Source organism: Phaethon aethereus (genome assembly GCF_964289735.1).
Source record: "Phaethon aethereus genome assembly, chromosome: 12".
Taxonomy (NCBI): domain Eukaryota; kingdom Metazoa; phylum Chordata; class Aves; order Phaethontiformes; family Phaethontidae; genus Phaethon; species Phaethon aethereus.
In genome coordinates, this window is record NC_138588.1 from 15,928,364 (window position 1) to 16,071,512 (window position 143,149).

General features: G+C 37.2%; 2 protein-coding genes across 2 annotated transcripts; one reads left to right on the plus strand and one right to left on the minus strand.

Annotated features, from left to right (window-relative positions):
• Window positions 1-1,998: 1,998 nt before the first annotated feature.
• On the plus strand, window positions 1,999-87,486 carry LIPC (lipase C, hepatic type; the record flags this gene model as incomplete). The annotated part of the gene is made up of 10 exons (XM_082005457.1): window positions 1,999-2,125; window positions 24,889-25,014; window positions 69,977-70,164; window positions 71,742-71,921; window positions 74,346-74,463; window positions 76,480-76,713; window positions 78,141-78,383; window positions 82,060-82,180; window positions 82,896-83,114; window positions 87,194-87,486. The coding sequence occupies 10 exons, from the start codon at window positions 1,999-2,001 to the stop codon at window positions 87,297-87,299; spliced, it is 1,662 nt and encodes a 553-aa protein (XP_081861583.1). The 3' UTR covers window positions 87,300-87,486.
• A 6,679-nt stretch (window positions 87,487-94,165) lies between these two features.
• Window positions 94,166-142,501, minus strand: ADAM10 (ADAM metallopeptidase domain 10; the record flags this gene model as incomplete). Its single annotated transcript, XM_082004880.1, has 16 exons — window positions 94,166-94,260; window positions 94,740-94,866; window positions 95,562-95,782; window positions 96,034-96,142; window positions 97,337-97,520; window positions 100,023-100,173; window positions 101,035-101,218; window positions 102,859-103,022; window positions 105,210-105,393; window positions 106,009-106,101; window positions 107,303-107,452; window positions 108,887-108,990; window positions 117,258-117,416; window positions 119,390-119,508; window positions 133,422-133,572; window positions 142,447-142,501. The coding sequence occupies 16 exons, from the start codon at window positions 142,499-142,501 to the stop codon at window positions 94,166-94,168; spliced, it is 2,250 nt and encodes a 749-aa protein (XP_081861006.1).
• Between the last annotated feature and the right edge of the window lie 648 nt (window positions 142,502-143,149).

Below are 143,149 nucleotides of genomic sequence, written 5' to 3' on the forward strand. Positions count from 1 at the left end.
TAAACTATAAACCTGATTTTCCTGTCTCTTCAGGAAATCCGGAGAGGTAGAGCTGTGACTACTGAGTGGAGTGACCTGCATTTACGCCACAAACTAGAGATGAAAGTTTAACACTTCTGTTCAGCCTCCTCTTCTCTGTCTTTTCTCCTCCTCACATTTTATTTCTTTCTCACCTGCTGTGAATATTCTCTTTGCTAGAGAGTTGTGGCTCTAAAGTGCTTCAGAGATAGACACTTCAGTCTCTGTAGGACTGAAGTGTCTACCTCTGCAAACATGGACTGATTGGGCTCCTAACAGGAGGGAAACTGTAAGAGATATGAAAAGTGATGTATCAGGCCTGCAGTTTGGAGATGTGAACATTTTGTGCTGGAACAAAGTCTCTAGACCTGTGGTTAAACACCCATGGATTCCCTCATCTAAACCAAAAGGCAATTGCCCATGGAAAACAAACAAGAGCCATGTCCTTGTCTTAGCCAAGCATTTTCATATTATTTCCCTAGGCTAGCAAATGTATTCTTCAGAAACTCTTTTCGCCTTTTCCTCTCAAACCCTCTGCAGAGTTCATTCCTCTAACTCATTGGGACAGCTGTTCAAGTGTTTTTTTCAAGATGAAAGCAGGCAGAATTCTTAAAATCTTCTAGTTCAGTTTTACTGTGAATATGCTTTCAATACATGCAGTATGTATTTATATAAACTTGAGGGTATTAATTTAAGTTTGTCTGCATTGTACCTGACTGATCATTTAGCTCCACTATAATCTTAAATAGATAAGTCTACTAGGACCTAGTTGGGCTATTCTGCAATTTCTTTACCTTCAGTTTTGGTTTCGTAAGCAATTGATTCTTTTAAAATTGATATTGCCATCCTATGTAGCTAGATGCAGTGATAAACAAAAGAGGTCTCTCTCAGATCCTTAAGGAAATGTACCATTTTCTAATAATCACACTTAGTACCTTGTTCAAAGATGGATTTTTATCCATTACATGTTTTTTGTCCTGCTGTGCAATTCTCACTAAAGCATAGAATCATCACCTTCTGTTCCAGCATGCCCTGCATTACATCCCCTGTATCAGCCATGCCAGCCACAGCTGTGACACTGTATCCTTGAAGAGTGCAAGAAAATTAATGAGGTAGAACCTTTCTGTGTGAAACTCAGTTTGATTGCCTTCCAGAAAATCAGGTTTTCAGGGTATTCCTTCATGAAATCCTGCAAAATTGACTTACAATATTCTCAGTCACAATCAATGGTAAGAAAACAAGCCCACTAACTGTTTCTACATATCACATAAACCTTTCCTTGAACAGTGGTTTTGTATTTGTCCCTGCATCTGATCAATTAAATCCCATGTTAGGGCTTCATTTTTATTTCTATTTCCTTCAAAATTCCTATCTTATTACATGGACCTGTTTTCCTGTATGAGATCCAGCATGTAGCAGACTACTGTGCACATTTTTATCTGCATACCAGCTTATGCATCCTTGGTCATAACAGGAAATCTGATCTCCCTCATAGGCAATTCCTTATTCTTTCATTTGGCCATAAAGCCAGCTTCAAAGTAACTGTTCATTATAGGCAAAATACTGGTCTCTCTTAAGGGAATGACAGAGCAGCCTTTGACTTAAAAATGGACAGGCTCTGGGCCCAAATCTTTTCTGTCTTTCTTTTCTGTCTCTGATAGTTTGCTATAATTTGAGAGAAGCAGCTCTGCTGAGTTTGGGTAGATAGATATTATAGTTGTCTCACAGAGAGAACGGCATTTAGCTCATAACAGAGGCTTGTTATTTTACAGTTTAAAAAAGCCAGTTCTGAGATCCTGTCCTGGATGCCTAAATGCATATGTGACTTACTTATATAGTGTATTTTGTGTATTTTGGCACAAGAATGTGGTACACAATGATCTTGTTTAGCAATAGTTTGAAGAACATGCCAATTTTGAAAAACCAGCCATTCAAACATGACAGTTATGCCTTCTGTTGAAGAGGATATAAAATTGAGAAATGTTTGCTTGTGATATCTATCCACTGTTTCTAAGGAGGGAATCTTCATTAACAACTTTTTTCAATTTTCATTTAAAGAAAAAGTTTATGCCAAACTGGAACATATCATCAAGTAAGGCGAAGTTGGGTAAGCACATGTTTTTTGTACATACTAAGAAATACTTTATGGTCTGAATTCTGTTCAGACTGAAGTTGTTCTGCTGAGCTACTTTTTTACAGAGAGGTTCGAATGAAGGCTTAAAATGAGCATAAGATCCCTTGTCACTTATGAATGAGAATATTCATGAAAAGACTAATTGGTTCACATGATAGGTTTAGGAATTTACTGTTATTCTTAGCATCCAGGGCTGGTCCTTCAAGACAGAAAGACTTGACTCATCCTGGGACCCAAATATTGCAGTGTTGAATCTCCATTATCTACTGCATCAGAACGAGAATTGCTGACATATAAATTTTACTTAGGTTTTAATAGTAAAATTAAAAATTGCCTTCCACAAAATGTTAATTTTGTGGATGTTAATATAATTTAACATGGATGTTAATATAAATTAACATCAGTGAATTGGACTATTATTGAAAGGAAGGAAAAGGCTGTGGATTGTTTCTATTTGGATAAAAAAAAGATGATTTTCCTCAGTGATTTAGATGTCTATATTCTACTGAAATCCAAATGAGAATCTGTAATTCTGCTGAAATTGTTAATGATGTACTCACTGTGTTTACCTTTCTCTTTAACTAATAGATTTCTGTGTTTTCTTATAAAGTTCTGTACATGATATACAAAGTAAAAAAGTCCAAAATGAGGGAGAGCTAAATGCTGTTAAGGCACCATCCTAAAGCTGTTTTGTAATTTTAAATATTTAACGTCATGTTATAACATCAATGGATATGAATGGAATGGATATGAATGGATACTTGGCAACACTGACTAAAACAGATGTTGAAACAGGAAAACTAGTAACCATTTAACAGTGCAAAAGGGCTCTAACATGATTCAGAGACTGTGGGAAGTGTGATATGATTGGTTATTGTTGTGTCTGCCAATTACATAAAGCTCATCAAATTATTCACAGAAAATAAAGTCTGTTGCAAAATGAACCCACTTTACTCATAGCAGACTGTTCAAAGATGCTTCAGTTTCTCTAAATGCATTTTTTTGGTCTGGTAGGGATTAGGAGTCCTTCTACAGTGGTCAGCAGTCCCTTTGACTGGTAATGTGCACAGTACAATTTTTTTTGTTCTATCCCTTGATGACAAACTTGGACATTTTGGAGGGAATTGATACTTTCCTATTTGTGAAGAACATATACTTTCAGTACAATTTCATAAAAGAAAATAAAAAGAAACCGCACTAAGAATAGATCCTAACAATGTATAGAAGCATGATAATAATTTCAGATAACAACTAATGAACTGAACACTTTAAATAGAAATGCTTCAATGTTAGGAAAGCAAAACTGTAGGGATTTAGAGTTCTGGTACCAGTCACATGACAACTGACTGATACTGAATAGTCATACCTAAGTTCACCATGAACACCTGAATATACCACACCAAATATAGCACTCCGAATACAGCACATTTATTCCAAAGAATATAATACTTCAAAATCCATATATATTTTTGTTGTTCTCTGAACACTGGACTTCCCCACAGGTTTCTGCTGTGCTTTACAAATCCACAGCCAAAAGGCTGATGCTCAAACCATAAGTTGCAGTTTGGAGATAGCAGCCTAATTCACTGAGGTAGAAAGAAACTGGGGAGCTCAAACCACCACATTTGCACCCAGTCTTCTGCTTGAGTTCCGAACAAGTCAGTAGCACTCCTCAGCACAGATATGATACAGCCACTCGCTCAGAGATGGTGGGGAGCTGCACAGGAGCCTGCACTGCCTGTGCCACTGGGCTACGTTACTGGGTCAAGACCTCACCAGCCCTCTGTAGAAGGTTGTATCTTCTTCATTTTGCTAAATACTGATCTGACTTCTAGGCATTTAAAAATATGTTTTAGTTTTGGTGCTGGAGATAAATTTCTGATTTTTTTCCTGACTATAAATTTGCTAACCAGTGAAGGAGAAGGAAGCTGCTTAGACTTAGAAGAATGGGAGCACAGCTCTGCTTTGTACTTAGTAAACTCAAGTTATCTACAGAAAGAAAATCCTCCAGCTTTACAGCATAGTCTGCTTTCAGGTTATATGAAAAGATCGGACAGTGCTTCTGCTCACAACACACAGACAAAGGTTAATGAAAGCCAAGGCCTTTGAAACAAAATCTGTTTCTTGCTGCCACTGTAACCATTCTGTGGATTAGATAAGAGTGCTTTCTTGCCATGTGGCTCTCCCATGATTAGAACAGGTTCACATAAATAACTTTTTAATTTCACTGTGTTTAGACTATTCTGTTTTTTTAGAAACAGCCGTGCAGTTGAGCATCAAAGCTCAAAAATACTCCAGGTAAGTAGTTCAGGTGCTATACAATGGCCAGAGCACTGGAAACCAAGGATGACGCTGTAGCTAAACAGCACAGTAGGAAGATAGAGCCTGTAAAAGCCTCCTGCTCATATCTTATGCTGTTTCAGGCTTTCCCTCACCTTTCAGGCAGAATATGGACCTTTTTAAAAGAAGCTGTAACATAATTAGAACAAAATATAGAACCTTAAGAAATCACACATAAACTATTCCAGAAATTCTATCAGACTTCTCAACAATTTTATCTCCTTTACTTCTGAAAAAAAAAGAAATCAAAGTGGATCCTGTTAACTAGCCTCATTATACAGAAACAGGTATCCACGAAGCACTGAGCCTCCTGTTTCTAGTAAATCTCTGCTCTCCCTTTGCTTCCCATTTTGCTCTGTAATTTTGCAATGCGTCTCAGTGAAAGTACCTTCTTCATTATAATAAGCGACCACCAGCTTCCCAGCCCATGAGCATACACCCTCAGTTCCCAAATAGTCTCTGTCCTTCATCCAGCTACATCATCAAATGCCAACAGTTTCCCCTGTTCAGAGAACACACAACACCTGCGCATTCTGGGTCTAAAATTATTTCTATGACAGCATTTATACATACAGCACCTTTTGTCCCAAAGCTTTTAAACAAGCTAAAGATATACATGCTTTATCCAGAGGTCATTTAATCCACCATGGAAATGCAGCCAGCCACGGTTTGAAATGCAGCAACAGTTAATAGTACACAGCAATACAAGGGCAGTTTAGGTCAGCAAACTATGAATACATTTGTTCCCAATGAAGCTCTTGTTGTAATTTAGGAAAGGAGTAAGTAGAATAATTATTCAGTTTGGAGTTTGGCCAGGAGACCAAAATTAACAGCATTCAGACTTCAGTAAAAATGTTCAAATGTTTAAACCAGCCACAAATGATGTGGACCTAAGTTTTACATTCCATTTGAAAGATGGATGAGCAGGCCATTCTGCTGTCAATGGGTCCCTAATTGGTTTGCCTCAGAGCATTTTTTGATCAATACTTTCTACTTCTTTGTGTAACAAAGATTCTGCATTCATCATCTCTCAATCCTTCTACATTCAATGCCTTGCAATCCCTTAGTTATAAACTCTGTGCTCTAGTATGGCAGAAATGAAGAAACTGGTGTAATTATATTGTAGTGTGTACACTAAAAAGCCCGATTTTTTTTTTTTTTTAAACTGATAATTTTGTCTTGTATCCATGAGGAAGACTAAGAACTTTCCATCCAACGGTTTTAGGGCAAATTAAGTTTCTGCTAGGAGCTGCTTTTTCTCCTTTTAATACTTCCTTACCAAAACAAAGATCAGAAAGAAAAGCATCCCTTGCAATTTTAATTTGATGACTGACTGGGGATTTGAATGCTCTAGGATTATTTGGGGTTATCCCAGGTGAGTAATTGTTTCTACCCCTGCCCCATGTGGCATAGAGAATCTTATGGATACTCAGCCCCCTCACCAGAGCATAGTGCAAGGGCTCAGCTTAGCCCTGTAAGTCCATTTACTGAAGGGCAGGCTTCTATGATCATGAATCAGAGCTGGTAAATACTCTTGACATGAATATGGACAAAATTGACACATGACTATTTGCATAAGCAAAAGCCATAGTGCAGAGACAGTTATATGGACAACATTTTTTTTTTTTGAGGGAGCATCTTTCACTCACAGCAATCTGGAATATGCTGCATCCACATTAGTAACATGCACTTTGCTAGGGTAACACATCAAGATTGCTGCACCAGCAAAGTTGCATGAGTTCAGACTTAGCCAGGCCTATAATCTACTTTTGATCTTGGCAGTAACCTCCCACTGACATAATTGATAGGTCTGGTTTTAGTCATGGAGTTCACAGAGCTACACTCTGACCCATAATTATATTTATAATATACGCACACCTCTTCCTGCACAGAGGATAAAATGCTGCACAGTACATCTTTCAGAAAGACCATAAAGATTTCACTCATCCATCCCTAAAGACAAAATTCCTTTTCAAAGCTTTCCATCATGCTGTGCAGTTGTCATTAATATGTTGCCAACCTCCTATATGTATCATACAAAGAAGACCAGGGAAATAACTAGGATACAATTTCATTATCCAGGTAAAAAATGTCCTTCCTTACGGCAATCCAGTTATTGAGGAAGTACTGCATGTTATGAGATATGACCAAGATATTTCTTTCATCAAACATAATGAAGCTGGAGCAAGCAATGTGAGACTTAACATCTCTGTGACTTTCTACCTCAGGAGGCCAATACAAAGCAGACGGCTTTTTCAAGTTATTTTATTATAAAAGTGAGTGATATGCATGCTTAAAAGACGCACTGAGGCAATGAGAGGCTGCAAAATATTAAAGTAACCCTAGACCACATTAGCATAGCTTTGATCTGCAAGAACAGTACTGGCAATAAACTTTAACTTTGTACTGATTTTTTTTAAATTCACCATAGTTTCTTGTAATATCCTTTGTTATGTCGAATCTTAACTTCAAATTCAGCATGCAAATTGCCCCATGTGTTTAAGTCTGGTCCTGATTTATACAAAAACTACATTCTGTTTCTTCAAAAGTTGACTGAACAAAGTCCAATAACTGTAGTCAAAGAATGCTTTTTTGGTTTCAAGTTAGCAGTTGAAGTCAAAAGATGCGATGCTTATGTTGCCTATACTTAAAATTTTGATACCATAATAATCCAGAAAGCTAACCATAAAAATTCCCTAATACTTGTGCAATAAAAATATTATTTGGGGGTATTTTTAAAAGGCCATCTGATTTGTCATCACCAAAGGAGGGGGATCAGTATTCCTTCAGGTGACCAGAGCACCTGCCCAGGGCAAAGAACATACTTTTGAAATATTCCATTTTCTATAGATTTGAGTTTCTGTCACTCAAAACAGTACAACAAATCTTGAAAGAAATGGAAAAATGAAACCTATTTCCCAGCAGGCATCATACTAACCACTTCAGCTCATGCACTTTTAATATACTTATGGCTTATATATATTATAGTAGTTCCTCCTTTGGCAGCCCAAATCTTTAAGGATTTTTATTCATTTTCTTCTGGGACTGAAAGTTATTCTTCTCATGAATCAGTCTGTTCCAGAAAATGATCATAATGGCATTCAGCTGTTACTTGGAAAGAAGGTGACCTGCTCCACAGTCCTGACTAGCCTGGAAAGCCAGGGGTCAGCTGTGCTGTGAGCGGCATCCCCAGGGCCTGCCCCAGCGGCCCCCCCAGCCCCGAAGCAGTGAGCACCGGCACATTGCTGCACCAGGCTGTGTGGCAGGCTAGGACAATTCTCCAGCCGCTTATTGGGCTCATTGCTTGTGGTACAGGGTCAACTCTTTAAAAGTCAGATTTTCAGGGGGGTTCCTTCTCTGAACCCACTAGTCTCCGTGCACCCAGTCTGCCTGGGCAAAATCCAAAAATAATTTCCTTAACAGAAGAGCGCTGTTCTCCTATTCCTAAGCACCAGTAAAACTAAGGAGCCTTGTAGGGTAGCACTTTCTTTCAGAAATTATGGTATACATGCACATTTTACACTTGAATTTTCCTTATTTGGTACATTAGGAAACTGCCAGCATTATACAATGTCAGCTATTATCAAGTCTGTAGTAACTGGGCCATGTAATTCATTACTAGTAGCTATCACTAAGAAGCCAAGTGTTTAATATAAAATTGCTTACACAGCTTTGACTTAGAAATCACATGCACTGAATGAGGGAGGAAATATTGTCTAAATCTTTATTTTCAAGTTATTAGCTGAATTCTTTGTTGTCATATTCTGTTGTATTCATTTTGATAAGCACTTAATTTAACATCAGGTAATTTCTTCTTCTAAGTAATGGGATCACTTTCTCCCAAAAGCAATTCCTTTTGCTATCTTTTTGTTTTGTTTTATAAAATTAAATCATCACCATGTAATGCAGACTAATAGCTCCCCTAACAATATATCAGAAAAATACAGGGATACATGGCTCAAAATGTAAACAAATACAAGCAAAATACTGTATGTCCAAACCTGCCTTGCTTAAGCTGTCAAAATTCCTAATGAAGACTGGCTATATGCGATGTGCTCCATATCAGTACTAATGGCTCTCTAAGGAGTACAGCTGTATTCATCCGCAGTGATACAGCCTAGATATCTCTTGCTATGAAATCTAAAAAGTAATACACATATCCTGTGATTCCAAGAACTTAATTTCATTATGTATTCTATTCCTCTCAAAGGGAACAAATATTGCAATGCATGAAACAAAGCCTTGAAAAAGGAAAAAGGATATCAAGAACCTATAGCTAAATCAAAAAGAATCTGGAAACTACACCAGTTCTTTGAGTTAGACCAACTCTGCCTAAAGCTAAAAGGAAAAATAAAACTATATCTAAAGATATATATTTATACATGACCTTAAACCTCCTCTTAAAGAGTGATACTTTTGGAAATTACCCTATTGCCAAACCCCCACTTATTCTGAAATGTATTATTTTCAGAGGAAAGGAATTAGAAGTCAATTAAAATCAGCAATATTCAGTACTTTCGAAAGTCAGACCTGAGGTTATGCTAGTTCAAATATTTAAGAACTGTTCTTAAAGTTGCAGTATTTCTTTAAATGTTCAGGATTTTTGCTACTGTGAAATAATCTAAGATTAATTCATAACAAAAATTATCACCTCACTGGGATCCCTAGGGACACTTCTAATAGCTTTTATACTGACTTTTTTTTCACTAAAAATAATTATGGAAAAATTCTCTACCCATCTCAAAATTTACATTGATATATAATCTATAAAAACATAATGGCATCCTGATTTCTTGATTTGAATTTTTTATTTCTGCAGCAAAAAGGAGTGGGAAAATGTGACATTAAATGTTCTGCTCAATACTCAGCCTTAAAGTTTAAGAAAATGACTCATTTAAATTTTTGTGTTAATTTATCTCTTGACAAATACCATACAGAATGGACAGGCAAAAATAGAGGTAGCCTTTTGAGGAATTTGTTTGCTGCCATTTGGAGACTTCATTTCAGAGCAAATGGAATTCAGTTTTATCTATTTTGCATTAACAAAAACTGATGTATTTAAAGTGTAATAACTTCTGTAAAATTTCACATGGTAATTTCACTAATAGGGAACAAACAGACTGGAAGACACAATTTTTTAAGAATCAGTATGGCATGTGGTTGTCAGAAACACAATAACCTTTTTTTCTAAAAAAACTTAAGAGGCTATAAAGAAAAAAACCCTAAATTTTTAGTTACAAATTGCATTTTAAATATGTTTCAGAAATAAGATTCGTGGTACTGAGCAAAGGTGCATCCTTATTAGACCTTCTGTTTCAAAATGAAATTACTGTAGTTATAATGATATATGCATTTGTGTAATGCATCAGTAACTCAAAAACCCCACAACATACTTTGCATTCTTATTCCGCTTTTCACGATGAGACTTCCCAGAGTTCATTACAAAAAACATATATAGGTATGTATGTTTGGTTTTTTGTTTGACCTTGAATGTGTCCGGGGATGGGGGATCTACCACCTCACTGGGCAACCTGTGCCAGTGCTCTCTGCCTTCTATCTAGTCGAAATCTGCCATCTTTTAGTTTAAAACCATTACCCCTTGTCCTATCGCTACAGGACCTGCTAAAAAGCTTGTCCCCATGTTTCTTAAAAGCCCCCTGTAAGTACTGGAGGCTGTGATAAGGTCTCCCTGGAGCCTTCTCTTCTCCAGGCTGAACAACCCCAAGTCTCTCAGTCTGTCCTCACAGGAGAGGGGTTCCAGCCTCCCGATCATTTTTGTGGCCGCCTCTGGATGTGAGGAATGTAATTTGGTGATGTTTTAGAAATAGTACCTTGGAGTAGAGATGGTTTAACCAGAGAGAGTGCAGAATTTGACCTAACAAAAATACAGTGTAAAGCATTTATCCAATGCTTTGTTAAAGTTTTGAAAATGTTTTTAGTGCAATGTTTTTCAATCTTTTGACTTCCACTTCCCTTTCTTGTTTTCTAGAGGAGGTGAAAGTCCGTGAATAGGAAATTCAGACCCACCATAAATAGGTTTGCTTTTCTCAGTCACCTTCTATAACATTTTAGAAAATTAACCTAAGCCACTAGTGTAGGTTTTAAAGCATTGTGTTAGTATATTGCAACAAAACAAACACTTCTAGTTACATCTAGATTTTAGAGAATTGTCTTCTACAATATACCTCATAGCTGAAAACCACTGTTCTTCACACTTTTAAGAACAGGGACTTAGTTCTTCAATGTGTCCAAGAGGTAAAAATAGAAATTACAAAAGAGAGAAAGAGGAAACCAAGAACAGTTTGACAGCATTGGTTAAAAAAAAAATTAAATCCTAATGGTTTATCCAACCTGTTTCGTGTAAAACAATAAGGGAATTCCTATTGTCAGTTAATCATTGTTCATGTATAGGTGATTCTTAGAGGGTCTTATCCACCGTGCTAGGCACTACACAAACATGTGAAAATGCTCCTTTTGTCCAAAGATGTTTTTAGTTAATAGTAAGCTATAAGGCAAGCTTCTAAACTATGTCTTTAAAGGGGCACCATGAAAGACCAGCTCAGGATGTGCAAGACTGTCAGTCACCTTTTCAGCTGATTTAGATATAGGTTCTGACACAAAACCGCCAATCCTGCAGGCCTCAGTCCAAGCTGGCTTCCTGGATTAAACAATGAGCAACAACATTGCCAAAAATTTCACAGCACTAAATAAATGTGACCGAACTCTGGATATTTCCCTCCAGTCCCCAAAGCCTCTTACCTGGGGCTAGCATTTGCAGTGTAACATGCCTTCAATGCACAGGAATACTCTGTCACTGCTTGGTGCTGCAGCCCTTCTATGTTACTCATTGCTTTTATCCTGAGATTGAAGAACTATTATCTGACTTGTTTGGGGAACATCTCCATGGAGCCAGGTGGTGTGGTTAGACTGCAAAGGCACACCTGAACTGGCACAGCTAATTCTGTAGGGCCTTCCAGTGCCACAGCCATAGCCTTGACCAGGGCTACACAGCCCAGACTACTGCAGACAGACAGGTGATTGTGGCAATTTATCTTAAAGCTTGATGAGTTGAATCTATGTACCTCTCTATTCTGTGTAGATCATCACTCGTTAAAGTGTTTTGCTACAACAAGCAAATGAAGTAATAAAATAAAACAAAAAACTGACTGATAATATTTTCCAAATCCACTGTGGTTAGAAGAGAATGGTATATGTCTATCTTAATTAATTTGACTACTTCTGCACCTCCCAGATACCTTAGTTTGAAAAGGCAGACACTTCTCATGTGTCTTTGAATACATACCAGATATGGATCTCTCTCCAAAAGTACATGTAAGCGATAGCAGCAGGAACATTCTCTTTACATGTGGTTTGTGTGCCATTACAATACCTACAATTTCAGGGTACTGAACATAGTTGAGGTGCTTACCTGAGGCTGATCCAGAACTTGCATTTTTAAATGTGTGTTCCTGCACTGCCAGATTAACTAGCTGTCAGGCATGAACTGCAGAGCAGATTGGACCATCTGTGAGGGAATGTGACAAGAAAGGTTGTGACAAGAATTCTTTCTCTGCAGGAAATTTTAGTACAAGATGCCAAATGGAATTTGGAAATAAATTAAAAAAATGTTTTTTGAAGTTATTATTAGAACACAGACAAGAAAGGAATACACAGCAGGTCACTGAGCCCTGCTTTAACTAAGCTAATAACATCTCCAAGGGAGAGGCTAGCTGCCTGGTTCTGTGCTCTTCCTAAGGGTGGTGGGAGGGCAACTGCAGGCCAGCAGTGGCTGCTCTGGGTTTCATGCCACAGTGTAGAGTGAAGAAACACACAGACATGGAGGTACAGGTCCATGGTGCCACAGCAAGTATGGGCTTAGAAAGGCTTGCGTCCCATGGATGAGGCCTTTGCAATAGGTCTCCTCTTCTCCACAGTAAATGCATTTTGACTGCTTACCTATTCTCTGATCACCATATACCTATTACTCCACTTGAAAATTCACAAGATCAACACCCGTGCTTTGCCCCCGAGGTAATTCAACAAATAACATGTCAACCCCTAAGGTTTTGGGGAAGACAACTATCAGGCTCGCCAGTCAGAAGCCCTGGAAAAAGCAGTATAGATTGCAACTGCAATCAAGGCCAGGGCAGAGGCAAGAACTCAAGCAAATGCAGGAATCAGAGCAGAAGCAGGGAGCCTGTCTGCAAAGAAATCTGAGTGTGCTGTTGGCTGTAACAGTAAAAAGGCTGAAGTTATCTACTGCAGCAAGTGATGGGGACACAACCCTCCTTGGTGGGTGGTGTTGTTTTGCTGTGAATGGAGCCATGGCACCCCTCATCCTTTACTGAAAACAACTAGGATTTACTCAAAATCCACAGAAAGTTGAACAGCCCACGAGATTGTAAAAGACAGTTAACAACTTTTTTGAGCTATTATTTTCATTAGAAAGAAACCATCTGCCCAGCTGAATATGCAGGATCCCAATAGATGAGGGTAGGTGTTGGGAAGAAGCTGTGCCCCGCTGCAAAGGAGCAAAGCTGAGCTCCAGCCAAACGGCACGCAGAGTGGCTGTTTGCCTCCCTGTGCCTACAGTCTGCCCTGGTAACGTGTGTGGTCTAAAAACAATAAATCTGAGGTTAAAGTTTTTTATGTGGGAACATGTAACTGTGTGTGGGAAAATGTATTCTGCTAACATTTATGTTCGTTTAACAGGCATTCATTTCAAAGTGAGTTCTGAGATATAAAAATAGCAGAAATATGCAAGGGAAAAAATGTTCAACATTTTTCTTAAGCTTTGCTCCCATCTGTTAGATTGAAGCATTCAAATAGATACAAAACTATTACTTTGACTGATATAGCACATTTCCTCCAGAAAATACGAAGTCATTTACAGAGGAACCATTCGGCCTCACCACACTCCAGAAAAATAAGTACTATTAAACTCCCTTTAGCAAATGGGACATCTGAGCCAGCAGAAAGTTGAATTACTGGTAACAGGAAATTAGGGACACAGGAAGAAACCAGATCCAAACACCTCCTTCCTAATGTCATATTTAAAACACTACATACAATGTTACTACTTACATTTTTAAGCTGAATGTTGTGGAATTGTTTAAATACACTGCTTAACAGACAACAAGACTGTTCAGAAAAAAACAGCTTGAGAAACCAAGAGGCTACTTTTCCTCACTTTTTCACTTTCCAATCTATAAACAATATTAATGGTGGCATTAAACACACCTGCTTTGGGGGTATTTTTTTTTTTACCAGCTTTGCCTGATGCTGCACAGGACATGGTACATTATTTTTCTAGGTGAACTCCTTTTAACAGTAAACAATACTACAGTCAGTGGGAGACATATATAGCTTGCTTGAAAACCTCATAGTCAGGTGAGATCACCAGTGTCAGGGAAGAAGTCAAGAATAAGAGGGAGAATTGCCAATAGGTAAAGATGCAGAAAGAAAGAGAGAAGTAATTTGCAGCAGCACAGAGTATTGGAGACAGAACAAAAGCAAAGACAGAACAGCTGGAGACTACAATACTTAATGTCATGCTATTAGATTTGGTCGTTAAATTTATTTATTTTTTAAAAAAACACATAGTAACAGTCCTTGATGATTTGCTATACCCGGGCTGAATCTTTAAACCATGTTTCTGGAGAACAGGTCAGATTCCTCTTTGCCTTTGCTATTTAGAAGAAAGGTAACAATAGCAGAAACATACTGCACCTGGCACCAACGACTTTGCACCAGCACAGAACCATCCATACCAGGAAGGTATGTCCCTCGCTAGCCACAACAGCTTTATGACAACATTGTGCAAAATGACTAGACAGAGAGAGATGAAGGGAATCCTCCCAGTCTTAGATCAAAAGATGATCTGTTCATGATGCTGTCAGCATCATGAACCCAAATCCATCTGCCATGGTGAAACAACTCTGAATTATATTAGTGCACCTGACAGCAGAATCTGTATCTCAAAAATGGACCTTTACTTAGAAATCCAAAACCAGCAGCTTTTAAGCATGGACCTACTCTTAAGGAAGCAATTTAATTGAACTTTTTAGAAATCACTCTATAATTAAAGTATTTTCATGAATCAAATCCCTGAAGGCCAAAACCAGACTGAAAACTAACTGTCTCTAACCTTATTCTTTTTCCAGTGTCAGCCACAGTGGTATGGTCATGGTCATACCCAGGGAAGCATTCTTAGTGAAACAAACATCTAAATGACACTCTAGCAGAAAAACAAAAACTTAAAAATCAAAACAAAATGGTAGTTTTCCAATTAAATCATGTCCTAGAGCTTTTAAGTAACTCTCAGCCTTCAAGAATAGAAAATAAATTGTATTTATGTACTTTAATACTTGGAAGAATGGGAGGATTAATGAACTGCAGCTTACATTAGGTATATATGTTGTGACTACATCCTGGTCTGTCTCTGAAAGATGGTTGAATTGCTCAGGATGAGAGGAACCGTTATGACAGCCTAGTCTGAATCCTTTATAGAATCTTAGCACTTGAGCCAAAGCAGAGGTACTTGGGGGTAGCAAGGTTGCTCCTCCAGTGGACGATAGGATCCTGGTATTCCCCTCACTAAAAATGTGCAATTGTAGCATCAGAAATCTACTTCTTAGCTTGGTACTTGTAATTCTTGATCAGGCCTTTAAAATTCTTTTCAATAACTATGTAGGCCAAACTTTTCAAGTATCTCTCTTACTTTAAAGAAAGTTTCTGATCTCTCAAGTCACTTTTATAGGACTCTACCCCTGTATTTTAATATTGTACTGGATATCGTTGTTCTGTCTCAGAGGGCATTACGGACTTCTGCAAATAGAATTTCCTTTTCTGGTACAAACTCACACTGAAGTATAGAAGAAAATAGAATGAAAATAAAAATTTAAGTAATCCCCAAATCCCAATAATCTTTGGCAAAGAATATTATGATTATGGTTATGCAACTGACATCATCAGACTTTCTCAGTTTGCACTTACGTATGTAGCATATGTTCAAGGGCTTGTTTGCAGTGCACTTGGCTGCAATGTGTGACTCCCAGATGGAGAACTAGCTTTGTCTTATCCATGTTGCCCCCCATAAAATGTTTCCACATACAAGTGAAGGAACACAGTTAGAAAAAAAGAAAGCAGAGCTAGAGAAAACACCCTGGTGGGGTTTCTTGTTAATTATATGCCTGCTCTTCTGGCCTGTTCCACAATGCTAAAAATGAATACCACAGACGGAGAGTGGGTGTTAAAGCCCCATTGTAGACCGAAATTTTACTAATCTGCTATAACAGGAAACACCTGTGCTAAATTCAATGTTTAATAGCTCTTCCCATTTCTCATTTCAGTTGTGGAACATCAGTATTTACAAGATACTACCAAGAAATTGTTTGAATTCATGGTCACAGTCACCCCAAGTCTAATACTGATTTGTTGCCTATGGTTGATCCAGAAGTCAAAGATCTGCAGTTCCAGAACTAACAGAGAAATAAGTATTCTTTCTAGTAGGCTACATTCATGTCTATTTATATGAACAAAGTCAATGATTCTTTTACCATTCTGTAGCACGACAGCTAAACTTCCCCGTTGCTTGAATTATCTCCTGAGCAAGCTCATTTCCAACATAGAATTGTCACTGAAATGGATCATTCAGCACTGAATTTTATATAGTACAACATACAGGCAGAAATCTTCAAACAGTAATAGCTGTCTCTAGGAAACTTTTTTCTCAAATGAACTCAGTAAAATATCTACCATACATCCTTGAATAACCCCTTCCTGCTGCCTTCTGCCCTGCCAAGAAGGAGGTGGCACACATTTTCTGTATGTTGTCCTTTCTTCTGTTACATGAAATCTGGTTCCAGTCATAAAGAAAACTGTTGTGGGACTGAAGTCAACAGCAGCATTCTCCCACCCAGCAGCCAGGAGGGAGGGAATGGGAATGCAGAAGGCAACCTGACTGCACAGACTAGCTAGAAACTAGCTAGAAGCATCTTCCATTGTCTGAAGGGTTCTGCCAAAGTCTTTGTCTACGGACTTCTCTGCCCTTTTAGCTGTTTTCTTGTGAATTGAACCGGGATTATCCTGGCAGTATGTGGGGAGATACTGCCAGGCCATCCTCCTCCAGCTTAATTTGCGACATTTTACTCGCTATTGTATATTGAGCGTATGTATTAACCAGGCAGCCATGCAGTTAACCATTCCTACCTAGAGGCACATTTGGTCTTTGATGACAATTTGTATTTTAAGTGGCTGGGCTGTATAAAGTTTTTAATTTCAAATAAGTTTGGCGCTCATGAAGGAGTCAGATTCTCCAGTGTCAGAGAATGACAAATGATCCACAGCTTACACCTGCAAAAGCTTTTCCTACACATTCCCTCGGGAGCGTAAAATATAATCTGCAGATAATACAGTGCTTATTACAAGCTACAATCTGACAGTCATATTCTTTAATGGTGTTGATTTGCAGAACACTTCCCATCACTTGGGATAAAAAGTAATATTCCATGCTAGTCTTATAGCCCTACCTTTAGAAATAAACCAGAAAATTTTAGATATGTTCATCCTAGCATAGGAAATAAGCATAAGCTTGTACATTTTCCAGAAAAACGCAACCAGCAGAGTATGGCTGATAAAATCTGATCCCAAGGACCACATCCGCCATCACTGCAGCAGTAAGCAGACTGAGAAGCCACATTGAACTTTCAAATGCCCTTTTTGCACCTGCAGAATCGCCAAGGAATGAAAGCAGGAGGCTGACTACAAAATCTGTTGATACAGATCTGATTAAAAAGATCACATTGATTGTCCCAAATCAATTAAGACGGGTCAAACGAATTCAAAACTATATGCCAAACAGAACACAAACCTAAGATGAAATGTTAAGGTTCAAAAAGGTTTGAATACTTGCAATATTGTTTTACTGCTCCTTTCTTCTGCCCAGCCCCAGACATTTTTGGAAAGCAAAGCTGCTGAAAGTATTTTCAGGCAGTTCTTCAGACTGGATTTTCAGAAAGTTTGGAGAAGATTTTAAGTGTATGTTTATCCAAACCAATGCTCAAAGTACTTAAGGCTTCTTCATCCCTCAACTAAGCCAATTTTCTATCCTGTAATCTTCTCTAATCCTGTAGAGATATAGGAACTGCCACAATACATGAAATCTAAGGGTCTACCCAATCCAGTATCTAAGTTCTGTTAAGACTAGCAAAAGCTGTTTCAGGCCCTGGAACAAATAAAACATCTGGGGTCAATAATTAATCCCCTCAAACAGTCTGCTTCCCCCACCATACTTCCTCACTCTCCCATTCTTTACACTTGCTAGTAATGACTATAATGTTGCAAAGCAGAAAGCCAAAACATCTTAGCTCCCAAGTCAGAGCAAGGAGATACCAAAGGGAGGAGAGGTTAGAAAGGAACAAATGCTGTTGCAAGGAAAGGTTCCCCCCTCCCGCTTTTTTTCTTGCTTTTTACCTTAGACCCTGAAAGCGGTATTGCCCCTGAAGTATCGTCCCTGAAAGTGCTTCCTGGCTCTGGCAGCCAGAACCACTTGTTTCAGACACAGGTGTTGAAAATCATGCAGTCAGCAGGTAGAGAAGAAATGATTGCTTCGAAGTGCTTTTTACTATTGAATAGTTTGGCTATGCTGTGAAGACTTTCATCTATTCAAATAACAGGTTTGTGTTTCTCATTGTTTTTCCTTATTGTCAAAGAGATTTTTGTTTCATTGTTCAGCTATGTTTGTTTGTATCTACACTGTGTATTTTAATCCTGTCCTTCTTTCAGCTTTCTGGTCTGTTTGTTCTTCCCTTTTCATAAAGACTCAGTTTCAGTGACAGCAGCTCCACAGAGATCCAGGTTTTGCTCTCATGAGCATGTTAACTCCTAAGAGTCATCATCAATCAGCACTTGAATGTTTAATGTCTTTCAAGGTTCTTTACTTTGGTATCGTTCTCTGCCTTTTGTTTTAAGTGCTTTCAAGTGTATCCTCTTCAAATATGTTGCCTAGAATAAGCCCTAGTTATCTTGTTCTTGTGCTCTTCTTTATTCATAAGAGTCATCAATCAATTTCTGAAACAAGTCTGCTTTCTATTTGTGGTTAAAAAGTCTCCCTCCTAAGTACAGTAGCTAGAAAGCGAAGGGTGAGAGCATTGTCAGTTTTACCATGCATTCATCTCTTTCAGACGTGCTTCTCTTTGATGTGAGGGAGTTGAACAAGCAAGGCAGCTTCAAAAGACATTGCACTTGTGTTGTTTTTGCTTAAAACCATAAATCTCAATTCCTGGGGGGTGTGGGGCGTGTGAGGGGAGTGGAGGGATGGGAAAGGAGGGGAGGTTGGGTTTCAGTCTTCCGAAGAGGTTTGTGGCTCGTGTTTAGCTGTTTCTTACACAGCCCAATGAAGGGAAATGTCCTCAGCAGGCACGCTGGGGTTTCCAAAAGCACATCTATTCTTTACAGTATTGACACTGCAGTGCTGATTCATAGAAGCTTTCCTACGTGTTGCAGATCACAGGTCTATGAAAAATCTGCTTTAACGATGATAAATTCAATGCAAAATTTTACAGGCCATACAGTCATCCCTGAAATACGTCACTGGCAACAGTGAAAATCCAAAATAAGACAGAATGCAGGTGGAAAAAAAAGTCTGCAGCTCTATTCTTTCTAGTAGTGTATAATCATGCAGAAATTTAGCCCAGTCTACTGAAGAATACAAGTAATCATAATTAAAGTACGGGAGTAGGCCAGCTCCTTACCTATTTTAAGGCAGGAGTAATATGCAAGCACACAATAATCTAGACATAATGCAAGAGCATGGGCAGCCCAGATTTATTGGGATTTGTTCTCCCTTTTTATTTAGTTCATTTAATCTGTGTTTTTCTGATTTGTTAAGCTTTCAGAGACATACCCCAAGTGAACAGAGTGTACCCATAAGGAAGACAGACAGACACATAAGCCAAGAAATAGCATTCCTGTAAGGCAACTAAACAATTAATGCATTGTTACAGAAAGCACTAGGCTAACATCAAAGGAAACAAGCTAAAAAAATGCATTTTTTAAAAAAAGTTGGAAGTAGGAGCAGATGACCCACTTATTGTACAATTATATTTACGACTTGGTAGTTGTGTTTGGCTTCTCATCCTTGTTTACAGCTGTTTATAATACAAAATGTTCAGTGAAGCATATTTTTAAAATTGTTAAAAGGCACACATATACAGAATGCATTAACCTTGCAAGAAAACTTAAAATTGCAAGAATGCAATTCCTAGTCCCAGCTGTGCATCCAAGGAAAGTCAGACAATATTCTGGGTGATAAATCCTGTAAGACGACTACCTTATCAGGGGCTACAGAGTATGAAATGCATCTTGCAGAAAAAACTCATATTTCACAAGACTATGCTTATGCAAATGAGCAGTTTTCTTTCACACCATAAAACAAAAGTCTGCTGATCAATTATTTAATTGTGAATTTAGTACTGAAAAGTCTGATGGCTCAATAGCTATTGCTGTAAAGGAGCTTCAGGCTCATGGGCAGCTGCTATGTTTGATATAGGCCATGAATCCACACACAAAAGTCCATCTAAAAATGTCTCTTCAGAGTTATTTGATATTAAAAAAATCCTAGGAAAGATGAAACAGACAGAATAAAGTCTGGATTAAAAAATTGCGTTAAAAATTCAACCACATAAAAATGTTCTTGCTCTATAACCTCAGATATATTAGCATAACTATCACATGAATCTTTTTTCAGATGCCAGTGGGTAATTATAGGAACACAGGGTGGATCTTCAGCTGTTGAAAATCGTTATAGCTGCACAGAAGCCAATTTATGCCAGCTGAAGTTCTGGCCCATAAAATCTCTTCTAAACCTGAAAGAACATCTTGTACGACAGTGTTATTGGTCTTTAGGTGATTGAAAACCATCTTGATGAACAGTGTGGTCTCAGGAAAAAAACAGGACTGTAAGCCTGACAAATTTCCACTCTGTGTTCCTTTATTTAACTTGATTAGAACGAGATATTTAAGCAAAAGCTTGCATAGTACAATGCACCATTAGTCACATGCTACTTCTCAATAGTGAAACCATCAATTTCATAGATGCGAATATGTGCAAGAGGTCTAACTATAACTGCAACGTTAGCCAAGAAGCAGATGGGGATTCTGATTAAGAGTATACCTCCTGGGTATATGTTGTACAAGCAGCATCTCTAGCAGAAGAGGGAAGGTTATCAAGCCCTCTTACAGTATATGCAAACTAGATATAAACACAGCAACATAAGCTAGAAATTTGTTTTTGGATGCTGTGTGTTTCAGAAAAGGTTCTATTTCATGGAAAGCAGGCAAAGCACGAGCCTTCCTGCAATACAAAATATGTGTTCTATCTACTTCACAGAATAGCAGTTTGGATTATCTATTTTTAAATTTAGTATTAAAAAAAATCCAGACCACTACAGTAGGTATGAGTGATTTCAATGCAGAAAATGAAGTAATGTGCAGATGCTGGGTATTATGGAAAAGAGAGATCAGATCTACTCACTTCGTATAACTTTTTTTTTTTTTTTTAATGGATCCTTTAAATTTTATGATTAACATATCTAAACCTTAAATTTAAGAACTTAATTTCAGGCACTTTTTTTTAAGAATCAATTCTTGCAAATACCAAACTGTCCACTTGCCTTACCCAGAGCATGAGTAACAAACACACCCAACTCTAAAGAATAAATCTTCCACTCGCTCTTGAAAATTACATCAAGACACAGTTTAGCTTGCATATTTCAGGTGTCATTTTCCTACATCAATCTCCCAGCTTTCTTTGTAGTCCCTGAGATTTCTGTTCCCTGATTTTCTAGTACCTGTGTTGCATTCAGCTGTTGAAAATTTTGTCATTGCCAGTGGTACAGAACTGTAGCAAAGCAGTCTTACAGTTCATATTGCCCTGGCAGACCAGCGGGCAATTATTAGTGTCTCAAAAGTATCCAGTTTAATTCAGACAGCTTTCTCTATGATTGACCAGTGGACTAATATGAAGACCCAGTACATCCTCTTTTTTCCAGAGGATCTTCTTTTTTTTTTGCAATGATTTTCACCCAGAATATTGCAGCTCCCACTCACTGTACCTCCTACAGATTCAAGTGTGGCTGGAAAAAGCCATTTCAGTACTTGATGCAACATGCAAGTAACTCTGAGTAGTGACTGCACAGGCCCTTCTGACAAATGCCTGTGTCCATTTTTTCTATTCTCATAATGTACCAAAGACTGTTTCCTGTTATACTTTTTATATAAGGAACTAATTCCTAAAACAATTTAGGTTATATATTTATAGAATATTATATATGGTATGCAAATATAACATTTAACTAAGTTGAGAGAGCGCAGTTCAAGCAAAGTAGGTAACTTCACGAAGCAACCAGATAAACATGTTGAAGATGGCAAAGGTTATTATTTCAATATTTGGATACACAGGAGAATTATTTATCAGGAGTATTCTACCTTTAACATTCATTACATTGCAGGAGAGCCATTCTTTTCTTTATGAGTAGATAATAAAGCTAATTGCAATTACTCATGTAAATCAAATGGAGACGAGACTGAGGGGGGAAAGAAAACAAACCCACACTCCAAAAACACATTGTGTGACAATGCTATAGAGGCCTTTGGGAGCAGCTCCTTCCTCCAGAACACAATTGCTTCTGCTCTCTGTGGACTAATGTGCCATAGCATGCAATTTTGTGCTACATAAACTCATCTTGAATACACACTGTGGAATCCCTCGTTCAAATGCTGTGCAATTATTCACCCAACACAGCTTAGCTCTCACACTATTATTGCTGATATCCTGTCAATACTGAAAAGGCAAATTAATACTAGCAATGAGTGATGAAGGATTGCAAATGAAGTAAGGCAGATAGCAGGAAGGAAGGAAAGTTCCTCCTCCTTTTGCAACTCCTTTTCTCAGTTTTCCTCCTACCACTTTAAGCAATCTTTCGTAAGACACTCATAATGCCATTCTGCTTTCCTACATGGGTTCTCTAGTGAGAAGTAAATCCAAAAACTGATCCCTATAGTCTTTATTTCCAGGCAATCTCCTCACAAAGATCCAACAGCTTGTTCTGTACCTGACAGATCTACCATCCTGTTCCAGAACAATTCTTGTCTGCAGAAAATAGAGCTTATAATCTTTCTCCCCTAAATGCTCTCTGCTTTCTTGATTACTGTGGCTAGTATCACCATTCAACCTGTCAGTCAATTCTGTAATCTTCACATCATCCTCGGCTTACATTTTTCTAAGTTCACTGCAAGGCTGTGCTAAATCACACCAGTAATTTCGACTAGTGTTAACTTTGTTAAAATACAGCATTTCCTGTATACCACAGCCTAAATTCTTGTCCAAGTTCTACCTCTTGTCTCTGTTACTGGAAATCCTTTTCTTGCTCATATCTATTGGAAATACTGCTGCAAAGAGTATTTATCAGCCAGTCATTTTGATCATATCACCTCAGTTTCTGTATTCCCCCTTTATTAATATACTTTCACACACACACAGATCCATCAGTCTTGACAGCACTTTAGATGTTGGAATGCCAAGATCACTGCCAACTGTGGTGACTGCTAAGACCTTAGAGATTGCTTGCAGAGTTTTCTAGCTGTCTGCTGTATCCTAGACTTGGATCTCTCTTTGGAGTGAGCAGGAAAAGGACGTGATCTGTATTTTTCTCCTTTGTTCATGCAACATCCAGCACCATGGGCCACTCTCCATGAAGCATGCTCTTATATGCCAAAACAAGGCATCAAACATGACAACAGAATTTCCCTGCTGAGAATACTTTTTTTTGTAGACTAAAGGACCCGTATGCCATAGCAGAACTGGTACGATGAGACTTACTGTCTTCTAAAAGAGAGAAAAATCTTTTAGCTGGGACACTTTAAAATAGTTCTTAATAATAAAAACAATAGAACAATGAAAAATTCCTCCGGCTGGGATGGTAGAGCTATAATTTCACACATTCTAGGTTTAGTAATTATGATAAGAGGCTTCATGAAAAAATCTGGGTGTCACTGAATACTCAAGATATACTTTTTCAAGTTTACAGACTCGGTTTCAGTCATTTAGTCTGACACAGACAGTTCTACAGTTCTTAAAATATTGTCTCTATTTGCTATTACTAACAGCAAATCCTTAACAAACTAAGTTTAGCAAAGAATTTACACTATCCCCCCCCCTTGAGCACATGAGGGCTTCTTAATCATCCAGAACCTGGGAGAAAATTTACTGTGCCAGAGACCTGTTTCTAAGGAAAATTCCACAATGCTGTCAAACATAGAAGTGAGGCATAGTATAGACCTATCTGGCTAATTATATACTAGCTCAGGTATGCAGGTAACAATGGAGGTTACCCACATAAGCTGGCAATCCAATGTCGAGTGGAAATGCAGGTCAATTTGCAGCCCATGCTAAAGCCTGTGCTGCCAGGGCTACATCATAACTGGCACTTAGTTCCTTTAAAATGAGCTAGAGCATGTCTCAAGACTGTTGACTGATGCGGGAAAACTATGATGCTCCAGACTGATACTAACATGGCCCAGAGGACAGCATTTTGTCCTGCGTATGTGAGATCCCACATAGTGGGAATACTTGCTGCCTATCCAAGAGTATTTTTTGCCCTGTCACACTTTGCACTACGCACCTATTCCTTGTGGCATTTACACACACTGCTGTAATTAAGATTCTGCTTGGATTTCCAATATAAAACATACCATATTAGTGGTAACATTTCTCTGAAATGACTCCTACTTTTACTACATACACTTCCGACACACTTCCTTATGATTGTTTTACCAGAAGTGGCGAGAGATGTTGGTCAATTGTGCTTCGTTACTAAATTTCTTGTGATAAAAATCATTCTCTTATTTTGAAAGGAAAAATTTTGCAGTTATCCAAAATCTGGTACCTGTTTTATCACTGAAATAAGAGAAGTGTTTATTATATATAGAATTTTGATGTTTCCCTTACTGGGATTTGTCTATGCTAATGAAGTATTTAGATTAACCTTCAGTTCTTACTGTTATTTTGCAATGTGTTCAGACTGAGCTGTTGACCAACCAAATCCGAGCTGGCTACCCATGGCCTTTAGCAGTATTTCAGAGAACAAACGCCCTCAAATCCACTGTGTTCAGAGCCAAGCACTGTTGAGCAAGGTAGGAGGATCCAGTTCCAAATTTTTTTGCCACAAGTGGCATAAAATAAAAAAAGAAGAGGTTGGAAATTGGCAAATTCCATTTTTGCTTCCATAAAAGGAAAGAGTGGAGCAGTGGACAGGAGAATTCAAGGTTAATGATTAATGGGCAAAGAATTTCTTGCAAAGCATTGATAATTCTCTCCTTTTCCCATCTCTTGGCAGAATTTAGAAGTGCATTCCCCAATTATCGTTCAGAGAAAGAAGAAATGAAAAGTTTGCAACTTTTCTCATTTTTGTTGCTTTCTTGTATCATCACCCCAGCAAATACAAATGGAGGAAAAAAAAAAGGTAATATCCTATCGAACATAAATAGTGATCATGAATTTTTTTTTAAATGTTTATGCTATAAAAATTAAGTAGTATTAACTGTCTTGTCATCAACATGTTGGGGTTTGGGATTTTTTGAGGGTTACGTTCCCTTAAAATATGGCGTTTATAACTGTGTGTTTATTGGAAAATGTAGTTGTTTGAAATTACAACAAACATTTCTCAGTGGAAATCTATACATTCTGAGGCTATAGGTCATCTGACCTTTAACAAAACTTCTGCTGAAGCTAATTTAAAAATGTATTTGTTTGAAAATATACACTGAACTGATAGCGGTTATAACCTTCTTGGGCTGGAAGTATTCTATAATACTTGGAAGTATTATTTTTTATATATATAGATTCAATCTCCTACTATGAATAAAAATTTCTAGCTATCTGACACTATTTAAGCTTTCTTTTTCTGAGTTGCCTAATGTAGGCTGCCTTTCACTTCAAGGGTGATGAATATCTTTGAGTGAGAGAGATAAATCTGCGGTATGTTTTGTAGAGAAGTACTGTGGAGGATCTTTATCATTTATATGGTTGTACAACCATTTTCTATGCATTTGTGACACTGCACATTATTTCAGTATCTATGTGACTGTTGAGCATAACAGTGCATCACGCAACTGCGTTTCTTAAAACCTCTCTAATGTGATTGACAAAGACAATTCCATGTTTGCCTTCATTGTTAAGCCATACATAGCAAGCATTATTTTTCCTTCTTACCTAACTGCATTTCTAATACTCTAAGTCTGGAGAGGATAAATGTAACTTTCTCCTCAGCTGGAATTAAAGCAAGATATGCGCATTCACAGAAGTATGGCTTCTTTCGGTAGCTGTGTCTTGCATTTATGTTAATTTGTATTAACAGTTTTAGAAACCATTTGCTATAAAAATGCTTTAATGTAGTAGGCACAGTGATTTCAATCTACATGAGGCAGGACCACCTTTCTTTGATTCTGCACATTAAACTTCACTTTGGGTTTCAATATAAAATCCTTGAATTAAAGCACAATGAGAACTGTAAATTTCAATTAATGTCATCACTTGCCCTGGCTTACTAGGCAGCAAGGCCTGCACATCCTCAACAGTCACTGAACCTTAGCAAGATATTTAGAAACCTTGATCAAATTCTGTGGTTTTGAGAGAACCAAAAATCAGAGCACTAACATTAATCTCAGGCTTCTCACATCATCTTTGCCCAGATCTATTCAGACTCCACTTGTGTGCTTAAAGTTTCGATATAAAAACAAGACAAAGAGAGGAAGTCACTGCTCCCCCATTCTTTTACAGTCACAGGTATGCCAGCTCACATTCTCCTACCCCCATTATCTGTGGCACCTTTTATAGCAAGGTCAGTCACTTCACTCTCTCCATCCCCCTTTCCCCTCATGACCTTGTACTCCTATGTCAACGGACTTCACTTGTTTGCTTATTCCTTCTGCAGTGTAAAACCTTAATTGTGAGCCACAAAAGACAGGTCACATGTCATATTACCACTAGCAGATACACCTAGTTCATAGTATGTTGAAGCAAGAGACTGATTTAAGCAGCAGAGCAGGTACATTTCTAAAAAATGCAAAAAAATCTGTTTTCTTCTAGAGGCTATCCACAGCCTAACTAGATCTGCTACAGAGAGTAGGTACAAGGTTAAAGGCCCTGATATTCCATTATGTGGAACTCAGACCCTCATCTCCTGTCAGCTTTAAACCAATGCAACTCTAATTGCAACTATCCATTTACATTAATGTATATTTCTGCACCTTTCACTCCCTTGTTCTCCTTTCCCAATCCAACCTCAGCCACACCAGCTTTGTCCAGCAGATAATGTAATTCTCTGTTAATGAAACTTTGCCTTATTTCTGTTACCATTTGATTCACCAGTATGGCTCATCTAGTTCTGTCTATCCCCAAATCCCTCTGGTGTGTTGGCTGCACCTAGTAACCTCAGGGAGCCTTTTTCCTCCTTTCACTTCTCAATGAGGCAAATCCATTTGCCACAGTGGTGTATGCAAATGGCAATAAAGCATTAATCCTCACTAAGGAAGGGCAGCGAAGTTTTTAGCCCTATACGAGAGGCCTTTTAATGCTGTCAAGTGGAGACAGCTTTCAATGAGCATAGTATATATTTTACCTGAGTATCTTTCTACATTGGAGCTTGCTTTTTCTTGCTTTAGCAGGAACTGCAGCAATGAACAGTATAACTATAAGGAGCTACAAAGCCTTCTCAAAGCTGAGTGTGCGGCACATAACTTTACCACAGGCAATTGCCTACAAGGGAACCATTCTCTAAAAGAGCAATCACTGTGTAAAAGTTCTTCTCATTTATTTGTACCCAACAAATAAACAACTCTGCTGCAATTTTCTCTGTATCATTCTATCCTCCTACACAGTAAAAGAAATTACATTACAAAAAAAGTATTTATAGCAATTAGACTGCAGCAGGTAAATCACTGTAGATCGGTGTATGTAAATCCTTTTGTTCGAATTAATAAATACATATTATAGGTTCTTATTTTATACTTAATTATGTAGAATAAGATAGACTGCATTACCAAGCAAACACATCAACACGTTTAAAACACACAGAGGTTATTCCTAAAAAGCCCCAGAATGTTTCTGAAATGCCATGCTTTCCTTGTATATTTGTATATCACAAAATAAGTTGGGCGTTTTTTGGCAAAAGTTCACTATCTAAAAGCAGCATCCCAGAAAGAGGCCATAAATAAGCACCTAAAAATAGCATCCCTGAAGTTGGGCCAAGATAATTCTTTCTGAAAGCATGCAAAAAATATTTCGACATAAGCTCTTACTTATTTTGATTCTTGTTCTGGAAACATAAAACTAGGTGGGAACATATTCCATTATTCTAGTTCATTGTGTAGAGCAGAATTAGTCAGTAGTTGACATGAAAATGCATGTTGTTGAGCTAGCAATTTTTACTTGACAGTCTTGCAGCTGGCAGTTGAGCTGGACTACTTTTGCTCAAAAGAGAAGGTAACATCTTAGTTGTCGCCCAATTCTGCTATGTTTTAAGTATTACAGTATTACAGTACTAACACCTCAAGATTATAACATAGGCCATGGGAATGTATTATACAGAAATTTGAATAGTTTATATGTTTTCTTCATTCTCCAATCATATTGTGGAAACATAAAAGATGTCTTGTGTGTATCAAACACTCCAAAGCCTAGATAAAATTCCTGAATAAAATGCACTGTACATGGAGTATACCATATCAGGTCTGAAAAACTACCAAAATAATAATTCCTACATGAAGCTGAAAAACTACTAGAAATGCAAGAAACACAGAAGATTCAAAAGCCATTTAAACTGCAGAGAGAGAGAACTAAAGTCTGCTACGATGGTGAGATTGGTGAGATGGTTACCTTTGACATTAAAAGTGAATATCACTTCTCCTAAAGAAATCTAACATTTCTTTAAAGTCTACAATAAATACTGAAATGTAGAGAAGGCCTTCCTTTTAATTCCTTGAAGCATATTCAGTGTAATAATAACCTATGCCTTAACTTTCTATTAATTCTGTGTGATTTGGGTTTATACTAAATGATAGAAGAACACAGACTAAAGCCAACAAGCTCACAGGAGTCTAGTAATCCAGTCTTGCTTTTAGTTTGAGAGAAAATTATAATTTTCCAGTATAGACAGAAAGCTAAGATAGCAAACACAATTCCTTTCATGGGACAGGATGGCACAATAATCTGTTCCTCCAATTGAAACTCCTTGGCTAAAATGTTAAACTACAAGTTCAAACTCAACTGGAACACGCTCAGCCTTCCACTCTCGTGTAGATAAATTAAGTATCTCCTAAGCTGTGCACTACTTAAAAACCATGGTTTGATGGGTGGCTAAATTTAAGATGAGCACTTCCATGAACAGCAGAACTAAGCTTGGTTTCCAGTCACTTAGATCCTATGTATGCTAAACTACTCAAGTCCTAAACTCCAGCTGTGCTTCCATGACATTCCTGGCCCAACATTCTCAGTTCTTTCTCCCCATCTCTACAGCACGTCTATATTCCTGAATTAGTCCATGACTTAGTGCCCCCCATGGTACCCATGGATGGCCCAGCACACTCTAGCTTCCTCATGTACCTTACACAACCCTTGCTAGGACCCTCCTCAGCCTGAGATCCACTCTATGGTGTCTCTCCCCAGCCCTGTACTACTGTCACCTCCTTCTTACGTCTGCAACCTAGCCTTTTTTGCCTTGCTCTGCATACATACTGTGACTGTTTCAGGAGTGTGCCTGTGTCCATTGACTAGCTAGTGCAGACAGGCTCATGCATCAGGTAGTGACTGGCTGCTCACTGTGCCAAGTGGGAAGCTACTACTCTCCTGTGTTTGATATTGGTGCTCAAACAAGGTCAAATTCCAGGGACGAAATGGTTTGAGCTAGTTGCATCCACAATGCCTGCATGAGTTAAACTCAAGCACAAGCCAATCCTTGCTGAGTTTCCCTGTCTGATGAGCAGTTGATTGTCTCCAAATGACAGCCAGAGTGCAAGGTAACTGCTAAGCTTTACGGATAAGCAAGGTGCTAGAATTAAATGCTTACTTGAACCCTATGTTAATGTAAAAGCAAATGTGTTGCTACAAGGGTCTCTCTTCTCTATCCAGATGTTGATTTTTCAGAAAACATGTAGGAAGTTAATATTTGATACCTCTTTCTCTATATAAACTTGGATTTAAATCAGCTGGAAAATTAGTGAAGAGAGTGATTCTCTTTCTCTCCCTCCTCTTATGCACAAAAATACCATGTTTACAGCCTATGGAGACAAGACTAAAAAAAATTAGTATTTCTAATTTACTTTAATGGAGTTTATGCATCATCACTGACCTTGAAATTCAAGTCATTTCTAGTTAGATCATTTAAACAGGGATTTAGGAGCTAAATTTTATGACATACCAAAATACTGGTCCAAGAAGTCCTAGAAGTGGGAAGTTCAGATGGTAGGGTACTAACCAGTTACCCTAATGATCTATGTTATGCTATTATTAGGAAAAGTTCTACAAATGTATTTGCTACCATTTTCTGAGTGGCTGTGTGTCAGAAATACTGTATGTGTACACAGCAATGCTCTCAGGAATCTTGGAATTCTACCAAAATTTCTATCATCTAAACCAGTTATTCTTCCTTTCGGCACCTGGAAAAATCTACAAATATGATTTCAGACATAAATTTTCACCACAGAGTCCAAAATACAACTGTAGTCTAACTAATTGAAGACCCTTTGCTTTTTCACCATGAAAAGAGACAATAAAGGGAACTTGACCAACAAAGGCACTATCCATGCATGAAACAAGTTTCAATATTTCTACTAATAGAAGTGACTGAACATCTTAATGAGGAGCTTAAATTCACCAGAGGATTGTAATACACTTGACATAGGCTTTGCATTCTTCTGACTACTACTATATGAATAGTGGTTGAACTCATATGACACTTGAGAAACTTGAACATACAGAACATTTTTTGATAATGTGGCAGTGCAATCTAATTGCTTAATGAATTTTCTTCCTTTTTCTCTGAAACTAGAGAAGGTTATAGTTGTTTTTTTTAATATATATAGAGTTTTAATGGAAAATAACTATCAATAAAATATTCATTATTAAAGAGAACATTTTTCTTTGCTTATTTTGTGGGTCACTCGAGGTTTCTATTGCACATTTCATTTTGGAAAATGTAGTTATGCTCAATCCATGTGGAACTTCAGGGTTAGTAAAAGGGTTGCATCAACAGCAGTGCAATATTGATGATGTAGCTCATACACCATATGGTCCCCTAGGGAGGCCTTAGCACAGTGAACTTTTTTCCTATATGTTAGCTACAGCTAAGAGGCGTTTGCTGAAGCTAAGTCAGACTATATACAGTGGAATAGCTTGGCAGCAGGTGGATGGGCCAGCAGCCACTTCCAAGCAGCATGATTAAGATTTCCTGGCAACATAAGCAATAACTGGCAAAAGAGACAGAAGGGGCCATCTATCTGCACATGCCAAGACTGGGAGATAAAGTTCACTGCTTTGGCAATAAGCCAAATGTGAATTACAATTTTTGCAAAAAAAAAAAAAAAAAAGTTTAATGTCTATGTACCAAGAAAAAAAAATACCGCTTTCACACTTTGTAGCCTTTCTTCTAGAAAAATGTTCTGGTTTTTAAGATATATTAATATGACATCTTTCTTGCTTGTTCCTTTTAATTTTTAAAAAATTGTTCAAATTGGTAATATTCCTGGGAAGCATCACACACTCTTATGATCAGCCAGCAAAAGCTTTTGCTGGTGCTGAAATGCTTCTAATACAACACGGTTGCTTCATGGTTGTGGAAACAGTTGTTGTTGCCCAAAAATACTCTCAGATGTTCTCCTGCCCCCTACAATTTGCTTGCCCAGTCCAGTAAAATCCATTTGAATCTTTTACCAACAATACTGTTTATATTTAGGCTCCTGCTTGGCCTCCAGACTTCATGGTGTTGCTTCAAGTGCAACAAACAGCTCAGGTAAATAACAGAAAGGAAATGACAAAAAAAGACATCTAGAAATATTGAATGTGAGTGGAGAAGGTGTTTAAACATATATTTCCTCTCTGGAATAAAACCAGCATATCGCATCTGAAAGATCAATTTTTCTTAGAGAAACTCTCAAAATTTCTGCTATTTTGAGGTATTTGATCCAAATACCATTTTCTAATTTTTCATATTGCTTTACTCAGTAAGTGAAACTGATGGATACTATTTACAGAGGAAGGTAGTGAACCATGGGGGAGATGATGCCAGGGCAGGTCCAAGGACAGAAAGAAAAACATACACATTTGATCTTGCTTTGCTTCTGGAGTTGACAAACTCCCATAAAATTCTGCTACACTGGCGTGTTTTCACATATCTTAATGCTAATTTTGTAAACAAATATATAGAAACACTGCTGAGATTAAATTCTTAATTTTAAGATCTTTTGTACATTAAATCACTTGTGGCTCTACTTCATTCATCTCAGTCTGAAAATAATCTGTAGTATCTGATTGAAGGATTTTGTTCAGTCTTTCAAGCACCACTCTTCTCCCTTTCAGCAACAATGAATCATAAGGGATGTTGGAGGACATCAATTAAGGTTTAACTCCATGTTTGCCAATCTGCATTTCCAAGGGCCACTCAAATTAGGGATTCTGTCAAATCGGGGTGGGAGGGGTGTGTGTGTTCCTTCGTAATACTAATTTAAAAAACTATACTGGAAAATTATCAAAATACATTCTGATTTATTTACCAGGCAATTCACTGTCTAATTAATTTATTGTCCAAGCAATTAATTGTCATTACTTCAGCCTAAAACCTGTCCAGAACCGACCTCTGATTGGAATTCTATGAGCTGTTATGAAAATACTATTAATTAAATTTTACAGGCTTTCAGACAAAAAAATGTTGAGATCATATTTATGATTTAAGAAGGTAGTATTTTGATTAGTTATATTTCCAGTTGATTATTTTCTGTCTTGTGGCGAAGTAGAATTGCTAGTTTTCATATTTATGTCACTTGTACTTTTAACTTAAGATGACAGTGCTAATGCCTGCAATGTTTCCTTTTTAGGGACTTGCAATTAGGAAGGGAAGGGAAATGGGAGAAACTCTGATCTTATTTTTAAGGGGGAATTATTTGGGCAATTTTTATTCACTACAAAAAAAATATTTTGAACGGTATTATTCAGGCAATGTTTTCACCCCACAGCTTACAACCTTCCAAGGAAATTTTTGTAGAAGTTTAATCACTTGTAAGAATGATTATTTGGAATTGTTATCATTATTTTCAGAAAGATATGAAAGCTACTATGAAAGTCAATCTCAGCATTTCTGAGATTGACTACTATTACTAAAGCAGGATATTGCTTTCAGTGCCTACACCGTGAAGAAGAAATAACAATATGAATTAGCAATGTTTTTAGACACGTGGAAAATGTTTAACCTCCAGTTTATCGTGACAGATACACAATGTGTAAACTATGCATCCTTCTTACTGAATTCCATGACGTAAGAATTCCAAAAGCCTTTTAGAGGTATTGAATTAAGTCCTTGGTAACTACTTAAATTCTCTTTTAATATCTAATCCTTGATTCCAGTCCCTATTAATGCTGCAATATCACTCTTTTGCAATTCACTAGTCAGCAGTTTTCAGACCTTTCAAATATCTGTACAATTTCATTAACTGATCTTGACTAAAACAGTTTATGATAACATAGAGATTGCCACCTACACAGCAGTGCCTAGTTAAACTACACAGAAAGTTGACAGCCCTAACTGCATTTCATGTGTTTATGCAAATGAGAGTAAGCTGGATGCAGAATGACCTAGAGCAGAGGTTCACCATCAGGAACAAGACTTTCAGGCTGTATCTGTGTGGGATTCCCCAAATCTGCTGTTCAGTTTAAGGACCAGCTGCAACCAGGAGAAAAATGGAGTCTTCTCTGACACTGGAAAGTAACCCCAAAGCAGTTTTTGTATGTTTTTCAAGGAGTAGTGGAGAGTTTAATGGACAGGATGCTTTCCTCCCTCCAGAGTACAGAGCAAATGGAAGGAACTGTGACTAGATTACAGCTAATTCTCTGGCCTGCTTTTCCACTAATGCAAAAATGAGCAGGGCAGGTTGTAAAACTAGAGTCTAGACCTGAAAGACAGAAGCGATATTAGGATATTAATATAAAACACTCAGCTACCAACATAAAGCAGTAGTGATTGGGCCTCTGCAGTGCTAGAGGCTACAAAGAAAGCCAGCTGGCACATCATCTAATAATCTACTGCGCTCTCTATCCATCATGCTTACCTTCTGCTTACCTGGGAATAGAAATTAAAGCTTGTTCTTTTAATTGGGAACATTTTTTTGTAAGGGACATCATAAATCATTGCTTTCTTAGCAGATGACATCAAAGAGTCATGATAGCTGATATACTAAAATGAGGTGTTTGTATCAGAAATCTGTGTCTACAGCTTGCCCAAAAAGGCTCTAAAAAGGTTCCTAAACAAAGTATGTCAGCGTGCAGTGCTGAAATTGCACTTCTGTGTTTCCTTAACTACTACAATTGTAATTCTGCCATCTTTACTCATACTGGGTAGTAAGTACTTCATTATCCCCAGGCTTGCTTGCATACTGTAGTAATCTGCAATATAACTGTGAGATTATCTGGGCATTGCCTTCACCAGAAAGCCAGTATTCCAACTGGTTCCATCTGACATGTACATATAGACACAAGGTCAGCATAGAAAAAAGAAACACCGAAAGCATTCTTCTGGCCAATAAATAACAACATTTCAAATACCATCAGATAAGCGTAGAATGCATACTAAACATTCCAACAGCAATCCCTGCATTCTTTCCTGGACAGAGGAGTGCTGCATGATCCTCCTGCATGCCATTTAATAGCCTTGGTCTCTTCTCACATGCTATGTCATCATAATGTGATCTTTTACTTTAATATGTTAATTTAAAGGAACTGTAACTTTTCTAAGAAACTTCAGCCAAGGAATGTGTCTCTCAGCACCCTCTGGCTTGGTAGTGTTAGCGTTTCTAAGGAACATAGTGGAGATTCTTAGCTGAAGCAAATATACAAAACTTACAGTCTTTGATCCAGTTCCCAAAATATACTGTTGTGCTGCTTACTATTTTAATCCCCCTAAATCATAGCTCAGATTAAGTGGCAATGGGAAGGGCTGCTGACTACACTGGATTCTCCAGTAGGGACAGAACACACCATAATTTGCTGGGTGTAGAGACCTTGACATCTGGAATTTTGGCTAGCAGAAGTGAACACAAGTACTGCAGAGGTTCTTGGAGAATAAATATAAGAGCAGGAGTGTGACATATGGTACCATCCAAGAGGAATCTTTGCACCTCCCTTCTCCTAAACCTATCTTCTCTGGGATCTTAATAAATTAATAGGATTTGCACTTTGGATTTGCTCTTTTTTTTTTTTCCCCTCTTATGATTCTGTGCCCTTTTCTATCTTTCTAGTCCAGTTTATGAAGATTGTGTATATCCAGAAAAAATCTTCACCTTTACAAAACATTAAGTGCTAGTCAATGAATTCTATTGAGGATACTTGCATGGCCTTAAGATGTATCTAGCCATTCATTTAAATGAAATGTTACTTCCCTGAATGCCATCAAATAGCTGATATTTATGGGACTACCAGAAATATTTAAGTCACTAGTTACTTTCCATCTATGAAGTATCAATGTTAGTTCTTAAGCTGACTTAAAAAAAAAAAAAATATCACTTCTGGCTTTGTATACTTTGAATACGATAATCCTGATGTGCAGAAGGGAACCGAATTCTCAGACATCTGAGAATTACACTGAACCGTTCAGGGACTAGGTACTCTGAGCTCAGAAGGACTTCTCACAACGTATGCATCAGATCAGCATTTAGCACTCTGCAACCCCAGCACATCACCATTGCTTCTGATCTCTTTAGACATTCTGGACCAAGTCCAGAGTAATCTGAACAAATGAGTCTTGGGTCTTTAAGAAGGGATTGAAGATTTCTTTTATGGTTACTCAGTAATCTACTTTAAGTAACAATTCAGTTACTGACTACCTGCATTTTTGTTTTTCAAAGTAAACACAGTCACACAGCTCAACTGTTGTACTACAAAACTCTCTGGGTCTCTAAAATTTCCAGATGGAAGATTGTGTGTTTCAGATATTCCTTTATTTCATTAAAATAGTCTTTTATTTTAGCTTAAGTAAACTTAATTATGATTAAAATTCTAAGTAAAATCATTTTTTATTAAAGCTGGTAGTAGATTTTCCCTTGGATATTCTGTGAGCTGACCCTGCCTGGAAATTTCTACCTTGATTGCATATTGTACGCTCTTGGATGGTGTAGATAGTTGGAAAATGCAGTAAAGCAACATTTCCTCTTGCTGTGCAGCAAGTTAGTCCCTCAGTCCATACCCGTGTTACTGAGCAAGCTTAATTGACCAGCATAAGGCAATCAAATATGAATATTCTCTGCTCTTTGGTTTTTAGAATGCCCTTTAACAATATAACTAAAATGAGACTAAGGACATCAGTTATGCCACATTAAGAATCTAACAGAAAAGCAAATATTTATATTAATAGAAGAGAGGGAGTGACATTCCACATCTGTCCAGCTCTGGGGAAAACTGAGGTCTCAAATACTTGATTTTTCTGGTTTGTACTTAACCAGTATTCAGTGATGGCAGATGTTTTAAAGTCAAAGGGAAAGGTTGTAGTTCGTTACACACTTAGTGACATTAACAATTTAAGCAGCCCTTGCCTCAGACCACTGTTGCAGGTACTTCATAAGCCTCTCCATTGTGCCGGTACAGCTGCTTGTAGCAAAACAGCTTGGAAACCGATCCAGCTGAAAAATAATCTTATTTTTTCCTGGTCATCCTGCTTTTTAGCTGGATGAGCTCCCTGATCTTGTTCACTGTGCAACTAAGCAACCAGCTGTGCTGGGACAATGATGGGGACTACAGGAGGTCAGGAATGAGTGGGTGGCAGCAAGAGGGGGAAGAAGTCTGCTTTAGAGGTGCTCAGGCAGCACTGAAGCCAAATGTCTTGTTAGGAGCTAAAGACCCTAACCATTGAGTCCTTTTTCTTTTCTTTTTTTTTTTTTTTTTTTTTTTTTAAATTTTAAGGTTTTATCCTCAATTTATTAAAAAAAAAATGCAGTCTACCTTATGAGGCTTACCATCATCTAATTTAGGAATACTAATATTTGAAAAAAACTAAAACATTATACAGTTTACAAAGGAGTAAGCAGTAGTAATAGCATTGTTGGAGCTGACAAAACAGTGGAAGACACTTCTCACATTCAGCCCAGGCATATTAATTTATTGGTTTTTCTGAGAACTTCTCTCAAATCCTAAAGACTACAGTGAGCAGATTCTGATGTTATTTAAAGCATTAAAACTTTGGGGTAATCCCAGCAGTTTCTGTGAAGCATCCTTCACTGATTCTTGTGTAGGAGAAAACAGAATTTAACCTATGATTTTCTGTGTATGACTACAGCGATTCTATTTATAATTCCTGGCTCTATTAGAATTTTAGAGATCCTTTCCTCCCCCTAATTTAATTGATTGACTTCCCAAAATTCACTTTAGCAAAAGAAAGAAAAGCAGAAAACCACCTAATTTATCATTCCAATAATAGCTCATAAAAGATTATAATTATTTTTTTCTGGCTAGTGTTAATAATATTTACATTGGAAAGGTCTAGGGCAATATCCTTGAAAATACAATTGTTCTCTGCACCATCAGCAACCTGTTAGCCAGATAAAATAAAAATGTCATACCTTGGAGCTTTTTGGGTATTTGCTCAAATTAAAGCTTTCCTTTCCCTCAGACCCTCTGTACATATTTCAGCAAACTAATCATGGAAAAAGACCCAAAATTAGAGAGAAAAGGGTTAATTATGAATAATCCAATTCCTATTCTAACTGCTTTCCTATTATTATTTCTGCTTTTAACAAGGCTATTTAGCCTGGAAGAGAAATCCCTCTAATAAAAATACTACACCAGAATTCCATTGCGATCCCTTTGCTCTTTTTCCTCTTGATTCTCCAACACCACCCACTTCTCTTTCATTTACACACAAGCACCCACTTAGTTAATTGTGTGTGATCACTAAACACAGAAATGTGAAGGCATGAGTGTCCCTAACCAGACAGTTGCACAGAAACAAAATCTCAATCCTTCAAGGACAGAGTAATTTCTGTCAGGCACTTTAAAGCCAAGGCAGGTCACTGAAGTTATTATTAGCTCTAATCAGCACTCCCACAAGCTGTTGAATTCTTTACCTGCAGCCAAAGGGCACTCAATACGGTGCAGAATTTGCCAACATCTTTGAAAGAAGCAGAGAAATAGCTCTTCTTTAGAAACACAGGTCTATTGCATGTGAATAAGCCTTTGGTAAAATTATGTCTGATCCATGTACCAAATGATCTATAGAAGCAGAGATATTATTAAACTGTTCCAAAACAGAGTAATTCTACAAATGTCTAAACAGAGTCTTAATGAGAAAAGGAAGACATCTGGCCTTACTTATTATAGTAGTGCTATATTTTAAACTTTCTAGCAGGTTACAGACGAATAAATCATACCGCATCTCAGTTACAACACTGTTCTTTTAAGTTAGTGTTTTATGTAGGAATTTGAAGACAAATCTGTATGAAAACTGAATTTTTCCCCTTCTAAGCAGCCCCTCCTTGAGAATTAGAGAGGTCTGAACTGAATCACAGAGCTCCAAATAAAATACTGATCCTAATTGTGAACTTGGCTAAGAACTGATGAAAGCCCAGTAAGCCACTTTTGTATGTTAGACACATTTCTAAAAGTGCCGTAACAAGGCAACCTAGCAATAGTTCTCATTAGTAAAAAGCACTGCTACAGAGCAGTAGAAGGATTTGAAAGAGGAGAGAAAGAAAACATGTTAAAATCAGCTATTTTGGGTCTACAAGATAATCCACAGTATGACCTTTAGTCTAGAGATAAATTTTGCTTACTACAAAAAGTAAGCAAAATTGTAACAGGAGTTGAAAAATAACATATTATAAAAAGTAAAACTAGTAAAATATTTATTGTAGAACCTAGTATGTAGGAACCTGGCACTTAAAGGATTCATCTCCAAAAACAAACCACTACCCTCTATGGCAAGAAGTTGGAAACAATGGAAAGTCTTAAAGATACAGGCAAGACGTGTCTCCAACTACCATTCCTTCCAAAAGTGAAAAGCAGAGAGCAAGAAACACAGAATAAACGCTGCTCTGTTTGCAGAAATTCAAGGCCCAGCTCAGTGCAGCTAGACAAGTGGCAGTTCTTCATTAGCTAGACACGCAAGCCACCAGCTGAAAGCTAACAATGGCTAGCATCCAGACTGGGGGTTGCCTGTGTCGTTCTGAGCTACGTTCAAGTTAGTGTCCGTCACTGAGTGTCTGCAACTTCACCACAAGCTCCACTTGGCAATGCGCTCTCATATTGTGTATATTTTCACACAGCCAAATGTCAAATCACAGAGCTGGAAATAAGGACCCTAGGATATACATCTGTCCCTTCCATGTGATGCAACACATCACACTTCGTGGCTGCAATGGTCAGCCAGCCCCTTTTGACTTTATGCCTTCCTTAAGGTACCACTCAAAATTTTAAAGAACAACTCCACAACTCCAAAACACCAGTAATGTTAATGGTCACAAATTTAACATGATCAGTATTATTTTTCTCTTTGATACACTGCAGACAGCAATGTATTTTCTCTAAAACTAGTATACAAATAGCATCAAAATTCTGGCCTTCACTCTCTCAGTAATAGTGCCATTAGGAAGATGAATCAAGGTCACTGCTTTTTCATTTGTGATATCCAGTTTTCAAAAAGGAAGTGCCACAAACTGAGATGTGACATTAGCTGCCGAAGAATTCTCTGTCATTTTCCATAATTTGCAACAACACACATTTGTAGCATTTTCATTATTTAGACACTCAATTTTCTGACACCAGGGCACAGCTACAAGGTATATTTGTGGGAACACAAAAATCACATGAAATTCTTCCTTTAGTATCATGCCATCAGCTGAAAGGTAAAATAATTGCCTGGAAGTGCATTGAGTTGTGTCATTTAGCTAAACTAATTAGGATAATGTGAATTCTGGAACTAATTCCCTAGACATCTAACTAAAATCAAGCCTTTTAAACGCTATGGTAGAAGTTAGTCAAATATATCAGGAATACTTTCCTTCATGGATGCAATAAGACAAACCTCTCTACAGGAAAAAGCATTTCTGACTCATAATAAGCTCTCAGAAAGGAAAAGAACAAAATTTTCTAACTGATTGTGATGATTCTAACACAGCTGGCTCATTGACAAGTCATTTATAAGGTTACAAAGTCAAGTAAAGGTTGCCAAGCACTGATAGTATAATAGGACCCCGGGATGCGTTGGACATGAGTTTAGAGGTTCCATTTACCAAATAAATTGGAGCTGGACAGATTCAAGGAATGAGGATGGTGCTTACTTTAGGAGACATTATATATGGTTTCTCGCTTGTGTCTCAAAAAAAAAATTGAGCAAAATTAGAGAACTAAAGAAACCCCCAAACTTACAAAATCTCTCTTCTTTTAATGTGACATGAGAGATCATGATTCTGGTATCTCGAGACGAGAAAGTATGCATACTACCCTGTTCACTGAGCAACTTTAAAATTAAAATAACCAAATGTATAATGAGTATCTATAAGCAAACAAAGCTCAGTTGAGTTTGAGCGTTGATAAGTGTTTCATTCACTCATGACTTCACTTATTAAGGATTATTCACATTACCTCTAAATCACTTTCACTAAATCAAGAGAGCCATATGTTGCTGTTACATCTTTGAACTTTTTCCATACTTTTTAGCATATATCAATTCAAATGTTTAAGGCATTAAACATACTTTAGAACAACAGCTGTTAGCTCAGAGGAGGAATCTGACCCTATAAGAAACAGCTTTGACATACTCTGATATTTGTCTGACATTTCCAGTCAGCCAGTACATCTCTTGGTGAACCTGGAAGGTCAGCATAGTAAAGGCAGCAAGAAAATCCAGGGGATTATTAAGTACATGGAGAACAAACAACTACAGAATTTCAGACTTGTCTTTTCATACTAAATCTCTAATGTCGAGGTATCTAACCTTCTTGTCATCTTTATCATCTATGAAAAAATAAGGAAAACAATCCTGAGGTAGCTATGTTTTAAAATAATGCTTTAAAATGTCTGTCTTCACCAAAACTTTTCTGTATCTGAGGAACATAGTCTTTACTGCTCTTCGCAAAGTTTTCTATCAGAAAAATTGCTTCTCTCTTTTTCATCAGCTTTGACACATACTGCAATCTACCATGCACCACTTACATATTGGCCACCGAAGTGATTACATTGATCATTATCCACTCATCATGGAATAAGATGGCAAGCAGGATTCTAAAAAGCAAGAATGGTTTGTAGTTTCCACTATTACTAAACCCAAATATTCCAAATCCTTAACTTCTTAAAATAAAAATGATGGTTCTCTCTGTTCACCTTCAGTTTACCTATTAGGAGTCATACAAACATGAAATGCTTAAATTTTTAAAATAGGACAAGGTATTTTTTTTATAGTCAGGAGAAGAGTGTTCAAGAACAGATGAAATGTTACATGAAAGCCTAAATGCATCATTCTTATGTGATCACTCGGATTCCCTTGATCTGCTCAAGCCCAACGATTCTTGGCAGTTTTCTCCATTACATAAAAATCACAGGTAATCCAAGCTTTGGTGCCTTCCCCATTTCTATCAAGTTTGTTCCTGGAAAGAAAATAATCCAATCAGAGGAAGGAGACACAAAGAGACTTGTTCAACAGGTTTAAATTTAGTTTTTGTAAAAATATAGGCAGTTCCCACAGTTGTCAGTCCTGACCAGTAAGTCAGAAAACAGAAAGGCGATTCCCAAACATATTAGTATGTGAAGATTAAGCTCCTGGACTCAAGCTATGCTTTTGATATCCCAACCAAGTTCTTAAATGATAGAAATGATGCAATTCTCTGAAAAGTTTCTTGCATTGTGAAGTAGTCAGATAAAATATGCATGTTCTTAAATAGAACTTTTAATAAAAATACTTCTCCTTTATTACAGTAAAGGCAGGCTGGTCAGTGCTGCTTGCAATATGGTAGCAAAATGTGAAAGTAAGTAATAGAAAGTGGCATGCCAACATAGGAATTTGAAAGCAATGAGAGAGATGTATATCCTTTTTGGTTTTTACTTCATTTTAGACTTTGCTGGTTTTAAATAGAACTTTTATTAAGTATATCACCTGAGACTGAAAATAAGTACCCCAAATATGATAAGCATGAAAAAGGCCTCAACATCCATTAATTAATAAAAAGATATATTTTCTTTCTGCTTTGGTTTTAGTTTTAGGTACACAATGCAGTACTCCAAAGCAGTATTGTGACAGATAATGAAAACAGAACAAGGAATTTCATATTTAATCCTTAGTCTCACTCAGCTTCCACAAGAGTATGAATTTACATACTAAAAGGATATGGTGGACGAGAAAGACAGTGGAAGCTCATTTTATTTAATCTACTATTTCTTCTTTTAAAAATATTTTTTATTTGCTCTAACTACTATTTCTTCTCCACTAGCAGCTATTCATCTTGTTATAGAGTCTCATAGCTACACCATTCATAGATAGCACAGTGCAATAAGAGCAGATCTGCACCGTGAGACATTTGGTGTTAAACACCAAAGTGACCCCACTACAGGCATCTGTGGAAGGAGAGTGGTGGGAATTAGTTTGAACTAGTTCTAGTCTAGTTCTGTGGATGAGTGCCCATCAGAAGCTGGAGCACATTAGGTACACTCCTGGAGTGCAGGTTTTGGTGTGGAATAATCTGCAAGGAATCTGCTTTGTGTGCTCTCAGATCACCCTACAATACAAACCAAAGCATGATAAGATGGGGAGACTTGCTTTAAAAGTGCACTCCTGGCAAGCTCACTCATCCTCATACCGAACAAAAATATTTACGTAGCTGCATCTTACTTGTGCTTCCATTTAAGCAAAATGCTTCAGTTCTCCTTTCATGACACAGACAAAATGTTTGCCCAGACATTCCCTCTTACAATCTAATTAGCTTGAAAACAACATGGTTTAGAGGGATCCTTATTAGCCAAATCTTTTCCTTGAATACGGTCCCTCCATTCTACAAGAACACAGATATGTCCTCAAGCAATCCTACATTTTTTCTTAGTTAACTACAGTGCCATCATTCTTGAATTGTTTAAACAGCATCCTAAAAGTCATCCTAGGCAATTACATTAACAAGATTCTCAAGTTAAAATGTATTCTATGTTGTGAAAAACAGTCTCAGAAGTTGGAAACGGGTCAGCTTCTTTTGTGGCTTCTTTCACTGCAAAACTACCATTCATTTATTTCTAAAAAGTGATCAATCTATTTCTAAACAGAATTCCCAGTTATCATTTCCATGAAGTGATTTTCAAAGTAGTTGATCTTATGGCATTAAACAGATTAGCTATACCAATCAAATAATCATCAGGGCAACACTTCTACCTTCAACAAAAGCAGCTATTTTACTTGAGGGGTTTATTTTCATGAATTCAGCACAACAGCATATTTCCACTACAATGTGGAAGAGACTTAAAAGAGGAAATAGTAGAGTGTCAGAAGGGAGTAAATGCTGTATGGCTCAAAATTGGTCTTTATATTTTTCCTGTGTATAGCCTGCATCAAGATTAGTGCAAGGAATGGAGCCTAATTAATTTGATAATATGGCTCTAAGCTTTCATTTTGGAAAAGTAAATTAATTCCTCATTAAAACTTTATGGCCATAACTTGTGGGAACTTCACCTAGGTTTAGATTTCTGAAAGGAATGGTCAAATTCTAGTCTTGCTTTCAGTGCAATTTCCACTATGTTCACACTTTCAACATTTGGAAAAATTCTGGGGCAAATGATTACAACCTTTTCCCAGTTGGCCATCAAGCAAAATGACTGTATTTATATATATGTATACACACACACACGTATTGGAACTGACTCTTACAAATAGTTGATGCCAAGCAGCAGCCAACTTCAGCAGAGCACAGTAAACCACTTCATTAATGGTTGTCTGAAGCACCAGGAGATTTCTTTTTTTGGTTACCAAAATTTTTCAAGACTTTTCAAATGATATAAAAAGGCATGACAAACAGGTACTTTCAGACAGCAGCTAAAATTTTATGTTTAAGCTGGATTCTGTTTAACAAAAAGACTACTATTTTATAGATTGTTAGAGAGTAAGGCCTATCTTTCTAATTATAAGGAATAAATAAATAATGGGTGTGGGAGTGGAAATTGAAGCAGTACAATTAAAACTCTGATAATATCCAGAGATATTGTCATTCAAAAGCAACTTTAAAGAGTCTCGTTACTAAGATGAATGGTTAATGGCCAGGCTGACCAGGACTTACATTTTTTAAGCTATGCTATGTCAAATCTATATAATTTTGTTCCTTTTTAAAACGTTGTTTACCATGTCTAAACAAATTTTAGACTCTGGTGGCTGAAACTTAAAACAAGTAGTAAGAAATTAGATACAACACTACAATTTTTCAGCACTGTGAGATTCTGTTAAGAAATTATTGTTATCAAGAAAGCATTTTTTTCTAGTAACAACATGTACATTTTTGCTCTCCTTTTTTCTTTTCCTTGATGGTATATCTAGAAAAATGTTTACACAGAATCATCTCCACCTCCTCAAAGGTACATTTTTCTTTTCCTTGATGGTATATCTAGAAAAATGTTTACACAGAATCATCTCCACCTCCTCAAAGGTACATTTTTGCTTGAGGAAATTTCCCATTACCTTAGAAACACAGCTGTCTCAGAACTGAATGGTTTTACAATGAATCCATCTCTTTGGTAGCTACTCCTGGTTCCCACAATGTCCTTCTACCAGGCATGGCCTCCATTGCAGCTTGTATTGCAAAACCTTCCTGCCCCAAATCGCACAGCCAGCCAACTGATTCCTGTGACCCACACCCATTGAAGTATGCACTTTTCTTTCTAGGGGGGCTTTGTCTGACACTTTAAAAAAAAAAAAAAAAGGAAGATAAAAACCACACATAATGTCAGGAGAATGAGACCACTTGATTCCTGCTGGCAGGCAGCCCTACGCCTGCCTTCTACCACACATGCTTTCTCATCATTGCGTTTCATTGTGGGGCTTGGGAGAACACCTGGTACCATAGAAAGAATGAGACAAAGTCTCCACAGTCAGGGTTTAGGCTCATTTAAAATAAATTTGAAACATGACCATATCCCTAAAAATCCATCTTTGATTTATTTTCAATTCTTCCTAAACCTATTTATAAACTCATTCACCTTATGCATGCTGAATATCTTGCCAATAACATTTTATTTTTAGAAGATTCCTTTGCCTGACAATTTTGCAGGCTCTAGTCAACCAGTCTCCTGATAAATTCAAATTAAAAAACATGATAATTAAATACAGAGAAGTATTTCATCCTGTCATAATCTTTGTCTGTCTGAAACATCAGAAGCTGTTACAAATAAAGTGATTTGTCTCCATAGAAAAAATAAGATAGATACCTAGAAGCTTGTCTGCATTAATTAATCTGTTGCAAGATAGCTTTTAGAGGAAGGCCCAACCACCTAGGCAAATTTTAGGCATCCTCAATAAGGTTTGGTGTTAGAAGACATGTTTATTCTCTCATTTCGGCTGTACTGCTGTCTCAGATTCCAGTCCTCTTGTTTCTTTGGCTAAGGTGCTGTTTTCTACAACGCACCGCAGAGATGATTAGCCTCAGCTAACAGTTGCTGTGATATATGTCAAATTGCCCATGTACTAATATGCTTTACTCACAATTTGTAGAATTCACAATTAAATGACAAAGAGAAAAATACAAATAGAGAGTTCTCCAAACAAACTCATATTTTGCTGAGCAATAGTGTTATCAGAGATCCCACAAGTAAGTTGAAGCTTGTCTGTGTCTACAGACTTCAAAGCTCCATATTTCTTTCTTCACAAGATACTCTGCTTTCCTTTTCAGTAAATACATTCAGTCTGCACAGTCCTACTGAAAATTAACTTCATATTCAAATTGGCAAACAGGCCACCTATTATGTCCTCTCTGAATACTGCTTTTATCTGACAGGTCCATGAGTCAGCAACATCCTCCTTAAATACTCACTTCCAGTATCACATGCATAACCACTACAGCATTTTGTTCAAATAAATGACATTCAGTGAACACGTCCTAGGCATGTCTAGTCCAAAATGAATACAGCAGCAACAGGACTTAAACTCATAAAAGATCTTATGCATATCTCTAGGCTACACTGACTTTTAATTTATGCCTCCAGATACAGTTATCTTTCAAAGTGGCACAGAGCAAAATACAGCACTAGTTAAGTCAAAAGCCTCATAGACACAGGAAGAAAGGAAGCGGCCCAGGACCGCCGCTGTAATGGACGCAAATGCTGTGTTTTCACACCTACACCACATACATCACATATGTAACTGTACTGGATTGTCCGGGCATGTTCCCTGCATGCTGGCCAAACTCTTTACTTGCTGACACATTCACACCTTGCAGAGCCAAGGACAAGATTAGGAAAAGTGACTCAAATGTAATCTGTTGCCTGGGAGGTTTAGGGTACTTCAGTGCCAGAGAACAGCTCTCTACCCTAGGCTGAAATCCTACAGTAAACTTATTTATATGTTTTACTGCCAAACTACATTCAACAGAATAGAAAAGCTATTTGATTGAAGGTATAAAGGAATCGAATTAGTAGAAGCTTTTTTGGGCTGTGGCTGCTGCTCACTGCATATGCCTGTCCCACACTTCGCCCGAGGCAGCCTCTGCGTTTTGGGATGGGTTTGTGCAGCAGACGTACTATGTGACATGGTTCCTGTGCAAAGGAATATATGGTCCAAACAGAACTCTATAGCAAAATTATGACTTGGATAGTTTTTATGTTTTATTAATAACCCACTGGAGAAAGACAATAGGGAATCCATTAAAATGTTTTAATTGTTTTCCCCATTTTACATTCATTCCAGACCCAACACAGACTGGTCTGGAAAAACTTCTTCATTACAGCAGATAGTAATATCCCATTAAAGGATTATGAGCCAACCATGGACTACCCTGTTTCCACCTGAACTTCAGGATAGCAGAAACACAAATAGGTTGTCAGACCTCAGCTGAGAACTTTCGGCCTCATACAAGGCTAGCTGTTTTCACCTTTGTGCCAGGGAAAAGAGAGGGGTGAATGGGGACTAGAATTTCATTTTCTAATGGCATGTTTAAAGTCCTTGTATTCTCCACTTCTCGTGTAATAAGAAAGAATATTTTAATTCTATCTAGAATTTGGAGGAAAATATTGAAATGATATTTTTTCTCTCCCACAAATATTTCAGGCATATCTTTCACATAAGTAACATTTCATTATCTGAAATGCACCAGTGAAAGCTGAGCTGGGAGAACTATATTAGGGATGTAGGAATTATTCTGCATACCTGAAGGAAACAGATGCATCATTTCCACCAGGGACCATCCTGCAGATGACAGAAAAGAATCTAACAGATAAAAAGCAATTAAAATTAAATTGGAAGGTTAAGAATTTTAGACAAATTTGTTATTTCATTTCCACTTGATTCTAGTTGGAACGGCAAACATACTAAAGCACCAGGAGAAATGCTGTGCTACCCTTGTGATCTCTCTTGTGATTTCTGGGAAGCTTCCAGGGTGTTCTGAAGTTCACGGTATGATATACCAGGAAATACACACAAAAATACATTGATGTGAAAGTTCCAGGTCAGTTCAGTGTGGCAGAGTAGGAAAGTTCAGTTGGCAAGAGTGGGTGAGCATCTCCCAGGATGATTTTATAAAATGAACCATTATGACAGTTGCAAGGCTCTTATGTTAACCAATTATTTCAATTGTCCCGACAAGGTCTGTCCAGCTAAGGTGTCAGCTACAAAATGCCCTTGGGACACAGCCTGTCCCCATAAATAAACCTATACCTGTGTAAGAATAACAGCATTAGGTTCGTTAATACAAGCCAAAATAATCTACCTACCTCCACTCCCAAAAAGCCCTTGTCCAGGACTAAGGAAATTGCAAAGTCGCTAATAAAAGAAGCAATAAAGCTGAAAGATCGTGAAGGAAGTATGCTTAGGACAAAATAAACGTTACTTTTAAGGAATAATTCTCCCTACATTTCAATGAATGTGCCGTGAAAGGTGGCTACAACACAGAGGACTCCGGACTGCACAACACCGTAGAAGAGTCATCTACTGAAAAGCTAGAATAACTGTTGCATAAAGTTAAAATTCAGAATACTTAGAATATAAACACTATAATTACAGAGCAGCATAATTACAGCTAACTACCTGAAAGGTTAGGAAAGAACTTGTGCAAAATAAAGCAAACTCTTCCTTCAGTTAATGGAAGGTTTTGCTAATAAATTTGTCAGGTCCAGGTAGAAGAAAATGTATTTCTCTTTTAAAAAAATAACCTGCCCTTTATGTGAATCCATAGCAGAAAATTATGGGAGTTATTAAACTCACTGTAGAGGGATAATAGATGGTTCTAATTCAAAATGAAGTGAGTAGAGAGTGACTTTTGCTGCTTGCAATGCCAGCTGTTTAGTCTAGGCAGTCTCCCATAAATCTGAACAAAATCCACGATACTGCTGCAAAATGAAATAAAAAGAAAGAGGACAAATAGCTTCACTTTCATTCCTAACAACTGACCCAGCCCCCATGGAAAACATGCGATATATCTCTAGCTGATAGCTACAGGAGCCTGAGAAACAAGCAATATCCACCAGGACTCAACACAATTGCATGTGGACTATCTATTATCAGATATACACTTTTCCAAAAAAACCACCACCACAAAACAAAAAAACCCAACCTGCCAAGCAGCTAAGCCTGAAATATCAATTTAATCGTTAAATAAATCACAACAATGTGCCATCTGCAATATCAGATGCAGTGTGAAAAATAGATCAATAGAAAATACCTGTGGAGTACTGAACAGAGGTAGTTGCCCACTGCTGTCAATGACAGCAGCCAAAGTGTTCTCCACATTCAACTTGACTATCAATTCTCATATTGTCTGTGTTGTCCAGATTGCACTGGGAACGCTCAAAATATGCAGGACAGCAATCCTAGTGCTGAACTAAAGTGAGAGAGGAGGGTGGTGGGGTTTTTTTTTTTCTTTAAAGTTTTCTTTGGCTTACTCTTCTTCAATTAGCTCAGTATAAGTTGGTGGGGGTTTTTTTCCTGTAATTAAATTATTATAAAACATCTTCTGTCACTTTTCACTGCCTTGTCACACTCTCAATTATTGATGGAAGTAGATTTTTTTTTTTCTTTTTTTAGGTTAAGGTAAAGTCACTTAAATTACTAAGACTTTACAGAATAAATAATTATAGAAATAGCTAGTTTAGTACCTCCCCAACATTTTGGAGCAGAAACACAGTCAGCATTTTCATACACAGGAAAATAAGCATAACTTCTCAAATCTTATTGAGAAATGCTTATATAACATCCTTAGAAAATTCATAATTCTAAGAACAAAAGAAAATAGAACCTATTGTACAATGACTTCACTTGCTTCGTATTTTCTTGTAAAATTTACATTTATTAAATATGTCAAGTCAAATCAAGTCATAGTTTTTTATTAACCTGTACTTCTTGCTGGGACAAACAGGTCTCATTACTAATACCATCATCAACAGTGAGATTTACTCTCTAGGTGTCTATCTAAATAATTATATGTCCCTACTGTTTAAGTCAAGTTTAGCTTCCTTGTTTTCTTCACATATTTATTCTATCAAAATCAATATGGTTATAAGTGCACAAGACAGCTTCTGCTGAAGTTTACTACAGCTGTAGCTATCAGAATACTCTGTTACCACAATGTTGGGAGGTTCGTGGTTTTTTGTTGTTGTTTTTGTTTGGGTTTTTTTTTAGTTTCCAAAACCAGAGGCATGACATGCCATGAAAGAATTCTTTCTTGTAAACACCATCACTGAGAATTTTCATAAGAATGTGCTTAAATAAAACTGAACAGGCAAGTTAGTACTTGGAAAAAAGAGAACACATTTGCAAACTTCAAAAGCTAGATCCCAGGCCTGCTGTGAACCATGGACAAACTCACCTGCTCATTTAATACAAAATGACTCACTGACCAAGATTTCCCCCTAGAATCCTCCAGATCTATCGCTCGATAGTTTCAGTCTAGTAAGAACTATTTCTGTGATGAATTAGGTGGGTTTTTTTCACCCTAGACACTGTACAGAAAAAAAAAAGTTTAAGTGTCTGGTCACGCAGTACAAAAATTACTGCTAGTAACATTTTTTTCCTTTTTTTTTTTCCCCCCTTTTAAATAGCATTTTACCAACCTTGAACAACAGTTTTTCTATTAATTCTAGAACTTCTTAAATCAAACCTGTTAACGTTAGATTTTTAAAACCACACAACAGCATCCATAACTCCCTGGCTAAAAACCATCCTGTGTTCATTTCTTCTCTCATTAGAGAACAGAAATAAATAGGTTATTACAACTGAGGTGCATGATGTGTACTGTAGAGAGAACAAAAAAAAAAATCCAGCAGCACAGAGAAGAGTCTGACTTGAGCTAGGGAACATGAATGCTTAGACCTTTGCTTCTCTGTTACTACATTATTAATTACCACACTGTCCCAGATATCGGTATGAATGCACTTTGTATCTATTCCTCTCCTCATGGCAATATGAAAATCACTAGAACAGTGAATGACTGTTATAGAATGTTTCTGCTGTTATTATTCCCTGTCAGTAAAGGGCAGAATACAGTCTGCAGATTTCCTTAGCTAAAAATTATGTGTCCAAGTGTCCATGTGGATTTCATATGAATTGCTGAACCTTTGATAAACCCAAGACAACTGCCACACTGTTGGAATAGACTGGGCTGTTCCTATAGATTTTTTTCCTGTGTTTTTCAGTGGAGGTCTCCATGGAGAACCTGAGAACTGGATGGTGAATAGGTCTCAGTAGGTGCCACCTTGTCACAGTACTGTGGGGTTCATTCAGCAGCATTCACTGGTCTACCACAAGCTGTGAGGAAATTTGGGTTCCATTAGTATGCTGGTGATGCTCAGCTTATTTTCTATTTTTTACCAGATCAGAAATGCCATTCTTCAGCCAAGATGCAGACATGAATGAGAACAAACTTGGCTGAAGCTGACTCTGCAGTGGACAAAGGCAGTGTTGGCAGGTGGCATTGAAACATTCACATTTTTCCAGCCTAAAAAGCAGTCTCCACTCTGAGATCTTTTATCATGCAGAATTATAATGACCAAACTAGCAAAGGTGATGATGATGTTCTCTCCCTTTTTTTTTTTTTTTGAGCATCAATACATGGAGACATTCAGGGAGACTGGAGAGTCCCCAGCTCTAGAACTTGCTTCAATGACAGGATGAATGTCCTATGTGCAGTGGTGTGCACAGCATCTTTTTTGATAAAACACATGTCACTGTGCTATGTTTCATTGCTTTGGTATACAACAGGGAAGACTGGAATTGCGTATTTGGGCATGTAGATTTGCTCAGTCCATACAAAACAGCAGAATACAATAGGAGGCTACAACATTTCCTAAAGCAAATATTAAACACAATGTGTTTTTTAAAAATGAGGAAACTGATATGAATGTTTACTGGATATTATCATAGCTCTGAAGAGAGGGACCAGCAGGAAAAGGAAATTATGCACTGAATTGGAGAGAGTAGACACTGAAAACAGAATGTTCAGGCAGTGTGTATCACCACCTGTGACAGACACACAAACTATGATATATTATAACCTTGTTATGTAAAACTTTTGCTATGAAGATTCTAAGCTGAACTCTGATGTAGTGCTAAATAACAGATAAATTCACCTACCCGGTGCTCCAGGTATGACACTCAGAGGCAAATAATTTTGTTTATCTGTGTAACCTTTTGACTATGCTACCAGGTTGGTCAGTAGAGATGAACCAAATGATGGTTTACAGAGACAAAAGAGGGCTTTGGGATCATTATAGAGCTTTCTGTAGTTTAGTAAAAGGGAACAATTTGATATCATTTCTGGCTACAGAAATTTGATATTAATGCTTGCTGAGAAGATGACAATAAAATGCTTAAGTTCTGTCTATTTATAGCTAATTTTGGTATCTTTATACTACAGTGAAAAGATTATAAAGTCTGCAGTAGGAGTGAACATTACACATGAGCCAATACACCTGACCTCCATTTCAAAATCCTAAGGAATCAAGAAAAATTTAGTAAGGTAGTCTTCAGGAAGTTATTGAATCATTGCATTCATGTGTCTCAGGCTGTGAACAAACATTCTTTTTCTAGTCAAGGGTAACTGCCTGTAGCACTCCCCCAGCTTTCATCGTTTCCTGAAAGCTACCACTTTTAGCCAACTCATGCAGTAGATCAGTTCATGTAAACATACCCTAATTTGTTTCAAGCAATATAAATTAGACTAGTTTAAACAGTTAAAATAGGTGATCAAAGGTAGCCTAGCTGATTTTCCTTGCAGCAAATAAGCAACGGTCCAACATTAGAGCATTGGCAACAGAGCAGTAAGGATGGTGGGAGGTGGTAAAAAGCTGGAAGGGATAACCTCTTTGCTGGTACAGATGGATGCAGGCAAGGATGCCTGTCCACTCCTTTGTAATAAGTGTTAAAGTACTGGTTTTCTGCAGCACAGTTATACACTCTGAAGCACGTTCAGGTTCTTATATACAAAGGGAATTCTGCATCAAAATAGCTTTGTTTCTATTGTTATAGAAGTTTTAAAAAAAAGTCTTTAAATTGCAAAGTGAATTCATATAGTGAAAAGAAAGAAGCCTTCTGGAAGGACTTTTAACTACTGTTTTATTCAAGATTTCCTCCCATTTGGGGTCTTTAATTCTTTACATATGAATAGCAGTCCCACTTTGCCCTATGAAATATGACAGATTCCAGATAAAACATGCCAACCAAAGTCAGAAGCATGAGTTACACTGTCATATGCACCACCTATGCACAATATGGGAAAGCAGCTTTTGACAAACTAGAGTAGTTAAGAGGACAATGCAGAATTGAATTCCTAGGCAGAAATTCAATTATGCACAGAAAGGTAATCTCCATACTTGCGCACTCAGGTTTCCTTCTCTCCAGATACTGTTGCCTCCTCACATTCACAAGATTCTGATCTGCAGTGGCACCCAGCTGTTGCCATACCCTGTGGAGTTCCCCTGCCCACAGTACTGCAGGATCAAGCTCATCGTTCAGCCTCCTCTCTTTCTGCTGCATGGCCTAACGCACCTACTTGGGCAAGGGTGTCAAAAGGATGACCATCAGGATTTTACTCACACAGCTGTTCTCATAAATGATTGCATGATAATTCTGATTACACATCTTCTGATGCCTTTATTTGTCCCATCTATACTTTGCACAGAAGGCCTGGAAAAACCTGTCATTCTGACATTGTTCTAGTGCTTTTTGTAGGCTTGCCATGTTCAGCAAGGGCAGCTGTTCACCAAGCAGCAAAAATGGGTATCTGGCTATTCATCTGAGCCACTGATCTCTCTTCTGAGCTTGTGAATGTAAGAGATGGCAATTTCTGGATTGGTAACATACTGTTCCTTGCCCCCACATTGCATTCATGAGACTTTTTGGCTCTGCTGTGCCCTTGCTCAAGCATTAAACAGGAATATGCTTCCAGCGGTCCTCTGAGAGTCTCATTAGGTTTTTCCCAGCCACTTCTGTGAAGTTTCACATTGTTGCCCACATACAAATGGTCTGTAACTATTTGGAGAATTTTTAACTTCTAAGCCTACATACTTTGTGTTAGTCAAATGAACACAGAGATTACAAAATCAGCTTTCCAGGCACTTTCAAAGATACTTTTTCTTACGCTAATAGAAAAATAAGGGAAGATTTGAGAAGGCTATTTTGATATTTTTCACAGAATAATCTTGAGCAAATTAAGATGTAAATTTTTCTACAATTGCTGCTTTTGAGTGACAAACTTTTTGCTTAAGTCTTTAGATGTGTCCTGCCTCTGTTTTGATTTTCACATTTGGAGTTTTTGGGAGCACCTGCCAGCTCTGTAATCTCATTTCCTCCTTACTTCTTATGCTGACTTATCAGATTTCGGCAAGAGTCTTTTTAGCTTGCTAAGCCAACAGCAAACTAACCCAGTAGAAAAAGTGGATTTTTCACATGTTGGCTGAGTAAACCGAATCAGATGAGTCCAAGAGTCACGTCCGCACTGCTCACGAATGGTGGAGTGGGACTTCTGAGTTCTTTGTTATCACCTCCATGGATATACAACTCCTAGGACCAGGGCTGCCCTGGGAGCAGCGGGTTCCACCCTCACCAATAGCATATACATCTCAGTAAAATCTTCATGGGTCTTATTTCCCCACAGAGCAAAGTATGACAGTGCACATCCTGGCACCAAGCTTGGCATCACAATACATTACAACAGGCAGCGCACCATCCCTGCCCAGTGAACCTCAGGCAGGGATCCTCACCAGCTGAAAAGCTTTAGTGCCAACACCACCTAGTACCTCTAGGAGCAGTAATTTCTAATTCTGAATGTCTCCACTCTTAGTGATGTATGCCACCTCCCAGTGTTTTTTGGTACATCCAGTCTTGCATCTTTTTTAAAATTAGCTCCAATGTGCCAGCTGAAGACATAATCTTTTCTTAAGACCACGTAAAAGTGATTTATAGGGACACATACCTAAAGACCCCAGAAGTGAGGCTTAAGGACATGAAAAGGACATGAGCCAAGCTCATGGAAAATTCTGCTAAATCAATATGGTTCTCAGGGGAACAAAAATCTGTTCCCCTAATCTTCTTGGATGGTTAGTAGCATTTGCCACAATGGGGCTCCTGTCCTGAGTACAACTAGAATACAAATAACAGTTTTCAGAGTTATTACATGCAGGGAAATTACTTTGCTGTACTAATGTGTACATTACATGTATTATTCATAAAAGAGTCCAAAAAGACTTGTTAAATGAACATCTTAAAACACAAGTGGAATGTAGATAGGCTCAATCTAATCATTTGCATTTAGAAAGAACAACACAGCATAAACACATCAGTTTGTTTTACATTGATTGCAATATTTTAAATTAAAATAATTTCTTTCATTTCCATATTCCTGTCTTCCTAAACCACTGTGAAACAGTTGTACAAGACTACCAGTGATTTCACCAGGGATACTGGCCTTTTATCAGTTAGCTAACATGTTCTACCCACATGTTGGCGGGTAGGTAACTATTTCTGTGTAAAAAAATCCAAATTGATGGAATCACTCAGAAGCACTGAAGACTATAGAATTTGGACATTAAACACAAGCTTGCTTTCTCATGTAAAAAAGTCTCAATAACAATGCATTTTTTCAAAGCCAAAAATCTTCCATAAGCCTATGTCTTTTGCTAGCACATTTACTCCTTGCCACTGTATCAATTAAACTAAGTAGCTGTCATCACTGTCAGAACTTTCCTAATATATATTAGAATTAATTTTATCGTCATGTTATATGAGCTGTTCCCAAAGGTGACTAGTTTGTAACACTGAAGTGGCAGAAGGCAATGCAGAGGCTACAGAGGGGTTAACCTTGACTTTGGAGAGGCTACTGTACATGCCTGTGACAGATAGGGAAACGAAATTAGTAACTTCACCGATCAGCTAACACCTTACCCACAAAGCATACCCCACTGCTTACTTCTCAAGAGGTGTTTTTAATTACTTATGTGCAAAGTATCCAGGTTCAAAGATGGTCAGCATACAGTGCTTTCAGTAACGGCATCTCGTGAGTTGTCCTTTCTCAAGGCTCTGTGCGCTAACTCTACTCAGATGATGATTTACTGAGATTTGAAGGCTATTATCCATTATCTACCGGTCCTTTTTCTTCTAAGGTACAATCAGCCTACTTGGAAACTTGGCAAATCAGCCTACTTATTAGGGAGCCAAATTCAACAAAATCAAACTCAACCTCTATCATAGAAGGGACAAGCCTGCTATGAACTCATGTGAATCTTGCAGGAAAGCATCCGTGCACTGAGGTCTGCTAATTAGCTAGCTGATTGTCATCTGCTTTTCACCAAAGCAGTTGTAATTCAGTAACATCATATATACATATATTATGCAGTTCACACTCACTTTCTGGGCATGAAAGAAACCAGGAATTCTAAAATCTGACAACAGTATAGTAGTCAGAAGCTATGTCACTGACCAGCAAGCAAAGCTCTTAAGTGGGCTAATGTTTCTAGTGCATTGAGCACTACAACAGCAGACAAAACTCTTGAGGTGAAAGTCCACAAACTGGCCAGCACTCATGAAGGGTACTCCCAGCTCCCACTGATTTCAAAAGGAAATCTGCAGGCCCTTTGTTACCCTTGCTGTTGCATGATCTACTCTGAACAACTTTGTTTTCACCATCTGGCAACTGAACTCTTGATTCTTTGTTTGTGCTTTCCAGGCTGTCAGATTTAATATGTCTGTTGTTTAATGATCCCATCCTCACCTTTAAGTTTATGGAGAATTTTTCTGTTCTAATCCCAGCAAATAGAACAATCAAGATCCCTACATTTCTACTCCTAGAAGATGAGACCTCATTTAGCAAAACAGACAGTCCTTTTGGAAAGATGTCATACTTCCAACTTATAAACCCCACAAATTTATAGTAAAATTTAATATTGCCCATTTTTGTTGAATCTTCTCCACTAAAGCAGATCCAGTTTGCTTTGCAAAGCAAACTTGGCTTCAGCACACTTTCACTGTGCTGCCCTGTTAGATTCTGTTGAACAGCTCCTGGTGACAGAACACAAGACTGTTTCATTAACCATCCACCATCAAATCTAATTACATGTGAAGAGTTTCAACAGCTCATTCATGGTTCAGTTAATTTATGATAAATTTCTCCCCAGTGAGATATCACAAGCAGAGATCAAAGAAACTCCAGAGAATGATTTCTCATATTCATACATTTGTGAAGCTGGAAGGAATCTAAAGAGAATGAGCAAAGGCAGCTGATGAATTAAGACAATTTGCACTTCCAACATGGAAAATAGTTATAAAATAAAACCCCATCCTGACTAGGAAAACAGTGTCATGGGGAAAAAACCTATTTTGAGTCAAAATACAGTTTTTATCATCAGGAACACGTTCACAAAAAGGCTTTGACTGACTGGGAGACTGAAACTCTTTGTTCACAAACCAAAACCATCATGGCCAACATAAGTATCCCTGGGTTGTTCTAACCTGGTGGAACCCTTTGTCTGTCTGTCCCTGGCTTTCAGTTTGTTCTACTGACAACTTCTACTTAGTGCAAATTACTGGGAGACACTTTTTGGATCTGTAATTCCAAACTTTCAAATACTACTTGCAGTTCATACATTTATTCGTTTTCTCAATTGTTTCACAATAGGTTTTAGCAATCTATAATTAAGACATATTAACTGAAAAAATTATGTGTGCTTTCAGGTGTCCTAGAAAATAGCTATATGTATTTATAGCAATCATACTATAATCGACTTTGGAACATAGAGATTTTGCTCATCAATTTCTATGTACTCAAAATAAGGAAAGCAACTTCATTCTTCACAGTTTGGTTCATGTCATTATGCAACTGACAAACAATAAAAATAAATCTAACTAATTAAAAAAATAATCCAACTGAAAGTGAATGTTAAAATTTCCTTCAATATGACAGACTGTTGTTAAAGCCCAAACACCTAGCACTACAGGAACAGACATAACAGATCATATCAGAGACACTCTAAAAATCTGGTCAGAGAGAAATCAATACTGAATAATCCAGGGGAAAAAAAAAAAATCCAGGAAATGAGTGGTTGGTTTATTCCCTGAAGAATGAGGCTTTGTACTTATATACTTTTATCCCCTAGTTTAAATTTGGATTTTCTCCTTCCTCCCAGTTGCCTTCAGTGAGCAGTTTTCAGATGACCTGTAAAACTGGGCAAAAAAATATACGCAGCATAAAGGCTGATCACAGAATTTTCAGAAAGAGTCATCTTACCAGTTCATGCTTTATCTTAACCAAGACTTCAAGTGAGCAGATTTAAAATCTTCTGGGTCAGAAGGAAGGAGGAAAGGAGGAGAACAGACTTCAGAAGAGCTAGATGAAAGGGTTAAAGAATAAACTATCAAGGAACACAGAAATCCAAAGAAAACAAATAGCCCAAGCCTATAAGGCACCGAGTACTTGCAACACCCATTGAAATGAAAGGTAGTTGACAAACAAATAATTTCTTGAAATCATGTCCGAAGGAACAGTCTCTGCCTTTCTGTGATGGATACACACAACAAAGGGTCTAGACATCCTTTTTAAAAAGCAAAACAAACAAAAAACCAACCAAAAAACCAACCAAAAACCCCAACAACAACAAAACACCCACATGTTTCTCTCTTGCTTTTTGTCCTTGCCCTTCTATGGATATCTGAATTTTTACATTTCTTTTTTCATACAGTAGCATACAAAATGACTAAAGAAAGATGATAAACAAATTTTATCTATCGACCAACCACATCCTCCAGCTTTATTCAGATTAGTCTCACTGAGATGAACTGGGGAAGATTCCAGCAGACCCAGAGGATTCTTCCAGTTCTAGCATCTCCTATGGCTTTCTCCCCCTCTGCCCCTGTGAAGTCAGCATGTCCCTTTCATCCAGAGATCCAAACCTTTATGGTGCTAAGTGGCATAAGCTAGCAAAGGTTATTGAAAGCACAGCTCTCACCACTCTTTTACTGGATGCTCAAGATACCACAGTATTAAAAGATATCTTTTTTCCTCCTTGTGTTTCAGCACTGGGTTGAAGGGTGTCAATTATTAGACTTTAAGTGGATCGTGCACTCACTTGTGTCTCCAGAACGATGTTTACATTAACAAACATTTTTCAAGTAGGCAATGTCTCTTAAACAGTAAAATGCTTTATAAATACAGACACTAGGCCACAGCAAAAAGAAAGCTATAGATACTCAGGAAAGAGCAAGAACATCCTTTTGCAGCTCAAACCAGCAGTCGTCATTGCTTATACTGTGAGAAAGATTCAGAAAGAAACTAGCTTAATCACCCTGTAGATACAAGCATTTTCAAGGTTATCCAAACTACTGCAGCTGTTCTGTTAGCATGACCTTCACCTGCATTAAGAAACATGCTCAGGGCCTGTAAAAAGAGTTCAACAATGCATGGATGCACAGTGAAGATTTAGAAACATTCACAGACATTTTATGTATATGGTCTCTGAATATCAAACACTTGACCCTTCTAATACAAATGTCCAAAGTAGTACTTCATTCATATGAAATGTTGTAATAATGAGGGGAATGTCATATACTTAATCAAGTACATATAAGCATTGTAGCATTTATACAAAGCATTTAACAATTGTGTATAGATTTTATAAATCTATATATGCTTGTGTGTGTACGCACTTTACACAACACTAAGCAGGATAATTATACAAATTACATAACTATAATGGATAATTATGAGCCAAATTATACTCTAACATATCATTAGGTACTACTTTACTGCCCTCTAATACATATTTACTGCTACTGGTTTTCAGATTTTTAGATTTGGAACAGCTTCAAAACCTACAATTTTTTAAGTCCCCAAGAAACAAAACAAGTATTTCTTTCTCTCCTCATCCCAAATTTGGAATTTTACACCCAAACCTCAAATACCACCAGAGGCCCAGAAACAGAGTTCTCACTGTCACTGCAGTAGCAGGTTAAAAGTCCAGCAGTGCCCTTGCGGTGCTGCCAAAAGGCAGCTATATCTCATTTGAAATTGAGATTTAAGGCTTTGAATGGGACACAAATCAGCTGCCTAGCCATCTAACTTACTGGACTTTAGCATCATGACTTTTAAAATACATTTTTGATCAAGTTGTACATCTTGACTCTATGATTGGAATCAGTGTGCAAAGGTGTTGGGTAAAAGGGATAAAATTCCTAATAAAAGTTTTATACGCAGTTAATCTTTTTAATGACTTTTTGCACTGTATGATGCATATGGTATTAAGTATTCCACAAAATAATATCTTGCATAATAGTTTTCAGAGGACTCCTGGAAAGGCCTGCAGAGCTCAGTGGAAGCTTTGCCAATTTTGATATGCCAGGAAATCTTTGTAGGACACCACCGCATGACCACTTTTAGTAAAAGACAGAGTTGTATTAGAGCACTAGACAAAAGTACTCAAGAAATTTTTGCAAACTGTGGCTCAAGCAATAGCAGTTGTTATGATCTGGACTCAGTTCACCTATACAATGAAAATTGTAACAAAAATTTTATGACAGCAATAATCAAAACTCCAACACTGGTCAAGTATACAGAATCTACTTTAAAATACGTCCACAGTGAATTTTTCTTCTTCTTTAAGAGTCTAATGTAAAAAAAAATTCAGTGTTTAAGAAGCTGCATTTCTAGACATAATTGCATGGAGATAACTTTTGTAAACAGGGTGCACTGCAAAAGTTCTAAAATAAACAACTACAGGCATCTACTGCTAAAGATGAGTTTGGAGAAATTTACGATACACTTAAAATGATCAAAGCTTTTGGATACCATATCAGTGAAGCCATCAAACTCTTGCTTAGATGAACACACCTAGTGATTGTCAAAGCAAACAGTTCCTATGTGCTTCAAAAACAGGACTTCCCCTCAGCTATTTTGGTTTACTAAGGCTTTCAGACAAAACCAGTAAAAATAAAACAACACTATATAAAAATATATTTAAAAAAAAAAAAAAAAAATCGAAGGACACAATGGAAAAACACAGGACCATATCTGAGAGGCAAGAGAAAATGACATGAGAAGAAAGGGAGGAGAGGATGATTAAAGCAAAATATAGCTCCCAAGAACATATCCTTAATTTTTTCCCCAATATTTCCTCTAAAATACAGATTTCTTGGAAGCACAAAAATTTTAAGGGATCAGATGCCAAGTCACCACTCACACTGAGACCTTTGGATGCTTAGTTCTATTCCTTGAAATGAATAAAGGCCACTTTGGTAAATGGGGATTTAACTACCCTCAAACAAGGCAAATTCCCACACTTAACCAACAGGTTACCCGGTGCTGGAGAGCCATCCCACCACTTTGTAAGTGCTACTACAGTCCTAAGGCTAAAACTCATCCAAATCCACCCCGTTCCCCCCCGCCCCCCGCCCCTTTCCACTACATCATCTTCCGTGCACCACTGACCACTTCGTTTCCCACTGCCTTTCTGCAAACTGAGACAGGTGTTTGTGTTTTTCTGAGTATCAGAATGGTGGCTAGCATAAATACTCACAAGGGAAGTTTATGAGAATAGCTAGTACCAAAAATTCAAGTAAACCTACAATTCACTAACTTCCCTGTGCAGACAAGGCTGCCTGTGCATATGAACTGTGCCTGTGCTTGCACCCACCAGCTAAGCTCTGCCTTCCAGGGAATATAGCTATTATGCAGCAGTCTGGCCTGGAGGGTTGTCCCATGGTCCAGCAAGTGAGTTTCATTCAGTAATGCCTTTGTATGCTAATATTCTCAAGATTCTAATCTTTCTATCTTCTCATTCTTCTAAGTTCCCTGTTACTTTTTTTCCTGAGTTTCACACACGTGTTCACGCTGCATATATTTAATTTCTCTTCATCCTATGGAATGCTGTGATCCAGTGGTTATGTTTAATTTCTGAAATAGCATGTTGGCACCAAACAAGTGATTTCACTGCAAGATCACACAGGAAAAAAAGGAAGGCCATAGGAAGAAATTAACTTCCAGCACAGCTATTCTAAAATACAACTCCAAAAATGTCATATCTTTTGCAAGACTTTTTTAAAATCAAAATTTACACCTGCCATGATAGTGTCAGTACATGTGAAATGATTCCAAGGGATATCGACATAAGTAACAGAGATTTTCTCCCGGTCCCTTAGAAATAAAATTGAAGAAAATAATGCTCTGAATCACGATGTTACAAGCAAGTACATGTAGTTTTGAGTCCTTTGATCTATATTTCCTGTTTAGCTCTTGTCCACCTTTTCCAGAGTAAGAGCTGACTTGACTTTTTACTAGAGCTGAACAGGAAAATATTTTCGTATCCCAAGAACATTTTCCAGCCCAAACTAGAAAAAAAACCCAAAACTTCAACAACAAAATACAAATCAAAGCTCCAAACATTTCAACATAAATTAGCCTAAATATGCTGTTGATCAATTCTGATTTCAACATTATTTTTTTAAAATACTAAAAATTAACAAATATTTCCAGACAATTAATAATTTTGACAACAGCAAAAATTAACACTGATAACTTGGATGTAAAGAGGGAACAAAAAACGTTTTCAACTGGAATATTTTTGAAAACCTGATGTTTTTCACAGGTTGTCTGTGTTTCAAAGAAGAGTCAAAAATCTAAGTCAAAAGTAATGCTGGGTAGCTCTACATCAAACATAAGAGTGGCTGTAGTGGATGAAACCCAAGGTCCATCACGTTCAGCCACCTGAAGTCATGGCCAAAACCAGATGCATACTCAGCAGGGGAAGTTTAGATATACATATAGCACTTCCGCCATCCACTCTCCCAGTCATTGACTATTTTCAGTTCACAGATCTCCTGAGTAAGTGGTGGTGGGTGGTGTCTATGTGTTTAATAATCCTCATTGGATTTCTCTTACATAAACACTTCCAGTTTCCAATTAACCTTAAGTAAATGCTTAACACCCACATCACACCCAGCAAGCAATTCCACAGATTAACTACACGTCTCGAGGAGAACCATTTCATCATCTTTTGCTATCAGATTATTTTTTTACCAAAATAATCCTTACATCTTGTACTGGGAGAGATACACAAGTGATCCCCCCCTCTATTTTCTCCATGTCATTCATTATTTTATAGACCTCTATGCCACATGGCACTCTTAGTTGTCTGATCTCCTAGCTGAAGATTCCTAATATACGTAGTTTCACATTTGTCATTATTCATTTGCCCCTTCCTCTATCTGATAACATCATACAAACAAACATATAGTCGCAAACTGACTGGATGAAATTTCTTCTTTTTGCTTTCAATATCAAGAAAAGGGACATTTAAGCTCCAAATCAGGCATCTAAATACCTTGGCAGAAACTCTGGCCAAAAAAATTTAGTCATGCATGTATTTGAATGGAAGCATTTTCATGAAGGGCAAAAGTTTTGTGTTTTTTTTTTTCCAATATTTATCTACTTTTAAACCTTACTTGAAATTGTGAAAGTTTTGGTTAGGTAACAGATGGAGGAGAGATGATTATTCCTTGACATTAATTTACAGTAACAATTTGAGATCTAGATTATGTGTTAGTCCAAAGCATTCCTGGAAAGATACTGTAATGATTTTCCAGTATTTTTGTTCATAAATTCAGATTAGGTCAGATGAAACCATTGGGATAGTAATTTCAATTTAGCAGTTATGTATTGCACAAGTAGCACTTAAACGTTCATATTGAGAAGCATTTTACTTCAGATAAGGAAACTAAGGGGACAGCATATTTATTAACCCATAAATAATGCAAACTGTTCAACAGTTGTGTGGTTGGTGCCTCCTTGTACACCCTTTTCAAGAGAGAAGACAGAGATCTGGACGTACTGTTCTGCACAGGGCATCAGCCCAGAACCCAGCAGCTGAGCTCTAAATGAAGAGGCACTGTTGGTTTCTTTGCGCACTGGTTTCCCTGTTCTTTGCAACAGTCCCACAAGCTTATTCATTATAGTACTTAAACTCATATTTTTAATGGAGAACTAACTAATATGTTTAAATTATGCCACAATGAAAAATAGAAAAGAGGAAAAGGTTATCTACCTAACGTAATCAGACAATAAACAAGATATCAAGCTTTCAAGAATCAGCATTCTTATTTGAAGTTTTCACCTGATATAAAAAGACAAAAGGAACAGTTAACAGTTTGGAGGCTAGGTGTTACTTCTTTGCCTTCTGTTCTAACTGTCACTTCAATACTTGATTCTAAATAAAGGAAATGTGAAAAATAAGGTTTGAAGTTTCACGCAGTAAGGAAGGGTTTTACAGGGAAAAGAAAGATTAAGAGAGTAAGGCACAAGGATCAAAAAGAGGTGATTCTTTAGGGAATTTTTAGGCAACCCAGTGCTCAAAACAAACAACAGAAACACAGATTTAGCAAGAAGAGGAATAAAAATATGTACTCTAATACATGTAAAGAATAAACAGGTAATTTAGAGAAAAGCAAAAGGACAACCTACTAGTTTTTGTCTCTTAAAGACACTGCATTTATTTCTCCCTCTTTTGATACCATTAAATATAAATGCATTATCTGATAAGTGACTGAACAGATATGTCTCTGAATAGTTGAGACACACAACAGCAAGTGGAAACCAAAACATGCTATTTAATCTGCTTCATCATTTTTTCCAAGTTTTTTTAGCAAGACCTTTGTTTTGATGTTCTCATTTTATTCTACAGATCCCCAAATACTCCCATTTAAAGCACTCTGAGGAACTGAAACTGATTGTATCTCTCTCTACCCAAATGCTTTCAAGAAAGGTAATTTCAAATAAACAGCAGCAGGAGGTACATAAGTAGAGAACTTAAAATGAACTGAGAAGGGTCTCAAATTGTTTTTATATAAGCAACTTCTGAGACTAGGTTGCACTCCTTTATGTCTTAGACCACCAAGCAAACAAATTGTTCTAAATCATGATCTGTACTGAATACTCTGAATATATTTTACAGTTCTTCTATATGCCATGAATTCAATGCTAGGTATTTTTTCAAATTACTTTTCCTTTGGAAAACATTCTAATTTAAAAAAAAAAAAGGGAGAAATATCATTTAGGTTTAAACTCCTTACTAACATGTTATTAACTTTTTAAAAATCATGGTTCTGCTATTACTGAACAAGATATTACATTCTCTGCTTTCTCTAGTTCCCTGCACATAGAAATTAATTATGATTAGAAGTAACCAGAAAATGACAGGGATAGGGATCTCTGCTAACCGTTCTAACATTGTAGTTGCTAATCACAGCTCCAAAATTTTGCAGGATTTTCAGATTTAGGAATCCTTTACCATGCCTGTTCTAATAGTCTACTATTTCTTTGTGTCATTCTGTGTCAGTTGCAGTAAATAGCTTTCCCTAGAAAGCACAGTTTAGAGGTTATGACAGGCACTGCTAAACAAAGTAAAAGGTGTTAGTGAAGAGGATTTTCCACATCCAACAGGAACACTGACAACTACGCTTCTGTCGAATTGAGACTTGAACGCTTCCATGTCATTAGCTCTTCTTTTAAGTGATTAAAAAAAAATCTGGCTATTGGAAATGAGGGGATCTGTGATATATTCCACTTCCCATGGCCCAAACAAAAATCATTATTATGTTACTGCCTTTGCTCAATTCCACAACAGAATTCCCTTATTCTGGGGACCACAATAATTGTGTCACTTGTTTCTTAAACGTGTTGGATACTGGTCACACTGAAATAACATCATACATAAGCACTCTTTTGGAAACATTTCCATGTATGAAAAGCAGTAAAAGCCACTCAAAAGATACAGGAGATTTATTAAGGCTCAGACAAATCCACTCACAAGCACGAAGGGAGACTGCAGTAAAGGTCAGAAGACAATCAGAAAAAATATATTGTGTCTCAGTCATGTGGTGTGTATGCACGCTTACGTGTATGATTTTTAAGTATATTTAGCATACCAGCAGCCCAAAGTTCAGCTTCCATTCAGGTTTACTTAATTAATATTTCAATTGCCTGTGGATTAAGTGAGTGCACGTGAAACATCCTCTTCAATCCTCTTCACTGAGACCTTATTGAGAAGCTCTTCCTGTAGAGTTCCATGACAGGAAGAAGGATGCTGAACATTATTTTTCTTAGTCAGAAAAGCTACTTTCCTTAATTGGGAATGCCAATTTTAATAAAATTTTTTATGCCATACTGTAAGATTAATTTAAAATGTATGACTTAATAAACATGAAAATCTTGCTTTTAACATTATATAGTCCTGCTACACTTTGTCCTCATTCCTGACACACCTTCAGGCAAATTTTGTGGTATAAAGCAGGTATTTTGTAGTTGCATTTTTATGCCAAATCAGACATGATATAGAAAGGAATATAGCTAGACTCTGGATCTCTCCCCCAAAAAAGTGTATGATATTTCATGGTTTGAAACCCTGGCCAGTCTCCTTTGTCTAGTTTCCATTCACAAGTCTTACAGCATTACTGTAAATTTCAGAAGAGACTCAAAAAATTACATAGTTAAGAAAACCATATGCCTTCTCATCTTTTGTGGTGATTCAATCCAAGTTGGTCTCCTGGATAAACCTGCTTCTACAGGTAAACAGAAGATCTAGTTCAAATAATATACGTTTTTTCCATACGGAATTATCATTATTATTACTATTTGCAAGATCTCTTTTTAGAGCAAAAAGGTTTCTTATTATTCTTCACATGTTTCTTTCATTTTAAGTTTGAGCTTGCATTATTAGAAGCAGGACAGACATAATCTAAACCAATAAACACTAACAATGCAAATAATAATAAAATACTAATAGTGAAAATAAATAACTGAACTATTAGCATGCACATCCCAATGCGCATTGCATTCAGATGGCTACTAGACCTACTACCAGGTATGTAGGGGTCTCCTTTGTTTTTGAAATCCCAATTTAAAAAAAAGTTTCATTTTGTTCAACTGGGAATCACTCTTTTGGTTTTACTTCTCAGTAAGAAAACACGATTATCTCGGGTCAAATCTAAAAGTGTTTTGGTTTGTCTGCCAAAACTAACCTGAAAATGTTTTACAAGAAACTGTGCTATATTATAACTAAGTGGTATTTACAAAGTCAGCCTTCAGTTACAGTCTTTACTGCACCTCATAGAAACATCATTAACACAAAAAAAGGAAAGGTAAAGGGCTGAATCTCCTCCAGGGTATCAAGAAGTCACAACAACATTTCTTGCCCTTGATTACCATGCTGCTCTGCATGAAGCTAATTTAGGATAGCACATGGATCAGTGTGGCCATGTTGCATTGCCTTTCCTGAAAGAATTTATGTTAGAGTAGGAAATTAAGTCAGCAACCCACACATCTGGGTTAAGTGCTAATTTTCCAAAGAGAAACTCTTTGGACTTTCAGAAAGACCTTGGCATTCCCAGCTGCAACTGCACAGGAACATTTTTAGCAGTTTTATTTTGCTGTTTTTGTAAACTGACATATGAAACTTTGCAATTCCCTTCGATCATGTCGCTGAGTCACTGGCATGACATTTTTAGCAAGAGTCTGTTGCAGAAGTCAAGCTCTTCAGACTCTATTTCCTTCTCCAAGACATTACATGGATTAACGGATTGAAGTAGTTCTTTGTCTAATAACACAACAGATTCTATTGGAACTTCTAACTTTTGACAGCCATAAAGAAGTTCAAACTATTTTTAATTCCCTCTTACTGGCAAGCCAAAAGCTCACTCATTAAAGCACCACAAGCACTTTCAGTCAATGTATAAAGAAAACAGCTATTTATTAGACTTGTTTTCTGTAGTATGTACAAACAATATGGAGAGTGACAGAGCGCCTTTGCATTGCACAAACACTAAGTGAAAAGAAAATGAAAACAAGGCATAAAACAAAGAAAGGATGTGTACAATGGAACAGGCACAAGTTACTTTTTATTCAGGCTTTGGTGTGTAGTCTCTACACAAAGATAAGCATTGTGTTCTATTTTTGGCACAAAAAGAAAAAACTGGAGGTTAAGAATATCAACATCATTAAAACTCTTTCCAGTTTTCAGTTCTTTATCTAGATTCACTTTCTCTTAATATTGCTTTCTTCAGAAACTGAGTCCTCTCCCAGAAAAAAAAATGTTTGTAAGTAGACTTTGTAATGAAGAAATGATCAGACTTAGTCCCAGCTAGCTACAACAGTTAAAAGTGCCACTAAAGAAAAATATGAAGCACTGAAGCTAAGAATTTTGACAACCAAATGTTCACTAACTTTGAAGCTTTTTAAATTCCAGCTGTTGTAAATGGCTGAACAACTTTATGCAATAATGTTTCCTAGCTGTGGAACATAACATTGCCTGGAGTGACTTGGAATGTGCAATAATTAGCAACAAATAGAAAACAGTGCACAGCCAGTGCAGTATAGTTTGTGAGTTTTCTTACCAGAATTGCCATTTACTTAATCAAATTAAATATGCTGTTTGTATCATGTCTTATCATTATACTAAAATAAAACCTTGAATAAAGTTTGTAACAAGACTGACATGTGGCAAAAATACAGTCTGATCTAAACCCAGCATGCTTTGACATTAAGGTTCTTTGTATTGTGCGTTATAAGATAGTATTACTGCGAATATATAAATACGGGAGTTTCCCATCACTAAATACACTTGTGGGATAAAGGCTCACCTGTAAATATATCACAAGTACCTTATAAATTATCGAAATTTTATCAAGACAACAATGTCATAGAACCTCAGGATGCATGTGGAGATATAATACAGAAATGAATATGCTATGATTTTAGAGGTTTTCTGAAAACATCTATACATGAGTTGTAATGAACAAAAGAAGTTGTGTGCTGACTTAGAAGATAAAATAACAATATCATATTTCTAATATTAACATTATATTAAGGAACTTTTATGCAATAAAAATACAAGAACTAAAATTTAACTAACATGAGTTCTGTTCCAACACAATAATTTCCATTTATTTCTCAGTGAATAAAATACTTCATTTTCACCTCCAAGAATATTTCATTATTTGTTAGGTCTAATTAAAACAAATGCCTCTTTCCTGACCATTCTAGTGGTACTGCTAAGCAGCTGCTGCAGCTTGAATTGGTATCTCCTGAACTTGGTAACAGGAGCTATGCACACTGTTTTGTATGTGGTTAATAAGTGCCTTAACTCATTGGTACTAACATTCTCTCTTCCTACCAAAAACATTTTACTTGATGCATCCTGGAATTATATTTTCCTTTCTCACAGCCAAATCACAGCGGTGACTCATAGTCAGTTTTGCTATTGATTACTACAGTCAAGTCTTTTTACCCTTGTGTCACTTCCAATTTATGACCCCCATTTATCAAGAAATTCTTATCAACTGTATGCCCTTGCACTTCATCATATGAGATTTCTACTTGTTTCTGTTGCTGTATTTTCAAGGTCATCCAGCTCTTACGTTTAACTTTTTGGTCTCCTTGGTATTAGCAAATGCCTTCCAAATGTTCTCAGTCTTGTACCCTTCCTGCCTGCTTCGATAATGAAAATATTAAACCAAGATTAGCCAAAAAACATCCCTCAAAGAACTCCATTAGTAAACTCTCTCCACTCTAAAAGTTTGGTTCGCTACACAAAGAGCTGTAACTTCTCATCTGTCTAGTTCATCACACCCTAAGTTTTCTTCTACTAATCCTAATTTTTCCTAGCCTAAGTAATAATTTATTATATGGATTATTTTCAGATAAATAAAATAAACAGTCTGAAGTCTTATTAGAAAGAAACACCAGGCTTGCATGTCACAATGTGCTTTTTGTAAGCTTCTGCTTTATTTTATTTCATTTTCAGCAATTTCCCTATATTCATATTTTTCCTTCTAAGCTCCTAATGTTGTTAAGACTACAGTTCACTCTGCCCCCACTTTCTTAAATACAGATACCATCCCAGGTACTTAATAGACATTTCTGAAAATGTTGTCCTATATGTATCAAGCTAGTTTCTCTAAAAACAACACCACCAAAAATATTACAACTAGAACAAGAACATTTCATCTTGCTTTTTTAGAGAAAAAGAATAATTTATGATGTGGTCTAATAGTTTTAAGCAGCCACCTAAGTCTCTAAGCAGAGTTATAACCCTGAATAAAATGGTTATTTTAATGTAACGATGCCTGCTCAGCAACTACTAACAAACACACATTAGTAAAATATGCCCTGCAGAGTCAATAGCCTATGAATGTGCTTCCCTGTGCATGCACTAACATTGTAAAGTCACAACATCTGTACTGTGTTTTTAAAACACTTACGCATTCTATAAGGGCCCATAGCAATAGGTCAATATTTCCCATCTAATTGCTATTGTTCCAATAGATGGACTGAAAGGCACATCTAGACCATGCCAAACCGAGAGAGAGAATTTTTTTGACCCAAAGTGTACAGCTTAGGCCCACCTGGAGTAGGCAGCAATTATACATAGCTGGAGTTTCAATCTTACTAGTTTACTTTGTATTATAACCTGTGTTTCACTAGTAACTTCTTCAGGTTTTAGATTCCATCCTATTATGACTGTTGTTATGAATTTCATTACAGAGGCACTGGGATCACAGAGTCAGCACACTAGAACAAAGAAAGATCAACAAAACTTAGAAACCAAATTTCGACTTTATACAGATACAACTGAAGAAGGCTGCCAGATTTTCTTTAATCAGTTGGAGACTCTTAACAAATGCAGTTTCAATGCCTCTCTTCCTCTGGTGATGATAGTCCATGGCTGGTCGGTATGAACTCACATTTTGTTTTTAATTCAAACTGCATCTAATTTGATACACTTTCCTCCTCATTATGCTACTGCCAAAAGTAACTTCAGAAGAAAGGTTGTGATCAGAAAGATGGTGGATTTCCCTAGCAGCAATCATGGCTAGAAATAATAAAAAGTGGATATTCACCATTGAGATTCTGAAGGAACAGTCTACGAGCAGTTTTTCACATGGGAGTCCCACGCCAAGGATTAGATTCAGCCCTGGTTTAAAGCCAGCAGATTTCGAACAAGTAGCTGACTTAATGTGCTATGCCTCTAGAGGGCTGAACACCAGTTTCATTTCTCTGATGTGTTCACCGTCAGATATTTACAGACTTATTGAAAAGTGTGCACAACCTCCCCACATCTCACAGACACACCTTTGAAGAGAACTTCTCTATAAGCCCCTTCAGCTGAAAATGAAGCCTTCAATGTCAATGAATTATCACTGAACTGCTTCCAGTTAAACAGTAAAAAAAAAATCCACCATGAAAATCTCTCAAAAGCATACCAGTATGAAGAGTGACTTTTTATCAGCTTCTCAGTTGAAAAAGAAACAAAAGAAAAGGCAGAATAAGAAATAATGTCATTTTAACAGATCTTTGTTTCTCACAGAACCAATTTCACCATGTAAGGTGGCAAAATGGATGTTTCTTGCACATTTGCAAATATGCAGAGAAACTTTGAACACCCTTGATGCATATAACTCTCAAACAACATCAGAGCAGACTTTGGATGAAATATTCCCCTAGATTACTTTAGATGAGCCTCCCAAATAAGAATTTGTTCAAAACCTATACCCTTCTCAAAGAAAAACCATGGATCTCAAGCTGCTGCCATTGAAGTTTATAATTCAGACTTAATTTGCACAGCTGTTGGGCTCTTAGAGGAAACCCAGAACTCAGACTCCCAAATTCTGTTAAAACACCAGAAGAGATAAGGATGGTCTATCAACTGAGGAAATATGTGCAAACAGAGCAACAATTAAATCTGATAGATTAAATAGTAATTCTGGTCCACCAAATCAGAAGCGGTTTTTGATGCTTGTAAAGAAATTGTGACCAGGTCCTTAAAAAAAGAATGAATTTTAAAAAAGCAGCAGATCTGAAAAATGGAACAGCTGTAGATGGTAAATGCCCACTGGTCTGCAACCCTCCAGCTTCCCTCCCTCTCTAACCCTTTTAGCTTAAATTTACAACGACAGCTGCTCTTGAATGAAATCAGAAGTTTTCTGGGCATTTCTGTCTTTCTTTTTAATCAGTAATACCAATTATCTCAGGAAGAGTGAAAATATTTAGGGACATAATTTTACTGATAAAGAGTTCATATTACAAGACAAATTATTATATATATTATTATATTGATTCTTAATTTTTTGTCCACCAAAACCCAAAGATTGTCAGCACTGAAGCATGGTGAAGCCCCTAAAATCTAGTTCTCAGCATTAAGCCCTCCTCTGCTTATGTTTTTTGTGCCCTTGAGCTTTTCACAAGAAATATCTGTCAGATTGCTTTCCCTTGAGACTGTTCTTTTCTTTTTTTTTTTTTAACAAAACAGGTGGATGGGATGTTAGAAGGTTGGATTTGGAAAATGGCAGCAGCTCTGAAGTCTCAGCATAGACAAATTAACGTGATCATTGCAGACTGGCTTACATTTGCTCACCAGCACTATCCCATTGCTGTACAGAATACACGGTACATAGGACAGGAGATAGCAGACTTCCTGGAATGGCTGGAGGTAAGAGCCCCCAGATAAACACGTTTCTCTGGAATAGACCTATTTACCTGTTCTTAGGCTTGCACCACCTTTTTGAAATACCATGCTGATTAATGCTGTTCATTTCAAACACTTATGTTTCTTTAACACATTGCAAATTTTTCCTCCATAAACTTTCATATGACTTCATAAAAAACTTTCACCATGCAAGCAAAAAAACCCAAGTGGTCTTGTTTATCAAAATATCTTGATATATCTTTAGCAGTGAGATAATTTCAGGCTAGCTTTTCAATTAGCATGCGTGCAGACAGCTGACAGAGGCCTACACTTTGAAAGCAGACACACATTACTATTTGCAAGTTCAGTAAAATGGGTTTATGTTATCTGTGCTTAATTTCTGCTTTTAATGCAGAATTCAAGCATGACATTGTGTCTGATTTTTGCCTCAGTTCACCAAAGGTTATTCTAAAATAATGGCTTAGAGATCCAGAATGTATAGGGAGACCTTTTAAGAGGACAGACATGCCTGAAAGAGCAGATGACATGGAGGCAGTAATGAGTAGAGCCACACTTAATGTAGTGACTACTCATCAAAACTCCTGCTACACAGGAAGCTGTGGCCATGGCTGGATTGAAAAGGCTGCGCACAAGTCTGCAAGGGATCACCGGTCTCCAGCACTATTTAAGAAGAGGCAGAAAGCAAACACTAGAATAAGAATCACTCATACAAACCAAGCATGCTATGCAATGCTTATTTCACCTATCTCTAGTACTAATTTAAGCTACCTAATTTGAAATGAAATTATACTTCTGAACCTCACAATGAATTTTTGAATACATTAATTTAAATACAGTGAGGCCTAAGGTGGAAGGGACATATACTGCAAAGCTGAACGATTTGTAGCAAATCCTGTTGAAGGGCTACGCTGCTTTCAATAGGAATGGCAGGGTAGAAGAAGCTGTCAGTTACCATGCCCAGTTAGGGACAGCAGGCACAAAAGAGAAAGCAGAGGAACCAGAGTCACTATTTTTCACTGTGACATTACAGGAAACCTTAGCTCTTGGTCAAATGTAGTTTAAATTGCTGGAGCCTAAAATAATATTTTGAAGCTGTTTAATTATTGAATGAATCCAACAGTGGACTTTGCTCAGTTCCCAGGACACACCACATTGTCAACAACACAGGCAGTCTGTGATTTCTCCAGTGTCAGCAACCAAATCGAGGCTTGTATAAACGAATCCTTGCTCCAGCATTGTAGGTAGCTTCTTTTGTACCATAATATGTTCCAGGTTTTAATATACCATAAATTTTCACAACATTCAATCGAGCATGTTCAAGCAGTAAACCTTCCTTCTCTTGAGAAGTACCCCTCCTGTGTTTAACAGTTAAAACCCCCTGCATTCCAACTCCCATAACTATCTTTCCACTATGCCTCTGCCTGCTTACAGGCAGGCGAGTATTTGAAATATCCTCAATGGATGTAGCAAGCTGCAGTGCTATGCAACATTTTAATAAAGAATAAAAATAAAGTAAATCTTAGCGCTCAGCTTAGTCCAAGAGTTAATAGGGCATGATCAGTAACAATCTCAATAGCATCCATCACAGTAACACCTGCCAAGAAAATTGGTCAGATCTTGTGATTTCCAAGAGCTGCCTCTCTCAGAAGATTGCCAAGTTTCACCTCATCTTCACAAGAGACAGGTATTGAGACTGCAAAGCCACTGGGACAGGCAATATCCACAATGAAATTAAAATAGATGTTTGCCTCTCCTGCAAGAAAAATATGTCATATTTTTCATTACAAGTCAGAAAAACTTTGAGCCTTGCAGCCCAGGTGAAATGCTTAAGAACTAGATAGCATTGATAGAAAGAAAGGCCTGAGGCCAATTCTGCTTCAGTAGGTTTGTTTCAGATCAGATGGACTGATTTGTACAAATCAGTCCAAGAAATGTCATAGACGTATCACTTAGCATATCTGATCAATGTTTTGATACTTTGCCTTCTAATTTGTCTTGTCCTAGTATCTCAGGCAAAAATACCAAGGTGCTTTCTACAAAGGATTGTCTTACACTGAAGTTAAAGGACAGATAACCATTTTATAGTCATAGGAAACTCAAATGCTGCAGACAAAAGGCAATGCACAGTTGCATCACTTGCAAACAGCAACAAAATCCTACTATCGGTGTCAACGGTTTTCCTGAGCATAGCACGTAAGCAGCAGTGCCCAAATGTGTGGCATTTTCCTGCTGCATGAAAAGGAGGCAGGGAATAATGTTCAGCCAGTAAAGAAATCAAGTACATGATCCATGCACCTCATTTTACGTCCATCATCAACAAGTTTCTTGTGTTGTACTTCATGTTGTACTACATTCCTAGCTTGTAGTATTTCACTAGTTTACTTTTCACATTTTCTGCATCTAAATCAAGCTGCCACTATCTTCCAGGATTCCACTCAATTTTCCAGAACCAATGCTCATCTAATTGGGTACAGCCTAGGAGCTCACGTTTCAGGATTTGCTGGAAGTTATATCAGTGGTACGAACAAAATTGGAAGAATTACAGGTAAAAGACTTATAACTTTAAGAAATGTAACACTCAACTGACTTAAGTTACATAGGTATTTGACAATTCAATGTCATGTCAATATTTAGCTGTGGAACCGCAATATTTGCCACAGTTTACAAGCTTCATCCTATTGGTTTATAAATTAGATTTAGAAAATTTAATGAAAACAATTTTTAAAATGAAGTATCATAGTGTTTCTAGCTTTGATCTTTCCTACCTCAGTCCAAATTATGACATACAAAATATAGAAGTGTATGGACTACAAATCATAAACCAAAGATTCAAGTTGCATGTTACTTGAATTTATCTTGTATCAATTCCCAGTAACAGCTTAAACCAAATGTTAGCCACTAACCTTGGATCTTTGGTCACTATCTTGACCCAAAGCCATTCAAATACACTGTTCATTGTTAGCAACTCATTTTCAAAATAAATTTACATTAAGGAAATTGTCTAACTGTGCTTAGGCTTTCAACTGTGTTACATTGCTCAGACAGTGAATTAAAGTCAGTTCTCCTGTGGCAAAAATTATAGTCCTGGATTACATTTTACAGGAAGCATATTATTAGAGTATCCCTAACAGATGCTTAAAGTAAACAAAATTAACCATAACACTTGATTGTTTTGACTAGTGGCATTTTGAACCATCTGTAAAGTTTTGTAACTGTACTAATTATGTGTAATGAAAATACATTTATAAGGCTATTGATATGCTGCATACAGTACCACCACAGTACCACCACTAATGCACAGTGACAGCTTAAAAAAAAAAGCAACAAAACAAACCCAAAACAGCAGCACATTTTACACCAGGCCCACATCAGCTACATTTAAGTTATCAGAGAAAACATTTTACTTGAATCTGATTTGGGAGTGAGGCAAATAGGCAATACTACAGTCTGAAGTCCCAATTCTGATCTTGGATTTATTGCCACATATCATAGTTCCTTATACAACCAGCTCTTGTGACAGTGCCTGCATGCCAAGAAGCTGATCTTACACAGTGTGTCGTGATATTACACCTGTGTATACACTGAAAGACTTTAGTTCATCAGCACCGCTTGTTCAAATCATATTAGTACATCAAACCTCGATATTGAATAAGTAAAAAACATTAAAACACATTATTTATTGTAACAGCTATATGCATTCTTCAGCAAAAATTATTTAGGTTTGTAACAATAAGCTCCAAACATTCATAGTGATAAAAGCTATTAAAAAAAAAGCAACATATGCCTTCAGGGTGACGTCCCTACCTGTAGCCTGCATTATTAGTCTTGTCCAGTTACACCTATGCAACTATGTTAGTCCATAGTTCCACCTGAAGAATCTCAAATTTAGAAGCTTGTCCTCAAAACTAAAGGCAGCTTTAAACTATGCAGGCAGGCCTTTTCCATAAATCAGCTCCCAACCAAAGAGAGCACCACAGAAAAATGTCTGGCAAACTAAAAATCAGCAAGACTCCCTAAATGGAATATTATTTTTCTGAATACTGTAATAATTTGCCTTGAAGATCTCTGAAGTTGAAAAATTATTATGAAAAACATCTAGCAGACATACAGCTCTTTTCAGCAACAAGTGAAGCTTTATAGAGTTTTTTTAGCCCCAAATGTAGGCTAAAAGTCAACCTTGTTGTGGGACTGGTGTCTTCAAAAGGGCCTCTGAAATGCATGACCTCTAGGGTATGAAAGAGAAAAATCAAGTAAACATCCCTCCAGTGACAAAGCAGCAGCAAGCACAGTTTGTCTCTAACAAACACATCTATCTCTGGGCCTGTGTCCTTGTGCATGTAGCAGTTACTGTTTATTACAGCGCCTGTGTTTACTTTACCTTTTGTTGTAACCATGTACCCTCTGCAGGACAAGTGTTCCTAGCATTGTTTCTATCAGTGAAAGACCTTGTAAAGTACCAGTGCTCTCTGTTTTTAAATATTTATCACAGACTTTTCTCATAAGAGTAAAAGAACAGCCCATCCACACTATATCACAACTGGATTATTTGCATTTATTACAGGCCTTGACCCTGCCGGTCCCTTGTTTGAAGGAATGTCACCAACAGACCGTTTATCTCCAGATGATGCAAACTTCGTAGATGCAATTCATACATTCACTAAACAGCACATGGGTCTCAGTGTTGGCATCAAGCAGCCTGTGGCTCATTTTGACTTTTATCCTAATGGCGGCACCTTTCAGCCTGGCTGTCACATCATGCACATGTATAACCACATTGCACAATATGGCATCACTGGTAAGAACCAATGGCACAAAATGGGAAGCAGCATTGCAGCTGCACTGACAGTATCTCTGGGCAACTTTATGTATCTCTGTGGTCTTAAACAGTATCTAATGGGAGTATTATCATCCATTACATGCAATTAAATTTCTCTTCTAGAAAGTTGTTATCCAATTTTTACATGTATAGAGTTCAAACTGTTCTTACTGACTTCAGTAAGGAATTTGGCTGCCTAGCACTTATGAAAATGAGGCCATGAGCATCCTGCTGTCAAGCACTTCTGAATAATTTCAGAGGTATTTATTTTAGCACTAGAGGAAATGAGAAAACTTCTTCTAATTAAGCCTGATTCATCTAGTGTGCCATTAATTATTTCAAATCAAATAAAACACAGGGATATACCACTCACCTTCTTAGTTCACCTCTTCCCAACTCCCTGTCCTTCAGCTGCGCAGATGATGTTCTCTCTAGGACCCGACTGCCAGTGTTCCAGGCTACATTTTATATATAGAAACTTATTTCCAATGTACCTAAACATAAATGTATAGAGAAACTGATGCAACATGCTGAAAAAAATCTAGATAAGGTACTGATGCACAGTGACAAACAGAACCATTCACCGAAAAACCCTAAAAGTACATTTCACCCAGCATACTGCATTGCAAAAATATTTCTCAACTATCACATTATCTAAAAGTAGGCCTTGCTTGTTAGCAGATAATTCATGGTAACTGTCATGACAAATGTGAAACCAAGCATCAGCTAGAAAGCTTATCAGTGAAGACATCTAAAAACAGTCCGTCATGATATATCCCGATTCCACAGAAGAAACTAACTTCTGTAATTTGATGACACTTAAGGAAGAAAAGAGATACTTGCTTCTTGTAAAAGCATATCTATGTATTTAATAATTTTCTAATGTATTTAATAAATTTTTTTGCTCCTTTTTCCCCAGTAGTAGCTGCAAGCAAAATTCAATTCAACATGAGAGTTTGTCACTCTGATAGGTAAAAAGTAAGACATTACCATGTGAGCATCCAAAAGACAACAATGTACAACCATTAAGAATGAGACTGCTGTCTTTAATGAGGCATGATCTAAAAGACTGCATGTAGCCTGTGTTGTATTTCATACTGACCAAACAGCCAGGACAATGAAATGAAGGTTCATATTTACAGACAAAGTCAGGCTAGAGAAGTTTATGTAGCAAATTACTCAATTTTATTACCATGTGGGTTCAGCCAAACTATTTTTGGATGATCCTAAAAGTAAAGTTGCTACAATGTATGATTTCTGAGGCAAAATCATTATGTTTTAGTAGTAAAGGGGTGGGGAACATGTGGAAACAACATATGTTTATAGTTGGTTACTGTACTCCTCTGCAGATGAAATGGTAAAGAGGAACAAGGGCACACAAAATTTTGTTGTTTGCATTTTTTCAGGCATCACTCAAACTGTGAAATGTGCCCACGAGAGGTCAGTTCATTTGTTCATCGACTCTCTGCTTCACAACGATAAGCAAAGCACAGCATACTGGTGCAATGACATCAACACTTTCGACAAAGGAATGTGCCTCAGCTGTAGAAAGAACCGGTGCAACACGCTGGGCTACAACATCAGGGAGGAAAGGCTCCCAAAAAGTAGACGACTCTTTTTGAAAACAAGAGCACATATGCCTTTCAAAGGTTTGTGGGAATACTTGTTACAGTCTCTAGATTGATCACAAAGTGTGAGAATGAGCCTAACCTTTATGATCCTGTTTACTCATTTATTAAAGCTTATAAAATCTATGGGAATAATCAATTTGCTGAGACAACTGAGAATCCCAGTAGGCCATCTTGATGCCCTTTCATCAAGATCCTGACTCCTAATATTTCTGTGGGAAAAAAAGCATGCTGCATGCCTGCCACAGGCTAACCATGGATCTGAGGCCTCAGACTTCTTAGGGTCCTGATCTACAGGATTCTCCTACAACTGGCCTGTGTGAGTTTCTTATAACATATGCAGGCATACAGCCAAGCCAAAAAAGCAGCATAATCGTTCTGGGAGACCTGTAAAACCTTCTGTTCCAAGTTTGCCCAAACTTTATCTGCAATTAGTCTACAAAATGACATATAAATTATTACTTCTCAGACAGTGGATAGACAACAGAATAGCATGGACCTTTATAGGGCAGAACCATAGCACTAAAATAAAGTGACTGGTACTCTAGCTTTATCTCCATTAAATTACTTCATTGAGAGCGCAAAGTAACAATTTTCTAAGTTCAGAAAGACAGTCGATATGATTTCTTGCATGTATTACCACACAGACGGGAAGCAGTCTGACAGGGAAATGGGGCCTAACTGCCCATCTCCATTACAAAACGGCCTGGGCCTGGCTGCAGGCCGATCACAATTCAGCTGTCAGAGAGCCCATGAGATGACTGCTGCTGTTGAGCAGACATTCAGCCGCCAGCGGGAAGGTTTACGTACGTTTTAAAGCAAGAACAAGCAGGACTGTGTGGGACGAACGGCAGGGACACGCTTCTTCCAAGTGACTTTTGGTGCAGGGAATTTTGGTGTGCGCCGTTCCTCCTCACTACCTCCTTCCATGGCTCTCGATAAGGCACGTGGCAAGCAAAAGGGCGTCGCAGCCCAGGTAGGGCTCCTGCTCGAAGCTGCAGGCCACCACGCACGGAGGAGACTTGCGAGGTGCGCCCACCTCCTTGCCAAGCGGCTGGTGCCCTTCCCACAGCCCCCTCGGTGCCGGCAGCACCACAGCCCAGCCCCGCCCTCTCCTCGGCCCTGAGGCAGTGCCAGGGCCCCGCCTGCCCCCAGCACAGCCCCACAGCCATGGGGGTCCCTCACCACCTCACCCGCTGCTGGGGCTGGCCCGTTCTGCCTGGCACTGCCAGAAAGGGGGGGCCTCCCTCTTGTTGGAGGGGGTCGGCCTTCTTGTCCCCCACTCCAGACATCAGGGTGGGGGAAGCGCTTTGAACATCAACAGCGTGCCCTTGGCATGGACACTCAAGGGCTTTCCAGTCCCAAGCAGAAATGCTTAAAAATGCTGCTTGCATGACACATCTTGTTTCCCCACAGTGCCTGGTACTCAACTGCAATATCACAGATTTAAAAAAAAAACAACAAAAATTCAGGTACTTCTAAAATAATTTCGGAAGTCTTCCACTAACGCAGCTGTGAAGTACACAGTGAAGACTCCAGAGGGGTCTGCTCAGCCCTGGCTGATACTCAGAGCAGCTGAATCTGCTGGATCTCTTCTTATACCTTTTAAAATGCTTCAGGAAGCTACTTGAAGTAGATTTCAAAATTTTAGAGGCCAAATTACACTTCCTGGTGTAATTTTGCTGCAGTACAGTCAGGCCACCATCAGAATCAGGAAAGCAAATTTCTCCGAGGACATGGTGTCTGCTACCACCACACTTGGGCACAGAAACACCATTTCTGTGTTGCATTTTTCTCTGGACACAGAGATAGTTTCAGCTTGTGGGAAAATATCCATGTCCTATTGGCTTCAATTTCAATTTGAAGCATGTTGCATTTTTATGCTTGGGGCTGGTTTAGCTTCAAAAAAACGTCCTTGGCCCATATGCAGATACCAGTGCCCCAGACAATGGGCTCCTTTCACAAAAGTTCCCAAACAAGGCAGCAACTGTGGGAGCGTGTGTACAAAGTCACCTTTGTAACGGTCTTAAAAAAAATGTTTGAAGATCATGTGAGAAGCCCAAACAGAAGAAATTTGAGAAACTCCGCGTTACACTTCACAATCCTCTGCATCTTCACAACCTGACGTTTCATTTTTCAAGTTAATGACATTATGTTCTGGACCATACACTAATCCAGCTCAAACAAAAACCAGTTGTTACAAAGAAGTTCACATTTATTATAAAAGCTGCGATGGGACCCTGAGTCAGATTTTTTATATGAATACGCTCACCTTTTTCCTTAAAGCGAGCATCACAACCACAGCAGAAGCCTAGGCTTTATCAGAACACACGCTGGAACAATCAATTTTTACATGGAGAGAAAGCTCAGAATAAGACAGGATAGCAATAAAAGTGATCTGTAAACAAGTGCCTCTGCCTACTTTGTCCTCATCAGATTTGCAGCAAAGAATCAGTCATTTTGTCTTCTACTGAGTGACACCTTTTCAAAAGAAATTACATCGTTCACTAACATGCAATAACTATGAAACAACAACAAAAAGATACAGCTTTTATAGCAAATACCTTCCATTGTAAACACTCAGAGCTGCACAAAAAATTATAAATCTATCCGTACGTACACATAAAAAGACGACAACTCCCTTAAGCAGTACAGTGGGGCCATTCTCAGATTTGGTGAAGCCTGACGTGGGTGAGGAGAGGAAATGAGGAAAGAACATTTTTCTACACAAAAACTAGTGTGTAATAAGGTTTACCAGAATAGTTTCCCATGTGTAATTTGACCAGATTGCAAGGATAAGTAAAACACCCCTAATTCTTCCAAATACTCTCTGGTCCTTGTTAATAAAAATTACTTCGGGTTTCTGCCAAGAAGGTGGCTGGTAGAATCACCAGACAGAAGAGTTTTGTACGTTCAAATCTATCTGACAACACCTGTGTGCAAATGGCCTCTAACTGCACATTGGGATTTTGTGATTTTTGTGGTTTTGGGATTTTTTTTTTCATAATTTACTAAATGTCAAACTGCTTGTAATCAGTACACTGACGATGTCTTAGGCGTTCTTAATTCCGACAATATTCAGTTCCAAGACTTTCCTAAACACTGTCCTTCTAGAAACCCACCAGATCCTGAAGTAATTAATGACATTTCTTACAGTAATGTGCTTGAACAAAGCCATGTTGTTAACGGAGGCATGTTAAGCACAATGTATCATTATGAAGTCAAGCAAAGCTCGTGAGTCATCTGTTTTGCAGGGCAATTTTCTAGCCAGTCAGAGAAAAAGCCTGACTACATTGCATAAGGTCTTCAATCTGTATCATACATCTCTAGCTTATGTCCAGTCATAAGGATTTGTCTGCCAGTTAGAGCGCTTGCCAGAAATTCTAACAATTAAACTTCAGAAAAGCTGAAAAATTTCACATGGAAGAATGTTTTATGCTACAAAAGGAACTGAAACCGAAGTTACCTTTTTTCCCCATCCTTTTAAATAAAGCAATAGGGCCCCAAAACCTAAGGGATTACACAGCATGGCAATAATCAGAAAAAATGATATTTTAATTGCAACAAATTTGTTTAAAAAATAAAAAGGAAATATCAATCAAGTTTCTGCTCTGAAAGGCAAAATTCTTTTGCCTGAGAAATCTATTGCTTCTTTGACCATTAATTTTGTCACTTGGCAAATTCTTCCTTTCTGCAGTCTATCATTATCAGTTCAAGATCCACTTCATCAATGAAATCCAAGGCAAGCAGATAGACCCAACTTTTACCATCTCTCTGACAGGCACTAAGGAGGATGCTAAAAACCTGCCCATCACACTGTGAGTATTGATATTACATGTCATTGTACAAGTGAGAAACAACTTACAATACCACATCACATATATAATCATGCTATGAGTGAAATGGCTCAGCACAGTTCAGTGAAGATGAAGCGGAAGTTGTCCTCTCTTTACCCATACCCCCTAAAAATCACTAACTTTTACATGGTCCATACAGTTTTTGCATGGAAAATCCCTATAAAACAAACTTAGTAATTTTGGAAGTTTCCCTGAACATTAAGTACCCTGTCCATTAATGTTTGGTCCATCCCACAGCTAACATTGAGGTATACTCAATTAAAATACAAATGTGCAGCTGTAATTAAGGTAAAAAAATTTGGATATTTCTCATGATGGACACTATCTGTATGAACAAAAGAAAAGGCAACAGTGTGGGTCAGCCTTTGCTTCAGCAGACAGAAGATGTAACTTAGACGCTATTATGGGACACCTTTTGCGGTCAGAAACCACTACTGCTTCACTAGCTGTTCAAGATTCTCCTGCTCCTGCTTTTCTTCTAGCGTGTTGTCTTATTCACCACTTTATGGGCCTGAGACCGCAACGTTCCCCCCTGGAGAAGGTGGAGGAAACATAGTTCTTTCTTTTTAAAGAGGAGATAAACCCCTCTCCCTTTTTTTTTTTTTTTTCCCTTTTCTTCTTCCCACTTTAATCCATAACAATTAAGACAGCGTTATTCTGGTTTTGTTTTCTGCAGAGTTGAAGGTATTAATGGGAATAAAACCTACTCTTTTCTCATCACCCTCGACACTGATATTGGTGAGCTAATAATGATCAAGTTCAAATGGGAAGGAACGGCAGTTTGGGAAAATATCTGGGACACAGTTCAAACCATAATACCATGGACGAAAGGTGCCCATCGACCAGGACTTATAGTGAAGACAATAAGAGTGAAAGCAGGGGAAACACAGCAAAAGTAAGTGTAATGAAAAAGATTAGACTGCATGATTTTTAAGTGACTTTAAAGAATTTCTTTGTTCTTGGGTCATAAATGAGTAGTGGGAAATGTTCTGGCTCACTACTGCCACTAATCTGAGTTTAAGGCACAATAACCATGGGTGACAATTTTGTTGATACTTGGGAATAGAGGATAGAGAAGGAGTTCGCACACAGACCCATGGAAGAATTTTAACAAGTTCCGCAGTGCAATTTTTCTACACAATTAATGACAATAACTGATTACAATTTCTTACTTATTTTTAGAATGTGATTATCTCACTTTATAAGGACCATATGAAATTTCAAAGAAACAAGACACTATGTAAGACAAATATTGACTCCAACATTAAAGCCATGAAAAAATCAATTTCCTACATAGAAAAAATATGCCAAATCTTAATTATTTCATTTGCAATACCTACTTCATAAAGAAAGTCAGCATCATCATTCTTGAAAGTCATTACAAGGATCACATGCAGAACTACAGAGTCATCTGATTATTCATTGAAGCTAAGGGTTCTATCATACAATTCCCTTATTTTCATCTCATTCATTTAAAGGTCAGTCCAGTGTCTGATAGTTGATAACGAATTACTACACTGTGCAGGCTTGTTTAAGAGGTTCCTGGAGCAATAGCGTGGAAGCAAAGTTTCAACTACAGCCATTTTGAAATTTCTGTAGTAGGCAAACAGAATGTAAGCAGTCCTAGAAAACAAAAAGCCTATCTATACTTCTACATACCACACTTTCACTGGTATTTGACAGAAGCTTTTGCAGTCTAGTTGTGCTTTTTTCTGTAGTATGAATTCAGTGATGTGAATTTTGTCAGCTGAACTCTGAAGTAGCAGAGAGCAGTTTTCTGGAGAAAAAAATATTCTGAATGCCAACTGAAGTCTGTGTTTGGTTTTTGTTGTTTGGTTTTGGGTTTTTTGGGGGGGTGTTTTGGTTTTTTTTCTTTTTCCCCTGCTGATTGCTATGAAACTGGATCACCAAGTCTGTGTGGCCTTGTTCTCTACATACAGCAATGCTAATAACACTTTTGAAACTGCTTATTCACAGAGAAATTTCAGCCAGAATAACAAAACTTGTAATGATTCCCACTGCTTTAATCCTTCTATAAATTTTAGCTGAGTAGTTTAATTAAGGTTAATAAGAAAAGCATGTCTTACCTCGTAACTGTGGTTCAGTCTTAGAAGGTGATTTTTCCTTGCTAATACCAGCACCACTTACAACTACTGCAGACTTTCTGTGGAACAATACTTATTGGCAGAGCTGCATCTCCTTGATACTGACACAAAGGACAAATGAGACAATTTAAAGAGACATTTTCATCAGACTGTCTGCATGTGCTTGGGGGCAGAGGAGTGATCATATTTTCTTGGGTTTTGTCCCCCGAAAGTGTATTTTGTAGTTATTTTCCTCTCCTAATCCAGCACTTGGCACATGCTACTGCCACAAAAAATCCCCTTAATTTCTGTAATATTTCCTGCTGTTTTAAATGCGATGATCCCAAATCAGTACTGACCTAAGTGCCACAGTAAATGAAAGCATAGTATATACCACAAATTAGAGAGCTCTGTTTAAATACAGATTCTTGTACCTTGAGAAAAAAGTATATGAAGACTGTGCAAGGATTATGTCAGGTATACTCACTTTTCTAACCAGAAAGTTCCTGTCCCATACAGCTGCATCAATAACCTGACACAAACCAATTACTACTTCTGCACTACTTCAGAAGTGGTAACTGAGGTGGGTAGTTATTATACTAACAAAAAAGTCATACTGGTATCTTCAGTCGTAAAGGATAATAAAAAATGTTTTTACAAATATATTAACATATTTTTAATTAATATATTAATATATTTTTACAAATATATTAACAACAAAAAGAGAGGCAAGGAGAATCTCCATCCCCTACTGGATATGGCAGGGAACGTTGTCTCCAAGGACGAGGACAAGGCTGAGGTACTTAATGTCTTCTTTGCCTCAGACTTTAATAGCCAGTCCAGGTACCCACAGGGTATTCAGCCCCCTGAGCTGGAAGATAGGGATGGAGAGCACAATGTACTCCTCATCCGGCTGGTGGCCGGTGACAAGTGGTGTTGCCCAGGGCTCGGTTCTGGGGCCGGTCTTGTTCAATATCTTTATAGATGATCTGGATGAGGGGATCGAGTGCTCCCTCAGTAAGTTTGCAGATGACACCAAGTTGGGCGGGAGTGTTGATCTGCTGGAGGGTAGGAGGGCTCTGCAGAGGGATCTGGACAGGCTGGATCGATGGGCAGAGGCCAACTGTATGAGGTTTAATAAGGCCAAGTACAGGGTCCTGCACTTTGGCCACAACAACCCCATGCAACGCTACAGGCTTGGGGAGGAGTGGCTGGAGAGCTGCCCGGCGGAAAGGGACCTGGGGGTGCTGGTCGACGGCCGGCTGAACATGAGCCGGCAGTGTGCCCAGGTGGCCAAGAAGGCCAACAGCATCCTGTCCTGTATCAGGAATAGTGTGGCCAGCAGGAGTAGGGAAGTGATTGTGCCCCTGTACTCGGCACTGGTGAGGCCGCACCTTGAATCCTGTGTTCAGTTTTGGGCCCCTCACTACAAGAAGGCTGTTGAGGTGCTGGAGCGTGTCCAGAGAAGGGCAACAAAGATGGTGAGGGGTCTGGAGCACAAGTCTTATGAGGAGTGGCTGAGGGAACTGGGGCTGTTTAGTCTGAAGAAGAGGAGGCTGAGAGGAGACCTTATCGCTCTCTACAACTACCTGAAAAGGGGTTGTGGCGACGAGGGTGTTGGTCTCTTCTCCCAAGTAACTAGTGATAGGACAAGAGGAAATGGCCTCAAGTTGCGCCGGGGGAGGTTTAGATTGGATATTAGGAAAAATTTCTTCACTGAGAGGGTGGTCAGGCATTGGAACAGGCTGCCCAGGGAGGTGGTGGAGTCGCCATCTCTGGAAGTGTTCAAAAAACATGTGAATGTGGCGCTTCAGGACATGGTTTAGGGAACATGGTGGCGCTGGATTAATGGTTGGACTTGATGATCTTGAAGGTCCTTTCCAACCTAGTGATTCTGTGAATTTGTGTCAAGACTTTAATGGATACTGATTGTGTGCTGGGTTTTTTTTCTGTGCAATCCTGGCTTGTCATAGGAATGGAAATGATGTTCTACTGTTGAAATACTGCATTAATGCTTGAGGGGGGAATGAAAGATTATTAGATGATTCTAAAAGGAGGAACAAAGGATATTGAAGGAAAAGCATTTTCTTCAAAGAAAAGCATGTGTAGCTTTTGGTCTTCTTGGAAAGCCCAAACATCATGGATCTAAGAATTAGCAATTCTGGAAATTCAGTATTAAAAAAGCTAGTAAACATAAGATGTGTTCTGAGTTGTCATGTGCTTTCTTGAGCATTTGAACAAACTGTTGACAATATTTTATCTCCATGTACTTTTACCTCACAATGTTCATTATATTTATATACAAGACAAATTTTCTGTTGTTAGATTATCTAATGACAAACACTTAGACACAACAGAACAGGATAAACTTAAGAAGTAGTTAATAAACAGACTATTATGAGTGGTAAAATACCAGATTCCAACATATTTCAGTTCCAAATATGGAAGCCATTTCTGTAGCATATGTAGCTGCTGCTGTTGTTAGCATTCTCACAACTAAATACTAGTAGTCCAACTAAGTACTAGCAGGCCAAATAGTATCACTACAAGGGTTGCACTAAGACTTGAAACAATGACAATGGAAACTGTGACCACAAAGAGCAAATCACTGTGAGGGTATGCTATGGAGAACAGCATGCTGTATATGATACCAGAAAGAGACGAAAGCACACCACACTATGCAGGAGTTGCCTCCTCCTTTTACTCTGTACCCTTCTATCTGGCAGCCAGATACATCTCTTTCCTCACAAGCCTATAACAACAATCAGATACCTTCTTGTAAAAGACAGGATAAAGAAAGTCAGGTTCAGCGTATCTAGAGAGCATACTGTTATACAGATAGTAGCCCTAAAAAGTAACATTTTGCTTACATGCTGTGTTTTCTTTCTAGAACGACATTTTGTTCTCAAAACATCGACAACGTTCACCTTCATCCAGCCCAAGAGAAAACATTTGTGAGATGTGAAGATCGCTTTCCGAGACAAAACAGAAAATGAGCAAGAACACAAAAAGCAGCTACTCACCAACATATATTCAGATACTATATAGACAGTAAAATGTTTTAAAAATACACAGCTACATGAAATTTAAATATCCTGACAGTTTCAGAGGTGAAGAAAATACATTTTAAAAAAAAAAATTTGTGATGCAATAGTAAACTGAATTATGTGCTTTGTTCACCTACAAGCCTACTCTCAAAGTGATCAAAGAGCAATTACATCAATAGCAACTGTCAATTTAAAATTGTTTAAAGTTTTAAAAAATACCTGCTCACTAGAAGTAAAAAGATTACTATTTGAAAGAATCATTGCCATAAGCCTTTGAAAAATTTTGTTTTCTTGGATTTAAGGCAAAAAAGGAGCCTCATTTCCCATTAAATACTCCGAAACATTAATAGTGACCCCTATCAGTTAAAACTTTCCTAATTATTTCCTAATGAAAGGGGACTTAAATAATTCATAGAAGAAAATATTCCCAAATAGATAACATTGTTAACAAAGAGTTTGAACTTTTAACTTTATAATTAAAAAACTAAAACGCATCTCAACATACAGAATGCTTGAATTATGTCATAACCATATGACAAGCCAAAAAACTGCATTGCCTGAAAACGTTATACTAAACTTTGCCCTATTAGAAAATGCTTTGCTGTTTCACTATTTTAATTAAAGGACTGATTTAAATTACTAGTAATTTAATTATTTTAATGATGCTTAGCACACTACACGCAATTCTAGCGGAACTAAGTTCAGTTAACTTTTGCATTAAAATCACATTTACTTGTTCAGGTAAGGCCTGAGATTTTTAGATTTTAAATTACTGTATAGCAGATTTTAGCATGATTTGAAACTGCATGAATAAATTAAAATCGTAAAACCCTCAAACATCTTTAGTGCATATAAACAAACTTTATGAATTCAAACATACACAATTCCCTTGTTTCCTATGTCAAAATATAAACTACATAAAGAATCATTATTGTCTCAGATTATTTTTATTTTATGGATAGTGCATACTGAAACAGAAATCAGTATGTATGTCAGAGTATTTCATTTGTCACTTTGTAATATTAAGCACAAGATTCATTAAAAATTATGTTTCTACAACTATCTGAATGTATTTGTTTTAAAAGTTCTCTAAGTGGTAAAGAATGTGCAAGATAGACCTAGGACCTGGAACAAAGCATATTTTCCATATCAAGACCTTGCAGAGAGTTCCGAGTCAAAACATACAGATATTATCAGGATTAAAGTGAGATTTATTTAAAAAGCATGACAAATGAACAAGTTGAGCAGAGCTAGCATTCCTGCAAGCAAGAAACAGTGATCAAATGTTGAATGAAGGCATGTTTGCCAACCATTCAGGATATTAACTTTTAAAAGCTAATTCCTTTAAACAGGAATATTTAATACAGAAACAGAGAGGCTGAATAAATATGATGGGAATTGAAAGGTACTTACTTCTCAGATGAGAATGGTTGTCCTCCCTGAGGTTTAAATATCAGATCAACGTCTGAAGCTTATAATGGTCACTTCGAGTAGCATCTTGTTTAGGAGAAATATTTATAGATTTAGATACGAATCCCATGTAAAAATCTTTAACTCTTCTCTAAAAATTAACATTTGTGCTTTAAAAGATTTTGCTCAATGAAGCAAATCAGGTTGTTTTTTTTTTTTAAACACAAGAAGTATTTCCACCTTCTATGTAAAAAAATTAAAATTGAAGTGATTAATTCCATGCTTCAGGTTGCTATCCCCAATACTTAAATTTCCTAGCGTAATTACTTTATTAAAGCTCTGTAATATGTTTTGTTTTTATATAAAAATCTATCACTTAAATAACAATAGCCAAAAGTTAAATCAGGCACACACATGAAGAGGGAAATTTCAGCAACAAGTATCTCTGAGACAGTTAAGTAAGCACCAGACCTGTTTTAGATGATGGTTGGGTTTGGGTTTTTTTGGTGGGTTTGGGTTGGTTTTTTTGTGTGTGGTTTTTTTGTGGTTTTTTTTGTTTTTTTGTTTTGTTTTTTGGGTTTTTTTACACATTTGTAGTAGCTATAATCCACTGGAGAGACTCAATTGCTAAAGACCCTGTGACAGCATTTTTCAGGGCATGAAGTTAAAATGGGCTGTGTCTTGAAGAATGACAGACAAGGAACAAATGACAATGTGGCCATTTTAGTTTTCCAAAGCACAGTGAAAAATGAGACAGAGAACAGCAAGAGAAAAGTATGCGTATGTCGCTAACTCAAAGTATGCATCTCTCTGGATTGTTTCTAGAATTCAATTTTTTGCTTCTGGAAAAGGCTGAAGATCCGTCACTTTTACTTTTTATGTTTAGGGTCATTTTGTTTATAAAATAATTATCTATTTATAGAAAAATTGAAATACTGTCATTGGAATTGCATCTACAACATTGGTTATCACCATTCTAAGCTATGAGCTTTGTAAGCTTCCTGAACCAAATCCTACCCCCACTCCTCAAAAAAGGCTTTGTTCAGAAGATATTGAAGGGCGACAGAGCAAGAGACAAAAGCTAGAAAGAACTGGACTGTGCTGCTTCTCCGGTGGAGAAACTATGATGTTAGTACTTTGCTATACCTGAAAAAACCCCCCAATACAAAAACACTAGAGAGTTGGTGAGACAGCTTTTAATGAGATTTGTATGATGTAAAACATAGACATTCACAGAGCCTTTCAAGTCATGGTTTTCCTGTAGTTACACACTGTCACACACTTAGAAACATTTTAGACATTAAAATTGGCATTTCTTTCACATTACTATCACTTACTTGGTAAGAAGGCCAATAAAGGGATCTAAACTTTAGGAGGAACAAGCTTGAAAGCATTAGTTCAGGAAAAGCAGGTGAAAAAAAGGTCAGAGATGTCTACAGTGTGCTGAAACTCAAGTAATGGGGACATTGCAGTTTGAAGACTTCCCAAAACTGGGAACTGTTTTTTTCTGGGGACTCCCCCATTCTCCAGTTCAACTGAAACAAACTAGTATATCCTCAGATTGGACAATTTGAAAACTTTAAAAAAGTCAAATAGGACAATTAAAAGAACGTTCACATCTACAAGAGTTCAAATGCTGAAGACACTTATTCTGATGTCATTTTTCACAAACCGTTACCTTCAAATAAATCCTGTCCCTGTGTTTTGATAGTCATTAATTTCTGATGTAAAAATGAAATAAAGCCCAAGTTACAGCATACTCCAAGTCTTACAATGCCTGAACATAATACTGAAGTCATACCTACAATTGCAAGTACCTTCCTCTGTGCTCATTGGAATTAATCCTGTTTCACTCCAAACAACCGAATCAGGACCTTGAAAACTATCAGGAGCCTGGTCCTCTCAGGGCAGGCACAGTTTAGGACGATGTAATGACCGCTGTCCTTTTAATCGCCTCTCTGTAATAATAAGCCTCCAATATTCAGAGATAAAAATCTCTTCCTTCCTTTTTGTGTGTTTTTCCTGAAAGAAATATTGCAACATTAATTAAAAGCCAAACTATATCAATGACTTATGTATGGTACAAATAAAGTTTCATAGCTTAAGAGTTCAATGCCCGTCTCACATTCGCACCATTCTGACTATACATGCTTCTACACCAGAGGTGAACATATACACTCAGCTAAAACATTAAGAAATACAAGATAAATAAATCAGTAGCTAGGATTAGGTCGAATATTAGTTAGAAAAGTTACAGCTATTTATGTACTCATTTGTTTTTCCTAAACACATTTTAAAATATACACAAAACTTGTATTTTAGATGCTTAGACATTATTTCTATCCTTCTGGTTTGAGCTCCTAGGCAGAAATTTAAATGCAACCCCCACCAAATCTATTAGGCACCGACGATGCTGATTTGCAGAAGGGCTGTGATCCAACTGATTTGCTTTCCATACCTTTTGCCCTGACAGAGCTATTGAGCTACAAGGGGAAGCACTGCTATAAAAAACAAACTCATGGGGAAAAATAAAATAATTAAAAGACCCAAACAAGTACTGTGGGGAAGGAAGTCCGAATATGCTTTGATTCCATCAAAGCATATGCTGCTCAGTTAGGGAAACAGATGTCTAAGCAGGCCATTCTCGAACAGCCCTAAGAATGGAAGACTAGCTGGCAGGACTTGGTTTTTAAAAGCAGTCTTATCACTTAAATCAACTATGTAACACCCATGAAAACAGAGACCCAGCTTAGCAGTTTTAAAACACCTTGCAAAAAGCAAATTTGCTCCTTTTAGAAGTCTTATCCATCAGTTTTGCATTCAGAGTATTGCATGTTAATTCCAGTATTCCTCTTCAAAAATACATTTATTTCAGAAGGTATCATTCGGTTGCTATGCTGCCAGGTTCGAATACCCCACCAGTAACTAGTTTCCATTTTGAAGATACGAACAGAGAAAGCTTTATTCCTGTGATCACAGAAGTAATTTAAAGGTAATTTTAGGGCTTCTCCTTAAAGACGTTACAGAACAACAAATGTTTTTCTCTTACCTTTAACTGTATCAAGTTAAAATTGGGAGGTGCACTTTCATAATGTAAAGATAGTACAATCACTTTTTGGCACGACAGCCCCTTTCTGGCGAAAGCCAAACATTAGGTAGAAGTAGAATCTGTGTACTCCTTTGTGCTTTCAGGGTTCAAAAAGCAAATGGACCTTCAGAAGATGATTTCATCAAGTCTATTTATTAATGCATTTCAAGTTTCAAAAAACCTTACATATCTTTGCACAATACTTTATTTTTTGCATTTTTAGTAAAAATTTCCAAAGTGAACAAAAAAGGTACTGTATAAAACACAGTGGACATGAAATCGACAGTAGTATTCCATTTCATTGTCTTGAACTTTCTTTCGGTTTTACCACATCTTGACTTGCAGTGGAGAGTTCAGTGCACATTTCTGTTTTCAGAAAACATTTAACTTAGACGCAAAATAAAATAGGGCAGCATTATGTCTGCCAAAATCCTACCACAGGATAACATTACAGGCAAAAAATTTACATGTTCCAAAGGCTACCACACTCAAGAAGTTATTAAGAGCTCTTGCTGAATAAAAGTCACCACTTTAGAAATGCAAACCCACTTCCAATCTTTGCACAGTCTTAAAACAATGTATTTAAAATTACTTAAAAGCAACTACATACACTAACTAGTTCAGATCATTTAGAATTATTTATATAGTCTATTGGACTTCGGGTTTCATGTACAAAATTTGTCTCTAAACCATGTACAAAAAGCTGTATTTTGAAAAAGTTACCACATACTGTACAAGTTTACAAGGAAGAGATCCCATTATATTCTGTAACATTTTTGGCCTTGCTGGCTTGTGTCACATTATGAGAATGATTGTGTAAACCTTATACTCTTAAAAAACAAAACAAAAACAAAAAACCCCAAACATCGGAAGCCTGTCCAACCCTTAGTAAATTTTCTCCTAAGCAAAGCCAGGAAAATTATAGCCATTTGCGCCGCTAATTAGCTTGGTGCTTTTGTAAAACAAGCAATAAATATATCACAAGCTTAAACATTTTGTAATGCCCCCTTTTCATCTCCTGCATAGCAGTAAGCACCTTAAGACATCTTTTGTTTCCTCTTTCAAAAATGCCAATTATTTACATTCATAATAAAAACTTTGGAATGGGACATTGTGCTGTTGAACTTCACTACTGGTATAAAATGTGGGAAAATTGGTAGTCCTAACTACAATTTTAACTCTGCCACAGTAGCTGGGCAAATTTCTCTACTTTAGTGGTTATCGGTCAACAGTATCATGCTGAGAAGTTATCCAAATATCTGATAAATTAAAAATGAAAATAAAAAAAAAAAATACAGCTTTTCTTTCTTTCCACATCCCTCAGAACACAAACTTAATTGTCACACTGTAAGAATATCTGAACAGCCCAAATAAACTGGTTGCAATTTTTAAAACAAACCGAAGAACAGGCAGAATTTTCTAATAAAGCATGGAAATATTTCATCTAACTATTCATTATTTAACTGAATAATCAGACAAATTAAAAATATTTATGCTGAGCTACAAGAAATGAGACACTTATGTAAGACATTTTTGAAACATTCTGGCATTTGCAACGTTTGCAGAACACCTGTTACATCTCTAAAAGACCATTCAATCTTGTATGCTATGTCTTAGCAGCTGTTTGATGAAGATGAAATGAGTGCTTGAAACAACTTTGATCACGACCAAAAAAATTTGATTTGATTCAAAATTGCTGTGTAAAGCATCACAGGATCCTTGACCATTACACACCATCATCCTCTGTTATCCTGAGTATGTCAATTAAACAGTAATTTCTTCATTAATAGCGGAAAAGTTTTATAATACAAAGAAACATCCATATTGCAATTCTCCTGTTTACAATTGCACACAAGTATGGGTGTACGTTAGAAATACATGTCTGCATATAACAATGTATATACATTGACAAGTAATGTCTCCAATGCTGAGGTGGTCTAGCTTCCTAGCCTTGTCTGGCAGTTGAAAAATACAAATTTCTTTTTTCATTTCTTGAGAAGCAGTTTTACTACAGCCATTATTTGCCTGCAAGTGAAGAAAATGCAGCAATGAAGAGCACAGAAGGGGGAAAGAATCACGATAGTCTAGGGCTTTGTGCCACTAGATTAAAAATATGCAAGAAAAAACACTTCTTTCTGAGCTGGAAGATTTCTCATTAAAAATTAATCATTTCCACTTGTTTTGAGGGCATATCATGCTTTTTTTTTTTCCTCTTCAATTTTTGAAAGTTAGACCAGGGACAATGACTTATTGGGTTTTCTTTGGAGTGAGTTTTCCCATTGTAGGCACTAGGAAGAACCAAGGCAAAAAGCTGTAGTCAACGTCTCATATGTCCCATCTGGTAACTCTCTCGGGGCCTTTGCCGCTGCGGTGGCTGAGTGGTTTGTGGTGGTCTCCTCCTTTTTAAAGTGCCTGTTTCAAAGAAAGGTACACATTATTAAAATGAATTTTAAAAAATAAATTAGTCCCAGAAAAGTTGCCCTGACCATGCAAATTAAATATAACTATTTTTCTGAAAGGCTTCAGATTTAGACCTGCAAGGTTTTAAACAGATGATGATTAAATGCATGGGGTATTTACAGAATACATTTTTATCTGAACAGTAGTTCCTTAAACAGGCAGATTCTTACAAAATATAGCATGGAATAGGAAATAAAAGCAACTCTGACTTAGAAAACCCTTCAAAGCTTTTTTTTGATATGCATATTACATTATAGGAAAATAAGGCAAGAGTTACATTTTTATGAATTGTTTCACTGGCATGAAATCCATTTGTAGTTTCACTGTGCCAGAGTAAGACCTGTAAGTTGGGATACCTGAAATTTCCCTTTAGAACAAAATAGTTGAGGATAAAACATTTCTCTATAACTTTAACTACCCGGTGTACTCACCTGGAAGTGGTTTATGAGGAGGCAACTTTGGATTACTGCTTGGAGTATGAACACTGCATATCTTAATGAAACCAGCCATTAACATGATCAAGGCAATTCCCATAAGCAACACTGCCCACCAATAAGCCTAAAAACACACACAAAAAAATATTTCTGGGGGGCTGGCACACATGCACTAGAGATAGGGGTCATTGAATATGGCTTCCCTTTGCTTTCTGAAAGTCAAAAAGCTGTTCTGAAACATCACTTACAAGACCGTAACATTTTAAAGAAAAATGTCCCCAAAGTTCTTACACAAAGACTTCCCAAATACTTCATTCTATTATCAGAAAAGTATTTCACAGAAGATGCATTACAACAGAGTTATATAAGCCTAAAACAATCAACAGCTTACACAAAATTGACTATGCAGCTCTGTAATGGTGTTTCACTTCAGCTTTCCTCCCAGTCTATTATTAAGAAAGTGTCATCTAGCGCAATAAAAATAAGTGCTAGAGATCAACATATTTAGTTCCTTAAAAGAAATGAGAGCATTCAAATATGAATAGTTAAAACGGGAAAACCCAGAAAATTAAAAAACATGAACATTAAACACCAAAACAGACAGTGAAGTGAATAGAAGCATTAACACAAAATATTTACTTGTTTATTTGTTACCATTCCCTTCAATCAAACTTATTTGCTGCACTCAAGGTGCTTATAGGAAACAAGGACTTTCAAGAATGCTGAAGTACTGTGTATATATACAGCAACATTTACCAACTGCAAATATTGATTAACAAGAAAATTTTATATTAGACTGGCAAGATAAAAAATACTTACCACAATCCATTCTGCAATATTTTCATATAGCTCTGGATTAAAAATTGCCTTCTTTAATCTAGCTAGAGGGCCATCAGCATCTACTAGCCGGCACCTCATAAACACATCACAGTAGCCTTTGAAATCATTGCAAGGAGATCCAGGTTGCAAAGTAATAGTTTTACGACCAAAGTGTTTCTCCCACTGTTTAGAGCCTGTACTTGCACAAGTAGCTGGATCCACTGAAAAGTGAATACAAGTTGGATTAATCAACTGTTACTGTATTAAAGCATATGTGCATGAATACTTTAGTGTTCAATTGTTCAAAATGTTTTTGAAAAATTTCAAGTTTCTATTAATCTGTAAAACCCCAAAACATATTGTTTCCTACAAAATACGGTGCAACGTCTATCTGAAACTAAGTATAAACACGTGAGAAGATTTCTCAGATACCTACTGTTATTTTCATGCTTACAATTCAGACAAATCTTACTTTTTCTCATGCAGCAGACATGACACAATTCTCTGTCGTCCTTGCCATCTGAACTAGCGCATGTACATTCCTCCAAGCCGTACTTCTCACAGATAGAGCCAGCACATTGCTGTTTGAGACAAAAGCACAAGAACACAAAAATCAATTTCACTTTTAAGCACGCATTAGGAAAGATATTAATTTTTAATAGCTGAAAGCTTAATCATAGGTCTAAAGATGCTTATCAATAAAAATAACTAAAGTTTATAGAACAAAAAAATTATTACAGTTATTCAATTGCAGTGTTTAGGCTTACTTGATAATTTTTTTTTTTTTTAAGGTGATTTACCCTATTTTGTTTTTAAACACTGTGTCTTCTTCTAGGGCCTCAGAGTACCCTGCAAAACACTCAACAGCACCGCAATTCACACTGAAACATCATTACTCAAAACTGTGCTTAGGAAAAACAAATCAAAAGCATGGCTTCAAAAACATTTTCTCACGAAAAATAATAATACAAATTAATGGCAGGAAAGATTCTGTACTTAATTGCACTGGGGGAAGACCCTTCAAATTAAAAAAAAAAAATCAGTGTTTTTATAATCTTGTTTCAAAATCAAGTAACTATATAAATAAGTAACTAAAGACAATTCCTCTACCTTCAAAATAACTCTAAATTAGCTAAAAAATTATTACAAGCAGTATAATTTGATTAAAAACCTGGACTGCCGAACACAGACTTACAGCAATACGAGTTACAGCTCTTTAAGACTGTGACTTTTGCTTTCTGCTTCCAAGTAAACATGGATCAATTTATAAGACAATTCACATCAATATTTCATAGCAACTGCCATGGTCTCTTTAAGCCAGGAAACTAATGGCAGTTCAGAGTAACTCTATATGCTTGCACATCTGTGTTACATGCACGTGGGTGGAGGAACTGCGTATTTTCATTATACCAAATTCAACATGTATTGACTGCACATCTAATTTTTCTAAGGCAACAAAATTACTTGACCAAGACTGAAGAAAAATGAAAAGATGGAACTAGGAAATAAAGCACTTTCATATGATGGATTTCTGCCAAAAAACTTTAAATGGAACTTTCCCAAATAGTAAAGCTAGCTTGATATTTGTTACCCGCTTCTTAAAATTTGATGTACATTCAATTATTTTGATTGAAACCAATAAATCAAACTTTTTTTTGAAAAAGAGATTCTTACACTCTTCTCCATCAAGTACTGAGACCATATCACTTCATAATACAGTGCCTTGCAATAAATAACCACAGTTGCATACGATTGTAGTAAAAAAAACAACACACCCCATTTATGCAAACTTGTGTGTGCCTGTTGCAATCTGTGAAGTTTGTTTTAGGCTCAGATGCTGGACAGAGAGCACTGACACCATTACACATTCCCTCTCTTGCACAGTCAGAATCATTTCGACACTTATCAGTCTTCAGTTTGAAATTACACTGTGCAGTGCAGCAGGGGCCTTGACTTGGGCTAGAAATAAACAGAAAACACGGATGTAAAGAAAGAGCATGAACGATTCCAGAAGAACTATTCATCCTGAAACCTCAACATATTTCTGATTTGTGCTAAGTAAAATACGAACTGAAAACAACTTTTCTGTCCCTTAGGGTAACAAAAGGTTACAGCACTGAATACACATTTCTTAGCCATTGCCATAACCAATCAAACTATTTGCATTATATTGGAAAAACAATACAAGTACATTTTAAACTAAAATATATAGAAAATAACAGCGTTTCAAAGTTTGCATGTATAAAATCTTCAATTAGCAAGTTGGCGTAATTAGTTCAGGAACAACTGATTAGTTTGCTAGTATCAGTTTCTATGTAATAAATAGGTCAAGATTTATCTGTCACTGATTAATGTACATTAAGGGGTTTTTTTTCCTACTTTCTGCAGTGATACCACTTACATTGTTTAAATAAACAAAAAAAGGGAAGGAGACAAGTCAGATCTTGTATCAGAAATCAACATCAGCATACAAAAAAAATTTTGGGGGAAGGAAAGATTTGTCAAAGCAGCCATATAGCTTCACTGGTTCCCCCAAAACACTTGGGCTCCTTTCTGTCACAGACATCAAAGCATACGTACGCCGGTATATCACACCAGGATATCTGGTGAAACAGCAGGAAACAATAATTTCTCTTCATGAAGCTGTGTTTGAATACATATGCCATTACAAGCAGCAGAAGAGTGAAGATTATAAAACACATGTATCTACTTGATTAAGGCTAAGGCTCCCGAGTTCTAATCTCAAATTATTCTGTATCTCAATGCTACTCGTAGTGTGCTCACTGGCATTTAGTGGACATCAGAAGACAGCACAGACCTTCTGCAGGTCAAGATCTCCCTATTTAAAAACTACTGCATGCTAAGAAAAACGACTTTTACATTAAGACACGAAAAAAACTGAGAAACATGTAAAGCAGCTAGATAGATACTAGAGTTTTCCTAAAATGTATTTTAATGTGTTATTTATGTAATCTCTTTTTACATGTGGATTTGCTTTACATGCCTTTGGAAACCTCTTTGTACAGCAAAATTTTCAATCTTAATAGAACTAGGAGAAAAGGGAATCCTAAAACAAAAGTGACGCAGCAATTCATATTTAAGACTGTTCCAGCAGGGTATAAAGCTAGACTACAGTTAGCTGAACGCAAGACAGCAAAGAAAGGAGGTGGCGGTGGCACCTGCTGTACTCAGAAGGAAACAGCTCCTCACTATAGATGCAACGTATAAAATCTCAGAAACCATTTATAAAACAAGACAGTGTACGGCCTTTATTTTGGCAGAAATAATAAGAATTTGCAAGAGGAGGGGGGAACGACATGCAAAGTTATTGCAACTATGCATTCACAGCAGATGGTCCTACCGTGTCTACACTGTAGACATGTCTACAGTAGATGCTACTTTTACTTCCACTCCCAGAATGACAAAGATGATTTTTAGGGCAGGAAAGTTTAATTAGAACAAAATCGTGTATGTTATATTAAAAAGTTGAGCTGGTTTAGACTTAAAAATAATAGTAATTTTCTCTGGCTTTGGCCAAGAGTCCAACCAGATGTTAGATTTATGTCTGTCTTCAGAGAGGAAGAAAAGCTCATGCCTTTCATGAGAAAAAAATCCACTTAAGTTTTCAGATGAGGTAAAAATTTAACTTGTATCTTAAGTCACAGAACTATTTTCCCCTCCCCCCCCCAGTAGCAATTAAATAATTGCTTAAGTTTTTGCTTATTTGCATTCTTGGTAATGTATACTCCAAGTGCATGTCCTGGAATGAATACCGACTCGAAAAAGTTGCCATCTCCTAAAAGGTCAACTTTTAGGTCAACTTAGGTCACTCACTAAGTCTTGTGATCTTTAAAAGTTATAAATCACTGTGTACACAACACTGCCAAGATACAAGGTGACTTAAAAACATAGTTTAATTTCATTTATAAAACAAGCATTTAAAAAAAATTAAAAATCCATCAATTATATCCTTCAGTCATTTTCCAGTTAGGCAATGCTGTAGAAATAACACTACGATAGGATCCAATTTCATAATATCCTCCATTATCCTTTGGGCAATTAATACTTTCCAGCATCTATTCTAACAACAGCATCCTAGTCATGTTTTTCTGAATCATACAGTTTTTGCAAGTCTTCTACACATTCCCAGTAAAGATAACAGAATCTCACCCACATATTTTCTGCACTGGTTATTGTGATTTGTTAGTGTTGATACAATCCACTGCCATGTTATGTTTTTTCAAAAGCTACAGAGCAGTCATCTAAGGGAAAGCAAGCTACAATGGCACCAAGAATTGCATAGCATAATCGTGCTTATGAACATCTCACTCGCTGTACAAGGCATTTTAAACAAAATAAATACTTCAAGAATAATGCAGGTAAACAGATCCAGATTCTAAAATACTAATTACAGCTACCAATAAATCCCCAAAAGTGTACTGTAACAGACAAGGACAATACCTGCAGTATTTGCCTGGTTTTAACTTGCATTTTTTATCTTCTGATTGGTTTGCATCATAACAGCATTCATCTTTACACTGGTCACTGTATCCACAATCACACTGTTCTCCTTGTTCAACCAGTCCATTACCACAGATGGGTTGACCAGACTCTGAAAAATGCCAGTATATTTATGTACAAAACAGTACAAAGAACATGCAAATAAACTTTAAAAAGTTAACGCTGACTTGCAACAGCATCCAACCAATCATGACTGAAAATGCATGGTCAAGATGAACTTCAGACTAGGGCTCAAGTCAACTTGCATTATTTGCTTGCCACCCAGCCTAGTCATTCCTGTAATTCATAGAATTTTAAGCCTCTGAGTAAAAGGTTTCTGCTGATAACAGTGGGAGATTCTTGTGTGGACAGGAAGTCAACATTGACAAGAGGAAGTTTTCTGCTCAGCCTCCAATGGAGCAGCATCCTTTCCTGCACTCCTCCTCCTTTTAACAGAGTCTCACACATCACAGAATCCAGAAAGAAAATTCCTGCAATTTTTTTTTTTTTTTTTTTTAAGTAATTTAAATAGAATTTCCTGCATTTTAATTCATGCTACTTACCTGTTGTCCTTTCACCGGACATGACTGAAAACAGTCTGGCCCCATTTTCTTTACTCCCTCCCACCAGGCATTTATAAGGACAGACAAGAGCCCCTCCCCAGCCTTCTTTTCTCCAGACTAAACAGTCTCAGCTCTTGCAGCCGCTCCTCATGTCAGATGCTCCAATCCCTTAATAATCTTTGTAGCCCGTTGCCAGACTCACTACAATATGTCCACGTTTTTCCTGTACTGGGGAGCCCAGAACTTGACACAATACCCGAGATCTCAACTTAAATTCTTCACTTAGAGAATCTTTCAGTAAACTAAAAAAAAACCCAAAAGCAACTAAGATAAAAAAGTAAAAAAAAATTCTAATTAAGCATAAAAGTAATACCATAGCCATTCTGATTTCAGTATTGCTAAATACATACCAACAAAACAATTATTTCTCTTTTTCTCAAGAACTTGGCTGATATTTCGAATGCTACAGATAGAGAACTTGTTGTTGTTAAGTTTGTCCCCAGATGTAGCTCTTGCATACATGATATAATTGCCATTTTCTTTCTGTCCCAAGTTCTTGGACTCTCCTGGAGTACACTCCATTCCAGAATCATGCTGCAAAACAAATATTTGAAAACTATTTCTATCTAGACAGCGTCTCCAATTTCTTGCTATCTTGTTGCACGTGTGCAAAAGTAACCTGATTTGGAAACTTTAACACAGTAAGAATAAAAGGTTCATAAAAACAAAATACCATCTTATACTCCAAGGTTTCTTGGCATACAAAATTTTACAGAAAACAAAGGGGTTTTACATGTTGTTTGTTTTGTTGTTTGTCCCCGCCTCCCCTCCCCCCCCCAGTAGCAATTAAATAATTGCTTAAGTTTTTGCTTATTTGCATTCTTGGTAATGTATACTCCAAGTGCATGTCCTGGAATGAATACCGACTCAAAAAGTTGCCATCTCCTAAAAAGGGTGGTTTTGTTATTACAAAAGGGTGGAATAAAAGCAAGAGCAGTTAACTGAAACTACGCAGTCCATTTTTTCCACTTGTTTTGAGGGAGCTGCAAAGAGATCTTCAGAGGAGACCAGAAGTCTGTTTCTGTCAGCCAGTGACTAAGATCTATGCAATACCCAGCATGATGAATGAAATGCATTACAGGTTGGCATACTAGCAAGTAGCAGACTGACAACGTAGTACGTTGTTAAGTGTAAGAGGAACTCCAATGCTGTTCTGATGCATCCAACTTTCCACAAATACAACCTAAGTCTCCAAAAGTAGTACGTAAATTTTACAATTTTCAACACAGTTGTGAGAACTATATAATTACAGTTTAGTAGAACCAAACACTTATTTTCACCCATTTCCCTGGATCAAATGCAACTTAAGAGTAAAATTAAAAGAAACATCTTCCAGGCTGATCCAAAAGATGTTTCACTCATTGGGAGTGTTGTTTTCAGTTTCACAAGCTTGTATTTTCAGTTATACTTGTAAGGCTTGTTCCCTCTCAGAACAGTGGTATTGGGATTTTCTCAAGGCGCCTGAAGAAAGCATTCCCATATGAACATCTTTTTTGGAAGAACTTGTCATTCCTGTCATGTTTTGATTTCATTTTACTTCCAAGAGTAGCAAGCCTATATACTTAAGCTTAAAAATAAAAACCCCAAACCAGAAAACTTTGTTCTCATCTCCAGCAAAACAAAAAGCCTCATGCTTTCAGCTTGCCACAAAAAAATCATGTCCCTAAATGACCGAGAGACAATTTTGCTCTAAAATATTATTCTTGATATCTTAATCCTCTCCACTATTTTCTTAGGTAAACTTGTAAGTATAAATAATTGAACAGAAAAGAGCCAGTTCTATCTTCATTTGTTGAATAAAGCGTCATCTTAATCAATATTGCATTGATTCTTCCTCCTCTTTAGGATAAACTAAAATACATTTGAAAGATGTGTGTGACCCTAACCTTCAATTAAAAAAACAGAGAAGTTTTTAAGGAATAGTAATATAATCCCTTTATAAGGGATTAAACCAGTAGAAATAAACAATTCTGGAAATCCACTGTTGCACCAGTGTTGCCAAACACTCACAAAAGGCTCCGAGTCCAGCAATCTGGTTTTTGTTTGTATACAATGTGCATGCACATATAGTCACAATCATATTTTCGTTGTTTACAAGTAGTAAAAACTCCATTCGCAAATCATGCACTTCAAAATGGCTGAAAGTGAGTTAACAGATCAATAGTAATACTCACAGGTGAACCAAAGTTATGCCCAACCTCATGAGCAAAAGTGATGTGAGAAACCTTCGGAGGAACATGAGAGCCATAGTTCTGAACAGTGATGATTCCAGTGTTCAAAGACTTCTTCTTACCATCAGAATACAGTTTGCTCTTTTCACATATTCCACCAGAGCTCCCTGCATTTAGACAAAATGTTAAACCATTTAAGAAAAGAAGTACCGTGTTACTTTTCTAGTAACATGTAGAACAAGAAACGTCTTGCCTCCTCCGTGGGTGCTTATGGAATAGGAGTTCTTCTGTGCAATTACTATTAATCCAATGGTGAAAGTAATTAGATATATCCACACTAATGCTCTCAGAACTGAATGGATACAGTCACACAAGAAGTTAGCTGTTTTAGAAGAGCTATTATGTAAGAGCTATTTTGGGCTTTCACTGCACAGACAAGCCCTGATTTCATCATACCTGTAGTACAAGACTAGCAGGGTACAGTGTCAAATACAGGTAGCCTCAATCTACACCCCATTTGGATTTAACCAAGTAAAAAAGTCCACAGTAAAAATCACAGCAGATCCTCTCTCACAGCAAGAGCATTTATATAAAATGCCTAAGATTAGCTATATAACCTTGTCAGCAAAACTGACTAATTTTTCCACTGCACAAACTAAAGCTGAAAATGCTTTTTGATGTGTGGGTTAACCAGACCCATATTTAGAAGGTCAACAATCAAGTGCATCACACAATGTTTGGAAAATTCTCAAAATTGTGACTTTAATTTTACTGAGTTTTTCCATAACTTGAGTTTGTACTGAGGCATTACCAATGTTTTAAAATTCAGTTATTCTATTGCTAACATAAATGGTGTCTAAAAGACATTCTAAAGAAGTTTCCTTGCTTTCTGAAGTAAAATTTCATTTTAGTGATATATCCCATTTAACTTATGTCAGTATGTGGGTTAAAGATGAAAATCACTAAGCAACTTAATTTTCTCAATTAAATTTAGTTTTGGAAGCAGTGTTTATTGAACGTCCATTCCAATTCATCCTATGCTTGCTCAGTCTGTACACCAGACTAACCATCACAGACCCAGTTTCTTATTTACATAGGCCATGGGCATGTTCTTCTTCCTACGGTTCTTCCACAGTCACTAAGGTTAGTCCACACAGGTCCCTTGAACATACTTACTACACTTGTGGGTCCACTGATCTGTTACCTCTCTGAATACTCTACTAATACTTATTTGAGCATTTTAATCTCCTAAAATTAAAGCCTGAGAGACTGTCATACCACAACAGTTGTCCACATAGCTGCAGTACTCTACAACCAACACATGCTTTAGAGAAAAGTACAGCAGTAAATAAAGTGAGGTTGTAATGTATAGCTACATCACATGAACGGTTTAATGTTCCTTCCACAGTTACTCAAATTCTGTTACAGCTCTTGATTATGTTCTCATAAAAGTATCCAGTCTCTTGCAAAGTCTCATAGAACCTGTTGTTCTTCAGCCTAATTCCTTATTATATAGAAATCACTTGAGGGAAGAAACAAAGGAAGACTGTTCCTCCTGAATTCCAGATTTTGATTTCTGTGAAAGTTTCCACAATTTGGAAGTTGTGCTGAGCTATAAATAAAGAATTTGTATTTATTCAAATTTAGAGACTAACAATTTTCAAATATATTATAAGACTCATACATACTATAAAACATCCAGAACAAACATCTTGAGATGCTGCCCACATGAAGACCACTGCTTGATTTTTTAATTTCCCCTCCCCACACACATCAAGAGACATACTTCAGACCCAAAAGACACAACTATATTGAAACTAATGAGAAGCAGTTGAAGAAGAGTCACACAATGATTCTGGTGTCTCCTAGAACAAGAACTCATTGATTTTTACTTTATTTTAGGGGAGGGAAAAAAAAAGATTGCTTCCTATACTACCTAGAAAACTCCAGGATTCTGCATTGTAATTCTACTACAAAATTCAAATTGCATAGTTGTATAAGCTCTGTTTATATATAGCAGAAATACTTGTTTCTTCTGTCACTTTACTGGTCACTCATACCTGTCATAAATAAAAAGCCATCCAAGTAATACCATCTTTGTCTAACAGAAGAAATACGTTTTTCCTTATTGTTCACATCTTGCTCATCAGAAAGACAGCAAGACATGATATACTGTTTATATTAATAACAATAACAATAATATCATCAAACCATACCTAAGCAGAATTGTGAGTAGTTGGTTATGAGATTTTTGTCTATTTGCTGTCAATTTAAATGACACAGTTTCTACTTTTCTTCTTTATACCTACTTACAATACTTTATCTCATAGCACTGAAGGTTTGGATATAATTACCTGAAGGGGCTCCAACCCAAGCCAGACCAAGGACTCCATCATCAAAATCACGGTCTGTAAACACATAGGCCAAGCAATAATCATCATGATTCTGTTCTGAGTTCAGTTCCAGAAACTTTTCCACACCAATGTTAGGAAATCTGAAGGGATTGGAAGAGTCCTTCTCATCTACAGTTGTGTTAATCTAAAAGTAAATTAAGACAAACTGTAAAACATGATTCATTTTCACTTGACTTGTAAATACTAGCTAAGAGGCTTACTGTTGTCAATACCTTGTTATGTTAAATAGTTAAAGATGTTGCTAAAGAGTTATAGGCCTTGACAAATTACTACCCCAATATTTGGAAAACCAAATTCTACAATAAATAAAGAATTGCATTTGTGTAATAAATCCCCACTCTCTTATTTCTTTCTTTTTCCTTTTCATCAGTACCCAAAGTTTATTTTTATCCTCTTAAACACTTTTGGAAGGAAGTTTCAACCTAGCCATTATCTATTTTAGTATTAAAGTTCTTGGACAGCAATAGAGTCTATTCGGTGCACAGCCAACACTGCTGAAACATAAGAAGTTGATTGCTATAAAAATTGACTACAGCTTAATAACAGAAGTAGCAGGCTTTTGTTAATGAACACTAAAACCATACCAAATAAATGGGTTAGGGAACCATTTACTACAGAGACACTCATGTTATGAAATTACTAACAGTACATGGTTAAAAGTGAACAGCAGCATGACTTTTGAAAAATACAGCCTCCAAGCAACATTAGTGAAGCTGAAAGTATCTCCAGTACAACTTACTCTTATTCGTTTCACCATGAAGCTGATGTTACGGATTCCTGAGAAATCTGTTGACTGGTAAATTGTGTCAATCGCTTTAACATGGCTGGATATCTGTCAAAAACAAGAGTACCTACAGTTCAAAGATCGATGCACTATGCTACAGCTAGTCTTAAATAGCAACAACTGCAAGGCCTATATTTTTACATACAGGATATTATGCCATATGTACTCTTCAACTAGACCTTTTTAACCAAATGCTGATGGCAAATAATGGAACTAAATCACTGCATAACCTACTATCTGCATTGCCACCATGCCAGATAACAGCACAGTATTTTGCCATTTGCTTTTTTTTTTTCTCCACATAATTCTATCAACTATTCAGACACCTACCCATTCATGATACTCATTTGATTCATTGCTACAATAAGATAGTGCTATAGTTAAAATTGTATTCAAAGCATTGGGTTTTTTTCTGTCTTTTTTTTTTTTAAGAAAAAATTTACTTGTTACAGCATTATTCTTTTATTTCTGGTAGAAGACAAATGTGAAAAAATGACCATTTACCTTTTTCAAGAGCACATAAAAATGCTAACTCACTGAAAACCTGATTTTGAAGGTGACTTCAGAGCTTTGGGAAATGTTACTCAAATTGAATTGTATATGTACATTGTGATGAATAAATAGTAAAAGACAGATTTGCAAGTGGCAGTGAAACTTCAGACCTCAAGAGAAGTGTGTTAACATGCTAGTTATTTTTAGCAAATGATCAGCAAACAAACCCTAAAACCACACAAAACCTTTTACCAGTTATTAGTATATTGACAAATGAAAAGCGTCTGCCTTTAGATGCCACTGTCTTCTAACCGTCCACTACATCAGCCACTACAGGAACAGATCTCAGTGTCATTGGCTCACAGTGTTTTAAACCAAAATTTCAAATGGAAGGCTATGCAAGTGTTAAACACAGAAGCTTGGCAGGCTGTCAAACAGAATAGAACTCTTCAGGAAGTATTATTTTTCTGAGTTAAGAATTGAGAAAAGTCAGACTGCAAGTCTTGCTCAGAGGTGCTAAACAAACCACAGCTGCCATTATTAACTAAAGGAAGCACAAGTGCCCAGGACTTTAGTCACACATACATAGTATCTTTTTAGTGAAATAAAAAAGCTGTTTCAATAATGTAAAAACAAATGAAACAAGACATTCTAAAGTAAATAAGCAATAAAATACACAATGAAATTACATTAAGTTTATCAGAAATACACAAATAAAGTAAAAGCAGATAGTCTAAAACAACAGGATTGGAAATACCTGTGCAATTACAGCTTCCCTTGTTCCATAATGCTTGTAGAACAGATGATCCGTCTGAATATAGAGCTGACATGTATTTTTTTCAGCCTGAGTGGCACGCTTTTTTCTTAAAAGTTGTGGGCCATTGTTCTTAGGGTCTTCAAAGGGCTTCTACATATACAGGAAATACATACATTAATTTTGTATTTCTGCGTATTTGTATATGCTGCACTAATTACCCAAAAATAGTGATGCATTTTTCTAAACATACTCCACTAATACAGATTTTCATTCTTTTTCTTTAACCCACAAAGCTTCATCAATCTTGAATTAAACTAAGTATGTTATAGCCAGTTTTAAAGTATGCCATCTATTTTTAATGATATCTCAGTCAGACTTTCCTATGTATTTCATTTTGTCTTACAAAAGGCAGTCAATGTGAAATAGATTTTTTTTTTTATTTTTATTTTTCATAATCCTTTTCCAAGGTGAACAAACAGTTTGTAGATTAGGAAAAAAACAGCACCAGGAGACTTAAATGCACCCTCCCTAACAGAGATTATTTCACATTGTAACTACCTTAATCAGCTACGTCGGCAAACAGAAGTACTTCAGCACTTCATAATGGAACAAATAGTACACTACACATGAAGTTAAGTAGTGCTCACTAGTCAGAGCAGCATCTCCTAACACTTTTCCCCTATGGTATTCACTGGTTGATGGTCCACTCTCTCCATGAAGTTTTGTAAGTAAATTTTTGGGAACACACGTTATTGTTACCAACACCGAATTGTGTAATACTGTTGATAATTTTTGGCATCATAATGTAAATAAACTAAGTTGCTCAGGCTATTTAACAAGCCATATTGCATAGTTTTGTTGGCATATACTTAACTAACACCACAAAATGATGCCAAAACTTGAAACAGCGCAGAACATCGCTAACACTAAGAGAAACTCAATAATTTACTGCTGTAAAGTGTTGAAAAAAAATTCAATTTCATGACAAGTGATGCAAACATGAAGCCAAAAAACCTGCAGGACTCTAAACAGGTATGCAAGTCGCTTCTATAGACCACTTACCTCGTATTACAGGCCATCTGTAGCATATTGTAACCCCTTCAATCTTTCAATATTGCTACTAAGACCCTCCCACTCACATATCACTTCAGCTACCACTGAAAGCACTCAGATATTACAAGCGTGTTACATTAACAGAACTTGAAAGACTAAAAGTTATTACTTTTTAAGGACAAATATATTACTCGGAGATCAAGGGATCTTGAAACTCTACCTTCTCAACTGCAATTAAATATATTCCTCATCTCAAGCTTGATTTCCACATCCACCTAAAATTCCAAATGCTGAAAAAATTGGTATCATGTAGGATTCATTAAGACTATGAATGAGCTAGCACATCTATGCTGTAGAAGCATTTAAAAAAAATTCAGAAAAATTATGTTAATAAGAAACCTCTAGCAATAATTTAAGTACCTCACAATGTTGAGGGATTATGACTGACAAAAGTAATGGAGACAATATACAAGAAATAGGAATTTATTACACTAATTTCTAATCAATATAATCCATTAGCCTCTGTTGTACCTCTGTTATCGGTTCTTCTAAACCGGTCATCTGGTACTTCTGCATCCTTTCAAATACTGAATGATCTGCACAACCTCCTTGTGGTCCATATTTATGTGGATATTCTGAAAAGAACAAGGCCAGATTGAGTTTCAAACACCACGTACAAGTGCAAAATATGGCTGTATCACTGCAACTTATTCAGTTTGTGTCCAATATTGCTCATGTGGTTTGTGGGAAGCATTCTAAGATTCAAGCTTTATGCAGCTGTCTTTTTTTCGTTAAACATTTCAACATTCTTAGTTTTACAAACAGAACAAAACTGCCACTTGCTTAACATTGTTTTCTTATAGATAGCAAAAGACTATATGATGAGCAACGTCTAACATAAGAACACATCTGTATAGATTACCTTGAATTAACAGCAGCCTTAAAAAGCAAAAAGGAACTCACAATGGAAAATGATCAGAGATCAAGTATACTAAAGACTGCTTGGACAGGAGAAAGATTTTTTTTATGCTACTTGGTAAACTAAAACTAAGAAACCTTGCTAACATTCTTAGGTGATTCTATTACTTTATTAATCTTCCATGGAATTTTTGAAATTTTTTTATATAATGCAACTTAACTACCAATATGTAAGAACTGAAACTCTAATGATCCTTGGTTTCGGACTCAACTCTACAATTCTAGAATTATGGGTTTCCTAGCAATTTTACTGACATGATGAAATGCATGATTTCCATTCTGTAAAGTAAACAATACAATTAAGGATAAGAGATCTGTGTGTCCATGTATATATGCGTGTGTGCAGATTTAAAATTTAGAGAATTACAGATTAGAAAATTCACAGATATATTTAAAACTTACAGGCAAAGTAAAACAAGGCCAAAAAGAAACATTTGCATCACCTCCTTACTATAGCTGACTATTTAAATTTTAAAAACAAAACTGCAGTATTATCCAGGTACACGTCCGTTAGCCATGCTGGACATCCAAACTACCTCAGTGAGAATATCATACAACTGGCTGCTTACCAAGGGCAATTCTTTCAGTATTCATCAATGCAGATCTCACTGGACACGTGAATGTGCTTCAGACACATATGGTTAGGTTTTAACTGTTAGTACATCTCGGAGATTTGTAAGCAACCTAGACTTGCAGAAGCTTCCTCTGGAGATGAGGAAGTACCGAAGGGAAGAGGTCTTGCCCTTCCATTTCTCTGCGGATTGGATCCCGTTATAAATTGATGCCCCAGTATAATGGAGCACAGATTATGGGAGCCACATATGTAAATACTTAAGGAACCAGTTTCTGTAAGGCAAACCATAGTCTTAACATCATCTCAGCAGGGTGCAGGTTTTGTCAGAAATGTGTAAGCGTTACCAAGGTTTGTTGGTATTTGGGAGTTGTTATTGTGTTGTTTTAAAATTTGTTTGGTTGGTGGTTTGTTGTGTTTGTTGTTGTTGTTTTTTTGTTTTTTTTTTTAAGAAAGTGTGAAGATCCAGAATCACAGCATAAATGGCAGAGAATCATAGGAGTAGATTTATAAAGCCTAAGACCTAGCACTGAGGACCTGATGTCCACATTGTATGTATTTCAAAGGATTTTACCCTGGACTAGCTCTAGTCTAGTTCTGTGGAGTCAAAGCCTGGTAGCAGTTGGAGCACAGTAAGACAGTGCACTCTGGTACAGTTTGATCTGACAGTTGCCTTTAATATTCTGTGATTTTCATACCTGTTTCCTGCAGTCATACTGTATGATACTGCTATTTCAATACACAAGCCCAAATTGCTTCAAATCTTCTCCCTATAGCATTAGGCTCTAAACTTTAAAATCATTAAAAGCTGGGTGAAAAATAAATAGCAAACAGCAATAAAAAAAATAATCATATGTTTAGTATACAGCTAAAGTTGAGTTCTCAAAAACCCGAACCATTTAATACTACTTTATGCTCCAAAATACCCAAACACTGGATTTGGTAGACCCACCAGTAAGCTTAAAAGGACTGATCAAGAAATAAAAGCAGTTTTCCAATCTTCATTCCTCTCAATCACACATATTTTCAAGTATTTAAAAGGTCATGTTTACCACTGTGTTGTTTTTTTTAAAAAAAAACTAGTTGATGACAAATGAGGCTAATTTAAACATAGTTAACAATTTTTTTTTTTCAAATTGGGTCCTTTTCCAGGTACAAAGTATTTTACTGCAATTGTTAACTCTGCTTAGTGGCAAAGAACCAGATTTAATAAACACTCTTCTTGGTGAAGAAAGTTTCTGCGTAAGAGTAATTGAAATGTTAAGTTGGGTGTAAACAGTTTAGTTTCTGCGTAAGAGTAATTGAAATGTTAAGTTGGGTGTAAACAGTTATTCATTATCTCACTAGCAAATTAATTTTATCTACTGTAAAGGTATCAAAGTACAGCATTGTATTTCAGAACTTATTTCCCATCTGAATTTTAGAGAAACTGCTCCAACATACAAGAAAATCACTTTTTCGTTGTTCAACTTTATGCCTACTCTATTTTGACTAGTTTGCCAACAAGGTTATTAAGAAAATCTTAATATTGTGTGGGAGGTAATTTTTTTGGATTCTAATAAGGTTGTTTCTTAATTAAATGAAAAAGAAAAAACCTTTGACAGGTAACTACAATGAATGTGCAGTACTTAGGTTTTTGAAAAAATCCTAGACTTCTGAAGGAACTGGTATTTTCCTTTCACTATTTTACAGAAATGTTCATGAGTTACTGTTGTTAGAACCTTGTAAGTTTATTTAATGATTTTCTGCATATTCATTTCCCACATTTTAATTTCTAACATCACACAAATACCAGTTTTGAACTGCGCTCTCATCATATTCCTCCCAGTATGGTTAGCCCTAGCACAGGGCCAGAAGAATGAAGAGAGAAAAAGAAAAAAAATGCTCTTATTGTAAGCCACCTTACCCAATTTCATTAGCAATGTAGTGGAACACTGGCTTTGCTATAACCAATATCAAACAAAAAGCACCACTCGCTCACTCTTGAGGTCATCTGTACTTTTTGGGATCCTATTTACTATCACTAGATTGTAGTTATGAGCAAAGGATTACAGATGTGATCCTTCCCAACTCCACCACTTGTTTTTTCTTCCACCACAGTACTAAAAAAAGGCACTCTCCTGTATTTAATCTAACTAAATTTTTCATTACCCACTACCCTATTTCACACCACTGACCACCTACCTCTGCGACAAAAGCACTGTTACACAAGGGCAGGAGTAATGGACAGTACTGCCTCACCATCAGCACACTTCATCTATGTAAAACCATCATACCTTTAAAGCAGCTCCTGCAGGTGGTAACTGCAGGAATCCACAGCAATTCACTGGAAGCATGACTGGGCAGCATATTTTGCACCAGCACAAAATGCCAGTTTCTGCTATCACCACACTTCTGTTCAGACTCTGCAGCATTATGACAATTGGCAGAACAGTACTAGAAAGAAATGCTCTCAGTGCATTACACAAAATAAGCAGTCTTTCCTCTAGATCTTGTTTCCCAAAGAGGTTAGGAAATCCCTTAATACATTTTTAATACTGCCTGTGCCTGCCTGCAATTCAAACAAATATTTCTCACTTCAAAAGTAATAATCTAGTAAGAAACATTTTAAAAGCATGACAGTTAAAATTATAAAGAATTGAACATGAAACAGCCTGCAAGAGCAATTGTCAAAGTTTTGCATGAAAAGACAAATCCTCCATGGACAGATTTGAATCCACCCTGCAAAACAGAGGAGGCAGGTAATATAGGATATTTCACCTTGGAACCCCACCGAGCTTACAGAGAAAGTTGCATACAAAGCTTTCTTTTGTTAAATGCTGCATTGCCCCCAAACTGTGAAGGCGCTTTTTGCTCTTAACCTTTTGAGGCTTTCTGTTTCCACCATCCCCTGCAGCAGCTCCATCTCTGGAGCTGAGCAGGAACTACGTGGAGTCAGATGACTTGGACAATTCTGACCCACATCACAGAAGTGTGGTTCATGCTCTTGTGATGCTTGTGAATGCTTTGAGAGGTACAGCCTTCTGCCAGCTCTTTGGGATCAAGAGATTTTTAGCCTATCCCTACCACAACCCTGTCAATTGATCAAGAGAAAACACATGCCTTTACCATTAAATGATTGTTTACACTGAACGCAGAGCTGAGGAAAAACTAGAAGCCTGCTTCCCACTAGATCTATAAAAGAGAGTTCAATTACAGGATCAATTCTAGAGAAAATCCTCAGGCAAAACACATACTTTCTTCTTTTCCTGTATTGTACAGTTTCCCATTTTGCACTCTCAGTTTTTGTACATCCTGACAGAATGTTAAAAAATAGTAAACAATAATGCAATAATAATACAACAAAAAAACCCCAAATATGGTCATTTCATACTTTCTGACGACTATATCTTATTCCAACTAGATGGCAGATCATTATTAATGATATATACAGGTACAGATGCTCAAAATAAGAACTTTTATCCTTTTAAAAAAGGGACTACCTACCACAAAGATTCCTGATCACACGGATTTTTTTTCTTCTACTTGTCAGTAAATAGTATGATCTGTTAATCATTTATGTTAACTACTTAATGGATACTGGATTTAGGCATTTGGGGCAAGAATATGACAAACTTCCATTAAAAATTATGAAAATTCAGTTCAACAGCCATAAAGATTTGCCCAATACTAGCAAAAACAAGTGTCCAAACAAAATTTAAATTTAAGCAGATACAAAAAAAAAAATCCTTATTACAGATTTCATTCTAAGCAGTCTGTCACACTGTGCTCCCATGACAACTGCCAACTAGACTTTCATTATTAAATCAACAACCACAAAATAAAAAAAGAAACCAACTTCTCACAAATAATACACAGTTCGCAATGGTCAGTTCATTCACCAGACAGGGCTTTGCAAAAATCACAAAATACTTTACTTTCTGTTCTCAGTCATACAGTTCTTCCAAGACCATAAAGACAATTAAAATGACCATGTTCATTTTCCTGTCTACTGCTGATCTGAGGAAATACCGATTTTGTATTTTATAGTATCAACTCAGGCATATGAAGCATATATGATTTAAATAAAGTAAATGTAGTTCCAATGAAATCCTAATCCTTAAGGAAGAGTTTCCAAAATATTTTAATGAAAATAGCAATTTGCACCTTTCTAGCACTAAATTATAAAACACTTTGATCAAGAGTGGTTTAGAAACTAAAATCATTCAACTTGTGCTTTGAGTCATGAATAGAAGGCTGCCTTTCACTGGTCACCACATCCACTGTAACAGACAAAAGCTGCCTTATAAAGTTGACAATATAATCCCCATTTACAAAAACCCCTTTTGTTTAACTACTGAATAAGAACTCATTGAGATGCTAATCATATGTTGCATTGTGATTTCTGAAAAGCACTAAAAAGCATATTATTTCAAAAGGCTGAAACATGGGTGACCAAAAAATACCCTAAATTAAAGCAAAGACAACTTCTTCCCCCAACCTCTCCCGAGTTATAAATGTGAGCACTTTTGTTGCTTTTGTCCTGTGTAAGATACTAACAGTTTGACTCTGTCTCACAAGAATTAGCTTTAGATTACAGCAATAACAGATTTGCAGGCTTGTTTTTATTTTTAAAGCTACTGTAAAGCTTAGCTTTTTTTAGTTGTTGTTGGGGTTTTTTTGGAGCTCCAGTTCAATGCAAAAATAGCCCTCATGAAAGGAAAAAAAAATTTAGTGTCAAAAGCACTATTCAGAAAGTTTCAGAAGCAGTTGTATACTTCAGGTATTTCAAGCCACAGAAATCCTAGAAGCATCTAGGATACCAATGAAAATAGCTCAACTATAGAATCAGAATTCATGCACATCAGATTCTGCATTGACAGCAACCAACAGGAGTGGCATATTTTCAAATACTGCTGCTTAGACTTAGCTTCAGGATGGGCTATTTTGAACCATGCTGAGCAAGCAGCAATGTTCACTCACTTGGCAATTTGGAAGCCATATTGTAGACAGTCCCCTCTGATAGTCTGATTTTATTTCTAACTGATGGTTTTGATGCACTAGATTCAAGAGGAAAAACAGTGTAAGCCAACATACCATCACCTGAATAACGACAAAAACCCCAAAACATACCCTGCTCCCGTTCACTTTAAGACATTAATATGAACCAGTTTCATCATTAGCTTTTTTCAGCCCTCAAGAGATCCATTTACTCCTCCAACAGAGATCACTTCTATAAAACAGCAATACTAACTTTCAAAAGATCAAATTATCTGCTGCTTTAAGTTAAATTCTATTTCTGTCATCAGTCGGTAACAGCAAAGAGAGTATTTTTAATCACACACTATTTACAGCACAAGGAACTGGGACATGAGACAATCTTGTTTGTCTCGCCCCTTGGAAACTGGGCAAATCACTTTACTGCCTCATGTCCCTTCGTGTCCCTCCTCTCCCTCTTCTCTACAACAGGGTTAATAAAACCCTTTGTGAAGGACATAGTGACTTCTTTACAGAAAGTGCTATGTAAGTGCTAGTCCAGTATTCCCACTATCAAGCAGTGAATGGAACTGTTTGGCAAGACCTACAAAACATACCAAAGAATTCAGAAGTATGAAACTCTTATGGTTTCACACCACGCTTTTGTAATTTTATTAGTTTTCCCCACTACTCTTCTGTTAGAGCAGCAAACCCTGGCAAGGCAAACAGTCTTCTCAGACTTTCACCTACAATGCTCTGTAGAGCTGAAAGTTAAGCACATGCTGCAATTTCTCTTTAAGAATCAAAAACAGTATATGGAACACTATCCTATAAAGCTACTTTATTCTCAAATATGGGTCTTGTAAGCACTAGGAAGACACACATTTAATCAGTCAGAAAACAAGTGTAGCTCACAATGTACTTAAAAATTCAGTAATTGCATTCATTCAGAAACTCTAAAATTATGCAACTTCTATTTGGTTTTGGGTTAGTAATCATATTTACAGTATGGGGTAACAGGAAGCACAATCATATCTGCTAGCTCACAGCAATTCTAACATACTCAAAGACAGCACACATACTGCCACTGAATGTAAAATACAGCTGTATTCCAGAAGCTTTATTCAATTAGAAAAAAAAAACCAAACCCAAATTTGCCAAGTTTTTAATCAGAGAAAGATCATTTCTTTTCACTGAATTCATGCAAGGGAAGTAACCAGAGAGAGTATGATGCAATAATCCTGTGTTTTTCACTGGCTTATGGCATGGAGACAATGACAATATATAAGGCCAAATCACAGATTTTCCTCATCTATTTTCCTATTTTTGACATTTCTTTTCAGAATACAGTCTCATTATGACGAACTTTGGAAAGTATTTATACATATATCATCGCAAGAGTGGTTCAAGTAATTTCTAGCTATCTAACCCAAAACACTTCATCCAATTCCAAATGAGATTTCAAACTCAAGTCTTCGAGGATTTGCACAATGGCCTGATGGGACAAGTTTTTAAATCAAGCTCTAGCTTAAATTCATTTTTAAATAAGATTGAAGTCCTACATTAAGTTAGCTTGCAACACACAACACACTACTTGTTAGCTTCAAAAACCAAAAGGTAATCTTAAAGTGACTCTCCACCAACATCCACTTGGAAGGAGTGAAACTTGCAATCATAACTTTTTGGGGTTCAGCATAAAGTTAACTTAAGCATCATCTAAGACTGATTTTTATTACAGCTGAAGACTGATCAAACATAAAGAGGCAGGTAGAATGCAGCAGAACTCTGATGCATCAGTTCTGAAGATGTAAAAGTATTCCATGGTACTTTCTCATTCTTCCAGGCATTTACAGCTAAAGCTAGACTTCTGGGGCTATACTCTTAAAATTCAAGTAGTATTCTACATACACTCCCACCAGCTACTGTGTAAAATGGGACAAACCGCATGCCACCACATCTTCTGAAGAGCTCTCTGAAGGCATCTGTGACCTATGTATGCAGGGGAAGCTTTTATATCCCTCCAAGTACCACCTTCACTAGATGTAGGTAAATGCTTAGTGACTTGAACTTTAATTATCCTCTATTTTGCAGATCACAGGGAAGAATATAGAGCATTTTTCAAAATAAACATGTATCCATCGAGTAAAAAATACACTGCTTATACACTTAAACCTGACTGCTAAGGATTTCTTAAAATGGCAGAATAAGGAAGACTCACTCTGGTTTGCCATAAATCTCTCTCACACCATAGCTGTATATGAATCACTTCAGGACAGCATGATTCACAGTGTCATATGCAAGCCAAAGTCTCATTTGACACTTACAAACGGCTTACAGTTTTTGACACTTAATTAAAAAAAAATTATTTCATTTGTAGCACAAAGTGGAAGTACTCACTGATATCATCTTCATGATAAATGACAGAGTGGAATGGCAGAGTTTTGTCTTTAATATATCTCTCTGCTGGCTCAATATAAAAGGTCCCACTGTGAGTTTCGATGAATCCTTCAAATTTTCCATCAATAACAGACCCATGGCTAAGACTTCCCTGCTCACCTGTTTAAGGGAAAAAGTGCATTAGCTTTTTTTATACCTTTCTAAAAGCTTTCAGTCCTGTGCAAACTTCAAGCATACACATTACCCAAGGTGTTAAGCAGACAATGCTAAAGCATGATACTTGCATAATTATCCTGATCATGCACCAGCTTCCAGCTGCTAAAAACCGATATGAATTATACAGTAATAAGATACTGGGTAACAGCAGTAAGACATTCTTGCAGAATGTTTGTGTCTGAATTTAAGACTAAGATTATTCAACAGTAAGACATACAGTTATGCCAAAATCAGTTAGTAAGTTCAATAGCTTCCTAATCGGGTGTATAAATGACATGTTTAAAAAAGCATATAATGAAAAAATCAATGCTTTATTTTAAAGCTGTAACATATATAGCATGTAATCTTATATTCAAGTCCTATCCTTATACATCTGTTCGTATAATTCTGAAAAATAAATAAAAATCACAGTGTATACTGAACTTTAAAAGCTTTCAAAGAAAGATTTCCCTATGTTCAAGACATCCATTTTTCTCTTCAAGCATAAGCCTCTTAATACTGTAGCTAGATTTAAATTGGGATAGAGTGAATTTGTATTTGAAACAGTCACAATCTGGAAAAGTACAACTGTCAAAGTTTAATCACTGACAGCTACAACCTGCAGCATCCCCAACAAGCCTTTTCCATAAAAAGGATGAAAGATTACTAAAAGAATGTTTATATACTCCTCCACTGAGGAGGGTTCAAATCACACTATCAAATTATCAGAACTGTACTCATTCTTATCATTAGCCAGCACTGATTTCTAATGAACAAAGATGAAGAATTTTATAAAGCTCATCTACAGTAGGGAAATTTGGGAAAGTATCTTGAAGACATGCCATACAACTCTTAGAGACCACTAAAAAGTAAAAATTAGTGTTCTACAAAGCCTATTTCAAGGCATTCGTAAGTGATCCCTGATTTACTTCAGACTATATTCTATAAGAATGCGCATTAATATCCTGAACTTATCAGCCATGTATCTTTGGAAATTTCAGAGTACTTGGAAAGAAGACTCTTGATCTGAATGGAAATCAAGAACCAACAGCAAAACAGTTTATTTACTCAACTCCAACTTTGTTCATGATCTTCATGACAAGTACAAAGTTGGGTTGAATGAGAAAAATAATAAAAAGGATTAAAAGAAAAATGTAGAGTAAGACCAGTGAGTAGGTTCATGGGGATCCTTTGATCTCATCCCTCAGCAAGATGGAAGGAACCAAAACCTTTTCTGAACTAGTTTCACAAAATAAGAAAAAAAGCACAACAAAAGACCCCCCACACCTTAAAAGCCTTCTGACCTACTTAAGTCAACTGGTAAATTGGTCTACCTAGGTGCATACAAAGTGCTAAGCACATATAATTCTTTTTGCAGTTTAAAACAGTCCTTTCAAGACTGTAGACATTACACAGAGATCTTCAGGAAGCAGTTAGATTCCTTTCAGAACCAAAAAGACCGTATAAAGAAGGACAGAGTAAGCCCTAATCCTTCTCTTTTCATCTGCTTTTAATTCCTTAATTTCCCTTCCTTTTTAATCAGTTTTTATCTTTTGTATTTACTGAAATCGGATATATTATCCTGAACAATGGTAGCTCTATATTCCTTAAACTCCTTTAAACAGAGTACCTGATTTTTTTTAATGCAGACAGCTTTTTCCTTTTTTTTTTTTTTATGCATCAGACTTCTATGAAGAGAATGTTCATAAACAGACTTGAACTTCAAGTCCTATGGATATGAAAATCACTAGGTAAAATACTCATTTGTTAAGTGTGACTGGAGTTTAAGCAGCTGGAGTTTAAATGCATTTAGATGAATTATTGAAGTTTAATAATGAAGATAACCTAATCATACAGATATTCATTTTCTGCATGTTCTATTAAAAAAACCTCTTAAAATGACTGCACTTTAATCCATTTTAAAATGTTGTACTTACCATAAATGTGTCCAGTGTAAATATGGGAGGTATCATAATCAATTACTTGGTTTGACATTTCTACTTTAAAGTCATCACTAAAAAGAGACGTATCTCTCTTCATTCGAAGGTTGAAGTGTCTAAAGTGAATAAAATAAGACAGTAAATTGGCTTTGAGCTACAATTATAAGAGCAAAGTACTTCTAACCAACATTTTTGTGCCAATAATTTGCACACCCTGTAAAATTTATCTACAGAAAATGTTTATACTGTACAAGAATTAGGCCATAGCCTAGAATGATTTCCTTCAGCAAGATTATTTAGATGCTTTTGATACAAGTAGCTAAATTTAAAAGATTTAAGTCAGAAAACAGGGTTGGACTTTAATACATAAATCTAAAATGCTGACTTTCACTATATACTTGTTCCTGTTCCTCCAGAAGACACAGATGAAGCTTAAGGGAAAAAGCAACTATTTAACTTCACAGCACTGTGAAACACAAGAGATAAAAACAACTACCAGCTTATTTTACTTTCATTGCCAACATTTAAGTAATGTAAATGAAACCGTAATTAACTCACCTACATTTCAACTGAAACTCAAAAAATACGATGGGCAACAACATTTAATAAAAAAATACGTAAACTGGTAGAGTTACATGCATAACTATGTAACCAACTCTATTCATTGAATGATCGTGTTCAAATTACAACACTACTGTCTTTGATGCAAATCCTACTGCTAATCTTTATAGGAAACATACAACATTTTCTTTGTATGAAAACAAAAGTTTGGCTCAGTTAAGTCAAGCAACGTAACTGCAGTGTTTTAAAATGCCTGACGCTATATGAATTCATACCTGTAACAACTGTTAGCTTGCTTCAGAATTTCATTTGGTATTCTCTTAAATTTTGTATAAACACATTGTGCAAATACATATCAGTGAAGTTGTTGAAACTTCAGTCATTCCAATTTTACTCTTGATTTTCTTCCTATATTTTTCTCTTTCTGCACAATCACGAAATTGAAGGAATATTATAGTTATGCCACCAATTTGTTACACAAAAAGTAACTGATAAGTTGACTACATCTGTGTCAGAGTCTTAAGCTAAAAAAAGTGACCAATCTCTCAGTATACACAGTATACTAAGGATAAGACCAACTTTCCATAGTGAAAGCTAGTATCCATTTGTGCTAACAGCAAAACAACCAAATTAAGCTCCAGTGTAAAGTTGATTAATTAGTTTTTAGTACAGCTGAAGCATATACAAAATATATCTTCAGTCTTCACTTGCACATTAAGTAATATGACACTACAGTTATAAGTATTTTGAAACAACTGTACATTAAGATGCAAAATTCAAGATCAAAGAAAACAAGCCATGTCTACACTTAAAACCTGGTAAGAGCTCTAGCAACTCATGTTGACTATTCTGTAATGCAAACAGTAATTCACAATCAAAATATCTTTATTATCATTGCCATAGTGTTAATAAAGCTTCAAAGCAAACAAACATTCTCCTCTGGTGATGCATTAGAGGTATCTACTACAAGGTTATGAAATTCTGAGATGTGGCTGGTAGATAGGGAAGGTTAAACATCAGCAATTCCTTGTGACTCGGGCTTTGTGCCAAGCTAACCAGTGATCATTTTATAGTTTCAGTATGGATGTATTTTATCAGGGAAGATCCTCCTGTTAAAAAGGAAACAACAGTTCACTACAGATACACATCAGCTAGCAGTTAGTAGCTATGCACACACAGATAGAAAGGCATGTTTCATGATAGCTAGCTAGTAATTGTAATACGACAGAGACAAAAAAATAAGAATTCTTCTTCAAATTAGTCTCTTTACTAGCTCTGTAAAGGTGCCTCCTGGTAACATAGAGGTTTATGAGGATGAGGAGATAACATGAACAAGCAATCCAGAAACAAGCATTGTAGGACAGAATGCTACAAGATTACACAATACATTTTTCTAGGGGAAAAAAAAAAACCCCAAACTTCAAGCCACCTTGTGTGGCTTTTCTGGGCAGAAGTTAGAAATGAACAGGCAGAAAAAAGAAAAAAGATAAGAATTTGAAGAACTTCATTCAAGTACTTCAAGAAGTTCTACTCACTTTGGTTGTAATACACTGCTCAAGGTGTCAGAGATTTGAGTTCCATTTTAGTTTGAGTTTTCCCTGTGATAGAGTTCTCGAGGCTGGATCAGACTCTCTTCAAGTACATCAAACTGAAGTTAAATGACAAGAGACCCTGGATACTTCAGAATAGCTCTCCTCCCTCCTCTAGTATTTGATAGAAGACTTCTGGTAAGAAGTCATCTGTAATTCTGTCTCTGCAATGAACTGAAGTATGTACTAATCCCAGCAAGATCTCCTATTATGGCTAAAATTACTTTTTCATGGTGAAAAAAGTAGGTTTTCTGAAAAACAACTCAATTTGTATAGCACTTTTCTCTGAGAAGTGCAAAAAGGTTACTTTAAAAATTACGATTTTTCTGGTTGAAATCATGCAAGTTTCAAATAAAATTGAGGAGCGATTATTATCCTAACACTCAAGTGCATCAGCAATTTTTCTATCATTTTGAAGTACACTCTGTAAGACAATGCAGGACTTCTCATACTAAGTCCCATATATGTCAGCAAATGGGAAAAAATTGGACTTCATCTCAGAGAGAGAGTAATTTACCTAGTTTAGCCTAAAATAATACCAAGTAGATATATCAATTAGCCCTAGACCTCAATTGTGAAGCTGTCCAGGGTATCCTTTCCTCAACTGCCAAGTCATTTATGTTCTCATCCTTACAAATTAGCATAACATTCAGCACTGCACTTCGGACTCCATGGTTGACTATCATCTAATCACGCTTTAGAGTCTGTTTTGCCTACATGACCTGCACTATAGGACTGTGCTTTTGGAGGGGCATGGGGAAGCTCAGCAGAATCTTTCAAAGCTGCAGATGGTTCTTCTTTCTGGGCAGGATACCCTTCCATCAAGATTACCCTATCTGTCACTTCAATATGTACTGTTACAAGTTATATGTACCAAATAAAAAGTTTCGCTAGTTTTAAAATTGAGAAGCCTCTATTTAGTCTCCTGTCATCTCCCCCCCCACCCCTTATCTTCCACATTGGTACATACCTAACACTACAAATTCTAACCCATACTGTTAATTATTTATTAATAAAATGAGCTCTATTTGCAGGATTAGAAAACTATTTCAAATACAAAATAAAGCTGTGTTTCACAATAACAATTCTCTGACCATTTGATTTCTTAATTTATTAGATAAACTGATCATCTCACAGCTATTTTTAAATGGGTCTTTTCTTGGTCATTCAAACATGCCTGGTGGGAACAGGATTATCTGTCTGGACTGTTCACCCTTTTAATAATGAAAAATGAAGTGACAAATCTTCCTCTACTTCTCACCCACCAAAAAAAGGGAGGGAGAAAGAGAGGCAACTTGGGGAGAGTGAGGGGGTGGTAGGAAACAAGCATCTATTCATCTCTACTTCCAAGAATTAACAACTTTAACAAGTCACCAAACTTTAATCAATGGTAATCATAAAACCGCATGTATTACATGAAACCTACAGCAAAGAAAGCAAATGCTATTTTTATGGCTATGCAGAGACATCTTACAAGTGTCAATGAAATTAACTGCACTGAGAAGATGCCAGTTTACAGGTGGGGAGACTCCAGATTGTAATGACAGATTCAAATCCAGTTCAACACCCTAATTTCTCAGTGAGAAACTTCCAAGGACCCTACAGAATCCATTTCAGTATCTGACCCAAATTATTAACATTTACTCTAAATTTCTTCCAAAAAAAACCCCCAAAAAACCTAGTATTTCTTCCCCTTTCTTGAAAGGGATATAAGCTAGTCACTATCCTTCTCAAAATGATGTGGGAGAGAATGCATCTCAGCTTTCTTTCCTGGCTTAAATTCAGCAACTTCATGAATTTTTCTGAGGACAGAAGACTCCAGTGAAGTCCAACAAATACGTGTGTATCATTCCTGAATATGGTTTCTAAAACTAGCCACAATGGAAGAAATAAGAAGCTTCAAATAAGCCTTTTGGCAACTACCATTTCTACAACACACATCAAGTTCTCTGTGCCAGCACCTATATCGGTATTAGCTAAGCTATTCCCTAGCCTAGATACACACCAGGCAGAAGATGAACTATTTCCAGAAGAATAGTGCTTCCTTTATTTACACACTTACAACCTTGCATGAGACATTTTTTAGCAGTAGTGGTCTCTAGAATAGAATTAAATCAATTAAGACCAAGTTTGGACCTTGCTTATTTGTTACTGCTTCTGCCTTACACATATCTGAAAACTGATATGGTAACAGGCCACTACTTCGTTACTGTATGGTTGCTTGCTTGGTCAAGGACAGAATTTTTGGTAAAACTGTTTATATTGTTATATAATCTCATTTGATAATAAACTACACCTTATTCATTAACGGCAGTACTGTGAAGTCTTTAAAAAGGTAGATTTTTATTTCACTTTAGCTTAACTCAGGGAGACTGTCAGATTTGCAAGTATGTAACATAGCAACTCAGTGATAATTAAAGAAAAAAAAAATAGTTGAAAGCACCATGCTTAGCTAAAACCCAGTAGTTTCCTATGGGCTCGAGTTTTGTCAATCCCATGCCCTAATCAGAGCAAGTACTTTTTTTAAAAAAACAAACAAAAACCAGACTTGTGTGTATATATTGACAGCACTTGGTAAAACAAACACAAAGGTGTACATTTAAGAGTTAATGTTTAATCTATTATTCCATTTCTTTTCAGTATGAGTTACCTTCTAAGATCAGTGATTTTGCCATAACGGAATGTCCAATATATTGAGACGATGATAGCAAGTCTGCAGACCTTTCCAAAACTGGCAGAAAGAACTGTTACCAGTGGTATGCAAACGGACACTCGGCGCTTTCCCTTTCCTCAGTCAGATAGCTGTAACCAGTGGCTGGCTGAGCAGGCAGAATCACTCAGTGATCACAGGAGATTGTTTTGGGAAAAAAAAGGGGGGGGAGGGGGGCGCAAAAAGGAGATGGAGGAGTTACTCCACAGCTGGAAGAAGTGGCTGGGAAAAGGAAACAAAAGGTGACAGGTTGGCAATAGTTATAGAATGTGACTCCAGTACAAGGAGAGTCCATTTAGGTTCATATTCTTTCCTTCTCAGTAGGAACCAGAAAAATCTCTGCAGCTGTGCCTCCACAAGCCTCTTCACAAGTCAGCATCTAGAAGATACTATTCTGCTTGAGGTGCAAGTCTTATCCTTACTTTTCCCATTTAAGTCAAAGACTCTCTTCTGCAAAATGGAAGGGGGTCTATTAATGGAAGGGGAGAAGAATTTGAGCCCTTCTTTCTAACTGCTTCCACATGAGACATCCCAAAATCTAAACTCAGTTCCCACAAACTGTCAGACTCATTCCAACTCTTAACTATATTAAATAGAAGACAGATTAACAACTTAATGGTGGGTTTTAAACTGCTCACAAGCTAAGTCTACAGAACCATCACAGTTATGGACACTTATTTTTTACACTGTTTTCATTTAGTATTTTCATTTAACTAACAATTCCCATGGTCCTGTTGCTACTGACACTAAAGAAAACGTATCTTTGAAACAGCACATGATAGAAAGAATGATAAACCTGGAGATCCTATTAGCCACCTAGATGTAGATAGAGGGTATCATCCTCTAGTAAGTACTTATCTAAAAAACAATCTCTCCAGCATTGCAACACTGCACAATCTCAGCTAGAATGCTTGCAGCTTATGTTTGTTTTCCACTGCCACCTCTACAGCGGCACTTGTGTTCTAGAATAACAAGCTTAGCAAGTCTGACTTCTGAAGGCCAGGAAAGAAATCTCTGAACAATGACAACTGAGGATGCACCCTTCACCCTAAACAATTTGCCACTGATTATTCTTGATATACATAGCTGCAAACACATAAGCTAGCTCAGATAACAGAAACCATCCAAGTACGATTACAAGTAGCTACGTGTTGGCTAATTTATAAGAAAGTCAGTCAAGTATCTTCCTGTCCTGAAGAGTATGGTGTACAGATTTGAGAAGCAGATTAGTCTTTACCTAGCATTGATTTTTTTTTTTTTTCCCCCCTTTCAGTAAAACTTCTTTGGGAAGTTGAGTGCAGATTCTGTCACTTGGTTTCCTCTTTATCCAAAATAACCTTCCCATTTGTATTTACATACAGTTGAATATTTATATACAGTGCCATGTTCTAGCATAATTCAATGTGAGATCAAGAAAAGAAAACAGGTGAAGACACACTAGAATAAAATCACAAGGCATTAAAGTTACTACATGAATTCAAACCAAGAAACTAGTTTAGCAAGAAGTTTCCTTAGTGAATAAAAATATACAAGAGAAATCTGGTAGCTTGATAACATGAGCACATATGAAGTGCATAGCTTAAGTAATTTCATATAAATCTACTGCTTTCCATTTTAAGAACATGGCGTTTTGAGAACATGGCTGTGTCTACTAAAGTTTGTTGGCCAAGAAGCAAAAGTTCTAAAGCATTAATACCCATTTTAGCAGTATGGCTGGGAAACCCTGCACCTCGGCTGGGCAGTCTCACCAATCTGATGCCACTGTACCAGGCATTTCCTAGACAAACACAAGTGAAACATGAAATGCTTTTTTTCCTGAGGGCTATACATATTCCAGCTCACTGTATTTAAACCCACAAAATGCAAGACATTTAACCCACAGATCCAGACTCTAAGATATTTCTTAGATTAATTTCATTAAAAAAAAATGAGTAAGAACTCAGGTCCCTGCTTCTCAATTCTCTGCAAGATAAAATTGCTTTACCTACAAGCACCAACATGGGGTGGGTTTGTTGGGTTGGGGTTTTTTTGGGGGGTTTTTTTTGGTTTTTTTTTTGTTGTGTTTTTTTTTTTTTGGACAAAATGGGTTGAGAAAGCGAGACAGGATTCATGGGTGTCTTGCCTGGCAAGTTACCTGTCAAGGTATATAACTTAGAAGGTCCAGCAGAGACAGGATGATTGAAGAATGGTCACAGAACACTGAATAACACTGAAAAGACTACAGTAAAAGCTAAAGAGACTTTTTTTTTCTTTTTAAATTCATAAGAGCCTAAAATGAGTTGTAGTCAGTAAGCCTTGCAAAAAATTAACTTAGTGAAATTCATGGAAATAATTCATATAAGTCTCACAGAGGCCAACCAGTCAGTCCTATTTGATGACCACTAAAACAACCTATTTAAGAAATCAGCCTGTTTAGGAGGATGTTTAAATGCACATGGAACAGAAAAACAGACACAACATAAATTTTCAGATTAGTCCAGCAACAGTGAATCTGCTTTATGTTCTGACAGACTCACAGAATGTAGAAGACAAGGCCATTTCATGAATTGAGTCCTATGTTGTATGCACAATTACAAAAGTACTTAAAAATAAATTAAATGCCATAAAAAGAACATCCAGTGTTTAATAAAAAACAGAAGGTGACAATATAAAGTCCTCTTTAATCCAAGAGTAACAAGCTCAGTTGCTTCAGTCCACCTCAGACAGCATGGCAGCATTCTCAGAATGTCACCTTTAAAATTCAACATATCGAATATGATTTCTATGCAGGTAGCCTCTTTTATTTTCATAACCTACTCAAATACAGTCAACAACTATCTTATTTAAACACAAAATTTAACAGCAGTGAATAATTTAGGCAATACAAAGAATTACAGATTAGTATAGAACCAAGAATCAAAACCCCTCATACTTAAGAACTCTGAAGTTTTATGGTCCACTCCTGCCATTCACGACTGTACCAGAAAGCTCAACTAACACATGACTGATAGCCGTTCAGAACAATTATGAAAAAGATACCTGCACAGAAAATCAATATTAAAGCCAACCATCAAACACTGCTTCACAAATATGCCTTGCCAAATGGTGAGCACAGATTAAGACCCAAAGCCACACAGTTTCACAATATGCAAGCTCTCAGTGTTATAAAAGTTCCTCTGCTCAGTGCAAAACACTGCGAAAGTTATTAGAATATTTAAGAACCACTCTTTTATTGAGCTTTGTTCCAAATTGGGTGACAGTTTAAGCATTTTTACCTAGCAGCTGAACCGCATGGTCATTCTGCAATAATAAAGACACTGTAGAAAATTTGCTCATTAACTACAGGAAAAAAAAAAATGTTACATGCAGTAACATGCAGGACTTACTACTAGCAGTACTGAGACTGATGCAGTTTCTTCCAGCTCCTTATCGGTCAAACACTACTCTCAGAGCTTTGACATAATCAGGCAAAACAACCTCAAGTGGAAGCTTGCCTTACAACATCTTCCTGACTCCTTCCATCCAGTGTCACTTGTGAAAGTACTGGCTTCAGTCATCAAGTCATTTGAAGTAATCATGACCAAATCTTGGTGCCCACTGGACTTGCCACATTAGGCACATCCATACTATTAGCCCTTTTACATAGAACCAGGAAGACAAAAATTTTTCTCCTTCCTTCCCTCCCCATACAAACCCAAAAAGCATAGGATAATAAGATTTTTCTAAACTCCCACCCCTCCAAAAGCCACCTATTGTTGTAGTTTAAGTTGCAGAGCTGGACAAGTGTTTTTTTGGATATATAAGGGTATGTCCTTGCAGTGACATAGAACAGTAGGCAAGAACATTCTGATGAGTAAGAAAACAAGAGAAGGAAAATGTCTAATGGTCACCAAGGATCACTACAAACAATCAGTATCACTGATTTTTAATGCAGTGAAAGCAAAGCTTGTGTTTCTAGTTAGAAGGCAGTCAAGTTTCTGACTATCCTAACTCAAATCTCTACAAGCATGTATGCAGACTGATCTGAAAATACAGTGTAATAGTCCACCACATTCTGGAGCACAGTAGAAGAAAGCACGCACTTTTGAGTCCAAATGAATGGTATAAGGTAGTGGAGGCTGAAGAATAGGTTATTCCAGTGGCACCAACTGACATAATAATCTAATATTTACATGATTTTAACCCTATATTGAGCTAGTTTTTAAGATGTGAATATGTTGGGCTAAAAGAATCTGGACTTTGCAGCGTGACTTGTAAGCCCAAATTAAAATACCGAGAAGCATTTTTATTAGTGAAGCCCTTATTTTTAAACTATCTCAGGTTTTGTAGAACAACCTAACAGTATTCAACAAGTGAATGCTTTAATATTAACAAGCATAACCATATGAAAGGTCTTTTTATTTGTATGGCTTACAAAGAAGCTATGTTGCAAGCAGTTCCAGTAAGAGTTTTCTTATTATAAGGATCATGTATAGACCATATATTCCAAACATATACTGAACTTAACAACTTACTATTTTTAAAAAAATAAAGCTTCAGGTAAAAATCTAAGGAAAACTGTAGCTACATTGGAAAACCTCTGAAAAAAGTTCTCAGTATATCTTTATTTTAGTAATAAGCAGGTGTAATCATGTGTTCAAGTATCACTTGAAAATTCAACTGTTCCCTCAAGTTGCGTAGGCAGCTTTCCTACGCAAAAGTCATCAACTAATCCAGGAGAAAGAGTGGAAGTGGGTGTAGATGGATGATTAACAGGACAAATGGAGAAAAAATTGGAAAGCATACGTTATTATGAATACATTAAGTAAAAAGTTGACTAACAGTACAGTTAAACACTACATAGATGCAGTTCCTTTATTCTTCCAAATGCATCAGGGTCTCAGGAATTCAGAGTTTTGTCATTAGGTAAGTAGGTATAGGTCAGAGAACATCAGATGTCAGTCAAGTTTTTCAAGCTCTGTCCTCAAAATGAAATCACTATGAATGAAATATCCAGTATATTTCTGGCATTCTACAGTTGATAGGAATTCAGTTTAAGACTTTCTACGATTAATATATTGCAAATGTTTACACAGAAAATGTGAAAAAACCCCCAACTTTCCAACTTCTCTGCATGGGAAGGGTTGTGTTCAGTAAGTGAACAAGTTACAAGTACACATTTTGTGACTCAGTCAAAACTAGGTATAAAATAGAATGTCAATATTAATAACGTCCCAACTTTATTTTCAAAACTATTAACATTACCTTGACATGCAAAAGAAAGTTATGCCATATTAAATTCCTTCACTGTATTTCAAGCTGGTGCCAAAGGCGTTGCTCTTCTATGAATCATTCCATGTATTTTGTTTTCTGGGTTGGTTTGTTTGGTTTTTGTTTCGGGGTGGGTTTTTTTGCTTGTAGGTTGTAGGAGAAAGAATGGAGTGAGTTCGAAAGCTACTTTATACCAGGAACTTAGTTGGTTAATATTAACACTCTGCATTCATTATCTTTGTATGAACCTTCCCTGGACTCAAAGGGCACCTTAAATTAACTCATACTAAACCACTCAATACAAACTGGCAGGTGGAAGAACTATGATACATAGCCAGGACTGTTTTAAAACTTCATATTCCTTCCAATTTGAGGCATTTTAGAAATGAGCATATTTCACACCACTGGTGAAGCAATAATGTCAACTCATCTAAACTACACTGTTTATGATTCAAAAGAATTAAGAAGTATCCATAGCTTAGTTTCAGCAATTTTAACTGCCCTATTAAGCGAGTGTTTCAGCATTGAATAGTGGCTGGTTTGGTTGAATTCATTATATCTGCCATAACAAGTTGTATTTTAGATTACTCGACAACCGAAGTTTTGAAAAATTTCTGTTCTTAGCAGTATACTGTGTAGCATTTAACTTTCACCTGAAAGTTAAATAAGGTAGGGTTTCTCAACGATGGCATGTTACATACTCATTTGTAGAACTACTGAGTTTGGTGTAAAAAAAAAAGGTAGCTTTAGGTTTAATTCCATCGTTACGGTATCTATTTCATTACTAAGCTGTTATTAGCCCATGGTTAAATGGCCACTTTAACTTGGTATAAATATATAGTATTTAATTTTTATTTTTTCCTTTTTCAAGAAAAGGGTACTATGGAATACATTTCTTAAATCCGAACGGTCTACTGAAAAGAACAAATGCTCCTTACACAATCATAAAATACTCGTAGCTGCCAGCCGTTTGCTGGACAATGAAACTGTAAGTTTGATGAATGCTAATCTGGCATATGTCAGCACTGCCACTGAAAAGGGTAGTATTGCATCATCCCTCTCACCATTTCTGCTTATTTCTGCACCCTTTCTTCTTCTATCAAGTTTGCTTATATACTGAATTGAATGATGAATTAATCTGGCTGAAAAATAACCATCCAAATCACTTTCCCATCTTGACCAGCCACGTGACCAACAGGTGCTTCCTCTGGCACAAACGGAAAGATTAAGTTTATAAAGTTCAAATCAGTATCAAAGATACAGCATAAGAACTGTTGTGATCCAGCTAGTTTCATTTGCCATTTCCCTGTGAACAGCAGTAAATATTAGGACAGCTTTTCCATTGTTTCCTGGCTACAGAAGACAACCATTTTCTCAAAATTCTGTTTTGAGTTGGCTTCTATCATTTCAGTACCCGTAAGTAGCAGCTGTTTAGTATCCTTTTTAAGTTAAGGAGAGGCAAGCTGGACAGCTGTATACAAATAAACCACTATACCTGGACAAAGTCTTAACTAACCATTTGGTGTAAGGCCATTCAAAAAAATCTGATTTAAGTTTTCAGAATCTCAAACCCCATGTTGACTGAATGACTTTAAGTTTCATCACCTGTATTTAAATAAAACAGCACTTTAAGAGTCCATGGGCTAAACCTAAATGCTTTAACTATTTTGCAAAAGCTTTATTTCCTACCTTAGCACAAATTAGAGTATTTGATAGAAAGGTTTTAATGTCACTCTCAGTGATGACATACACCGCTTATAGTTATTCACAATAAACTAGCTGCAACTACAAAAAGGCAATTCTATTTATACAGTTTTTCAAACTGCTACACATCTTCAAAGCTACTACATAGACTGTATGCAGTAAAACACAATTCACTTGATCCTTCCTAATTCATATTTAAAGAACACACTCAGACCAATTAACAGGAATTTGTGAACTAAATTTACAGCCTGTCAACTACCATCTCTACCAGGAAGTGTTAGATGTGTCACAGGAAACTACCAAAATCCTAAATTACGGACTGGCTTAACTTTATAGTAAGTTTCCATTCATCCTCCTCAGTTAATGATGGATTTGTGCCTCAGAGCGTAGGGATTTAGAATCAATTCCACATATAAACACCAACACTTTCCTTCATGATTAATAGTAGCTGTTACCAAAATCTTTATAAACCTGTTTGTCTAAGGTATGGTGTGACTAAGATCCATGAAGTAAGAAATTAAATGTTTTTTAGACCTCATTATTGTAGGTACAATTACCATTTTTATAGGATAAGGATTTTCAGCCCACCTTATTATCACAGATAGAATGCACAGGCTAAGCTAAGAGCTCTATTTTACAGAACAGTATTATGGGATCTTTACCAATGACAAGATGAACCTGCTCAGGTGGACTGAAATGTGGACTGCTCCCACAAAGAATCGTCTTACCCTCCCCTCCATCACCCCTTCAAGTCATGCTCATTTTTTTTGCCAAATAATTTTCAGCTGGATCAGTTCCCAGATCCTATTCCTTGCACAGGTTTAAGACTACTAGCGCTAGCACAAAGATGATGCTGGGAATGCGGTCAGGCTTGTTCCCCTCTGCAGTAGTTAGTACACACTTCAGTAAGCCTAGATTAACCATCAGCCTGCAGCTTAACAGTGGCAGTGTTAGACTGGAACTAAAACATCACTATCTTGCAACCTTGCTGAAGATTTAATTGTAAGTGGAGAGGTCTACAGTATGCGGAGCATCTGAAACGCTCTACTCTGCAGTCTTGTTTATTAAAATAATTTAATAGCAAAGCCTAGAGATTGCCTGTGAAGATACAGCAGACACAGCACCAATATGACTCTCTAAATAATAAATTTCTGTGGACTGAAAATCACACCCAAAAATGTGGTTTTAAGGACAGGACTTCAAATTCAGGATTTGGGTTGTGGTTCTACAGTAGTTACAAATACAATCCTAATGCTAACCTTTTGGGAACATGCACTGAAATTCAGTCATTACACCATACACCTCCAGTAGCAACACTTCATTCCCTGAAGAAATTACAAGGTGGCACAGAAACAGAACGCTTACTCATAAAACAATATTCCAAACACAGATTCAGAAGACCTCATTTTACCTTTACTCTGTCAAACTTCCTATGTTTCTACATTTGGCTAGCAAGTTCTAAATACTTAAATTGTAACTGAAATAATTAGTAAAGCAAGGGCATTACATACTCCTAAAATATACTGACAGTGGTGTTGCAAAGGAATGAGTCAGACACAAATATTTTAACTTTCTTCCTGTTTCTCCTTGGTTATACAAAAAAAGCAGGCAATTCTAAAGTACAAAGAGATCTTCCTAAGTAAAACCTACAAATTATACTTCAGTTGGTCACACTGCATATCTAACTTTTATACTGGATCTTACAGTCACTTGTTAAATACAAGGCAAAGCAAGTCTTGTAACGGCAATTATGTTTTCCCCCATGTGAAATGACTGCTAAATTCCACAATAGCACAGAAAACAGATGGCACCATTACACACAAAATGGAACACTTTTCCGGCCTATTTTGTGGTTTCAAATGCAATTTGAAATTTTACTTTTTCTCAGTGAAAATCTCCTCAGGCAGTTTGCATAATTTTTGTAAAAAATATGCCAAAGCTACATTATAAACTCAGAATCAACAACCATTCTGTTCCCAGTATGATTCCATTGTTTAAGCTTCAAAGTGCATTAATAGTTACCACCAGAAGTTTGAACAAGTGATGACAAGCAACGATTTCAAACTTATACTGGGCACAAGAGCAAATACTTCACAGAAACTGCAAGCACTGCATTTTAATGTATTCTAGCTAACATTAGTTTGCTGACTGTATTTCACCGTTTACATTTCACTATAATTAAAACACATGTACGAATAAAATATTTAAAACAAATGCCTCTTAAAACATCACTAACCTTCCATGAGCATGAAAATCTAGGTGCAAGAACTGATCTTCATGCGATACTGCTCTTTTGGCACGCTGGTGTTTTTGGTGTAACAAATTCACATCGTAAGACAATCCTTCATAATGTCTAATGTATTTATTTAGAGGATTTCCATACTGGCCTGAAAAGAGAAAAAAAGTAAGGTTTAGTACATCTGAGAAATTACTAAGGTTACAACCACACTACCAGGTTTGGCAGATACGTGGTGCAAAACAGTTGGTGATGGGGACTCAACTTCCATATTGTAAGTATTTTAGCTTTCTTTTTTCTCCCTTGTACACTTCAGAATCATTCTACTCTGGTCCCACAGAATTAATGCACACTTGCAGTTATAGCGTGTTAGGTGGACTTCAGAAGGCATCTTCCACTTTAATTTCAATCAAAAGAAGTATAGTTCATTTAGTCCAAAACTACTCCACAATGCAAACTACATCACTGTAGACAGGAATGCTTGAGAAATGTTTCAGAAATGCATTCCTGATCCAAACGCAAAAAGTGCATCAGCTGAACATCTTTCTTTCGGTTCCCTAGAAGTATTGTACTTCCAGCTTCACTCTGTACTCATGACACTGAATATCTGTTCATAATGTTTATATTTCACATGCCAAATATCCAGAAAAATTAACAGCAAATCATGCCACCTAGCAACACAACATTTTGCATTACATGGAATGTTCTATCACACTGAAAAGTTTTTATTAAAGCTGTATCTCCAAAGACTTGGATACAGTTCAGTCTATTTTGGCTATTTTCTTTTAAGGTAATATTTCTGACTCACATTAAGAGTGCATGACAGAAAACAGGGAAAGACTTTGGTCCTCCCATCCTGAGGGAGGAAGCAACATGCAGAACTGACCAGTGGCACTAGCATTTGAGAGCTCTTCACAGATCTATAATATGCATACAGAGGACCACCATATCACCTCTATATCTACACTAGACATTATTACACAGTATTTTTCACACCAAGGTTAGCATTAGTAGGTCAATAACAGGATAGAAGACACCTTGTGCTGCCCAGATACTTGTCAGATATACTGCTGAGATGTACTTTTGCCTACCAAACAGCCAACAGGCCAGTAATCATAACCAAAATCATAAAGAAGTTAACATAGCTTTATTTTCCTCCAGACAAGGAGTCACTAGATGCATTACAGACATATGGTTAATTCCAATTTTGGTCACTTCTTCTGAATAAGTACAGAGTTTCCAGCCAGGATTCACCTTCTTATTAGTTAATATATCCAAAAAACTCAGAAATGTATGCACAATAAATAGACAGTACAGCACCTACTTCACAAGAAGTATATTTTCATATCCTGACCACCACCAAGGTCTCTATCCCCTGCCTCTGTATTCAACACAGACACTCTTCGCAAGTCTTACCACAGTTTTATATCAAACACCAGCACTACAACACTATGCACAAAAAAATACTTAATCTACCCGCCAGAAGCAGACACAGATGTTGTGGAAGGAATTATTACGAAGTGATTCAGTAACTGTGATCAGAGACCAAAAAACATAGAAGGTCCAACAGTAGAAAATAATGTGGAGAAATAGAGTAAAACTTTGGTTTAAAACACAACTTGTGGAGCAAACCACTGTCTCTTTGCAATAGAGGTAGTACACACAGTATGTTTTACATACACAGTGAAAAACAGTTTTTAAACAGCTTCTATTTAAAATATCCAATCATAAGGAATTAATTCAGATATCTACATCTAGAATCTACAGTCAAGAGTGAGATCATTTCAGTGGTTCTGGTTTCAAAGACAGATTATATATGACCCAAATTATGTCATGATTCTTGATGTACTAAATGTTAAAGACAGCAAAGAATTAAAGATATTAAGTGATGTATAATGTTTCAAAAGTCTAAGGAGTAATTGCATGTTTTGATATGTAACTTCTACCAGTAGCTAGCATGAAAACATTCACCCTGTTTGAAACAAAGCCTTGCAGTATTCTTCTACACACTTTAAGCAAACATACAATCAGTTCTTTCCTCTTGTAACTCCATAGAAGCAACTGTTTCTGAAGAAAAAAAATAAATCAACTATTCATTACAGAAACTACTTTGTGTATCAAATCATTCAAAGGTAAGCACCACCTCTTACAGTGTTATTAAGCAAAAAGTCAAGTTTCCTTTTAAGCAGCCTGTGACTGCAATATATTGCCAAATGTAGTTGCAGATGGAATGTTTCAGCACTGTCAGTGTTTAGTAAAAACGTCCACACAAGCTCCTCCCTACATGACCCCTTTGATAAAGCATATTCCAAAACTTTAGAAGGTGTTTCAGCTAACACTTTTTATTGAAAAAAGTCGGCCCTATCTTTTTAGTTCACCGAGATGCAATGTGATGATAGATAAACTGCATGCAGTAAATGTATCATCATTATTTTTACCAGCTGTAACACATCCTTCACAAAAAGGACACAGAAATTAAACTGTCAACCACTTAAATATGACGAGATAGAGCTCACTTAAAACCCAAATTCTCTATTGAAAGCTGTGGTATACAAACACAATCTTATCTACACTAAGAATATGAAATTATAATACAGAATATGCAAGCTGCTGGTTTTCCAGTTCCAGGTTGAATCAGTAAGGTAATCTTCAAACATATTCTCATGAAGAGTGTAAGATTTGTTTCCATATCACGGGAACTGCATTTCATACCTACTACTACATTATGAAGGTTGGTCAACCACAATCAATGGTATAACATTATGCACCTGTTTCTGCTTCAAGGATGTATAGCTTTTTTTTTTTTAATTTCTGTTCTGTTACTTTTTTTACCATATGTTGTTCTTGCTTAATTGTGTGTATGCAAGTGTTTGTCCCATTGTTCCTGGCTCACCTAGCTTGAAAGTCCTCCTTCCACTGCCTCCTCCTTGAGGAAGGGAACAAATGATTCCGTTTATGCTTGATTTTTCAAGAACCTGACTTGGGCCATCTTTTTTTTCCTGAAGAAATATCAAAGCACAGCATTTGACAGATCAAATAGAAAGTCAAATCTCCAATTTTCTCAAGAATTCTGAATTCTGCAAGAAAAAGCAGGGTATCTCATAATCAGTTCAGCCTCAGACCAACCTAAATGTGGGAATTCTCAGAGATTTCATGCAATATTTTTCTTCAGATATTTATCTGACAAGGTCTGGGGATGTCCAATGAGACAAGTGTATCCCAAAGATTTGCTTCAGTAGTGTTAGATTTTCACAAAGAAAAAAATTTGCTATTGTACAAAGAATACAATTTTGTAAGCAAAAACACAAATTTACTTTTCCTTGTATTTATTGTTATGAGGTTGTCTTTGAAGTAATACCACAAATTTCCCAGTGCCTCTTTTTCTTTTCAAGGAATTAGAATGTCTGATTGCCAATAAGCTGAATGAGCAACACAAAAGATGACTAAATTAATACTTCCAAATGCATCACTTGCATTTAGCAGCAAGATGCACAAGATGATACTGCCATATCTTTTTAAAATTCAAATAATAATATACTGCAGATAAACTGCATTCAAATTTCCTCACAGTACTGTAGGCTTCTGCAAATGTTGACTCTTCATCGTTAACTGCAAATACAGTTCAATAACAAAACTTAATTCCAATTTCCTCTCACTCTTAGTCTCAAAATACAAGTCCATTGTCATCCAGCTTTCCAGAAGCCTCTAAGGTATCTTAGAGAGTTATAAAATGCATGATTTAAGCAAGTCTACATGAATTCTAATCCAAATAAGACACAGGACAAATCCAAAGTTTCAGCAACCAGCATGAGGAATTTTGAGGATGAAGGATGTTGTCCTTGTCTGATGTTTTGCTAATCACTTCCAACAATAATCCCACAAAATGAAGCAGAAACACCTCCTACGGCCCCGGAACCAAACGAGATTAGTCTGAGTCCACCTGTTATATCAAACCTATGCACAGTATACATTAGCCTGACTACAGGTACATGTTTTCCAGTTCCAGATACACAACCCAGAAGTGACAACATTAAAGAAAACATGCCTCAAAATTAACTGATACTAGCTAAAACTTAGCTAAAGTTTTAATTTTATAATGAACCTAAATCTAGAATATGATAATAACAACTCACATTGAAAACTTTATCAAAACACTGCAGAGTGTGTAAGCTTCTGTGCTCTATAATCCCAAGACTACTTAACAAGTTAAATTATCTTCAACTTTTCTGTGGTAGGAGGCTTCTAATAATGCATTCGTTAAATTATTATAGGCCTTTTTTTCCCCTCAGTATTGCAAGGTACTCATTGAACAGCTTCAGGCACCTAGGAAAAAAGTTTTAAAGCATGACACCTTACTGAAGACCCTGTAATACTTTGCACCTGTTACAGGTCTCATAACAATGTGGAAAGCTGCACTCAACTGAGTCACAAAGAATATTTTTTAAGTGCTAACTACTGTGACAAGACAGTAAAAGTCTATTGACACTAAAAAGCCTTATAACTGTTCTCTCTGCTAAGCAAAAGCAGAGATAATTTTAAGCAAAAACCCTTTTTCTTAACCAAAATGCCTGTGTGTGATCACACAGGGAAACAATGCTATTTCTTTTCCCTTTCTCCAAAACCCAAAAAACTCCTTATGTTTTAAGTACTCTCATAGTGAACACTTGAACACTCTTGCTGCTCTCCTCTTGCTAAACCAAAGCAGCTGCATATTACCTAGAATATATGCTATTTCATAGCCTTTTTTAAAAAGAGACTTCAGACGGGATTGAAAACAAAATGAATGTTTATTTTCACTTCTAGAAGCATATATAACATTAACATTGCTTTAGCATTCAAAGTCGGCAACTGATACACAATCTCCTTCTAATAAAACCAGCTACATATCAAATTATTATCTTCTTCACAAAGGTAACTTAATAAGTAACTCAACTTTGGTAACACATGGTGCATGGCCAGGGCAGGACCACCAGACAGCAGTAACTCATTACAGTGGCTATGCCATTCTGCATAACTGAACCTTTAGATCCTTTTAAAAGCAAAAATAAACTTAGGCTTTTGGCCAATGGTATTTCAAAGTTACTACCTAAACACTTGATTTTATTTACTTTTGATTACCATGGGCATTTCTGAAACAACCATCTCACAGCTGCCTTTACCAGACACTGTCTCATCTAGCCATAAAAAAATTTTTAACGTTTTTATTTTGAACTCCAGATAGATGCTGGAGGCTGAGTGCCATGTTAATGAAGGCTAGTATTGTTCTCAATTTATAGCAAGGATGCAAACTAAATCACTCTGATGCTGATAGCTCATAAATGCCTTCCCACAACTCCCCCATGTGTCCAGAAAAAACAGTATCTCTGCCATGCTTACTGGGAAATAGGTAGTTCAATATCCAGCCACACAAGACACTAAAATACAACTTACAAGTCCTAGCAACATAGATGAGTGTGTTGTAGCAGTGAAAACAAATAATTTGTCACAGATTTGCAATGACATTCATCATCTGATCAGCCTAGCCAAAACATGATCACTCCTGTTAAATCCAAGATTTTTTTGGGTCTCATTAGTTCCCTTTTCCTTATTTTCTATTCCTCTATCCCCCCTGCTTTTTTTTCCCCCCCCCCCCAAATGACCCTCGGGTAGAAGCAGAGGTTGTATCAGTTATTTCAGTTACTCAAAGAACATCGGTATGTATGAATAATTAAGTAGTTTAATATACCTGCATGCATCTTCATCACATGCAACAAAGCATGCTACTAAAAGCTGCAAATAACACTGCCCAAACTACGTACCGCTTTATAAGAGTCAAAATTATTAACAGCACCAGCCAGTGAATAGATCCCTTATGCCAAGCAATTCCAAGGGTATTGTGGGAAAATGCTGAGATTCATTTTTTTTTTTTCATTTAGAAAACAATTCTTAAAATTCAAGGCACATATTATCTTACCTTCTAGCATGTACTTGAGATAAATTCTACCTTTCCTCAACTACTAAAAAACCCCAAACAATTGGTGCAACTTTTGCTTCTCACACTACTGAAACTGTATTCAAATTGACCTACTGGACCACTTGTTTTATGAAGGTCGTATTTATTCAGTGGTAGCAAAGAAAGAAAAACTTCTAAGAGAGCGCTAAAAGTGATCTAATACCAAAACCTGATTAAGGACGTGCTTCAGGGTCTATTAGACCAAATTGCTGATACCTTGTCCATTTTAACCATAAAGCATACAGATAGTTACAAAGCAGTATAATACAGACGTTGCAATACACGTCATTAGTGTAGCAACTCTACTGATTGCTTTTGATCACATTCCTTTTGTATAATTTTAAGAATATAAACTACAAAAATAAATAAGTTTTTTAAATGAAACAGATTTCACTAATCTTTTTCCTCAAATAAGCTATGTTGTACCTTATATTTTAAAAAGTTTGTGTTTCATACTTCACCTTGAACTAAAGTTACAATTGGTTCTGTTAATCTATAGTATACCTTTGGAGCTAAAGTATCTTAAGACTAGTACAAAAATAGTACAAATACAGTATACAGGCACAAAGCCTTTCATAAGGTATCCTGTAAAAATATTCCAATCTCAGGTATCCTGTAAAAATATTCCAATCAGACTCAACATACAGAAGAGCATTTTTTTAAAAAAGTGCAGATTAATGGAATTTTCAAAATTACTACTATTTAATACCTATATGGCTGAAAACTGCAGAACTTTACAGATAAGTATAACTTAGCTTGTGTAAAATTAATCAGAATTAATCATTTCATTTGTGTACAGTGCATTAAGATGCACTGTACACAAATGAAATCCAGGTAAATCGTTGTGTTTGCTTCAGTTGTTTCCAGTTTGCACTGCTCCCACAGTAACTACATTAAGAATTGTGGACTTACCCCTTTTCACAGAGATATTAATGCCTGCCTAGAAAAGCGTGCAAATTAAGAACTCTATTTTTCAGTAAAAACATTTACAGTACTTAAGAAACCCTAGAAACATGAACACAGTTAAAACAGAAAATTCTACTATTAAAAAATAATTTTAATTCAACATAGACTTAAGATAAATCTTTCATAATTATGTTGAGACTTTTACCAAAAAAGTTTCACAGGCTATTTTGGAGATGCGCATCAGCCATCATTTCTAGGTTTCTATCCCGCATTACTAAGCTGTCTTTAAAGATTTACCTGTACTGCTAAACACTGAAAGACACGTGTTTCTATTACCTGCTGGCGAGGTGTGCTTCCTAGGGCCTCAAATGTTGAAGGTGCCCATTCTTCTCTCAAAGAGAGACATGAATTTCTAAAATGAAATACATTTCATGAACGTGCTTCTATATATCCAGGGGACTGTATTTTACCTGCTTACTGTGATTGTAACTTTAAGGCATATTTGCCTGCCTAGAATTGGTGCCCATTCTTCTCTCAAAGAGAGACATGAATTTCTAAAATGAAATACATTTCATGAACGTGCTTCTATATATCCAGGGGACTGTATTTTACCTGCTTACTGTGATTGTAACTTTAAGGCATATTTGCCTGCCTAGAATTAAACAGTGGAAGCAACCCTCACAACTGGTTAATGAACCACTTTGAATTAATTCTGTGCCAGCACAGTTTAGTTCAGAAAACAATGAGGCCTTGAAAATTATGCCAATAATTAAGTCTGAAATATTTTGATAGTTTACAAGAATTTATGAGGGAAAAGTCACGTCTTTTGTGTATACCACTCCTAGTCATATAAATACCGGGATGACTTCTGACCATGCAAATCAGCTTTCTTCTTATCTCACAGCTTAGCCACAAATACAACCCACTGAAGTTTTCACATGCTTTGATGTTACTTTTTGAGAACATGTAAAAGGCCGGGATTTAGGGCTAGGTTCTTTGTTAATAAACCTACGTATTGATGTACACCGATACGGAGCCCAGATAAATACGAGATGTGCCAAACGAAACAGAGGAAGTTCTTATCGGCTGCTCCACCCATCCTTCTCCAGAAACTGCCTCAGAAGTACACCTTTACAATGTCTATTCTTGTAAAAATTTGAAACTATTTCCCTACCATGACTGGACCAATTAAACAGTACCAGACGCAGTCAAGAAACTACCCTAATAGTTTCCTAACGCTGAAAAGCAACTCATAACGGGAGGCGTTACGAAGTTACGCGTCCCCCATAAGCATAAGCATGTTTGCCTCCTGCCTGGGGGCGCAGGGAGACCCTCCTCGCGTGTGACCCTGCGGTCACACCTCAGGAAAAACCCGGGCTCCCCTCTTCTGTCCTTAAACTGAACTTCCCGTCTACCGCGCTTCCTGGTTTCGGGGAGGGGAAAGCGGCCACAGGGAAAGCGAGGTTCGGGGGCGAGCCCCACTCCGCGGGCAGCGGGACACCGGCGCGGGTAGCCGCACCGCCCCCGCGCACTCAGCGCGCAGCTTGCCGGCCCGCCCAGGGCCCGCCGCCACCTCTCCCCAGACACCAGCTGCCCGGAACCGCCGCGCCCCGCCGTCTCCCGGCCCCATCCGCGGGCGAGGGACGGCGCGGAGGACGGTAACCGGAAACCGGCTCCCGGGACCGTGAGGAAAGTCCCGAAGGACTGCAGCGGAGCCCGAGAGCAGAGCAGGGGACGGCACAGGCAAACGCGGTGGGGGAGAGGGACCGAGGAAGAAAGGAGGGGAGAACAGAACAGCTGACCGGTCCTCGGCGGGGGAAAAAGTCCCGGAAAAGGGGTGGGGGCGCCGGGCCGGCCCCAGGCGGTGGGGGGAGATGGGCTCGGGCAGGACGGTGCGGACAGTGCCCAGGAGCGGGCGACGGAAAGGAGAGCCGCGGCCGGCGGCCCAGTCGCGGCCTGCCACTGGGGCGCTGAGGCACGGGGCCCCGGGGAGCGGGGCCCGCTGCCCCAGTCCCGAGCGCGCCGCGGCGGCAAAGAGGGAGGGAGGCAGGGAGGGAGGCCGGCAGCCCCGAGCCAGGGCCGCAGGCCAGGGCCCCACGGGGCCGGCAGGGCCCGGTCGCTCCTCACCTCCGGCACCCGCCGCACAGGAGCACAGCAGGATTATCGTCCCCACCAGATCCATCTTCACCGGGCCCAGGCCCCGCCACCGCCTACCCACAGCACATCCGCCCTAGTCGGCGCTGGGATGGGGAGGGGCGAGCTCCGCGCCTCCCTCCGCTTTGTCCCCCGCCGCGCTGGAGGACCGTTTAAACCGCCCACGAATCTGCTTAGAATCGGCCGCTCAGCCCCGACTCCCCCCCCCCCCAGCGACTCCGCTCCGCTCCCCGCGCCACGACTTCCTCCGGCCGCCCGCCCCCGCCCGCAACGACACCACTGGCGGGGCGGGGCCACAGGGCACGCCCATAACGCGCATGTCGCCCCGCCCCGCCTCCTCACGCTGCGTACAAGGGGGCGGGGCCCGCAGGAAGAAGGTTCACTGCCCGCCGGGCGGAGAGGGGCACGTGACGCCAGGGATGACTCCCGTAGGCTGCCGCCCCTGGGCCGGGCCTTCCCGGCCCCTGCCCCTGGGCCGGGGAAATAGCGTTTTCTCAGCAGTAAGGCAGGCCGCCGGTCCCGCCTGAGGCACAGCGGGAGGACCGCCCCGGGCCACCTCCGGGAGCGGGGTTTTTCCCGTGTCTGGCGGCTTCCCGGCTGAGATAGGCTGGGGCTGCCCGCGGGGCGGCTGCGGCCGCCCAGACCCTTGAAGGGCTCTGCTGGGGCCGAGGGGCGC